The sequence below is a fragment of the Cervus canadensis genome, chromosome 30 (assembly GCF_019320065.1).
Source record: "Cervus canadensis isolate Bull #8, Minnesota chromosome 30, ASM1932006v1, whole genome shotgun sequence".
Lineage (NCBI taxonomy): Eukaryota > Metazoa > Chordata > Mammalia > Artiodactyla > Cervidae > Cervus > Cervus canadensis.
In genome coordinates, this window is record NC_057415.1 from 2,257,035 (window position 1) to 2,399,562 (window position 142,528).

Sequence of the window (142,528 nt, forward strand, 5' to 3'; positions counted from 1 at the left end):
TGACCTAACACAGAGCTCTAAAGGATTCTCTGCTTAAAAGCCTTGTCAATGTGATGGCCGTGTATTGATAATTCTCGAAGCTAATTAATGAATTCATGGGGATTTATTATGCTACTCCTCCCACTTTCCTGTCTGTTTGAAATTTTTTATAATAAAAGTTTTAAAAAATAAAGCCTCGTCATTCCTCCTTCCCCTTTAATTAGGTACAAATTCCTGCACAACAGGGTTAGGATCTGCCTTCTCAACTAGATTGCCCCATGTCCCCTCCATTCTTTTTTATTTATTTTTAATTGGAGGATAATTGCTTCACAATATTGTGTTGGTTACTGCCACACATCAACATGAATCAGCCATAAGTATATATACGTCCAGGCTTCCCCGGTGGCTCAGTAGTAAAGAATCTGCCTACAATGCAGGAGACATGGGTTTGATCCCTAGGCTGGGAAGATCCCCTGGAGAAGGGAATGGCAACTCACTCTAGAATTCTTGTCTGGAAAATCTCATGGACAGAGGAACCCAGCAGACTATAGTCCATAGGGTCGAAAAGAGTTGGACACAACTGAGCGACTTAGCAGGCAGACAGGCATACATATGCCTCCACCCTCTTGAACCTCCCTCCTACCTTCCCCTCCATTCTCAATACAGAACTCTTTCCTGGGCACGTACATACGTCCCCCAACGCCTCCACTCACATTCTTCTACCAGGACCCTCTTTTCATACCCCTTCCCACCCTTGAAGGGCCACCTTGAGTGCCATCTTTGATACAAAGCCTTTCTTGGTCCCCCAATGAACAGCTATCTCCCCTGACCTCCAGGCCTTGATTCTCCTCTTGTGAAACTTACATCCCCTTTTGTGATAGACATCTGTGTCCTCATCTCAGCCCACCTCTAGACGATAAGCATTATGAGGCGAAGGGAGGCTTTACAAACAGTGCCCCGTAATACTGGCTGGAACCAGTAGCAGAAACATTCTGACAGCCCTTTCCATGAAAGCAGATTTTGATGAAAGGAGAGATTTTGATTTTGATGCACAGAGCCTTCAGGGAAATACTGGGCTGGAACTTTCGGGCCAACCCAAGAAAAACACAAGGGCCAATGCGGAACTTCAGAACAGGAAGGGCTCTCAATGCCCAAATGGAGAAACTCCCTCAATTTACAGACAAAGAGAGTAAGTCTTAGAAAGGCAAGTGATGAGTCCCATTTCTACTCTTGCCTGTCTTCCACTCCAGGTTTACACACACGCACAGCTTCCTCACTATTTCTTGGGTGTCGACCCTACCCTAGCAAAGGGTTGAGCATCTTTCCTGGGGTGCCCTGACTTGTGCAGACCTCCACATCTGTGGCCAGACATGGGGACCCAGAGAGGATCCTGCTGCTGGGAGAGGCGGTGTCAGTGGTGACCAGTCGAAGCATCCACCCCCCAGCAGGGCCGTGCCTGTCCCATCCCCGCCTCCCACACTCTCGTTACACAGAAATATTTCTGAAATGTTTAATGCCACAGAGAAGTCTAAAACTGGCAGACAGCAGCAGCCATCCTCCTGCATGCCTGGGGCCACGGCTGTCGCCTGAAAAGGTGGCCCACACAGACCGAGGAACCAGGGCGATTTGCTGACATCCTTTTGTCCTCTAAATGCCAGAGGTTCCATTTAGGCCGGGGTGGGGGGGGGGGGGGCGCAAAAGAAGAGGAAGTGCAGAAGGAGCAGAAGGGCGGTCTCCGCAGGGCACTCTTCCTGCCCGCAGATGGTGACTCATGCCGCATGCCCTGAAGGGGACAATTCCTCGGACCAGACTAAAGCGGTCAAGCCGAGGGTTCAAGAAGGAGCAGAGAAGGGCTCCTGGGATGCGGTGGCCAGGAGTCACCAGCAGAAGCTGGAAGAGGAGGCCTGCCTGCCCCTCCAGCTCCTTCTCACCAGCCTCTAACTTTGGCCCCGCACGCACAGGACTCCAGCACTGGCGTCCCATGGGGATCGCATCTCCTCCGCGCTCCATCACTTTGGGCCTTTCTTAAGTATGACATTGTCATACTCGGTCCCCTGTGGCCAGCCAGAGGCGGTGATGTCCTGTCCCGCTATGTAGCCATGCTTGAGGCCACTGGAGTCTCTGTCGGCTGTGGCCTGCCTCCTCCAGGCATCGCCCCGGGGCTCCTGCGGGCTGTCATACAGGGCCAGGGTGGCCATCCCCTCGGGCTCATCGTATATGTGGTCGGGTCGTGGGTGCGGGTGGTCCTCTATGCTGTCGTACAGAGGGTCGGCCGGGGGCTGGGGAGGGACGGCCAGGATGCCCCTCAAGCTCTTCCCGAGGCTCCGGGCCACGGCATCGAAGGGCACGGCGTACTCCCCCTCTAGTCCGCGCTGCTGCCGGGGAGCGGGCACCGGGACGGTGGGCGACGGTGGTGGCAGCGAGTCGTGGGGTCGGGCGTAGGGGCTCTCCGGCCGGGGCAGCACCGCGGGGACGGGGACTGGCTGGGCCTGGGGCCCAGCAGGGGCGGCATTCTTCTGGGCAGAGATGGCCTCTTCCAGGGCCAGGAAGATCTCATTGCCTTGCCTGGTTTCGAGCTCAAAGTTGCCCTCTCCTGAGACGCAGCGCCGGCCAGCCTCAAAGGAGAAGGTTACCTGGGTGGGGAAGAAAGCCTATTACTGGGAGGCCAGCTGCTCACATACCCAGTTTCCAATCACAAACATGTCACCTCCAACTCCCCTCCGACCAGCGAGCTGCTTGGCCTTCTCCCCAAGCTGCTTCCTCTCCCTCCCTCCGAGTCTTTTCTTACAAACAAACCCCTCTCCTTTTCCCGTCTTCCTTCCATCCATCTGAGTATGACGATTGGCACAGAGTTCAACCTCCACACGGCCCACTACCCCCTACCCAGGTCTTCCTCTTTCCTTCTCCCCCACCTCCGCCTCCAAGTCTCCCTCCCCGGGTTCTCTCCTCCAGCCCCTGGCCAGCCTTTATCTCATCTTTTCTCCCTCCTCCATTCTCTCTTCCTTTGAGGGCCCCTTGGCCCTCTCCCCGACACTCTCTTTTCTCTCCTAGTTCATCCTTCCTCTGCCCTACCCCCCCGCAGCCCCTGCTCACCTTATCCCGCCCAAAGCGCCTCAGGAATCTGTAAGGCCATTCATAGAGCTGGGTGCCCGACTCGGGGCCGCCCCACAGCTCCAGGGCACTCTCCCCAACCCGGAGGGTGTAGGGTCCGCGGAGCCGGCACCTCTTACTGACTTCTGTGGGTCTTATGGTCACAGCAAACTCCTTTCGGGGGGTCCCTGGGGAGTAGACACAGTTCATGGGGAGAACAGCCAACCTCTTTCAATTCTGTGTGCGTGCATGTTCAGTCACTCAGTTGTGTCCGAATCTTTGTGATCCCATGGACTATAACCCGCCATGCTCCTCTGTCCGTGGGATTCTCCAGGCAAGAATACTGGAGTGGGTTGCCATTTCCTTGTCCATGGGATCTTCCTGACCCAGGGATCAAACTTGGGTCTCCGGCGTCTCTGGCGTTAGCAGGTGGATTATTCACCACCGCTCTAAATAAGCGGGCCAGGACTCCAGAAGAAAAGTATCATCAGTGGCCCCATGGCCTTGGTGCCTGCGTTCTGAAGGCTTAGCTGCCCTGTGCCAGGTCAGACTCCCCAAGATGCCAGGAGCCCCCACCCCCTCCCCCAGGAGGCATCGTGCCCTAGCCACGAGCACCCTGACTCCTCTGGCCACATCCTTCCTGCTCCCGTCGCCAGTCACAGCTCTGTCTCCTCCATCTCACTGCTCGCCCCAACCCAGCTGCCTCCGCATCCCTCCTGCCACACCTCCCCAGCTCTCCCTGCCTGCCCACCCTCTGCCAAGGCCACGGGGGTCAGGTGGGGAGGCCTTCCGAGGGGTGGAGCCTGGATGCACCCCTTGCCCTGTGTCTTCCTGCTCCCCACAGGCAGCCCCCAGAGGGCTAGACAAGAGGACAGGAGGGCGACTGCCTTGTCAGCAAAAAACTCCCTTGCTGCAGGACACCTTAGATCCACAGAAGGGAAACCATTCTTTTCACAGACGATTGCTCAGGTCCCATCAGGGGAGAATTCCAGACCAGCATTTTCACCTGGGTCCGTCAGGCAGGCCCTTTGCCACCAACAGGGCCTGGATCAGAGGGAGCGGGCCAAGGGCGAAGGGCTGACATTTAAGTCAGGCCGGCCTCCTCAACCTTGGGCCGGGCCGGAAGCGATGAGGAGCAGCTGATAAGGGGCTGGCTGGGGCCAGGGGCAACCACAAGGCAGGAAGACTGGGCCGGCTGCCGGCCGGCCCTCACCTCCTCCCCACCACGCCCTGGAGAGAGCAGCCTGGGGAGAAGCAGGGGCCCCTCACCTGCGGTCGCGCTGCTGTACAGTTCATTCTCCTCCATGCGGGGCCGGCCACCCTTCCCCTCCAGCCCTGACTGCTCCTTCCGCTGACCCTGGGGAGAAGGCCCAACGTTCACCACCATCGCCATCTCCAGCCCCACCTCTGGCCACCCTAAGCTTTCTTGCAAAATGCACTCAGTCTGCCGCCCCACCCCCCAACCCCCCCCATCTTTATTCTGAAATGGGATCCACACCCCACCAAAGAACCACCCTCAGCCTCCTGACCTTGACTCCCACAACACCTGCCCTCGGCAGGCACCCAGTACCCCACATCCTCTCTGCAGCCCTGGCCGACTCACGGGGAAGGCCAGGAGGCAGATGGCCTGTATCCAGTCGCCACGCTCAGTGGTGGGGGCGGCCAGCAGGTACAGGCGTTCCGTGGTCTCCAGGAAGAAGGTGCTGGTGTCCCGGGGGCTGCTGGCCTCCCCGCTGGCTTCGGACACCCGCAGGCAGTCATTGAGGCGGATGACCCTCCGGGGGGCCTCTCCCCGGCGCGACTTCTCCGAGCCCTCCTGGAGCTCCAGCCGGGCCAGTGCACAGCCTGAACCTCCATACAGAGCAGCCCCGAACCGGCGCCATTTCTGCCCCCAGATGGAGAGATGATGACCAGCAGGGAGAGGAGGACCCCAGGGGGAGACAAAGGGGAAGATCACAGGAGACCCAAGGAGGCAGAGGGCCTAACACGGGCCTTAAGAGTTAGCATGCGTTGAAGATGCACCTCAAGTGACCCAGAAAGAGGCCTCCAGTGACAGCAGGGAGGAAGCCGGAGGCAAAAAAAAAGAAAGGCTTGGGGTGAGCCCCATGAAGACAACTGCAGGGAGACTGGGCAAGCTCAATGCAGGGAATCCCAGATGAGAGGCAGAAAGCATGTGAGTCCTGAAGCCCAGAGGAGGCAAGGAGGGCAGCCTGAGAGCCCAGACTGGGGAGCTCCTCTTTCTGCATGAGGCCCCACAGAAGGCCCTCTCCCCAGGAACTTGCTGACTCTCCTGAACCTTCCTGACTCATGCCCCGAGGCCATGAGAGGGACAGAGAGAGAGAGGAACCCTGGGGTGGGTCCCCTGAGGGAAAGAGGACTTCCCTATTCAAAGAGGCCAAAAGAATGAAGAGGAGTTTAGACACAACGGGGCCCTGGCTCCCAGAGACCCCGGCTCAAGTTCAAAAGCAGCCAAACGCACCCCACTGGGCAGAAAAGGAGGAAGGAACCTCCACGGCCATCCCGAATTATCCCCTCTACTGTGCTGTCCAGTCCCTCCCAATGTGTCCCAGTGAGGAGAAGTCGCCACAGAACAAGAAAGAGTCAGGGTCCTCTGGTATCCCCTCCTCCTGGGGTCACGGCTGTCAGCAAAGGCCACGATGTGGCGGCTGCTGAGGAAGGAGCCCTCCCAAGCTTGTGTTCTGCGCCCAGTGTGGTAGGTGGCAGTCTCCATTAGCCCATAAGGGTTTTGGAACATTCCAGGGCGTCCTCTCCTCTCCGGGGAGTCTCTAGCACCCCACCCTCCACCACCTCTCAGCCCAGCCCCAGACCAACGATGCTCTTCCTACCTTCCCGAAAGTCTGCTGCTGCTGGAGGTACAGGAAGCCCTGCTTCACCAGCACGTCCTCCATCCTCGCGGCATCCCGGGGCCCCTGAGCGCCCGCTCTCCCCTTCCACACCCACCCTCTCTCGCTCCTCTCTGCCCTATGTTCCCCCTTCTCTCAAGTTCATTTCCTCTCTGCCTAGAGTTTTCTGCACTATTCTCGTCTGCTCGATGACGACAGGCCGATAGGCCCTGTGGTTTCTTGCTCTGTGTGTGTGTGTTTTCTTTTTGACGAGTGGGTTTCACATTCAAGCTTCCTGCATTTTCAGTGAGTAAGAGAGAATTTCCAAAAAGCCCAACTCCAGTGCTTCACTGAACGCAGCTCAGGGACAGAGGCCAGCGGGGGGAAGTCAGCAACACAGGGAGGCTGACCCTCTGGAACAGAGGCCCAGAAACAAACATTTGACAGTAAAACCAGGAGCTGAAGGCTCCACCATGCTCAGGCTGATGGTTAGCATGATGCAGCTCGGAGAGACCTGAGAAATCAGCCAGCCCAACATCCTCATTCAAAAATGAGGAGACTGAGGCTCAAGGAAGGGCTGAGGGATGGGTTCCAGGCCACCAAACTGGAAGCCAGGCCTCTCAACTCAGCAGGCACTGAGCCACACAGGCATACTGGAACGCCAGCCTCGGTAGGTTCACACGCTCTGCTGAAATGGTTTCCCTCTGCGGGGACACTCCCTGTCCCCCACGACACACACACACACACACCACCTCCTGAGCTGCTAGAAACATGAATGTCTCCACACTGAAGCGAGCTACACTCCCCAAGCACATCTCAACTGTCGGAATCCACCTTCTTTCCAGCCTTTGTGAGCATTGTAAAGACACTTGAATTCTATCTGGAGGTTATCTTTTAAGTTACAATAGCAAACTCTCATATTAAAAAAAAAAAAGTTTCATAGTTATTAAATGTGCTTCACAGTTACCAAAGGTTCCAGGTCCACAGAGTCTCCAGACACACTTTCTACCCTTGGAAGAAGGAAAGGCAGGTGTGAACCCACCTGTTTGCAAGTCTCCTAAAGTCAAAAGGCCAGAGGAGGAAGTACCAGGGTACCTGATCTTTTAATTTAACAGTCTTTTTACTGCTGACCTCAAGGATGCTGCGAGGACAGGGAAGCCTGGTGGGCTGCAGTCCACGGGGTCAGAGTCAGACACGACTGAGTGACTGAACAACAGCAGATGGCGTTAGTGGTAAAGAACCCGCCTGCCAGTTCAGGAGAAAAAAGAGGCGTGAGTTGGATCCCTGGGTCTGGAAGATCCCCTGGAGGAGGGCATGGCAACCCACTCCAGTATTCTTGCCTAGAAAATTCCATGGACAGGAGAGCCTGGTGAGCTACAGTCCATGGGACCACAAGAGTCAGACACAACTGAAGCAGTTTAGCACGCAAACGAAGTCTAGACTCCATGCAAGAAGATACATGGCTTAGGGGAAATCTAAGTGCCTCAGAGAATATCTAACTGGGCCAGATGGTTTAGAGAGGCAGTCAGACAGAGGCATGGTGCGGAAACACTGGGAAAACCAGAGACTAGACGAGCACTCTTGGGGTAACCCCATAATGGGTGTTTACATAACTGAGCCATGTCCTCTTCCGCAGGGGTTCAGTCGTCTTGGGAAGAAGAGCAGAGCAGTGCGCTGCTCCAGACCTTCTGCTGCACATGCCACGTGCTTCACCAAAACAGCTCAAAACATGAGCATTATGGGCTCTGGGCAGAGAGGACTGAGACACATAAAGCTGGATTTGAACAGGTGGATCCAGAAACCAAAGGGGAACCAAGGATGCTGGTGAGGGGGGAAAACGCCTTGAGACGGGGTTAAGAGTATGGAAGTAGGTGGCTTATTCCATCTCTCTGGGCTTCCCTGGTGGCTCAGTGGTAAAGAATCCACCTACCAATGAAGGAGACATGAGCTGGATCCCTGGAATAGCAAATGGCAACCCGCTCCAGTATTCTTGCCTGGAGAATTCCATGGATAGAGGAGCCTGGAGAGCTACAGTCCATGGGGTTGCAAAAGAGCCGACTTGACTTAGTGACTGAACAACAGCAATTCCATTTCTCCAGCCCCTTAGGGGAAGCAATATTACACAGGGGCTGCATGGACTGTGGGTGACTCAGCATCTCCTTAGGGAGTGAGAATAGAAGGGCTTCTAAGGCCATCCTGGAGGCTGTCAGAGCAGTGCCTTTCAAACACTAATGTGCAAACCTGGTTAAAACTGCAGATTCAGATGCAGCAGGCCTGGCAAAAGACCTGAGATGCTGAAGTCGCTGGTGGGTGGACCGGACCTGACTGAGTAGCCAGACAACAAAGGATCCCCCCCTCCCCTTCTCTGATCACCTTCCCCGAAGGTCAACTGGACGCATTCCACTCAGAACCACAGGGGGGAGCCCGAGCTTGCCAGATTACTTGGAAACTATTTAATCCCTGGTGGTTCAGACCCTAAGGAATCGGTCTGCAATGCAGGAAACCTAGGTTCGATCCCTGGGCTGGGAAGATCCCCTGGAGGAAGGCATGGCAATCCACTCCAGTATTCTTGTCTGGAGAATCCCCATGGACCGAGGAGCCTGGAGGACTACAGGCCATGGGGTCGCAAGGAGTCCGACACGACTGAGCGACTAAACACAGCACACATTTAAACCTGGAGGCCTGAGCCCCAGGAACTTCAGATACCCCGCCCCTCCCCCCATGCCATCCCTTGCCTATGGGAGCAGGAAAAGTTATTTTCCTGTGGCTGTTTTCCGCAGGTGTGAACTCAGAGCAACCCCCACTTTTCCTGGCAGGACTTGTGGGGACCCTGCAGAGAAAGTACTAACCCCAGGATTTTCTGCCTGGCCACAGGCAAACCCTATGAGCAGGGACCCAAATGGACACAGCACAAGGGCAAAGAGCCAGAGGCCCTTAGATGACCCAGGCACCAAAGATAGGGAGAGAAAGCAACAAAAAGGCAAGAGTGGAGGGCGGGGTGCCCCTAGGCTCCTCTTTGCTTTTATTGGCAGGAAAGGGACACACCCCCCACCCCACCCCACCCCACCCACCTCATTTGTGCCTCAGTATAAGCCACAGGATCCTTTCCTTTACAATGGTTTCTCTCAGCTGGAGTTAGGAACAGATCTGGAGATCAGGGCTCCAAGAATTTGGCAACTTTTTGTTACTATTCTGACCAGTGTTTAGCAACTAAATCTCTAATACAAAAGGGCTCTGGGCTTGCAGTTGGGAGCTAGAAAGGAAGGAGCAGAAGAGAAGGATTCCTTGGGCAGGTTTAGAGATTAGGCAACCCCCAGAGGATGAAGGACTGGGGAGGGCTGGAGGGCGAGTGCTACCCCAAGGGCAGCTCTGGACAGCAAAGAAGCAACAGCCAAGAAGGTATAGAACGGTGGGCCGGCCGGAGATGATGGAAGACTGAGCTCAGAAATAAGCTGGGGGGGGGGGGGGGGCGGTTCAGTCCAGTTCAGTCGCTCAGTTGTGTCCGACTCAGCGACCCCATGAACCACGAACCGCAGCACGCCAGGCCTCCCTGTCCATCTCCCGGAGTAGGGGGGGGAGGGAGTGTTTATAAAAGCAATCCTGCCTTCTCCCACCCCAGTTGTTCCTGTCAGTGGGGGAGGAAGGATCTGTCTCTTGGGTTTCATTCCTAGTCCTCACTCTCCATTAAGTATATCATTATTAACATAATAATATTACTTAACATTGGCATAACACTCCTTAATGTTCAAACTCCTTCATGTTCTCCTGAGAGCCCCAAATGCACACTAGGATGAGACTGAGATAGGAAGAATTTAGGTTAAAAGTTATTTTTTTGAGCATCTCCTCTGTGCAGAGGTAGGAGGGACAGAGCATAAATAAGACATTTGCTGATGTTCAGTTAGTCTTGACCGACTCTTTGCAACCCCACGGACTGCAGCACGCCAGGCTTCCCTGGCCTTCACTATTTTCCGGAGCTTGCTCAATCTCATGTCCATCGAGTCGTTGATGCCATCCAACCATCTCGTCCTCTGTTGTCCCCTTCCCTGTTTTCATTGTGGTTCCCTTCTCTTTTTAAAAACATTTCTTTACTTGGCTGCGCCAGGTCTTGCTGCAGCAGGATCTTGGATCTTCATTACAACATACAAGATCTTTAGTTGCAGCATGCAAACTCTTAGCTGTGGCATGTGGGTTCTAGTTACCTGACCAGAGATCAAACGCAGGCCCCCTGGAGTGGGAGGATGGATCAGTCACTGGACTGCTGTTACCGAGTCCAAGCTCACTCTGCTCACCACACGACAGGCCAATGAATCCGAGAGACGAGGTGTTGAGGCAAGGAATACGACTTTATTCGGGGAGCCAGCTGACTGAGGAAAAGGTGCCTCAAAATAACCCTCTTGTCCAGGTCTGGATGCCAGGGTCTTTTATAGATCAGAGAGAAAGCAATGAGGAACTAAAGTCAAAAGACAGATTAGAGGGAAAGGCAGAGGGGAAGTAAAGATGTTTGGGTCTTCCGTCTTGCAAAACAACTCCAAGGGAATTGGCCAGCCTTGGGAAGGGTTGCTGCATGTGCTCATGCTCAGTCGTGTCCGACTCTTTGCAGTCCCATGGACTGGAGCCCGCCAGGCTCCTCTGTCCATGGGATTTTCCATGCAAGAATACTGGAGTGAGTTGCCATTTCCTTCTCCAGGGGATCTTCTTGTCCCAGGATAGAACTCCCAAGTCACCCTCATTGGAGGCTGATGCTTTACCAAAGCACCACCTCTTGAAGATGCTTTGCAAGCCTTGGGAAGGGGTGTGTTCGTCTCTTCTATTCACAGGTGGGCAGGGACAGATTAGCTCTCAAAGAGCTGAAAAAAGGCACTTTAGTTGACAGTCAAGCAGAGGGGCAGGGTCCTCTGAGGCAAGCTATTAAGTATGATTATAATAATAACAAAGTGATTCCCTGGTGGCTCAGATGGTAAAGCGTCTGCCTACAATGCGGGAGACCCCGGTTCGATCCATGGGTCGGGAAGATCCTCTGGAGAAGGAAATGGCAACCCGCTCCAGTACTCTTGCCTGGAAAATCCCATGGATGGAGGAGCGTGGTAGGCTATAGTCCTTGGGGGTCCCAAAAAGCGAGCGACTGAGCAACTTCACTTTCACTTTCCATAATAACAAAAGCAACGAAAAGCAAGTCAAAGAAAGTTTCCAACATGGACTCAGTTGGCTTCTCTGCAACACCACCAGGGAAGTTCTCGCACTTTCTTTCTAGCTAGAGACTCAGATGATGAAAAAATTAAATACATAAATAGTTTCAAAGAGACCATGATCAGTGCTGTAAGTATGACAGTGATGGGGGAGGGGACAATTATCTATAGAACTGGTGAGAAAAGCCTCTCTGAGGAGATAACAATTGAACTAAGAAACCAGTGATAAGAGGAAACCAGCCACTTAAAGATCTAAGGGGAAAACACTGCAGGCAGAAGTTCCTTCAAGGGCAAAGGCCCCTAGGCAGGAACAGCTGGATGTGAAGAACTACAAGAAGGGCAGAATGACCAGAGCATTGCAAGCCAGAGGGGACTGGGGACAGATGGTCCTATCACATGGCCTTTCAGGCTACAGGAAAGATTCCGAATGTATTCCAAATGTGATGGGAGGCCACTTGAGGATTTTAAAGCAGGGATGTGAATGATCTCATTTATGACATTAAAAGGATGTTCTGCAGCTATAGGGAAGATGGGTTGTCAAGGGGCAAGATAAGAAGCAAAGAAAGCAAGGATTCTATTTATCTGAGCCCAGCAGAAAACTGATGGTGGTCTGGATCAGGGTGTTAGTAATGATGAAGATGAGTGGCCAGATTTGGGCATGTACTGGACTTGCACATGGACTGGCTATGAGGGACTGTTGAAACACTAGACTATCATTTACTGAAAAGGGGAAGATGGAGAGAAACAGGTGTGGGGAGGGTTGTTGGTGGGGCAGGATTTGGGTCTGTCACCACAGGGAGCTGTTATTTCTACTCCATCAGGCAAGTAGGGAATTGGAAGACTACCCCATTGCAATCATCACTCCAAGAAGACATCAAGGAAGCACCTGACCCATCACCCTTGCTCTGTACCCTCAGGGAGCTAAGAACTGGATACTGAAATGTTGGAAAACAAAACCAGAAAAATCCCACACCTCAAAGGCTAGATTTGTCAGAAGCAACAGTCAAAAGCTCTGTCTCCAAAGTTTTCTCTGAGGGAATCTAATTGGCAGTGAAGCTAAAGGCAAAGGAGAAAAGGAAAGATACCCACCTGAATGCAAAATTCCAAAGAATAGCAAGGAGAGATAAGAAAGCCTTCCTCAGTGATCAATGCAAAGAAATAGAGGAAAGCAATAGAACGGGAAAGTCTAGAGATCTCTTCAAGAAAATTAAAGATATCAAGAGAACATTTCATGCAAAGATGGGCACAATAAAGGACAGAAATGGTATGGACCTAACAGAAGCAGAAGAAATTAAGAAGAGGTGGCAAGAATACACAGAAGAACTATACAATAAAGATCTTCATGACCCAGATAATCACAATGGTGTGATCACTCACCTAGAGTCAGACATCCTGGAATGTGAAGACAAGTGGGCCCTAGGAAGTATCACTATGAACAAAGCTAGTGGAGGTGATGGAATTCCAATTGAGCTACTTCAAATCCAAAAAGATGATGCTGTGAAAGTGCTGCATTTATTATGCCAGCAAAATTGGAAAACTCAGCAGTGGCCACAGGACTGGAAAAGGTCAGTTTTCATTCCAATCCCAAAGAAAGGCAATGCCAAAGGAAGTTCAAACTACCATACAATTGCACTCATCTCACACGCTAGCAAAGTAATGCTCAAAATTCTCCAAGTCAGGCTCCAACAGTACATGAACCGTGAACTTCCAGATGTTCAATCTGGATTTAGAAAAGGGAGAGGAACCACAGATCAAATTGCCAACATCTGCTGGATCATTGAAAAAGCAAGAGAGTTCCAGAAAAACATCTACTTTTGCTTTATTGACTACGCCAAACCCTTTGACACTGTGGATCACAACAAACTATGGAAAATTCTTAAAGAGATGGAAATACCAGACCACCTTACCCGCCCCCTGAGAAATCTATATCCAGTTCAGGAAGCAACAGTTAGAACTGGACATGGAATCCATCAGTAGATGAATGGATAAGAAAGCTGTAATACATATACATAATGGAATATTACCCAGCCATTAAAAAGAATACATCTGAATCAGTTCTAATGAGGTGGATGAAACTGGAGCCTATTATACAGAGTGAAGTAAGCCAGAAAGAAAAACACCAATACAGTATACTAACACATATATATGGAATTTAGAAAGATGGTAACGATAACCCTGTATGCAAGACAGCAAAAGAGACACAGATGTATTGAACAGTCTTTTGGACTCTGTGGGAGAGGGCGAGGGCAGGATGATATGGGAGAATGGCACTGAAACATGTAAATTATCATACGAATCGCCAGTCCAGGTTTGATGCATGATACAGGATGCTCGGGGCTGGTGCACTGGGATGACCCAGAGGGATGGGATGAGGAGGGAGGTGGGAGGGCAGTTCAGGATGGGGAACACACGCACACCCATGGCGGATTCATGTCAATGTATGGCAAAACCACTACAATGTTGTAAAGTAAAATAAATAAATAAATTATTAAAAATAAATAAATAAAGTTAAATATGTAGAATTAAAAAAAAAAGAACTGGACATGGAACACAGACGGGTTCCAAATCAGGAAAGGAGTACAACAAGGCTGTATATTGTCACCCTGCTTATTTAACTTTTTTTTTTTTTTTTAATTTTTTTATTAGTTGGAGGCTAATTACTTCACAACATTTCAGTGGGTTTTGTCATACATTGATATGAATCAGCCATAGATTTACACTTATTCCCCATCCCGATCCCCCCTCCCACCTCCCTCTCCACCCGATTCCTCTGGGTCTTCCCAGTGCACAGTCCATCATGCAAAATGCTGGACTGGATGAAGCACAAACTGGAATCAAGATTGTCAGGAGAAATATCAATAACCTCAGATATGCAGATGACAGCCCCCTTATGGCAGAAAGTGAGGAAGAACTAAAGAGCCTCTTAATGAAAGTTAAAGAGGAGAGTGAAAAAGTTGGCTTAAAACTCGAGTCAAAAAACTAAGATCATGGCATCCAGTCCCATCACTTCATGGTAAATAGATATGGAAACAATGGAAACAGTAACACATTTTATTTTCTTGGGCTCCAAAATTACTGCAGATGGTGACTGAAGCCATGAAATTAAAAGATGCTTGCTCCTTGGAAGAAAAGCTATGACCAACTTAGACAGCATATTAAAAAGCAGAGACATTCCTTTCCTGACAAAGGTCTGTCTAGTCAGTCTGTTTTTCCAGTAGACAGGTATGGATGTGAGAGTTGGACTATAAAGAAAGCTGAGTGCTGAAGAACTGATGCTTCCCTGGTATTGGAGAAGACTCTTGAGAGTCCCTTGGACTGCAAGGAGGTCAAACCAGTCCATCCTAAAAGAAATCAGCCCTGAATATTCACTGGAAGGACTGATGCTGAAGCTAAAACTCTAATACTTTGGCCACCTGATGTGAAGAACTGATTCATTGGAAAAGACCCTGATGCTGGGAAAGATTGAAGGCAGGAGGAGAAGGGGACGACGGAGGATAAAATGGTTGGATGGCATCACTCACTCCATGGACCTGAGTTTGAAAGCAAGCTCCGGAAGTTGGTGATGGACAGGGAAGCCTGGGGTGCTGCAGTCCATGGGGTTGCAAAGAGTCGGACAGGACTGAGCGACTGAATTTAACTGAACTGAACTTGCATACAGAACCCTGGCTGCAAGGAAGTCTGGGTAATGTAGTTTTTCGGTGTCCTACCTCTGCGAATCAGGAAGACACACTCGGAGGACGACGAAGGTTGAAATGAATGCTGAGCACCAGTCCTCTTGATTCTTAACAGAAAGTGTGTGTGTCATTCACTACTAACATACAACCTATGCTCTCAGAATTCAGATAAAATCTAATCCGGGGACCATGACTGGAAGCCAGAGTGGGATCTAATGGAAAACAGGATCTATCTTTCCTAGTGGGAAAGACTGGAATTGGTAGCAGCAGGCAAGGCCTGACCTGACCTCACCCAGAGGGATGGCTTTTCCACTCAAGACTGAGCCCAGGGGTCCTAAAATCCCCGCCACCACCTCCCCCAGCTTCTGACCACTCTTAGGAGGCAGCCTAGACAGCTGATTAAGATGACAATTTATTGGGGAAGATCGGAACCGTGCCTTCTGCGTGTATCCATCATTACCATTACTTGGCGGTTATTTCCATGAATGTTTAGCGTGGAGAAAAGGATAGAAATGAAAACAAGGAGATTTGGGTTGCTGGTAAAACCTAGGATCAGAGAGCAATGACCCCTGTCCACTGGAGCAGAAATCCAGAAGGACACAAATTCGTCGGCAGTGGAAAGTAAAGAATAATGCAGGTGACCTAAGTGGGCGGTGGGCGCACCGGAAGAACCCCCGGGGGTGTGGTGTGGTGTGGTGCGGTGTTACAGCGGTGGCGCGGCCGCAGCCGGGTGAGGGGCGTCGCGGGTTCACTTTTGAAGGGAGGAATCCGTCAGGTGCAGGGGTCTGGGCGGGGACAGGTCCTGGTCCCTCCGGGAGCCCTCGCCAAGCCGATGAGCTAAGGCAGCGCAACCTCCCGCTGCCGCTCTCGCCGGCCCGCCGGAGCGAGCGCGGCCCCTTTAAAAATCATGTAAACAAAGCTTTGTTCCCCCGGCCCCCTCCCCTCGCACCCCCCGGCCTGCTCCCTCCTCCACCCGCCTCCCGCGTCTCCGGGCCGCTGACGTTGCCGCGCCTTTACGCCGTCCCAACGGCGCTGCGCATTCTCCAACCGCGGCCCCAGCCGCCCGGGCCTGCGCAGCCGGGCGGCGCTACGCCGCGAGCGCAGCGCGACGAGTCCCCAGCGCGCAGGCGCAGCGGCGACGGCGGCGGCGGCGGCGGCCCGGCCGAGGTGCGCGTTGGGGGGGAGGGGGGGCCGCAGAGGAGCATGAATGGAGCAAAATGGCGGATCATGTGCAGGTGAGAGGAGCTGCGGGGGAGGGGGCGGCCGCGGAGAGTGGGGAGTGGGGGCGCGCGCGGCCCGAGGGGCTCGGGCAGGGTCGGGGCTCGCCGGGCCCGCGCCGCCGCCACTCGGGGCTCCGGAGACGCCGCCCCGTCCCGGAGCCCTGGGGCCTTTCCCGCCTCCCGGGCCGGGGGCCTCCTCCATCCCCTCCCACCCGGTCCCACGCCTCTCGCGCGGGGCTGGAGGTTCAGTGATCCGCGCCCCGGCGGGCACAGCCTACATCGCTTATCAGTGACTGTCCTCACGCCGGAGGGAGGCCTCCCGCAAGTCCTCAGTGCCCCCCAAGACGGGGGCGATAGGGAGACCCCTTGCCGACTCTGTCCTGAGGGGCACTTCCCGGTCACACCCGCCGGCCGTAAACAGATAACAAAAAGAATACCTCGCACTGATCAATCTCGCTCTACCGAGTCTTTCCCGCCGCCTTCCTCTTCTCGCCCCCGAACATAAGAGACCCCCTCCCTCCTGCCTCCTTCCCCGCTCCCACGGGTTCGCCCATCACTCCCCCACTCCTGATCGCACTGCCTGCGGGGCCGAGCTCCCCGATCCTCCAAAATGGGTGCTCAGGCCTGGGCCCGCCCTCCCTCCAGTCCCCCTATCCCCAGTGAAGGAGTTGAGTGCCCACACCTCCTCTGAAACGTGGGGTGGAGGGGGTGTGTCTGAATCGAGAGCTGCAACATTGGGTGCAGACGTTTGCTCTGGAGGGTCCCCATGGGGCTGCAGAGCTGCCCCGGGCGTGCTTTGGGCCCAGGCCACTTTTCTTCAAAGACAGGGCACAGGCCCTGGGAAGGGACAGACCCTTAACCGCTCCTAAAAGTAGCTGGAGGAGTCAGGGTTATTTCTTGCAAACTCGATAAAGTTTTTCCTTTCTGTGCCTTAGATCCGATAATTTTATGACACAGTTATTGTTACAGTTATATTGTCAGAAACCTTTGGATTTTCTAGGTAACCGCACGGGTTTTGTGTTGTGGGAAGTAGAAAGTAGAGAGTATAGCAAGTGTGTCTCCTTATTTTGCATATTGTATAGTTATCATTCCTCAAGTAAAAAGGAGAATCTTCTCACGTTTTGTCTACAAGGAAGTGGGGTGGTGTGGCTTCTGTCAGTTTCTTTGGGAGAGAACGGACTAAATTAATTCTCAGGCCAGGGATCAGTAGAGTAAATCTTTGAAGGGGGAAGCACAAGTTATCAGGACAGAATTATATAGAAAATTGTAACCACAGATGGAAGACCACAGATTTGTATTTGAAACCCAGTATCAGTAGCGTAATTCAGAAGTAGCAATAAAACTTGATACAAGGTGATAATAATAATACTGTAGTTCCTTGAGTTTTATAGCAACCATTTCTAAGAAGCATGTAGGATTTTTATGTGATTTTTTTTTTTCCTTCCATCCTAAAAGAGTAGATAGGCAAGAACTACTTCTGTCATTTTGAGGAAACCGAAGCATAGAACTGATGTTAGATTTATTTAGGAAGTGGATTGGAGGCTTCTGACTTTGGGTCCCATGCTCTTATCTACTGGGGAAACAAAAAAATAGTGTCAGAGAGCATTCCAGAATATGGTTTGAATAGATAGCCTTTCCGATGATGCTTTGGAAGACAGGAAGTTCGTGTACTTTTATGAATATACATGTCTTATTTCTTGCAAAGAAGTCCCTCTTCGTGTGATCTCTCCCACATTTTGAGTCAAAAAGGTTGTCATTCCTCACGAGAGGAATGTCAGGATGAGTTCAAGTGGTCTTCATAGCACTTACGTCTCAAAGGAGGGTCTGCCTTAGTAAGGAGTTGTTTTTTTTTTCCCACCCACCCCAACATAAAAATCTACCAAATAAGAACTTACAACTTTTCAAAACAAAGGGGACTAGGCCAGTTCAGTGCTTCATTTTATTTCAGAGAGTTATAGTATGTTACTCTCTAAATTAGTGGTCTTTTCAACAACCAGATAAGTCCATGAAGGAATTTTTTCTCTTTATGCTTTTGTTTGTTAGACCACTAGATTACTTTTAGTTTTGGATACTTGGAGACTTAAACATGTACTTTATTGTAGCAGAAAACCTTCTCAAGAAAAAGATAAATTCTCCCCTGTGTGGAATGAGTAAATAAATGAAAAGATTAAGGACAAATCTGAAGTGCTTTGAGGGGCAGTATTTTTCTGAAAACACTATTGGGATATGAAGTTTAAAAAAGCCTACCACTGATTCAAGACAGTGATAATTTGAAAGCTTCATGTGTAGTTCTAAATAGTTGAGTCATTATGTAGCTAGTGCTTTCCTGAACCACCAGGGTGAGCAGTTTTGTGTTGTTTTTTCTGTTGACACTAAGTAAGTGTCATATGATTCTTAGGCTGGAGTCCTGAGCATCTCTTCTGATAAGTATTTAATGGAAGTCACAAAGCGATAGTAATGGAAAATTACAATATTTTGATTTGTCTTTTAGCTCTGTTGATGTCAGTAGTCAAGTCTCTTCAGAAGAGAGACTTGTAAGAACCTTCTCGTTGTGATAAGTTTCTTACTCTTGGTTTTAGAGGACTTTATCTAACAGCCACCAAGGAGGCAGTGATTGTTAAAAAATCAAACTCATTTGTATTTATCTTCCTAAAATGAATGGTCCTCCTTCCATTTTTTTAAAAAACTTATTAAGTTAGATGAAGATAATGAGGATTTGTTATTTTCACTTGCTGGGTAGTTATTGTAAAGAAATGAAAGTTAGCTTAGTGTACAGTGGTAACAGAAAAACTAAGAAGGATCATCAGATGTTAGTTTTAATAATGCTAGCTGGTATCCAGGCTCTTGAGAGTAAAAGGAAAATGTATATGATATAATTGGTTATTAAGTATATTATTTAACATATAAGTCTATATACATATGGGACTTCCCTATAGCTCAGATGGTAAAGAATCCCTCTGCAATGCAGGAGACCCTGGTTCGAACCCTGGGTCAGGAAGATTCCCTGGAGAAGGAAATGGCAACCTACTCCAGTATTCTTGCCTGGAGAATCCCATGGACAGAGGAGCCTGGCAGGCTACAGTCCATGGGGGTGGCAAAGAGTCAGACATGACTAAGTGACTAACACACATGTAAATATATTAAATGAATGATAATTCTGGGGTTTTGTTGGATTTATTCTATTGTTATCCCAGGTCTTACTCAGACTCTTAGAGTATTATTTACTGGTCTCTGCATTATGACTGAGTAGTAACAGAAAATACAGTTTCCACATAGTCATATTTGTTTAAATATTGACCACCACCGTAACTCTAGGGGTCAAGAAGAATCATTAAAACTGGCAGGTTAAAATTTAACAGAGTGCGAAAGTTTAGCCGGTTTAGAGGAAAAGATAGTTGTCTTTTTAGCTTTTAAAAACATGCAAGGAAACATGAAGGACTATGGGAGATTTATTTTGAGAAGAGAATTCTGTACAACTTTGGAGAATTTTAAAGGGGGAAAAATAGTTACTTTTGTAATTTTCTTTCGGCTAAACTGATACCGTAAGGGCTTAATGTGCCCAAAGCCCTTTGCTGTGCTGGGAATTGCAGAGGACTGGGGGCTGAAAAAGATACTGGAGCCGGACTGCTGCAGTGTCAGATTCTGAGACTGTCTTGGGGAGGCTGCAGAGTGCAGATGGATAGAAGAGCTAATACATTGATTGCAAAACATGCTACACTTGTGTTGGATCATACGAAATAGCTACACATTCCCTCTCTCACCCCAGCTACCTCTCCTGTGGATTTGTACAAATAATATGTCTGTGTTTTAGACGGACACCTTTATATGTACTTGATAATTCTGACAGTGTTGCTACCTCGTGTGAGAAAAGCCTTCAGAAGAATTAAGGGTTGTCTACGTGCATGTGATACCATTCAAGCACGCAATAAAACAAAATATTTCTGTAATGGAATCTCTAATTTAGATGGAGGTAGGAAAAGGGAGCATTAATAAAATCCCTGTTCTGTATCTTACAGATAAATTAACTTCCATTTGATCCCAAAATTGATGTTCATAACCACCAGCTGTATTTTCTTTCTTCTTGGTTGGGTTTGGAACATGATATTGTACCACAGCCCTTCGTGAGGTGCAAGTTGCCAATTTAAACCGATAAGCTGATGTGTCTATAGGTACAACTTCCAAGGCTACTTTGCTCACTTTTGTATATGTAAGGAAGAGAGTATTTAGATATTGCATCATATATGTATATTTTTTTTTTCTTCTTTTAAACATCAAACATATATTATCTCACAGATATTCTCAGAGTCAGGAATCCGGGAGTGTCTTGACTAGATGGTTCTAGTTGAGGGTCTGGTTGTCAAGCTGTCAGCTGAGGCTGTGGTTCACCTCCAGGCTTGACTGAGGATGGAGGACCTGTTTGCACGCTCACCCACACGCTCATTGGTAGGGATTAGTTAGTTGCAGGAGGGTGGGTGGGGGCCACAGTGCCTCACTGGCTATTGTCTGGAGGCTTCAACTCTTCACCACGCTGACCCTTCCTAGGATGTAATTTTTAAGGACTTCTTTTTTTACATTATGTAATGATATCTGCTATGTATCAGTGACCCATCTTTGTTAGGTGTTGTGTTTTTTTTTTTAAACCTCTTATTGAAATATTCCTTCAGACAGATACGAAAATAATAATTTTTCAGCCTGATGAATTTTCACAGAGTGTGCACTCTTATAACCAACACCCAAATCCACGATGTTTTTACTGCCTCAGAAGTCCCTCTGATGGCCCCCTCTACAACTACCCACACATCCTTCCTCCTGAGGATAATTACTGTCCTGTCATTTGATTTTTAAGAATGCTTTTAGGAGTCCAGCTGTGGAAGGCCTATCCATGAGAACTTGAACTTCAAAGCCAGGGGAGAAGCAGCATAGAAGACTGGTTCTTCAGTTTGGGGGTGACTTTGTTTGTTTGTTTAAGAATGTAATAGAAGCTGTGTGCTCTAGGGAGGTAAAGTATATATGTAAAAATTTGCCTACAATTTCAAGCTATTTAAGTACTGTAGAATTTGAGTTTAAAGATACATTACTTTTTAGGTGAAACACCTATCATATTTTATTGAGAAACTGATTTATAAGTCTTTCATAAGCTAGTTTAGGGTCTCAGTATATATTCCTGGAGAGTTACATGCAGGTTGAATTTTTAAATTACTGAATTTTTGAGGATGATGAAAAACAGTGAATGGCTGTTAAGCATTTAATGTCCTGTCTTACACATGCAAGGAAGTACAAGATGTGATGTCCTATTTTCAGGGGCCTTGCATGGTAATTAGATACTGAATCTGGGTTGAGTTGTGAATTTGTAGTGAGACATTGTTTTTGTCAACATATCCCTGAATGAAGGAGCTGTTGCTTCCATCACCTTTACCCCATTCCAGTATATCTGAGTTTGCACCTCACACTGAAAGTGAGTGACTCATGGTGGCAGGAAATTTTCAGTGAAATGAGATTGGTACCCAGGAGTCCATATCAGAATCTTGCGGAAAGGAGGGGAAATGTCAAAAAGTGAGTCTTAAGTGTATCTGATATTTGCATCCATGGCTCCTTACCCCTTCATACCTGTTTGTGCACACACACACAAAGACACACATACACACTCGTACTGTCATGAGTGGAAAGGACACATTTGAGAGAGGGCAGCATTGGAAACTTCATGCTAGCATTGGTTGGACTTTTAGCTTCTAACCATTTTACATGATCTCGTTTAATGCTCACAGCAACTCTACACAGTAGGTATTATAGAGATCATAGTGATGTTCCTTGAAATAGGCTGATGAAAGGACCTGGTATCTCTGGAAGACGAGAGCGCTACTGGAAGATTTAGGTTACAGTGTGGTGGTGGTTCTTGCACACCTCGCTGGTTGGGGGTGAGCAAAAGGGTGATACAGCACCGTGCTGAGCCCCTTGATGTGTGTTATGCCATTTAATTGGGCAACTAATTTAGTCTCCTTGAACCTGAATTACAGGTTAAGTCCCTTACAGGCTTCCCTGGTGGCTCAGATGGAAAGAATTTCCCTGCAATGCAGGAGACCCGGGTTCGATCCCTGGGTCAGGAAGAGCCCCTGGAGAAGGGATTGGCAACCCACTCCAGTATTCTTGCCTGGAGAACTCCATGGACAGAGGCGCCTGTTGGGCTACAGTCCACAGGGTGACAGAGCCCGACACAACTGAGCAGCTAGCACTTAAGTCCCTCACAGGCTTCCCAGGTGGCACCAGTGGTAAAGAATTCACCTGCCAACGCAGGAGGGGCAAAAGATGCAGATTCATTCCATCCCTGGGTTTAGAGGATCCCTTGTAGGGGGAACTGGCAACCCACTCCAGTATTCTTACCTGGAAAATCCCATGGACAGAGAAGCCGGGGGCGGGGTGGGGAGGGAGGATTGGGGGGCAGTCCGTGGGGTCACAGTCAGACACGGCTGAGCACACACACACTTAAGTCCCTTATACTTTCAGCATTCTGCTAGGATTTTAGTTGTCATCCTTACCACTCTCTCCCAAATAAAGCCCCATCTTCTCAATTCATATGTACACTGTCATAAATTTTCCTAAGATATTTATGCACATACTTATATTTCCATTGCATCTATTTTAAATATGACTTCGTCTCCTCCACCTACCAATTTTTGTTGTGGAATGTGAGGGCTAAATCTGTAGCATGTCTCACAAATTGAGCCCTGTTATACCCCAGATAATAAGTAAAGAGCTCTCTTAAGCAGTAAGCAGTGAAGGACATTTTCTGTGGTGCCAAGAAATTAACATTATTAGTCAGATGTTGATGCTTGTAGCCTAAAGAATGATTATCACTTAAAGTCCCTGGGTTTAAGCCTCTCTTAGAGAAAAATTTAAGATGAAAAGCAGTCAAATGCTTTCCTATAAATACTTGGGAAAACAATTAAATTAATGAATATTCCTGTACTACATCAGGAAGTTGTGATCCTGTAGCTGTGGTGGCCTTTTAATTTTTAAGTGCACGAACCTATGTTGGTCACAAAAGCTGATCTCATTTCTAGTTTGTATGATAAATTATGATACTTGAAGTGTGTAGTTTCAGAAAGAATTGAGCGTTATGCTAGACATATTCCCTAACATCTGAGTCAAGTATATGGTTAAAAGGGGTGTATTTAAGGTCAGAAATGGGAAAGGCAGAGTTTTCTAAAGGATTTTTTTTAAGCCTATTTAGTAATATTTGCAGAATTTTGAAAAAGTGAAAGTGAAGTCTCTCAGTCGTGTCCAACTCTTTGTGACCCCATGGACTTAGCCTACCAGGCTTCTCCGTCCATGGGATTTTCCAGGCAAGAGTACTGGAGTGGGCTGCCATTCCCTTCTCCAGGGGATCTTCCCAACCCAGGGATTGAACCTGGGTCTCCTGCATTGCAGACAGACGCTTTACCGTCTGAGCCACCAGGGAAGCCTGGTGTTTTGAAAACATGTGTCTTAAGTTTAGCAAATAATTTCAAATCTCAGTTTTTTCAACCAACTCATCTTCATTAACTCCTGAATTTTGGTATTTTACTTCTCTGTTCCAAAGCACATTGTCTAAAGTCAAGTATGACATTTAATTTGACTCTAGAAACCTGTAGCAGTGTTTGCTCTGAGAAGAATCTGGGGAGCCATGTTTGTATCTCACATATCTATACTCAGTTAAAAAATAAAACTATCCTATCTTTGACCAATGTATAGCTATAGACTATTTAAAATATTTTTTATTTTTTGTTAGTAGGTGATGTTTTAATCATTATTTTGCCATTGCTTCATCTGACAAGTCCCTGTAAGTTCTTGTCAAAAACTAGCCTAAATTTAAAAGAATGAATAAAACTTAACCAGAAAATGGGACCTTGTTTTCTTTCCTCTTAATGTTTTGAATTGATAATGTTGTTCCAGAGTTGAGCATATTTCTTCTAGTCTTCATAGACATATATATTTGTCATATAACAAATATTTTCAAACAAATTGAATCTGAGTGACAGGGTTTTTTGTTTTTGTTTTGTGATTTTTCTTAAGTAAGGACAATATTTCAGACATGTTACAAATGAAAACTTGTTTTAACCTAAAGGATTATTTACTAATGCTTGGAATCCTACGTTTTAGTCTTACTTATGATACATGTTCCAAACAGAGAGATCAGAGTGTATGAATAGGAAAGGTTTTCAATTCACAGAATTCCTAAAACTTGTCTGTTTAAAGCCCTTTGATACAAGTAACTACTAATGTGCCTACAGGTCCCTTCTGCAATGATGGTGTGAGACGCCAGGCTAACTTAACCTGTCCCCTGCTTACCCATCTCCTCAAGTTAAACAGCACTTATAAAAGTGAATAGAACAGTTCACAGAGATTGCTGTATATAAATCTAATGCCAGTGGAATCAAAACTTGCTTTAAATCACCTTTATATACAGTAAACAGCATCCATTTAAAGTGTACAAGTTGGCATATACATACCTTTGACTGCTTTACCACAATTAAAATACAGAACATTTCCTCCTAACTGCAGTCTGCCCCTCTCTCAGCCTTTAGTTCTTGACAGCCCTCATCTGCTTTCTGTCACTGTAGATTAGTTTGTATTTCCCGGAATTTTATGTAATGCATGTACTATGTACTCTTTGGGTTTTGATTTGTTTTACTCAACACAATGATTTTGAGTTTCACTCCCGTTTGTCTCATAGTATCAGTAGCTGGTTACTTTTTATTGCTGAGTAGTATTTCATGGTATGAATGTGCCACTTTATGTATCCATTCGCCCCTTGGTGGTATTTGGGTGGTTTTCCAGTTTTCAGTCCCTCTGAATAAAGGGTGTATAAATAGTTATATGGGAGTCTCTGTATAGACATAAATTTTCTCTTACATACTTGGAATAGGGTTACTGAGTCCTGTGATATGTTTAAGCTTTTAAAGAAACTGCTGAAGTGATTGTGGCATTTTACTTTCTCACCAGCAGTGTGTAATAGTTCCCAGGACTCTCTATCTGCTCCAGCCTTTGGTTTTGCCATCTTGTGGGATCTTCTTGTGGTTTTAGTTGGCATTTCCTTGATGACTAACGGTGTTGTGTATCTTTTCTTGTGTCACTGGCCTTTCTTGTGTCTCATAGGCGTACAAGCCAGGCTGGTGCTTTGGCTCCACAACCTGTTCTCGAACGGCCTGAAAACTTAAGAATAGTTTTTGCATCCTTAAATTGTTGAAAAAAATCTAAAAGAGAACAATAATAATGATGTTCCATGACACATGATAATTACATGAAATTCTGATTTCTGTGTGCATAAATAAAAGTTATATTGGAACACAGCCACAGGAACTCCTTTCCAAATTGTGTATGGCCACTTCTGTGTTACAGTGTTAGAGATGGATAGTTGCAACAGAGACCATTTGGCCTCCTGGCCCACAAAGTCTAAAATAGTTACTCTCTGGTCTTCTACAGAAGTTTGCAGATTCCTGAGGGTATGTCCCCTCAAATCTATTGCCTGACCCTTCAGTGGGGAGAGGGCTAGCCCAGTATGGGTCTAACCCAAGCCCAGCTTGACAGGAACCAGATCAAACTTGATACATTTTGTTGACACTGGCATTTATGCTGCACTGTCCAGAATGGTAACTACTAGCCACATTTTGCTATTTTAAAGTAAAAATTAAGTTCTTCATTCAGCTGATCACATTTCAAGTGCCCAGTAGTCAGATGGTGGCTGCCATACTCTACAATGCAGTTACAACATCTTTCCATTATCATGGACACTGCTGTTGGACAGCGCTGCTCTGGAATAAGAAAAATCTGCCACAGACCCAAAGAGATGGTCACAGAAGTGGAACATAGGTTATAGAATTGTTTTCCTGTATGCCTACAAATATAAACTAAATCCTCATTCTCCCAAGTGTGTGAATGCAAGTGGACACATTTAATAATTTAACATTATAGTTCATGCTCTGAGCCTGTGATGTTTTTTCTCTTACTTAGCCAAGGGAAAGAGAGGAAGCAGTCAAATCATTAAAGAAATTCAGAATTTTACTGATAGGAAGTAGTGTTTTAGAGACTTTTAAAAAGTACCCTAAATGTATTCTTTGCCAAAGCACTTTGCAGAAACAGACCTTCTAAAATCCCCCTGTATTTGTAACCATTTTACAGATAAAATGAAGGGAGACTATTGAGGAAGGTATTAATTATATCACTTATTCAAGATGCTAACCCTTACAGAGAACAGACTTATGGACACAGTGGGCAGGAGAGGATGGGACGAGTTGGTAGAGTAGCATTGAAATAGATACATTTCCTCGTGTAAAACAGATAGCCAGGGGAAATCTGGTGTGCGACACAGGGAGGTCAACCCTGTGTCTAGAGGGGCGGGGCGGGGCGGGAGGTGGGAAGGCGGCCCAGGAGGGAAGGGATGTGTGTCCACGTGACTCATGCGCTTTGTTCTGTCCTACATCAGAAGCTAACGCAGCACTGCAGAGCAGTTAGCCTCAATTAAAAAGTTTTTAAAGATGCTAAGTCTTGATATGCTAGCAGTTCTGGTTCCCTTTAGTTACTAATTTTAAAATATTATTGACCTTAAAGTTTTTCATAATTACAGCATTAGCTTTGAAAATAACCCAGAAATATTAGAAATTAAAATGGTTGAAACAACCTGTTTCATTCCTTTTAAGATTTTCCTTCATATCAGTGATAACTTGTTTTGTGGTTCAGCTCTTGGGGACAGACATAACCAATTTTGAATAATGAAGTGGAGCTCAGTAAATCCATTTTCAAGTAGTCACCCTCTTCTTCAGGAAAAAACATGTAATTATTATAGGCTTGCCAGTGGCTCAGTGGGAAAGACTCCACCTAAGATGCAGGAGACATGGGTTTGACCCATGGATCAGAAGAAGGAGCCCCTGGAGAAGGAAATGGCAACCCTCCCCATTATTCTTGCTTGGGAAATCCAATGGACAGAGGAGGCTGGCGGGCTATAGTCCATGGGGTCACAAAAGAGTCCGACACAACTTAGTGACTAAGCAACAAACAGCAGCGATGTAGTTATTATAGTGGATGAATTATCTTGTTCTTAACATAAATAGAAGTATTTATAAATTTTTAGTGACTAGACAGCCATGTCAGTGTAATCCACACCAGAAATAAATGCTTTGCTGCACCAGCCAGCAGTGAGAAAGTAGAAAGTGGGCATTCTAGTGATGTTCTTATATGTAGATGTAAGGAGGTGTATAGTGAGGGAGGTACGGCATCAGTGCTCAAGGACCTGAATAACTAGAAATGTGTACCAGTAGGGCTTCCCAGTGGCGCTAGTGGTAAAGAACCTGCCTGCCAATGCAGGAGACGTAAGAGATGTGAGTTTGATTCCTGGGTCGGGAAGGTCCCCTGGAGGAGGGCATGGCAACCCACTCCAGTGTTCTTGCCTGGAGAATCCCTTGGACAGAGGAGCCTGGTGGGATACAGTCCATGGGGTCGCAGAGAGTCGGACACGACTGAGTGACTGAGCGTGCGCAGACACACGGGCTGTAGAGTGAGACGGATGCCAGGCTTCCCTTGGAGGGCCAGGGGAGGCGTCTTAACGTGCTGAGTGCTTAAGCCAGATCCAAAAAGACATGGTCTCTCCCGGTTGGTAAGAGTATACCTGGCAGAGGGAATGCCATAAGAAAAGATATATTTGTACACACACACGCACACACATACATACATATGTATTTATGTGTATATGTGTATATATATATACATATATGTATACATGGAACATTCCAAGAAAGTGAAAGCAGTGAAATGTTGCTGCTGTATAGGGAATAGAGGAGCTAAGTGAGAAATGAGACACTGATGGTGGAAGAGACCAGAAGGTAAAGAGCCTGTTACATCTCGGTAAGGAATTTGTACAGTGGATGTGCAGTTGAAAGCTTTTAAATAGAAGTGACAGAATAGTCACATCACTGTGGTGATGATATAGAAAACTGATTGGATGTAGACAGTGCAGGAGATCAAGCAGTAGACCACGTAAGAAATAATTGGGACTTGAACTGACGTAAGTTAGCTGTGAGGATGGAGAATAGAAAATTGATGTTAAGGAGGTCACACTGTGGGGTTTGGTTAACAGTTGAATGTGTAAACTGAGAAGGCAGGCTTCTACATTTCTGGGCAGCAAAGTTGATAGTGAATGAATGAACAAGATGTTGAAGAGATAGTAAGGTCAGTCTTAAATATGCAGATTTTGAAGTGCTGGTGGACATTTGAGTGGCGGTGTCCAGTAGGCATTTCTTTACTGTTATCAGCTTGTTTAGAACTCATATTTTCATAGTGAAGGTCATAGCCTTCAGATGTAAATATGTAAAGTGTTAGCTGCTCACGATACACCCCTATCATATTTCTTACCAAGTCTTAACAGCAACTGTAAAACTGGAGTGAAACTCTTGGTATTTTATTCGTTTGTTTCCTGAAACAGCCTCAGATTGTGTTACCAGAGGCAGGAATAAAATGCTTTTGACAGTTGGCTGGGAAATTGATGTGTGCACATGCATGTGTACTCAGCTACTTAGTCATGTCTGACTCTCTGTGACCCCAGGGACGATAGCCCCCCAGGCTCCTCTGTCCATGAGATTTCCCAGGCAAGAGTGCTGGGGTGGGCTGCCTTTTCTGCCTCCAGGGGATCTTCCCAACCCAGGGATCGAACCCATGTCTCTTGCTTGTCCTGCATGGGCAGGTGGGTTCCTTACCATTGCCCCCGCCCCACCTAGGAAGCCTGAAATTGACATGCATGCAGTGTAAACAAGAGGTCATATTTAAAAGTTTGAGTAAAACTTAGTGTTGACAGCTCTAGCCATCAGTATCTCTTAAAGATTCTTTATTGTTAAAGCAGTTAAAACTAAATCCGCTTGATCTTGAACTGAATTTATAACCCTTGGTCTGTTTTGTCTTCCCATCCTATTTATATTTTTTGGAAAACCAGATTAGTTTTTTTACCCTCAAACACTAGTTATCTCCCGTCATAACTAATGTTTGAGGGGTATCCAGAAAAAACTTCTTTTTTAAAAACTCATTATTTCTTCTATGAGAGGATTCTTCTAAATCTGTTTCCCAACTTGCCTGGTCTTCCTTGTTGGCTGACTTGATGAGTTCTTGGATTTTTTGGCAGATCATATAATAGTGTAGACTTAAGGCAAATTGATATTTTACAAACCTGTTAAGGGAAAAATTATTTAGAATTCCAAAGAATCAGAAAACTGACATGTATGGGGCATGTATGCCAAAACTTAAGAGACATTTACTTAAAACACTTTTTTGCTTTTTCTGTCAGAGGGTAAATAGAGAACTCCAAATTCTAGCTTCTTTGAATCAAAGTTTAGGGTTCTAAAATTAAGTGTTTGTGATTACCTTTATCTTTTTTCCTTTAATAGTCTGTTTTGAGGGCTTCCCTGGTGGCTCAGCTGATAAAGAATCCACCTGCACTATGGGAGACCTAGATTCAATCCCTGGGTTGGGAAGATCCCCTGGAGAAGGGAAAGGCTACCCACTCCAGTATTCTGGCCTGGAGAATTCCATGGACTGTACTCACAAAGCGCTGGACACGAACTGAGCGACTTTCACTTTCACTTTGACCTCCTTACACTTTTTGGTGGAGTCTTCTGAAGGAGTACATATAGTATTTGGGCTTTTCTCATGGGAAAAGAGATAAGGAGAGTTGAGAGGCTTTCTTCTGAATTTTTAGATCAGTAAAAGCTCTGTTCTCTATGCCTTTCTTAAATCTTCTTTCTTTCTTACTTACAAACATTTAAACTTTTTTTAACAATAGTTAGAATGCTACTCAGTAGGCCGGAGGAGATGCTATCTTAATATCTCAGAATGTTAAATCTCAGCAAGGCTTAGAAATTACAGGCTGTTCATTCTTGATATGGACAGGCTGTTCGTTCTCTATATCTCCAGTCGTGTCCAGCTTTTTGCCACCCCATGGGCCGTAGCCCGCCACGCTCCTCTGTCCATGGAATTCTCCAGGCAAGGATACTGGAGTGGGTTGCCGTTCCCTTCTCTAGGGGATCTTCCTGACCCAGGGATCAAACCTGAGTCTCCTGCATTGCCAGCAGATTTTTTAAAACATACAACTGGGGGAATACAAGGGAAGTTGGCCTATATACATGGTATATGGTTTATTTGATATATGCACTGACTTCTTTTAAAGATCAAAGATGCGTTTCTGTAGGACAAGAAAGTAGTAATTGGCATGTGCTATAGTATTTTACTTTACTGCCACAGTTACAGGGCTACGTGACGTTCCGAGGTTTTCTTACGATGTTACCATTATTGCTGTTGTTTAATAGATGATGTGCTGTTTTGAAAATTCCTATAATTGAAAGATTCAGGGTTATATAAATCATGAGTACCCCAATCACATGTACAGGTTTAAGACTAGAGTACCACCCTGATCCCTGTGTTTAAATAGACAATTATTTTAATGATATACAATAGTAGCTTGCTTCCTCTTTAATATTACATTTTATTTAAGAAAGCATTTTAAAGCCAGTTAAACATGTCTCCACCAAATACTGTTTTTGTTTAGCTACAACTGAGTATTTATGATGTTACATTTATGAATGCGATAATTGTGTTACATACCCATGGTAACGAGAATAATACTGTTACCAGTTCATGAAATGGGATTAGAATCACATAATTTTTAAGCTAAAAAGAATCTTAGAGTGTGATGATAAAATTTTTAAAAATTTACATGCCCTCTTTTTCAAGGATAGCTATATATGTGTATATATATATATGTGTGTATATATGAGGATGATAATGCAAGAATTTTAACTATCCCGGCCATTAAAATCTTAATTTTGTTATACAACTAGCAGAATTAAAGAAAAAATACAAGTCAACATGCTTAAGGAAGTTTATTAGACAAGAATAAGTTTAGACAAGAAAATGGTTTTTCAGACTATGTATTTCCTTTCTATGGGTCAGACACAATGCTAAATACTAGAGAAAAAGCAGAAGGGGAAAAAAAAAAAAAAGGCATGATAACTTGCTCAGAGATAGCTACTTAAAAATTGTACCAGTAGAGCTATATTTACAATTTGTGATAAGTGATATGAAGGGAAAAAGCATGTATTGAAATCTTTGGAGAGTGATTTCTTATTTTTATTATTGGATGGGGATATCAAGGAAAGGAAGGGAACAGTGTACCAGTCAAAAAGAAACGGCGTGTTTAAAGGCCCTGAGGTCAGCAAAACCTCCTCTTGCAGGACTAGAAGAGACCATCCTGTCTGCAGCTTAGTGAACCAGGGGAGATGAAGCTACACAGATTAGCAAGTCCTAGCATATGATGAATCGCTTTGGAGGCATTCAAATCAGATTTTGAGAGATTTAAATGATTTATTAAAATGCTCATTCAAGACAGAAAACAGCAAAATTCTGTAAAGCAATTAACCTTCAATAAAAAAATTAATTTAAAAAATGCTCATTCTATAAATTGAAAGAGCATGGAATGAAACTTTGTGTAGTGTCCAAATTCTCATTTTCAGTTGCAAGGATGCAGGCTGTAATAGCAAGAAGAAGGAAGCACATCACAAAGGAGATGGTGATTATCTCTGATTTTTTTTTTCCTTTCTGTGTTTTCAGTCTGACTATTAGTAGTATGAGAAATGATACGACTAAAATAGGCATATTTGTATTAGTAAATGAGGACTGTCTTTTGACCAAAATACCATTTCCCCCAAGGTAATTTGTTATCTCTAAGGACTATAGTAGTTGTATATATAGTAAACGTTATGTTTTGGTATATTGTATGTGTGTGTGTGTATACCTTATGTGTTACATATATATTACATTTTACCTTTAGTTCCTGCTAGCTGGAACAGTTACTCTGGTATTCCTCGAATATCAACTGTTTCCCTCAAGAATAGTTACTGTCCTTTGGTAAAATGATTCTATTCTGAATATATTGCTATTTACCTAAAAAAGTAAATCTCAGATTTTTTACTCTACATTTTATCTGTTGAAATTCATTTGAGGATAAATATCTAATTTCACTTTTCCCGTGTGGATTTTCTTAACCTTGTTTGTTACATAGTGCACTCAGCTTTTCTCCACAATCTGTATTGCCCTGGCTCTGATTTCTTTTGGGTTTGTTTGTTTGTTTTCTCTGTTTGTTCCATTGGTCTATTTCTCTGTCTCTCTACCTATACCATGCTGTCTTAATCCATGTAGCTTTATAGTAACTTTGGGTCTCTGGTAAGGTGAGTGCTCCCAAGCTTGTTCTTCAAAGTAGTCTCCATTATTCTTGGCCCTTTTTCTCTTTTGTATGAATTTTACTCTTTAGGAGGGGGAAGGAACTTTCCTATTTTTCTTTCCTCCCCTCTCCTCCCTCCTTTCTTGTCTCTGTTTTGTAGAACAATTTAAATAAGGTTGATATTAGTACTTAAATATTTGGTAGCATTTACCATGAATGTTTCTGGAGGTGAGACAGTAGATCTTTTCAAGTTTTCTTTTCCTTTTTGAGTCACTTTTGGTAAGGTGTAATTTTCGAAGATTTTCCACTTTATCAGAGTTTTCTAATAAATTGACATAATTCCATAGAATTGTTATTTTTTTTAATTTCTGTACTGTCTTTCCAAATGAGTTGCCTTTTTTTCTTACATGTGCATCTTTTAGTAATTGTTTCAGCAATTTGAAAAAAGAAACTCAGTCTGCTTTTGTCTGAAATGTTTTTATTTAGCCCTCACTTTTGAGAGACGCTGTAGCTGGGTATAGAAATACAGCACTGCCCCTCTTCTCACCCACTGAAGAGTCTGTCCCATTGTCTGCCGTCTCCTGTTGCCAGACATTCTGTCAGCCTCCTTATCATTTCTTTAGTAAAATTACTGGATGTTTCGCTGGGACATAACAGTCTGTAACAGTCCCAGTTTTTCACTCCTATTGTCTTGGGGTCCCATCTGGTTTAACATTTGTCTCAGGGAAAAAAGTGCCCCAGTTTGGAAAATAAATTACGTAGTCACTCTTAAGAGATCTTTTTGTTTTACTACAAAGTGCGGTGGGTTGATATTTATTGATTTGGTTTGGTGTATATTTCTTGAAATTAGAGATTTCTAGTTTTCATCAGTTTTGGAAAATTCTCTGAATATTGCCTTTTGCATTCTGTATCTTCCATTCTGGAAACCGTTTTAGACATATGTTGGATCATCTTGTTCTGTCTCCTGTATGTCTTAACCACTCATATCTCATGTCTTTTTTTTTTCTAGTCCGTATAATTTCCACAGATTTCTCTTTTAGTTCACTAATTCATTCTTCAGCTGTGATTATTCAGCTGTTTAACTCACCTACTAAAGCTTTTGGTTTAATCAGCTTACATTTTCCAAAGTTTTATTTCCTCTTTATTCAAATCTGCCTCTTTTTTTCATAGTGTCTTATTCTCTTAAGGTTTTGATTATTTCAACATCTGTACTCATTTCTGTCATGTTATCTTATGTGAATTTCTTAGAGGTTTAATTCTGTTGTTTACTGATTCTTGCTCTCTTCATATTGTCTTCTTTAGATTATGAGATAAACTAGAATAGAGATTTGTCTGTGGTCTGGATTGGAGGTGCCCTCTAGTGGAGAGGTTTTGCATTTAACTCTACCCAGTTGGAAGTGTCCTTGGCTCAAGGTCAATTTATATTTTAGTTTCTTGACCTGCAATTTCCTGAACCAGAGTTTGACACCTCTGTTTGGTTACAGATTCTCAGCGGATGTTTTTTGCCCCTTTACCCAGAGTCCAGATTAAGATAGACATGCTTCCTTATTGTCTCCCTCTGTGGTGGGCTGATTTTTAATTTACTTTTTTTTTAAGCCCACCTTTCTGAGACATTTTATATATTAGTATGAATCAAGACTCCTTGGGGGCTCATTTCCAGCTCCCACCCAGTGCAGGCCTTGAATGTCTCTTGTCCTGTACAGAAGTCACCGTGTAAACCCCTAGATTACCAAGACTACCTCCCCTATCTGCACTAGGACAGTCACAGGTTATCTTTTATGCTTACTTCTCTGGATTTTACTTTTCTCTTAGTTTTTGGCACACATTGATTCCCCCTACTCTTTAGTTACCACAGCCATGCATTTAAAGTTACTTTTGTCTTGAAATATTTAAATAGCAACTCTAGATGTTTGTGTCAGGAAGGTTTGGAGCTAACTAGCTGACCATATGGTTGCAGCCAGAAGTATGAACCTCATTTATAAAGTATTTTCAGATGAACCATTTCTTTTGATTTTTATGTCAAGGTACGTGCTTCCTCCAGGCAAGCAGAATAATTGGAAATTGTGCTTTTTGCCCAAAGTCAGAATCATTGAGAGCCAGGATTAAAACTCTAATGTTAAGCTTCAAGTATAGACTTCTTTTCCACTAAGTACAAATAGGATCAAGTCACGTATTTATTGGTATGTATATTTTTTACTAAATAACTTGGTCTTTTGCTTCGTTAGGATTTTAAAAGGAATTTATTTTTTTAGGCAGTGTGGTTTAGTGGAAAGAGCATTGGATTTGAAGCAGCACCTAAATTTTAATTCATTTAATGGCAGTGTAACTTTGGGCAGATAATTTTAATCATCGAAGCTTTAGTTTTCTTACTGTTGTCTGGGGTACTGGGAAAGTGAAAGTGTTAAGTTACTCAGTCATGTCTGACTCTTTGCGACCCCATGGCCCTCTGTCCTTGGAATTCTCCAAGCAAGAATACTGGAGTGGGTAGCCGTTTACTTCTCCAGGGCATCTTCCCAAGCCAGAGATCAAACCCAGTTCTCTTGCATCTACTGTCTGAGCCACCACTTCCTTCTGATTAAATCCGGGGCCCCTGCAGTACCCCTACAGTCCTTATGAGGAGTGTGTGTGGACAGGATCTTTCTTTCTCCAAGTTCTGCAAACCCCCAGGACTCAGTCTGCTTTCGTTTTTATTTCGTTTTCATGTCTGTTAGTGGCCCCCATCCTGCCCCATCTGACCCATCCTGACCCCATTCTGTCCATTAGAGCTTTCTTTTCCCAAACATCTTTATGGACTATATCCCCCTGAAACAGTGTCATAGGACCTTTTTTTCCCCCTAACAGCTTTACCCCTAATCACTACCGAAGGCTAACCAGCAATAACTGTTATAACATTATATGAAAGTGAAAATGTTAGTTGCTCGTTTGTATCTGATTCCTTTTGACCCCATGGACTATAGCCCATCAGGCTTCTCTGTCCATGGAATTCTCCAGGCAAGAATACTGGAGTGGGTAGCTGTGCCCTTCTCCAGAGGATCCTCCTGACCCAGGGATCCTATCAGCATCTCTTGTCTTTTATTCATGTAATTCTGTTAAATAGCCAAAGTGAAACACTCATTGCTCTTTAGGTAGAATTTTCAGTTTTTTCATTTGAAAAGAGGGAATAACGTCTGCTTCATATTGGGTGGTTTTGAGGATGAAAAGAGGGTTAAGGGGTCAATGTTGAGTGGTTGATTAGTCTACTTGCTACTGCATCCCAGCCTTAGCAAAATAGAAAACTGACTCTGTCATCAACCTTGATAGAGTCAAGGTCACTCGTGGTAGACTCAGTCTTTGACTGATGATTCTGTGAGTTTTTAGTCATAAAAAGGAATGATATACTGCCATTTGCAGCAACTTGGGTGGACCTAGAGAATATTGTACTTAGGGAAATAAGTAGATAAAGTGAAATGCTATTTGATATCATTCATATGTGGAAACTAAAATATAATACAAGTGAATGTATATGCAAAACAGAAACAGATTTACAGATCCAAAAAATAAACTTGGGTTTACCAGAGGGGAAGGACACTTAGGAGTATGGAATTATCAGATACAAACTATGGTATATAAAACAGATAAGTAACAAGGGTATATTGTATAGCAAGGGAATTATAGCCATTATCTTGTAATAAGCTATAATGAAGTATAACCCACAAAAATAGTGAATCACTGTGCACTACACCTGCAACTGTAACACAATATTGTAAATCAGTTGTACTTAAATTTTTAAAAATCATTAAAGAAGAAAAGGAATTTTTTTTAGGAATAATATTTTAAGAAAAAAAATAAAATTTCCTAATTTCAAGGTAATAAATGTGAAAAACCGGAAAAAATTTTTAGATCATTTGTAGTCCCACAGTCTAGATATAAATGCTTAACATTTTGTTGTATATCATCCAGTTGTAAATTTGTAAAATTGGAATCAATATAGCATTAAAAATGTATTTTCCTACTTTAAAAAAAACTAATCTTTGAGTTTCAAAATTTTACTCTATTGGTTCAGATGGTAAAGAATCCTCCTGTCATGTGGGAGACCTGAGTTTGATCCCTGGGTTGGAAAGATCTGGAGAAAGGCATGGCAACCCACTCCAATATTCTTTCATGGAGAAGCCCCACGGACAGAGGAGCCTGGCAGGCTACAGTCCATGGGGTCGCAAAGAGAGGACATGACTGAACGACTAAGCACACAGTACAATTGAGCTCAAAAAATTGTAAACTCTCATATTTTCTGAATTTTTCAATATGATGGGAAAAATTTTAGAGTGGTATATATCTGTATATGTAAACTTGTTTGTAGATTATAAATTACCACGATAAAGCATAGACAGATTCGTTTTGGTTGAATAAGTGAATTTTATTTGGGTTTATTAAATGTATTTCCAAAGTACACTTGTTGTTAAACTATTTATTTGCTTTCTAAAACATCTTGATCTGTTGGCAGAAATACTTTTGATCTCTCTGTTACCAGAATTAAAACTCTTAGTTCTTGTATAATGGGAAAGACTTGTGTCTGGTATTTTGCTGCCTGCCCCACTGGACCTGAGCTTAGTGTACGTTTCAAGCTGTGCTTGTCAGATTCCTTAACCTTCAGAAGTTCTTAGCTGTTTCCTTCATACTCCCACCGCTGTGCCTCTTACTGCAGGGTCCCTATGTAAAACAGCCTACTAGTTGTCAGAAAAGATATTCCTTTTGAATTTATTAATTACTAAAAGGCTTTAAAATCACTGAGAGTTTTTGACTAGTAACTCTGGTTAGTTGTAAAGAATCAAGCAGAAACTGAAGTGCCCTGGAGCAACGTGGAAACCTGCATTTCTGTTTCTCAGTGCCTGCTTTTCGGTGTCTCTGTTGCTCTTTCTTAAAGCAGTGTGTATTTGTTGAGCAGCTACTGTGTTCCAACTGGTATTCAGTTTTTGGAAGTAGAAATGTTATATGGATAAATGAGAATCTTATGGATAAATGAAAATCTGGAAAGGTCTTGGGTTAATTTATAAAGAAGATAGAAAATTTGTATTAAGTTCCCATATTTATTAAATGTTTTATTAGTAAAGTTTCAGAAAAATAAGCTATGTTTATGAGTCTTACATATAAGTTTTTCTAAAACTTTTTCCATATATAGCCCTTTTTAAAAGGACAAATGGGGTCTCACTGATCCCCCATATTGATTTAAGATAGGTCAATACATCTATTTTAACTTGTTTTAATGTAACAGATATGAATAAACATAAAACTAGACATAAACTTCACAGGGTTGTCCCTCTTGTGTTAGGTGCTCTGTTGTGTCCAACTCTTTGTGAGCCCAGGGACTGTAGCCTGCCAGACTCCTCTGTCTATGGAATAGAAAAATACTGGGCAAGAATACTGGAGTGGGTCGCATTCCTTTCTCCAGGGGATACTCCCAAACTAGGGATCGAACCTAAGTCCCCAGCATTGCAGGCAGATTCTTTACTGTCTGAGCCACCAGGGAAACCCTTATGCAACTATAAACACGTTTTATCTTAGGAATTACATAAGATAAAATCCATCATTTTGAAAATAGTTAATTCAGTGGCTTCCAGTTTATCCACAGTGTTGTGTGAGCATCAGCCACTGTCTAACTCTGGAACATTCTCATCACCCCAAACAGAAACTCCAATCCATTAAGAAATTTCTAAGTTCTGAGTTGAGCTTGCCAGTCTGTTGTGTGCCGTGTGATGACCCAATTTGCCCTATATTTTTCTTCAGAGGAAAAATGTACTATAACTTGGCCTTCAGTTGGTAGAATGCATCATTTACGTATTAAGTCTGCCTGCACCTTTTTTATTAGCCCTAAATTATTCAAGAATAACTGCTTGGCCCAAGTACATCCCTAAGCAGGTATGTGAGCATCAAAATTGTGAAGTCGTACTTGATAGTAAGGTGATCAGCCAGATGATCCAAATTAGGCTTGTATTATTTTAAGAACAATCACACAAGGGAAAACGGATCACTCAAATTCTCATCGAGAATGTATAGTCTCACTGAGACTATACCTGAGGATCCCAAATTGAGGAACACTGTTTATATAATTGTTGAGGTCTTGTGTGTACTTAATGAGAATGAGAAGCATGGGCATTTTAAATCTCTTATACTTGAGAAATTTTAAGATAATTACTCTGCAGTGTGGGAAAAAATGTCTTTTTGGGAAAGTCTTATTCCTATCTCATTTTGGTGAAAAGAAGCTATTTATTTACATAATTTTGTTCGCAGGGAGCATGAAAAGTCTTTCTTCCTTTTAGAGATCAAATTGTGGCATCCCTTATGAACCAAGCTAATGAGATTTAGTTTTATTCTGAAAACCAAGAAGTCATTGAAGAATTTTTAAAAATATAATTAGCAAAACATTTTCTAATCTCTTAAATTTTGTCTGAACTTGGCATTTCTGTTAAGAAAATAGTATTTTTAAATCTACCCTGAATTTTGTCATGTATTTGAGAACTAATTATAGTTATCAGCCTTTTCCACTGTTTTTGCTTATGGACATGGAACTTTAGGTGTAAAGCTAGTCTTTCACTAAACTAAAATTTAGTCTTGGATGGCCAAAATGTGCTGTTTAGAAATTTGGCACAGAAGTTAATCAGTTCAGTTCAGTTCAGTTGCTCAGTCGTGTCCGACTCTTTGCGACCCCACGAACCACAGCACGCCAGGCCTCCCTGTCCATCACAAACTCCCGGAGTCCACCCAAACCCATGTCCATCGAGTCGGTGATGCCATCCAACCATCTCATCCTCTGTCATCCTCTTCTCCTCCTGCCCTCAATCTTTCCCAGCATCAGGGTCTTTTCCAGTGAGTCAGCTCTTCACATCAGGTGGCCAAAGTATTGGAGTTTCAGCTTCAACATCAGTCCTTCCAGTGAACACCCAGGACTGATCTCCTTTAGGATGGACTAGTTGGATCTCCTTGCAGTCCAAGGGACTCTCAAGAGTCTTCTTCAACACCACAGTTGAAAAGGATCAATTTTTTGGTGCTCAGCTTTCTTCACAGTCCAACTCTGACATCCATACAGGACTACTGGAAAAACCACAGCCTTGACTAGACGGACCTCTGTTGGCAAAGTAATGTCTCTGCTTTTTAATATGCTGTCTAGGATGGTCATAACTTTCCTTCCAAGGAGTAAGTGTCTTTTTATTTCATGGCTGCAGTTGCCATCTGCAGTGATTTTGGAGCCCCCCAAAATAAAGTCAGCTACTGTTTCCACTGTTTCTCCATCTATTTGCCATGAAGTGATGGGACTGGATGCCATGATCTTTGTTTTCTGAATGTTGAGCTTTAAGTCGACTTTTTCACTCACCTCCTTCACCCTCATCAAGAGGCTCTTTCGTTCTTCACTTTCTGCCATAAGGATGGTGTCATCTGCATATCTGAGGTTATTGCTATTTCTCCCAGCATTCTTAATTCCAGCTTGTGCTTCTTCCAGCCCAGCGTTTCTCACGATGTACTCTGCATATAAGTAAAATAAGCAGGGTGACAATATACAGCCTTGATGTACTGCTTTTCCTATTTGAGACCAGTCTGTTGTTCCATGTCCAGTTCTAACTGTTGTGTCCTGACCTGCATACAGATTTCTCAAGAGGCAGGTCAAGTGGTCTAGTATTCCTGTCTCTTTCAGAATTTTCCACAGTTTATTGTGAGCCACACAGTCAAAGACTTTGGTATAGTCAATAAAGCAGAAATAGATGTTTTTCTGGAACTCTCTTGCTTTTTCAGTGATCCAGCGGATGTTGGCAATTTGATCTCTGGTTCCTCTGCCTTTTCTAAAACCAGCTTGGACATCTAGAAGTTCACAGTTCATGTACTGTTGAAGCTTGGCTTGGAGAATTTTGAGTATTACTTTACTAGCGTGTGAGATGAGTGCAATTGTGTGGGAGTTTGAACACTCTTTGGCATTGCCTTTCTTTGGGATTGGAATGAAAACTGACCTTTTCCAGTCCTGTGGCCACTGCTGAGTTTTCCAAATTTGCTGGCATATTGAGTGCAGCACTTTCACAGCATCATCTTTCAGGGTTTGAAATAGCTCAATTGGAATTCCATCACATCCACTAGCTTTGTTTGTAGTGATGCTTCCTAAGGCCCACTTGACTTCACATTCCAGGATGTCTGGCTCTAGGTGAGAGATCACACCATTGTGATTATCTGGGTCATAAAGATCTTGTACATCGAGTTATTTACAGGCCGAGATGATTGGTTTCCTGACCATCTTTTCATAAGCAGCATGAGCGGAAGAATAATATATTAAGACGAGGTGGCAAGAATATACCAAAGAACTATACAAAAAAGGTCTTCATGACCCAGATAATCATGATGGTGTGATCACTCACCTAGAGCCAGACATCCTGGAATGTGAAGTCAAGTGGGCCTTAGGAAGCATCACTACGAACAAAGATAGTGGAGGTGATGGCATTCCAGTTGAGCTATTTCAAATCCTAAAAGAGATGCTGTGAAAGTGCTGCACTCAATATGCCAGCAAATTTGGAAAACTCAGCAGTGGCCACAGGACTGGAAAAGGTCAGTTTTCATTCCAATCCCAAAGAATGCTCAAACTCCCACACAATTGCACTCATCTCACACGCTAGCAAAGTAATGCTCGAAATTCTCCAAGCCAGGTTTCACCAGTACGTGAACCATGAACTTCCAGATGTTCAAGCTGGTTTTAGAGGAGTCAGAGGAACCAGAGATCAAATTGCCAACATCCATTGGATCATTGAAAAAGCGAGAGAGTTCCAGAAAAACATCTATTTCTGCTTTATTGACTATACCAAAGCCTTTGACTATGTGGATCACAACAAACTGTCGAAAATTCTTCAAGAGATGGGAATACCAGACCACCTGACCTGCCTCCTGAGAAATCTGTATGCAGGTCAAGAAACAACAGTTAGAACTAGACATGGAACAAGAGACTGGTTCCAGATCGGGAAAGGAGTATGTCAAGGCTGTATATTGTCAGCCTGCTTATTTGACTTGTATGCAGAGTAAGTACATCATGCGAAGTGCAGGGCTGGATGAAGCATAAACTGGAATCATGATTGCAGGAAGAAATATCAGTAACCTCATATATGCAGATGATACCACCCTTATTGCAGAAAGCGAAGAACTAAAGAGTTTCTTGATGAAAGTGAAACAGGAGAGTGAAAAAGTTGGCTTAAAACTCAACGTTCAGAAAACTAAGATCATGGCATCTGGTCCCATAGATTCATGGCAAAAAGATGGGGAAACAGTGGAAGCAGTGACAGACTTTATTTTTTGGGGCTCCAAAATCACTGCAGATGGTGACTGCAACCATGAAATTGAAAGATGCTTGCTCCTTGGAAGAAAAGTTATGACCAACCTAGACAGCATATTAAAAAGCAGAGACATTACTTTGCCAACAGAGGTCTGTCTAGTGAAGGCTATGGTTTTTCCAGTAGTCTTATGTGGATGTGAAAGTTAGACTATGAAGAAAGTTGAGCACTGAAGAATTGATGCTTTTGAACTGTGGTGTTGGAGAAGACTCTTGAGAGTTCCTTGGACAGCAAGGAGATCCAACCAGTCCATCCTAAAGGAAATCAGTGCTGAATATTCATTGGAAGGACTGATGCTGAAGCTGAAACTCCAATATTTTGGCCACCTGATGTGAAGTAACCGACTGGTTTGAAAAGCCCCTGATGCTGAAAGCAGGAGGAGAAGGGGATGACAGAGGATGAGATAGTTGGATAACATCACCGACTCGATGGACATGGGTTTGGGTGGACTCGGGGAGTTGGTGATGGACAGGGAGGCCTGGCGTGCTGCAGTCCATGAGGTCACAAAGAGTCAGACATGGCTGAGCAAGTGAACTGAAAATCACTTTATAAATGTATTGCAACTAATAAATAAAAGAGAAATTATAGAATTAAAAGTATCACCATTTTATAATCCCCACTGACAGTGGCAGTAAGCATCAGTGGCTCCTAACATCCCAAAAGAGATAACGAGGCATTGTGTACTTCCTATAGTCTTGCCAAAGGGGGACAGAACCTGAGTCTAACCCAGTCCCAGGATCCATCTGTCAGTTTTTCGAAAATACCAAGGAACCGGAACATGCTGAACTGTACCCTGAATATGCAGTTGTCAAAACCCGGGAACTCTATACGTTCCTGATCTATAGTACAACTGGGTTCTTCAATAGATAACATTATATGTAAATGAAAGGGAAGCTGGAGAACCCTATCAATTACCAAAGACCTAAAAGACACTTGCTTTTTTTTCTAAATGGGCAAAATTAACCTTTAGTGTCTAGGGAAGCACATGGTGGAAGGCAAATGGCAAAGGAATGATTAATATAAAAGCAGGATAATGGTTACATACAGCAGGAGAAGGGAGGTGTGGTTGGGATGGGACTTCTGGGGTGGTTGACAAAGTTCTATTTCTGGACTTGACTGGTGTTCACCTTAGAATACTTTATGAGGTCATCATTGCAGTGTTGGAGAAAATGGACAAGTAGCAAATAGTAGCCCTAAGTATTTCTTGATAAATAAGATAAATGAGGTAGTTTGTAAGTCCCACTGTATGTAACGTGGAGCAGGACTTCCCAAAGTGATGCTTCTATCACCTGCAGGAGCAGTTGTCAGATATTTTGGTCTGGGGACCCCTTTATCCTAAGATTGTTGGGGTCTACAAAGAGCTTTCATTTATGTGATTTATATTTACCAGAAATTAAAGCAAGATTAGAAATTTTTTAAAAATTAGAAATTAAATTTTTTTAAATTAGAAATTAAAGCAAAATTTTTAGATTTTGTGTTTATTCATTTAATGTAATAATTATAACCATTATAAACATTTAGGATTGTAAGTATAATTGACATACATTCTATTGGTTTCAAGGGTACAGCATAGTAAAACGTGGTATATTCTGTGACATCATCGCCACGATGAAGCCCAGTGGCGTCTCCCACCGTTTGCAAACTAGAAGTCTGTGCCCTCTGACTCCCTTCACCATTTCACCCACACCAGCCTCTGGCAGCCACTGATGGGTTCTCTGTATCTGTGAGCTTGGCATTTTGTTTTGTTTTGTTTTTTTAGATTCCACATAAAAGTGAGATGATACGGTACTTGTCTTTCTGTGACCTATTTCACACAACTTAATACCCTCGAGGCCTATTCATGTTGTCGAAAATGGAAATGCTTCCTTTTTTATAGCTGAGTAGTATTCCATTGTGTGTGTGTATCACATTTTATAAATAATGCTGCAGAGAACATGAGGGTACATATATTCTTTCATGTTAGTGTTTTCATTTTCTTTGGGTAAATATCCAGAAGTGGAATTTCTAGATCATATGGTAGTTTATTTTTAATTTTTTAAAGAGCCTCTGTACTGTTTTCCATAGTGATTGTACCAGTTTACATTCTATCAACAGTGCAAAAGGTTTCCCCTTTCTTGTCATCCTCTCCACAACCCCAGTTACTATTTCTTGGGGGTTTTTTTTGATAATACCTATTCTAATAGGTGTGAGGTAATATGTCATTGTGGTTTTGATTTGCGTTTTCCTGCTGATTAGTGATGTTGAGCATCTTTTCACAGGTTTGTTGGTTACCTGAATATCTTCTTTGGAAAAATGTGTGTTCAGATCTTCTGTGTATTTTTAAATCAGACTTTTTTTTTTTTTTGCTGTTGCATTGTAGGAGTTACAGACATTTTTATGAAAAAAATGTCCCGAAATGCAAAAATTTAGTAAAGTAGCATTGTTCTGTATTTCTAAGCCTGTTTGACACCTTGCTTAATAGAGTATAGCCAGATTTTCATATTTTGGCATTCAGTCTCTTACCATACATTTTTTTGTTGTTGTTGAAAGTATTAAAAAAAAAAAATCCAGCCTCACACAGATAAGTAGTTGGAAGAGGAATATTTTAATAACCTTTTCAGATAATTCTGGATATTCTTCTTGGATGGTTTTTTGACAAGTAGAAGTTTCATGAAGATGAGTTGTAGTGTGCAGTCTGAAACCACATCTGAACTTCCCTTGCTCTGTTCAATGAAAACCCATTGGTATGCAGCAGAAAGATTTTAGGCATACTCCCATTTGTCACCTGCGACATTTTTTAAAGTGCCCTCAAGGTTAAGATTTCATAAAAAATAATAATTTTTTCTGCTTCCCTCATCAAGGATGTTCTTAAGTGAAACTGTCTTTTTTTTCCCTCAATAAGTGTGTGGCAGTGAAGAGCACAATGACCGCTAGTACACTCTGATGCCACTGCCTTGTGGCATCTAACTTGTTTGCACTAAGTTAGAGCAATTTTATTCACCATTGCCTTTGTGCACCATTTGTGCAGATGTCAATACAGTGAAAAAGGTAAATGGTGGGTGTCTTAGTGTTCCTGTGAAAATAGCTTGGATTTTATAGACCTCCTGAAGGAGTCTCCAGTAACCACGGAAGAGTGAAAGTGAAGTTGCTCAGTCGTATCCAACTCTTTGTGACCCCATGGACTGTAGCCTATCAGGCTCCTCCATCCATGGGATTTTCCAGGCAAGAATACTGGAGTGGATTGCCATTTCCTTCACCAAGTAACCACAGAGGTCCATGAATGATAATGTAAGGAACACTGAACTAGAAAACTTTGTGGATGCTCGCTGGCTATTATATTCAGCACTTGTGTTTCTTATTTTTTGAGAAAGACATGAAAATATAACTCCTTGTGTTTTCCAGAATTGGCACACAGTTGTGGCTTTCCCAGTCTTGTCAATAATTAAGTACTTCATAATTTATGGAAGTTCCTTTTTGGGTGTCATCAATTGAGTAAAATATTTAGGATGTAAGTGTTAGTATGCTGGCTTTCCAGGTGGCACAGTGGTAAAAAAAAAACGCACCTGCCAGTGCAGGGGACCCAGGTTCAATCCCTGAGAAGGAAATAACAACCCCTTCCAGTATTCTTGCCTGGAGAATGCCATGGACAGACGAGCCTGGTAGGCTACAGTTCGTGGGGCCTCAAAGAGTCGAATATGACTGAGCACACCCGCATATACACATGCATGTTAATATGCTACAGTGATTAACTGAGTGTTTCAAAATATTCTATTCACATCTTCCTGCAAAATGTATAGGCCCTCTCATTCTTTGGGTTACTGTAACTGAATGCGTTTCTTTCACATGTGTTTATTGCTCTACTGTTTGAAGAAACAAGATTTTTAAGGATATAAAAGCAGATTTTAGGGAACTCCTGCTGGTCCAGTGGTCTTTATTTCCTTCCTTTGAGAGTAACTAAATACAAAAATCCTGTTTCTTTCCTCCTCTAATGAGGGTAGGACTAGAGATGAGAGTTCTCCTTTTCTTCCTAAATTTCACACATTTAAAAGGCATTCTTCTATAATAAAGCAGTTATTTATTTGCAATTTGCTGTATGTTCAACACTGTTAAATTTCATGGGAAGATGAGTTACAAATACATTAAACAATTAATAGGCAGTATATAATTAAAGTGTAAAAATGTGTGTTGCTGAATTCAAAGTGATACTAACGAGATCAGTATGATCTGAATGTTCAGAATGACTTCATGAAGGATTTAAGATGCGTCAGGAAGGCTTAGTAGAAAAGGGAGATGCTGTGGACAGAATATATCTGGATTTCAGCTAAGCACTAGATAAAATCTTTGAGATATCCTCATAGACACAGATAACTGACTGAAATGTAAATTTAATGCAGTGCCAAATATTTGTCAAATAATTAAATAACTAGTTGAATGGTTGTACCCAGGCATGCTAATCAATACATCATTGACAGCTAGGAGGAAGAATCTCATGGCTCAGGGCTCTGATCGTGGGCTTATCCTGTTCAGTATTTTTATCAGCAACTTAGGTAAGGACATCCATTCAGTATGCATTTAATGACTGTCACCTGTGAGTTGTATAGTCCAACATGCTCTCAAAAATCAAAAAATAAATAACATATAGTGAGCTTCCATGTTGGTCCCCGATCCACTGCAGGGGCACAGGTTTGAACTTCCCCTGGTCAGGTAAATTCTGCATGCCACAAGGTTTGGCAAAAAAAAAAACAAAAACCTGACATATGCCTTATCTTTTCCTCTCAATGGGGAGTGAAAGAAATGATCATATAAACAAAGAGCTGTGCTTAGTCACTCAGTCGTGTCTGACTCTTTTCGACCCCATGGACTGTAGCCCATCAGGCTTCTGGGTTCACACGGATTCTCCAGGCAAGAATACTGGAGTGAGCTGCCATGCCCTCTTCCAAGGGATCTTCCCAGCCTAGGGATCGAACCCAGGTCTCCCGCATTGCAGGCAGATTCGTTACCATCTGAGCCATCAGGGAAGTCCAAAGAGCAGCTTGAACAAAATTTTAATGGGCTGCTCATATAATAGAGTGAAGGGGTGGATTGTTTGATCATAAGCGCTCAAAAGATCTCAGCAGACTAGAAAAATTCTCCAAACCTGACAAAATAAGTTTATATAGATAAACCCATGATCCTACATGTAGGTATAGAAAAACTGCATAGTATAAAACAGGAGAGATCAAGTTTAAACACGTTTGAAAAAGACTCCTGAAATTTCTAGCAGTGTGGCAGAGTACATTACTTGAAAATTCTTCTGTATAACACTCAGAAATGCTTGGTAAAGTATTAAAGTAACTCCTATTAAGCACATAGTTGACCTTACCCCCCAAAAGTAAGGAAAAGCCCTTGGGAGCAAAAATAGGAAGATAAGAGTTTCAGAAGTGGATCCTGTTGAATTTGAATAAGCATTCACAAGTTTGCAAGAAAAAAAGGAACTCTCCCAAGTCCTCCACCCCATCAGTTAATTTAAATGAACCCATTCTAACTGGAGCCTGAGAAGCGAAGCAAGTGGCTCTAGGGTCAAATGCCAAAGCTGAAAACTTGTGCCTGCTGTGGAGTAAGGAATCTAAGGCTGAAACTTCCCCATTAATCCAGTTCCCTAGAAGGCAGTTGGAGTTGTTAGCACTCCCTGGCCACTAGCAGAAACAGAAAATCACAGGTATTCAGGATTTCCGCAGGTTCACATCAGCCAATTATGAATTTATATTATACTCCCACATGGGGAAGACCCCCATAAATGAGCATTTATTTATTTAGTTTTGGCTGTGCTGGATCTTCATTGCTGCATGGACTTTTCTCTATGTGCGAGCGGGGCCTACTCTCTAGTTGCGATGGGTGGGCTCTAGGGTCTGCAGGCTTCAGTAGTTGCAATTCCCGGTCTTTAGAGCATAGCCTAAATAGCTGTGGCACACAGGCTTAGTTGCCTCACGGCATGTGGGATCTTCCTGGACCAGGGTCAAACCCGTGTCCCCTGCATTGGCACGTGAATTCTTTACTACAGAGTCACCAGCAAGCCCCAGTGATGATCTTTCTTTTTTTTAAGTGACTATCTAAAATGATGAGGCACATTTGAAAACTCCAGTTGAATATAAGCTAAAAATATAATTGTTGAAATTTTAAACCCAATGACTAGGTTAGCATGTTAGACAGTGAAGAGGAGAGATAAAGAACAAGGATATCTGAAAATGTGGTTCAGAGTACAGCACAGAGGACAGGAAATGTTTAAAATACGAAAGGTCAAAAGACATAAGGGGTAGAATATTTAACATACCTGGAAAGAGAATGGAGGAGAGACAAGTATTTGAAGGATGTTGACTGAGAAAGTTATGGAACAGAAGTTATAGGTGCTCTGCATATAAAACAAGATACATTTTTAGAAAATCACACCTGAACATGTAGAAAAGCTACAAATTCCCAGAAAGAGAGCATGACCTACAAAGAAAACTCATGCCAACAGAGACATCTCAACAGTGATCTAGAAGCCAGAAGATAGTACAGAGAGAAATCAATATCAACTTAGAATTGTGTACACTACAAAATAATTTCTTAAGAATAAAAACATTGGAGAAGGAAATGGCAACCCACTCCAGTATTCTTGCCTGGAAAAGTCCATGGACAGAGGAGTCTGGCGGGCTGAAGTCCATGGGATTACATGACTGAGCATGTGTGCACAAGGGTGGAGGGAAATGGGTTGGTAGCAATAAAGTGGTAGAACTAAAAAAAAAAAAAAAAAAAAAGAATAAAAACATTCTTAATCCTTTTTAGATAAAGAAAAACTGTTTCTATCAGCAGATCTTTACTTAAGGAATGTCTGTAAAGGATACATTTAAAGAAGAAGGAAAATACCTTAGAATAAGGGTAGTGAAAAGTAAAAGGGAACCAAGAAATTGGCAAACATAAGTAAATCTAAACAAACTGTATGAAGTTAAGACTAAAAATACACAACCAGAAAATCAGTTGTGCTCCAATAAAATTAAAAACTAAGAAGAAGAAAAAGTAAAAATATAAAACCTAGTAGTAGACAATAACAGACTAATCAGGAGAGAACTGATCATGTTCTAAGGTCATTGTTTTTTCAGGATAGGGGATAAAATATTGCTAACTTTGGACTTATATTAAGAATGTCTGGTTACTAGTTTGGGGAGTGGAAGGTGATGGAAATCAAGCTAGCAAACAAAAAAAATTGATTAAATCCAAAAATATCAAGGAAAGGAAAAGAAGCAGAAGAGGAGGGCAAACACAGCAAAGGAAGAATCCATGATACATTAGTAATAACAGATATGAAGTAACTGTTAGTCTCTCAGTCGTGTCTGACTTTTTGTCATCCTTTGGACTGTAACCCCCCAGACTCCTCTGTCCGTGGGATTCTCCAGGCAAGAATACTGGAGCGGGTTGCCATGCCCTTCTCCAGGGGATCTTCCCGACCCAGGGATCGAACCTGGGTCCCTGGCACTACAGGCAAATTCTTCACTGTCTGAGCCACCAGGGACGCCCAGTATGAAGTAACCTCAAAAGCGAGTCTGCCCAAGCGTGTTAAAAATAATCATACAGAAGAGATAAAGCTTGACCAGCAAATACGTCATGTAAGATAAATACTTCAAGCTGGTTTTCAGATCTAAAGTTAAAAGAAACCAACATTTAAAAGATAACTAGAAGAAAATGTTTGTGAACTTAGGATAGGGAAAAAAATCTTTTTAAGGACAAGCAAAACACATAAAGGAAAATAGCAATAAATTGCACTGTATTAGAATTAAGAACTTTTCTTCATCAGAAGACAGCATTAAGAGTAAAACAAAAAAAAAGAGTGGGAAGAGCTATTTATACACATAACTGGCAAGTCTTCAGAGGTCAAAATAGTCACTAAATAACAAAAAACAGCTCTTAAACTTGTTTGCTTTTCATGAAATAGCTTCAGAATATATAAAGTAAAAACTGAAAAGCATAGGACTGATCCACTATTATAGTTAAAAATCACTCAGCATTGATTGGGCAAGGAGCCAAAAAGAATAAAACTACAGAAGATTTGAACACAAATAACAGGTTGGATTTGATGGACAGCACATTCTCTTAGCATGCACGAACACACACTCTCTTCTAGCACACATGGGACATCTACAGAAATGAAGAAGAGCTAAAGTGGTAAGAAGGTGCTGGAAGTGCAGAAGAGGAATGAGTGATAGATCGGAAAGTCAGAGCCAGCAAGGTTTGCATTGAGGGGTAATGAAAAGGGGATGGAGTGGATCGGAAGTCAGATGGTTTACCAACTTTGTCTCACCCCACGTTGTTGATATAAAAGGAAAGTCTGACCCTTAGTTTGGAGAAGGCAGTGGCACCCCACTCCAGTACTCTTGCCTGGAGAATCCCATAGACAGAGGAGCCTGGTGGGCTGCAGTCCATGGGGTCACTAAGGGTCGGACATGACTGAGCGACTTCACTTTCACTTTTCACTTTCATGCATTGGAGAAGGCAATGGCACCCCACTCCAGTGTTCTTGCCTGGAGAATCCCAGGGACGGGGGGAGACTGGTGGCTGCCGTCTTTGGGGTCGCACAGAGTCGGACACGACTGAAGCGACTTAGCAGCAGCAGCAGCAGCAGACCCTTAGTTAGAAGCGGAACACAAACTTTCAGGTGTTTTGAAGGCATTTTTAAGTGTTACTTCTATGTACTGGATTGAACCACATAAAACTGCCATTTTTTTGTAGAATGAGGATTGGCTATTGGCATTTTCATATGGCCCAACAAAACACAAAGTGAGAATTGAGCTTTTCTGTTTTGTTTTTTTGTTTTTTAATTCACCTTCTTCAAAAAGACAAGTGTTAGTAGACCAGAATTCAACATTCTATCAAAAACATCTGTGCCAAAGTCTTCCTACATTTATTTAATATCTTACATACTAGAGGTTGTCTCAGACTTTGTTAATGACACATTCTCAGGCAAGAAGTAGATGTTGGATTATTTCAAAGACACCATTTGGCTCCTTGAAGCATCCTTTAAAAAGGCAGTTTAGTGTCCTAAAGCATGTGGGTACTGAACGTGTGGTCTCATCTGTAGTGAGAGTCATCACCAGGAAATACTTTCCTGGGTTTGGGTGCTTTCTATAGCAAATTAAGTGTCCTGAGATCAAAATAATTTTCTAAAGGTTTGTTCACCTCTCTGTTCAAAACTCTATAATGCCCTCTGTTTCTGGTTTCTGTTTCACTGTTGAATTACACTTTTTCAGGAAATCTCTTAAACTGACATAGTAGTTCCAGAAATTAACATTATAGAAAAAATTAGTTTATTCTCACTGCAAAGTTTAATTTCCATGTTTATAATTGACTAGCTCCTTCTGTAACACAGATCCTCCTGGCTTAACCAACTTTACGCTTTGTGATTGGTTGTTGGTCCAGCAGCCAACAAAGGCTCACCCTGGTGTCATCTTTAGCCCCTTGCATGCCCAGAGACAATTGCTATGTAGCTACCTTCTCCCAAACCTGCGTTATTGACTAACGTGAAATTGACAAGTCACTTAGACTTGTTCTGTGTGGATACCTCTCCCACCACTCAGATGAGAGTTATTTTTATGCACTAAATGCAGTCAGTGTGCAGCAGATTTGGAAAACTCAGCAGTGGCCACAGGACTGGAAAAGGTCAGTTTTCATTCCAATCCCAAAGAAAGTCAATCCCAAAGAATGCTCAAACTACCACCCAATTGCACTCATCTCACACGCTAGTAAAGTAATGCTCAAAATTCTCCAAGCCAGGCTTCAACAGTACGTGAACTGTGAACTTCAGATGTTCAAGCTGGTTTTAGAACCAGAGATAAAATTACCAACATCTGCTGGATCACTGAAAAAGTGAGAGAGTTCCAGAAAAGCATCTATTTCTCCTTCATTGACTATGCCAAAGCCTTTGACTGTGTGGATCACAATAAACTGTGGAAAATTCTGAAAGACATGGAAATACCAGATCACTTGACCTGCCTCTTGAGAAACCTGTATGCAGGGCAGGAAGCAACAGTTAGGACCGGACATGGAACAACAGACTGGTTCCAAATAGGAAAAGGGGTACATCAGGGCTGTATATTGTCACCCTGCTTATTTAACTTATATGCAGAGTACATCATGAGAAACGCTGGGCTGGAAGAAGCACACGGTGGAATCAGGATTGCCGGGAGAAATATCAATAACCTCAGATAGGCAGATGGCACCACCCTTATGGCAGAAAGTGAAGAAGAACCAAAGAGACTCTTGATGAAAGGGAAAGAGGAGAGTGAAAAACTTGGCTTAAAGCTCAACATTCAGAAAACCAAGATCATGGCATCTGGTCCCATCACTTCATGGCAGATAGATAGGAAAACAGTGGAAACAGTGTCAGACTTTGTTTTTTGGGGGCTCCAGAGTCACTGCAGATGGTGACTGCAGCCATGAAATTAAAAGACGCTTACTCCTTGGAAGGAAAGTTATGACCAACCTAGACAGCATATTAAAAAGCAGAGACATTACTTTGCCAACAAAGGTCCGTCTAGTCAAGGCTGTGGTTTTCCCAGTAGTCATGTGTGCATGTGAGAGTTGGACTGTAAAGAAAGCTGAGCGCCGAAAAATTGATGCTTTTGAACTGTGGTGTTGGCGAAGACTCTTGAGAGTCCCTTGGACTACAAGGAGATCCAACCAGTCCATCCTCAAGGAGATCAGTCCTGGGTGTTCATTGGAAGGACTGATGCTGAAGCTGAAACTCCAATACTTTGGCCACCTGATGTGAAGAGCTGACCTATTGGAAAAGACCCTGATGCTGGGAAAGATTGAGGGCAGGAGGCAAAGGGAACGAAAGAGGATGAGATGGTTGGATGGCATCACCGACACAATGGACGTGAGTTTTAGTAAACTCCAGGAGTTTGTGATAGACAGGGAGGCCTGGCGTTCATGGGGTCGCAAGGAATAGGACATGACCGAGCACCTGAACTGAACTGAATTGTACCATAATTGGTTAAAAGCAATGTGATGGGGTGATGGGAACAAGGTAGCACAAAGGTAGTGTTCATGGAAGCTTTAAAGGCTAAAGGCTCCCTGACGTTCCTTTCAGTCTTGTGACAGCCAAGCCGTTGCAGCCGCTGCTGTGATGCCGTGGGTCAGGGAAGCTTCCTTTTGCCAGGGGCGGCCTTTTCCAATACCGTTCTACCTCAGTGTTTTCAAGTGTCACTCTGATTTGTTGTTCAGTTCTAAACTTTACTGAGCACTGTTGATTATTTTTGATAGGGAATACAGATAGCACTTGTAGTTTCTGGCAGTTTGGGAAGTCTTAGAGCTTCTCAGGAATAGAGGTATCAGTACTTTCTTTTTAACCTAATTACCAAAGTAGGAACAGATGTAAGTTCTGGAATAAATTTGTAAGATCATTTTTACTGGGATCTAGGTTTAGCTTGGAGTTTTCTTAAAAAAGCAGTCATATTAGGTAGGTAGGTTTGTTTTTTACTTAATTCACAGCCATACCCTGTAATATTTCAGAATCCAGGGCTGAGTGGGTCTAAATTTATTTCATTTCCTTAGAAGCGGTTTCTTTAATCTTATTTGTGCATAGGCTTTTTAAGGACATTTTCAAAGAAACACTTGCCAAAAAATTTAATTAGCATTAGTACCATTCATCGAGGACTTCCCAGGTGTCTCATGGTAAAGAATTCGCCTGCCAGTGCAGAATCAGACATAACTGAGCGACTGAGCACGCACACACACACACACACGCGCACACACACACACACGAATTAACACATAACCAGTCACACACACACACGAGTTAACACATAACCAGTCACACACACACACACACACACACACACAAATTAACACATAACCAGTCCCCAGAGAAATGGTAGTGTTTCCCTTTGAAGACTTCATGTGTATCCTCTTACTCATAGTGAATCCTTGATAGGAGTCATAAGTAGATGTGCTTACCTCTTCAGTCAAATGTCTCACTTTGTAAACATGTTATTTCATTTTTTTCTCCTCTCTGTGCATCCTCAGTTGCTCAGTCATGCCTGACTCTTTGCAACCCCATGGACTGTAGCCCACCAGCCTCCTCTGTCCATGAAATTTTGCAGGCAAAAATACTGGAGTGGGTTGCCATTTCCTCCTCCAGAAGATTTTCCCAACCCGGGGATCGAACCCAAGTCTCTTGTGTCTCCTGCATGGGCAGCCGGATTCTTTACCAATGAGCTACCTGGGCAGCCTTGGCAAATAACAGGCCCTCGGATACTTGTAAAACGAGTGCTGTTTCCTATATGATAGAATAGAGATGTTCAGGAGTTAGGGAAGTTCCAGAGTCACATAAATAGTCTAAAGCAAAGCTGTTAATGTAGATACAGTGACCAGTTAAATGTAGATACAGTTGCCAAAGTAGCGGTTACCAGAAAGGAGGTAGGGGTGGCGAGGGAAAATGAAAAAATTGAATCAACCGTGTAGTGACTGGTGGAGACTAAACTGGTAATGAGCACGCTGTAGGGTTTGCAGAGCGTAGAAATACAGTGGACACGCGAAACTTAAATTATGAACCAGTGTACCTCGGTAACAAATCTAAAAAAGAACGATTATGTGTGTCTTTGTATACTACATCACACACACGCATGCACACACATACCACCAGTTAAAACCTTCCTTTCATTAGCCTGCCGTCCTGTCCGTTTAGTTAAAATATTGATGCAGCCTGTATTTGGTCGCACTTGGAGAACCCCATAGCCGTATAGGTATGTTATCTGCTGTTTTGTTATTGGGGGTCTCCAGCTACTGCTAATGTTTTTTTTCCAGAGCTTCATGTTGTCAGCCCAGTATTTTTGGAAAATTACTTTTAAAGAGTATTATATTTATGGTACTAAAACTTACAGTAAGGTCATATGTTAACTCTGATTATATTTGAGTTTATTGAGTTTATTTGAGTATATTGAGTTTGACGCAGGTTTGATCCATGGGTTGGGAAGATCCCCTGGAGAAGGGCATGGCGATCCACTCCAGTATTCTTACCTGGAGAATCCCATGGACAGAGGAGGCTGGTGGGCTACGGTCCATAGGGTTGCAGGGAGTCGAACATGACTGAAGAGACTTGGCACACGTATCTCTGTTTAATGTGTCTGTGATAGAGAGGATCCTGTGCTGTTTAAACAACGGGACTCCCTAGGAATGATGGAGAAATAACAGTTCCAGATAGGAGTGATTATTAATAACCTAACCCAAGTCTCAACAAATTTAAACGAAGCACATCAGTACCATCCCCACATTGTTAGAAGCTTCCTCCTTGGTGTTAGCAACCTGTGTAGCAAATGTCACTTCTCTTCTGGAATATCAAGGGCATTTGGCCTGTTTCTTTTGTAAGAATTTAGCTCAGAAACCACACCAGTTTCTGCTGTGAGAAATGGTGAGATACCTGTAGTCATTCCTACAGCAAGCTTGTGAATGAAGACTTTAGGGCTGTTCAAAAATAACTTTATTGGTATGTTGCACACACTAGTTTTTTGTTATTGTACACTTTGTTATTTTCATATATAGTAACAAATCTGCCAAAATTTACTGTAAACTTTATTCTTCAGATATTCTTGTGCTTTTTTTTTTTAAATTTTTAAATGACAAATGCATGGTGAAGCTGCAGAAACTTAGAGAAGACTTTTTCAATTGTCAACAGGTGCCAGAATTGTATTTGTGTTTTTGAAAGGAGGGCAGAACACCAGAGATATTATATAAAATAGAGGAGCCACAAGGCAAACCAAATTAGATTTTGCTGACCTTTTGCATATAGACATGTATTTGAGTGGTAAGAGATAATTTAGAAGAGTAACAACAAGTTATTTAAGCATGAACATTATTTTGAAATGACCTGATAAATCCAGCTCTTGAAAATTTTTCCTGTATTCATCCTCCAGCAAAAGAATGTTTTATACCAGGTGGATGTACTGTGGGCTCCATTAATAATTCACATCTGCAGAGAACCACTGTCAGTTACATCATCTTTGAATGACAGTGTTACAATGCCTGTGTATTAAACTAGGGAATTTTAACCATTTTATTGCCCTCTCAAGTGGGCCAGCAGAGTGGAAGCTAGGATATGAAATGGTATATTTTATTATAAAACATTGATTAGTCAACTAGACAATATTAAGATAAAATTTGGAGAAGATTGGGACTTTTTTTTAATTGACATTAGATTTGTTTTTAATAGACATTTTCTAATATACTTAAGTTTGCAGAAAAATCAAGTAGAAGGTACAAAGTTTCCATATACCTCCTTATCCTCAACAATTTGCTGTTACTAACGTCTTCATTACTGTGCTATATTAAAGCTCATTAGCCAATACTGATACTTTAACTGAAATACACTCTCTGTTGTCTGTTCTCTGGGTTTTGACAGATGTATGAGGTCATGTATTGATCATTATGCTATCATACAGAATAGATTCACTGCCGTAAACATCCTCGGGCTCTGCCTGTTCTTCATCCCTTCCTCCTCTTCAAACTCTTGGCAACCACTGTTCTTTTTACTGTTTCTCTAGTTTTGTCTTTGAAATTTGGAATCACAGAGTATGTAGCCTTTTCACAGTGGCTTCTTTCACTTAATAATAATGTATTTCAGGTCCCTTCATGCCTTTTTGTGGCTTGATAGCTTATTTCTTTTTAGCAATGATTTAATATCCCATTTTCTGGATATACCACAGTTGGTTTTTCCATGCACTATTGAAGGGCATCACGATTGCTTCCCAGTGTTGGCAGTTTTGAATAAACTTGCTGTGAACAGTCAGGAGCAGGTTTTTGTGTAGAAACAAGTTTCCAACTCATTGGGTAAATACTAAGCAGCTCAGTTGCTGGATAGTGTGGTGAGACTATGTTTAGTTTTGTAAGAAACTGCCAAACCGTCATCCACAGTGGCTGTACCGTTTTGCATTCTCATCAGCAATGAATTGAGAGTTCTGTTGCTCCACATCCTCGCCAGCAATTAGTCTATGTTCAGTGTTTATTTTTTAGCTGTTCTGATAGGTGTGCAGTAGTATCTCACTGTCGTTTTAATTTGCATTTCCCTGATATCATACAGAGTTAAGCATCTTTTCATAGGCTTATTCGCCATCTGTGTATCTTCTTTGGTGAGGTGTCTGTTCAACTCTTTTGCCAGATTTTTAATTGGGTTGTTACTGTAGAGTTTTAAGAGTTCTTTGTATATTTTGGATACTAGCCTCTTCTCAGATACATGTTTTGCAAAGATTTGTCTCCCAGTCTGGCTGATCTTTTTCATTCTCTTGAGCAAATTATATTTTCTTTATGACTGCAGTTCCTATCAGCCATGGAAATGGAAAGAACTAGTAACATTAAAAGAAGGGGGAAACACTGTTCCTAAGTTGCTTGAATAGTCTTCAAGCCAGTTGCAATTATTTAGCTGACCTATTAATAAAACAAATATAGTGCTTGAACCTGAAATTCTTTTTATTTAGTCATCATAAAACATAGTAGCGAAGCTTGGTGATTGGGGGTGTCAGATAACTGATGATTGTGTGTCTGATCACTTTCTTTGCTCTCTTATATGGATTTAGTGGACTTGTAATATTTTAATATGATGCTGCATAAAATATCCCCAGTACTCTGAAGTTTGGACCTTATACCGTATTGATATTGAGAACATAAAATTAAAACAATAAATGCACACTGGCCCAACAGTCTCTATCTGTAGTGTATTTTAAATAATAAAGAACTCAAAAACATACAGTTCTTGGAAACCAGGGCTAAATGAAATGTGAAAGGCTCTCCCATTTTGGCTCCTTTAACACTTAACCAATAAGCTATTACTTTCTGACCTTTAGAAATCATTTGATTGACCATAACTGCTATGTGGTATGTGTATATATATACGTAAACACACACACACACACACGCATGCACGCACGCACGCGCTCAGTCACCTCAGTCCTGTCTGAGTCTTTGCGACCCCATGGACTGTAGCCTGCCAGCCTCCTCTATCCATGGGATTTTCCTGGCAAGAATACTGGAGTGGGTTGCCATGCCCTCCTCTAGGGGATCTTCCCCATCTAGGGATCAAACCTGTGTCTCCTGCATTGGAGGTAGATTCTTTACTACTGATCCACTGGGGAAGCCATATTTATACACACATACACATATTAAATTTATTTATTTATTTATTTATTTATTTTTGATAGTGGAGTGCAGTTTATTACACCGGCGGGCCCAAGGCAGAGTCTCCTCTTAGCCAAGGGCCCCGACCAGCATTTGTGAAAATCTTTTATACCCCATGTGTACGTGTCCAAACCCACCACCCCAGATCCCTTGAGGCTTACAAAGGAAGGGTAAATACAATCACAGTAACCCCATCATTGACGTGTTATGTGTTCAAACAGTTAATAATCAATAAGCCCGCGGTTACATTCCAACCAGTTAATAACTGATAAGCCTGTGATTACATTTCGATAGATACTGTCCGGAGGCAGGGGTGATTAGTGTCTGTTTTCTTTTCTTCAAGATTCCCCTGCCCAGAGGGGGTCTTATCCTTCCATTGTCATTCCCACAGGCGCTAAGCACAGAGCTCAGAGTCCACTGGAGAGGTGGCCGCGCACGACCAGCACAGACTGGCCTGAGATGGTGTCCAGGCCCTATGAATTCCTTCTTCATTCCCCCCTCTTGATGCTCTTAGTTTCCATAACGAGCATCATTTATTGAGATATATTGTACCTTAGCCCTCCTGCCACCCACATGAGAGAATGCTATCAACCTCTGAGTTACAAAATTCACAAGGCATTGTAGGAAGCAGGGCCCACAAAGCAGTATGATCAAGATTACTATAACAACAGTTCATTAGACATGGCTTTCACTTGATTTTGCATATCCTCCAAGGCAGTAGATACATTTCCAGACAGGTCAGGGATGTACACACAACATTCAACTTTAATTATGGTGCAAGTCCCTCCTTGGGCTGCTGTGAGTATGTCTAATGCCATCCTATTTTGAATTATTGCCTTCCTCATCTGAATCTGTTCTTCGTTCAAAGCTTGAATGGCTTTACTACTGTCTAAGAGGGCCTGTTTAGTGAAATTAGTTAAGGCCTCTACCTTAACCATGATATCCGTTGTCCCTACAGAGGGTACAAACAAGGCAGCAAGATAGTCATACCATTGGAACACGGATCGTGTCCATTCTTGCATGCAGATAAGGCAGGTTTACTGGAGGCTGGTGTAGGCTAGGCTTAATTCTGCCATGGGCGAAAGCAAATCCTAATGTGCAACACCCCACCCAGCCAACTGGTAACCATGGCCATAAGTTAAGCCCACAGAGCCACTGGGTCCCATTGGGGGCTACCCAGCGGATTCCAGGATTATATTTCCAGTCGGAACCGGGCCACTGAGCAGACTGATTGGGGTGATAGGTAACTTCCAAGATTTGTTTACATTGTTCAGGGCACAAATAACAATTCTTTTGGGTCTAGGGGACGGTCTCCAAATCCAAATTTCTGTTCTCTTTGTTCCCAGCAAATAGTAGCAGGGGCAATCAACTGTCCTTTCTCAGGAGTCATCCAGAAATATTCATCCCAGAACTGATAGTATTGCTCAAGGTACCGGGAGGCCTGTCCCCCTTTTGTAAGGGAGCCCTTTTCCTCTTTAAGTTTCATATATGAGGTATAAGCCTTTGTTATCTCCATAAGGCTGGTGTTCATGTTAAATGTAACCCTATGTCCCTGGCCCATTGATGGCTTCTTCTTACACCAGGAGAGCAAAGAAAGGTTATGGTTGGTAAGAGAGAGGAAAGTTCCTTTCTGTTGTTAAAGTCCCCATAATGAAGTGGCAATAGCCACCGGGGAGTCTGTCCATTACTGACAGGGGCATAGCCCCAGATACCCAAGTTCAGAATTGCATTGGTGAGGCCGAGCAGCAGGAGTCATTTACCCAGTTCCATCCTGTAGAGGGCTCGTCCGGGACCTCGTTTTATTCTTCCTCCTCAGAATGATCTTGGTTTCCTGTGGGTCGGTGGGGTCCTTCTGAGTGGTCCACTCGGCGTCCTCCGGGTCAGCGTGGTATGCCTTCTTCGCTCTGGTGTGATGGATCAAGGGACAATACTTGCAACTTTAACTGCAGTAGGGGTAGTTAGAATAACATAAAGGCCCTTTCACCAAAGGGCTAGCAAATCATGTTCCCAATCTTTGACCCATACTTGGTCACCAAGTGTAAACTCATGAATCTGTTCCCCAAGGGGGAACGGCACCCTTTCTTGTACAAACTTAGTTACCTGATTTATTACCTTACCAAATTCCATCTGCTGTGAAATCCTATCCCCCCTTAACCTGAGGCAAATTTGTTGACACCTGTTTTATTATGGGAGGAGGCCTCCCATACACAATTTCGTGTGGAGAATAGCCTTGGGACTGTGGGGTCATCCTGAGTCTGAGCAGAGCCATTGGGAGCAAGTCCACTCAGGAGCAGTCAGTCTCTCTGATCCACTTGGAGAGTCTCTTTAATTGTCCGGTTGGTTCATTCCACCATCTCAGAACTCTGGGCCTATATGCAGTGTGCAGTTTAAAGTTTTGCTTACTTGTTATACTAAATCAGCTACAAAAGCTGGGCCATTGCCTGATCCAATGTTGGTAGGAAATCCAAATCTAGGAACCATTTCCCTAATCAGGCACTGGGATACTTCTGATTCTCTTTCAGTCCAGGTAGGAAAAGCTTTTACCCATCTCAAGAATGCACATACCATGACCAGCAGGTAACGGTAGTGTCGGTGAGGTTTCATTTCAGTGAAGTCCACTCCCAGGTGTTCAAGGGGCAGTGTGCCTTTCAGTTGAATACCCGGGGGTTTTTGTCTGAATACCCGAGAGGCAGCATTAACCTGAGAGCAGGCAGCATGGCCTAGGTGGGTCGCTTCAACCATCAGTTAGGGTTAGGGTTAGTCTGACTTACCAGAGTGTGTGCCAGCTCCTCCGGTACCAATAATTTGCCACTTGGCAATTCCCACCCTCTCTTTTCAGTCTTGATGGCCCCTTCCGCTTTGGAATACCCCAGAGCTGTTGTCCCTGTTTTATCAGGCGAGTGCCATCAGTATATAGGACCCAATTAGGGTCTGGAACCTTGAGCCCTTCTTTAAAACAAACCCCAGATACCTTACCTCCTCTTTGTAGATCTGTGCCTTCTTCTTTGACACCCGGTAACCTGCTTCCATCAACAGCTGGAGCAGTGCATTTGTCCCTTTCCAGCATTTTCCCTTGGTCTCAGGCAGCCAGCAGCAGGTCATCCCCCTATTGTAGGAGCTGACATCCATACTCTTCCGGATGGAATGAGGAAAAATATAATATCAGTAGACAGTATCATTCCAATGTAAGAGATACGGTTTAACATTCTTAACATGAGTATTGAACTTACAGGATTTTTCCCCTACATAGACCTGCTTTTAAAAATGAAGTTTTAGGGAAATGATAATATAGTAGAAAACTATTTACATGTATGATTGTTTCAAACTGCAAACTTGGATTCCCACATGGCTGGGTGTTGGCTTCCTTTCCTAAGGTGATCAGCTAGGCCTTCATAATCTACTCTTGTTACTCAGCCATTTTCATAGCAGAATACTTTGTTTTGGTCTTTTAATAATGTCAGCGTGGTAGAATCAAGTTCCATAAAAGGCATTTGAGAAACAAACAACCTTTTTTGTAAAGGAAGTGAATGTCGCAAAAGCCAGGTGTATTCTCTTTTTTGCTTAGTAGAACTCCATTTATAAATCATAGGGTACAAAATTTTTATGCCTAGAGCCTATTACCATTTTTAAATGCTGTCAGTAAGCACACTGTGCCGATTCATTTCAGAGCTCTTTTATGTTGCACAACTGCTTTTTTTTTTATTCATTTATTTTTATTAGTTGGAGGCTAATTACTTTACAATATTGTAGTGGTTTTTGTCATACATTGACATGAATCAGCCATGGATTTACATGTATTCCCCATCCCAATCCCCCTTCCCACCTCCCTCTCCACCCGATTCCTCTGGGTCTTCCCAGTGCACCAGGCCCGAGCACTTGTCTCATGCATCCAGCCTGGGCTGGTGATCTGTTTCCCCCTTGATAATATACATGTTTCAATGCTGTTCTCTCGAAACATCCCACCCTCGCCTTCTCCCACAGAGTCCAAAATTCTGTTCTGTACATCTGTTTGGAACGTTAGTTTAAAATGATGTCACAGCTCTATAGAACAATTTTCCAGAGTTTAATGGAGAGTGGTTACTTTGTCAGTTAAGGTCATTTCTGTGAACTAAACTTCAACATGGATTTAGGTGAAATCTTAACATGAGAACTCTGTCCTTGATGGCAGCAGCCTTCTTGGTGATGACTTTGTCTGCATAACTTGTCCCCTGAGCCTCTTAGCTTGACTAAGGCCTCCTTGCTCTCCAAGGCCAACTCTCAGCTATCATCCCAGGACCTCCCTTCATCATCCTCCCAGAATTCCTTTGATATCACTCTTTGTGTTAAAAGAGTTCCCATCTGCTGCACTCCATGCTTAATGTTTTTTATGGTGTGGTGTGATGCACATTCTTTTAATAGTAAATAGCATAGGTCAAATAAACTGTGGAAAATTCTGAAAGAGATGGGAATACCAGACCACCTGACCTGCCTCTTGAGAAACCTGTATGCAGGGCAGGAAGCAACAGTTAGGACTGGACATGGGACAACAGACTGGTTCCAAATAGGAAAAGGAGTACGTCAAGGCTGTATATTGTCACCCTGCTTATTTAACTTCTATGCAGAGTACATCATGAGAAACACTGGGCTGGAAGAAGCACAAGCTGGAATCAAGATTGCCGGGAGAAATATAAATAACCTCAGATATGCAGATGACACCACCCTTATGGCAGAAAGTGAAGAGGAACTAAAAAGCCTCTTGATGAAAGTGAAAGAGGAGAGTGAAAAACTTGGCTTAAAGCTCAACATTCAGACAACTAAGATCATGGCATCTGGTCCCATCACTTCATGGAAAATAGGTGGGGAAACAGTGTCAGACTTTATTGTTTTGGGCTCCAGAGTCACTGCAGATGGTGACTGCAGCCATGAAATTAAAAGACGCTTACTCCTTGGAAGGAAAGTTATGACCAACCTAGACAGCATATTAAAAAGCAGAGACATTACTTTGCCAACAAAGGTCTGTCTAGTCAAGGCTAGGGTTTTTCCAGTAGTCATGTGTGCATGTGAGAGTTGGACTGTGAAGAAAGCTGAGTGCTAAAAAATTGATGCTTTTGAACTGTGGTGTTGGCGAAGACTCTTGAGAGTCCCTTGGACTGCAAGGAGATCCAACCAGTCCATCCTCAAGGAGATCAGTCCTGGGTGTTCATTGGAAGGACTGATGCTGAAGCTGAAACTCCAATACTTTGGCCACCTGATGTGAAGAGCTGACTCATTGGAAAAGACCCTGATGCTGGGAGGGATTGGGGGCAGGAGGAGAAGGGGACGACAGAGGATAAGATGGCTGGATGGCATCACCGACTCGATGGACATGAGTTTGAGTAAATTCCGGGAGTTGGTGATGGACAGGGAGGCCTGGCGTGCTGCGATTCATGGGGTCCCAAAGAGTCGGACACGACTGAGTGACGGAACTGAACTGAACTGATCGTAGGTGATAAATTCTTGTGGCCTTAGGTGCCAGAAATAGCTTTGTTCTGCCCTCCCAACTTGATTGCTTGTGTACCTGGGTAAACATTCTGTGTTGATCATTGTCCTTCAGAGTCTTGCAGGGACTGCTTGTCTTGTTGCCAAGTGTTGCTTCTGTGCTGCCCACAGCCATCTGATTCCTGATCATTTATGTGTTTACCTGACTTGTATTTTGTTTGTATTTTTGTTCCCATCGACCATCTCCTTGCCTCCTGGTCAGCTTACAGAATCTTCTTTTTGTCAGGCTTCTCAGGTTTCATAGCGGTATGCCTTGGGTATGGCCTGATCTTCACTTATGCTGGACTTTGGTAGAACTTTCCTTCTGACATCTGATGTTCTTCGGCTCTAGGAGGTTTTCTTGGATTATTTTGTTGATGTTTTCCTCTCCTTCTCTGTTCTCTGTGCCCTCTGGAACTCTTGTTAATTAGATGTTTGACCTCTGGAATCAGGCCTCTGATTTTATCTTTGCTCTCTTATTTTCCACCTTTTGCTCTACTTTCCAGGAGGCTTTAACTTGATTTTCCAACCCTCTGATGGAGTATTTTGTCTCTGCTATCATTTTTAATCTCTAAGATCTCTTTTTATGTTCTTTGAATGTTTCTTTTTTAGAGCACCCTGTTCTTACTCCCAGTTGCAAAATATTTTCTTATCTCTTTTTGGAGCTTAGTAATACTTTTATCTTTATGTTTTTTCTTTTTTCAAGTTTCCTTTTTCCTGCACAGTTTCTGTTTGTTACAGGATTTTTTTTATATGTATTTGTTTTGTTTGCTGTTGTTACAAGAGAAACCAAGGCATGTTAAAAATTTTCAAGAGTATATTTGAGCAAAAATCAGTTTCAATGGAGCAGCATCCAGTCTGGCATATAGAAAGGAGCTCCAAGGGGCTGTATAAAATAAAAAGACTTTAGGTGAGAAGGGAGCAGGAACAAGGGAGTCATACTAAGCAAAAAAAACAGATGAGTTGTTGCAAAGTTGCTTTCCTTGAGGGGATGGCAGGGGTCTATCCAGCAGGTTACCTAACTAGTACTAACCAGGCAGGTCCTGACTGACTGGTTTAAGACTCCATTTTTGGGAGAACCGAAACTATAATTAAGTCTCCGTTTTTTATCCAACCAAAAGCAGCTTCACTTGAGGCCTGTTTTGTATTTTAACACTGTCTTCCATCTTAAAGTGCTTCCCTGGTGGCTCAGACTGGGAAGAATCTGCCTGCCATGCGGGAGACCCCGATTAGATCCCTGGGTTGGGAAGATCCCCTGGAGAAGGGAAAGGTTGCCCACTCCATGGACAGAGGAGCCTGGCAGGCTGCAGTTCATGGGGTTGCAGAGTCGGACACAACTGGACAACTATCACTATACATACTTCTTTAAAGGCTTATACACACACTGTTAAAGGCTTTCTTCAGATTTGCGGTAATCGTTATTTCCTCATAATCAAGATGGAAAGACTACCAAGCTGATTAGAAAGGCAAAGTGTGGGCATGAGGCTTGTCCGCTTGAGGCATCACAGTGGGGTAATCCAATTATGCCATTTGTTGGGTAACCCCTATATCAGTGTATCTTTAGGTATTTCCTTTGTGACTAATGGGATTCTCAGGGGAAGATTTTCCAAACTCCTGTCAAGGGAGTCCAGTCTTGACACTGGCATTTCTGGGTACAAGGAGCCCGGGAAGGGGGCATTTGATGTGTATGTGGCCACTTAATCAACTATCTGGTGCCCACGTCCTCAAAGGTGCTTTCGACTGGCTTGGTGTCCCTAGTCAGAGGCACTGAGTAAAGAAACCTGGAAATCTCACTTCTCAAAGATACTTTTACCCTGTTCTCTCTTGCCCTGGCCACTTCACCGTAACATCTGAGCAGGGAGTGTAAAACAGCTTGGTTTCCAGTTCTTTTCACCACTTGCAAGATATTTGGCCTTCTTGTGTCAGTTAAGTCAGTTACTGCTGATTTTTCTGTATTCCAAAATTTTGTCCTGTCTCCTGTCATATTTCTTGTGAGATTATGTTTGTGTTTGTTTTTTTTTAATCCCTTTAGTGTTGTTTTTGTTGGGTTTGGGAAAGGAACAAGATTAGATATGGGATCACTCTGCCGTTTTAACCCAAACCCCCAGGAGGCTTTTTAAGAGTTAGACAGCCATTTATTTTTATTTAGTTGGCTGCATCTGGTCTTAATTGTGACATTCGAGATCTTTCATTGTTTCATGGAGGATCCTTCATTGAGGTGCTTGGACTTTCTAGTTGCAGTGTGCAAGCTTATTTGCTCTGTGACCTGTGGGATCATAGTTCCCTGACCAGGGATCAAACCCACACCCTCTGCGTTGCAAGGCCAATTCTTAACCACTGGGCCACCAGGGAAGTTCCGACATGCACTTACGGATGACATTTTTATGAAACTTCTGTGTGCTGGACACTGAGGTACGCTTTTGTCCTTTTCATGCACTGTGCACCTTAGTACTCATTTACTAAAATCACAATAAATAAATAATCAGTATAAATGGCCATGTAAACAAACATTTGAGTCAATTGTACTAGAATTTGAGTGTTACACAGTTATGTAAGTTAATAAATACCTCTCTTTGAACAAATGCTTATAACAATGGCAATATAATTCTGTATCTGTGGGGAAATATGTACTGAATACTACCCAGTCTGGAAATGGGTGGAAATACAGTTGGTCTTCATTATTTATCGTAGTTTGTTCTGTAAAGTCGCTGAGAACACTGAGTTAACAAATCCTGAACCATTTGTCTTGCAGGACATTTAGGGTTAAGTTCCTGCCAACCTCTGGTCACATTTTCCTCAACCAACCTTTATTTGTATTTCTCTTTACAGACACCTTTTAAAAACACCTTTATCTAACATTTTTTCACACAACCTTCTTGAGCTTAGGAATACTAAACAACACTTCAGCACTATGCATGGGGCTATTTTAAACAGCATAATTGGCAGCAAAAAGCCCTAAATTGCAAAAAACATGGCATTAAGTAAACTAGAAGAAGGACACCTTTTTAAGAACTGAAGCAAAAACACAAAACATCACCTTGTTTGACTTCAGATGAGAAACATGTGTCGGACCACTCAACATTTTCACCATTCTGTTCATGTCCACAAATGACCCAGTTGCTGACAGTTTTGACTTGGGGATTACAAATAAATTTACCAAGTAGGTAAATTTGCAAGTAGGGGACCCATGAACAGTGAGGAGCAATTATACAGGACTGGCCAAAAAGTTCGTTCAGATTTGTCCATAGGAAAACCGGAACAAACTTTTTGGCCAGCCAGTATACCCTGTACCGTAACCCTGCAAGGCAAGGCATCTAGAACCCCTCTAGGGTTCTAGTGGTAAAGAATCTGCCTGCCAGTGCAGGAGACACAGGTTTGACCCCTGGTCCAGGGAGATTCCACATGCTGGGGAGTCACTCAGCCTGTGCGCCACGACCATTGAGCCTGTGTTCTAGAACCCAGGAGCCGCAACTGCTGAAGCCCACGTGCCCTAGAGCCCGTGCCCAGCAGCAAAAGAGGCCACCGCAGTGAGACCCACGTGCTGCAACTCGAGAAACCTGCGCGCCAGCGAAGACCCAGCACAGCCAAAATGGGCTAATGTGATCAAATTTATATACATCTATATGATAAGTTATATACACATACACACGAATGAGGAGGCCATGGCAGCCCACTCCAGTATTCTTGCCGGGAGAATCCGATGGACAAAGGAGCCTGATGGGCTACAGTCTGGGGTCACAAAGAGTCAGACACGAGTGAGCGACCAAGCTCACAGCACACATGTATATATACATGATACCTCTGTAGAGGAAACTGTAGATTTTAGTGCATGTGCTATAAAAAGCTGCTGTTCTTCACTTTTTAGTAGACAATATATTCCGAAATAGCAAGTAATAAACTCAGTAATGAAGAATGTACATACATTACAACATTGACTTTTATAGCATTGTTAGATAAATATTATTTCTACTTAGATGAAAACTAGATTGAAAGATTTGAGTAACTTATTCACACTCCCACAGCTTGTAGACAGGGGAGTGGGGATTTACCTGATATCTGAGGTCTTAACTCAGGTTATACTGAACCTTCATTCTAAAAGGATCCTTGTTCTTGCTGCTGGGTCACCGGCGTTTGTGTTAGAGAGATGTATGGGAGTGTTAACCTGATTTATTTTTTGTTAAATTCCCTGTTTTAAAAAGTTTGGCCAGTTGTTTTCATGATCTTTTTAATTTTAATATTTGCTTCCTTTAAATCTGATTTACTTATATAATTACAAGCATAGAATTTAGAACTGGCAATATCTTTGTCAAATAATATAATAAAATCCACCTATTTTACACATGAGGAAGCTGAAGCTCCAGGAAATAAACTTGCCCAAAGTCACGCTGTTACTAAGTGAAGTGAAAGTGAAAGTCACTTAGTCGTGTCTGACTCTTTGCAACCCCATGGACTATACAGTCCATGGAATTCTCCAGGCCAGAATACTGGAGTGGGTAGCCTTTCCCTTCTCCAGCAGATCTTCCCGACCCAGGATTTGAACCAGGGTCTCCTGCATTGCAGGTGGATTCTTTACCAACTGAGCTATCAGGGAAGCCCTCCAAACTGCAAGTTGGCAAGGAGTTAGTACCCCCAAATTAAGTCAGAATCTCTTGTAGTACCATATGCTCATTACTTTTTAACTTTGACGTCTGGAAGTGAACCACTGATGGGAGGCAGAGTTGCATTACGGCTGGTGGAGGAGACTCCAGTGTCTACCGGGGCCAGGGCCTGTGACCTGCAGTCAGCTAGCGAGAGCCTACCCTGAGGGAAGCACTGTGCCTTTACTGTCGTTTGATTAGTGACACTTGAAAATGCAGGTCCCGGGTAATCAGATCTGCTAATTCTTTATGGGAAACTAGAAGACCAAATGCTATCGTGAAACTTTGGCAACCATGCTGAACACTGTAAGGTGAACAACCAAAATGTGCATGGGCCAGTTTGAGGCTGCCAGTGTGAAACCCGCACTTCAGGGGCTTCGCTTACGCTGCAGCTTTCCTTCCTCTGCACTCCTAATGACCATGAGAAGGAGCCAAGACCCGTTTCTCGCGACATGTTAATGAAGCTCTTAGTTAGATGTGTGAGTCAGCAAGCCAGGCACAGTCAGTCTGGCTGTTTACCTCATGAAATGACTTGTTTGCCTGTGTTCATGTGTCACCCACAGTGCAAACATCATATGTGTTTGTTACAAGTGAGGACTGATTCATATTTTGAAGCTAAGTGTAGAATTTTGCAGTCTCATATGTTAGGAGACGTGCTATCCTTATCTAATGCACGCAAGGCCCTGGCACTGTGTTATCGCCTACTGAAAGTACGTATTTTATCTTGCTTTACGGCAGAAGACATTACACAGCAACTGCAACCAGAAAGCTTTACTTACCCTCTTAGTCCTCTCAGAAATAGAATGTCCCTCATGCATCCAGAAATCTTACTTTATTTATTTCCTGAACAAATAATGGGAGTTACACTTCTAAAAGCAGAAATTGGTATAAAACTAAAGTATTCTAAATCTAATGTGTGGTTGTCAGTTACAGATGGACTTCTTTTTCATTAGTATAAGAAAGAAAGATGAGAGTAAATATGTAAAGAATTTGGGGAGAACTGTATCGCTCTTCCATCTTACAACGTGTACAGAAAAATTCACAGATTATAAATGTACAATTCAATGGATTTTCTCAAAATGAGCATGCCTCTGTAATCAGGACCCACATTAAGGAATGAAACATTTATCCATACTACTATTGATGGACATTTGGCTTTCACATTTGGAAACTATTAGTGCTGGCATGAACATTCCTATTCAAGTGTTTTGGTGAACTTAGCATGTATCTCTGTTGGGTATATACGTAGTAGTGGAGTAGCTGGGTCATGCGATATTCAAACTATCAGCATTTATTATTGGTAAAAACAAAATAAAAGTATTGATAACAATAAGCACTGACATACTTTTTCAAATTTCAGCTTTTAGAGTGTATTGCCTATTGCCTTCTTGATTTTCTAAATTTGTCTTATGAATTCTGATTGGAAGCAGGATCAGCTGTTAATTAATAGTAGTATGTTCCTATTGAGAGGAGTTAATTTAAAAAAGATTATCTGTACAATTGTTGGGGGGGGTTCCCTGCTTATAAGTAATATCTACTTGTGGTCAAAAATGTAAAACTTAGGGAAATACAGAAAAGAAATTACGAGTCTCCCATAATCTCGTCTCCCAAAGATAATTGTCAGTATGTTTTCATACAGATTTTCCTTTATGAATTTGCTAACATGTATCACAGATGATACACTCTGCATACAGTTATTCCACTTGCTTTTTTAAAATAAATTTTTATTGGAATGTAGTTGATTTGCTTTGCGTTAGCTTCTGCTGTATGGCAAAGTGAATAAGTTTCTTTATATACATGTATCTCCACTCTTTTTAGATTCTTTTTCCATTTAGGTCATTACAGTGTCTTGAGTAGCTTTCCCTGTGTTATATATAGTAGCTTCTGTTGTGTGTGTGTGCGCTCACACAGTGGTGTTTGACTCTTTGTAACCCCACGGACTGTAGCCCACCAGGTTCCTCTGTCCGTGGAATTTTCCAGGCAAGAATACTGGAATGGGTTGCCATTTCCTCCTTCAGGGAATCTTCTTGACCCAGGGATTGAAACCATGTCTCTTGCGTCTCCTGCATTGGCAGATGAATTTTTAGCACTGCACCACCTGGGAAGCCCAGGTTCTCATTAGTTATCCCAATCTTCCAGTTTATCCACCTTCCGCTTTCCAGTCTCATGACCAGAAGTTTTTTACATCTGTGACTCTATTTCTATTATGTAAATAAGTTCATTTGTATCATTTTTTTATGGATTCCACTTATAAGTCATATCAGACAAATTTTGTCTTTCTCTGCCGCTTGCTTTTTTAAGCTAAGAATAATTGTTATTACTGGATTTTTAGGAGTTTTTAAAAACATTATCTATGCTGATTGAATATTCATTATTGACAAATAGGAATGCCTTATCGAATAGATAAAAAATAAAATGTAATTAGTATATCAAATCAATTTTATTAGCCTTACACTTTTTAAATCGTTTCTTTTCTGGCAGGTTAAGTATGCATCTTTTGATTTACCTAACAGAATTTTTTCCTAATACACAGAAAAATTCCAACTAAAGAAGATCTAAATTAATGGAGTTTATGAACAGGTTGAAAGTGGCTTGATTTTTTTCATATTTCAGACATCCTGATCATGGAAATTCAGCTACCAGATTGGTAATTCTGACTATGTATCCTTCATGAGAACTCCTCTGGATTGAGGGTGTACGTCACCCTTTGTGCTAGAGTGGTGCTTCTGACCATTTCAGGTGGTTTGGGTGGCAGTCAGACCAAGGATGTACTTTGCAGAGAACCTAGTCATCCAAGGCTTGTGCCTGTTTTCTAGTCACTATTCAGACTATTGGGAGTGTCGTCAAATCCTTCCTAAAAACGAGTATCCTGGTCTCTGATTAGAAATCTCCAAGTGGATTTTTTTTTTTTCCCAAACAGACTAATTTAAAAATATATACTGTCAGGCTTTTTTTTTTTAAAGCAGTATGTGACAAAATAAGTTTCAGGATATGCTTTTTGGAGTTAGTATAACATCTAATGCAGAAACAGAAATCTTCATTTTCCCAAAAGGTACAGGCAACTCCTCAGATAAATCATTAATTTCAGAGGCCTGAAGTCTCAACTGATTGCACCTTATATTGAAATGAGAATAATTGAGCTGTGTTTTTCTCTATCCTAGTTTTAAAAACTGTGTAAAATAACATTATTGCTAAATAATGGGATACATTCTTTTTAATACTTTTTAATACCTTCATTGTAACTGAATTGTTGGTGAAATCCAAGTGCTTTAGGTTTGGAGGTTTGATTGTCTTGAGTGTCTTGTACTAAAGTAGTGCTTTTCTAGTTGAAGATTGCTTTCCAGTTTTGTGAAGATTTCACCCAAACATGCTTTTATATTCCAGTGGGACCAGATGGAGGTTTCTCTGAGAATTATCAGTTTGGCAGCCTCAGGAATAGAAAATAGACTTGCTTCTCTGGAGTCTCTTCTGTGACTGAACCGGCATTGTGTAATAGATGTCCTTAATAAGAACTGGTTGAATGGGAGAAGGAACTGCGCCAGGGGGCAAGATGCAGTGATGCTAAATGTGAAATAACTAGTTTTAATGGCTCATCAAACAGTTGTAGGATAAATGGTTTTATTCTGGGTCCCCCAGAGAGGTGATTCAAAATGATCTAACTATTAGATTTGCTTGCAAAACATTAGGATCCCAGAGAACATAAATGTAAATGTTTGATTCCCCTTTCCTTCGATGGGCAACCCAAATAAAATGACTATTCACCCTGTGGTTTTTAGACGTTTCCACTAATTGTTTGGAAAAACAAGATTGTTTCCCATTTGTTCTTCTGGAAACAAAGAAATAAAGCTTTTGTTCTTCTAAATGTTTGTGTAAATGGTCAAATTACTCTTTTGGTGGTTTGTTTTTTTGTTTTTTAATGGTCTTGTTTCCTGAGCTGAGAACTTATTACCAGACTTACCCTGCAGTGTGTTTTTGTGTACTACATTAAAACAAATCAAAACAAAGCAACAACCAAAAAGCCCACCATAACCTGCATGTAGGTTTTTAGCAGTAAGGAACTTAACTACCAGTGAAGGTTCTTAGCCATCGTCATGTGAACAACTTTGTTGTAATAAATGTAAATAAGAGTAGCACGGGGGTGGGGGTTGCTCTTGGGACTGACTGATCAGACTTCAAGGAAAGTCATGATCCCTTAAGCAGCCTGACCGTTTAGGGAGTTCTGTTCAGGATATTGGGAAGTTTGTAGTGAGTGGAGGTTTGAGGCTGCTGCTGCTTACTGAAACCTCATACCACCCTTTTATGTCTTCTATGTTACTTATTTTTTAAATAATTTGTTCCCTGTTAGTTAATCATTTCACAGGCAGGGTAGGGGGTGGAGGTGGAACCCAGTCTGCTGGGTTGAAACAAAAACCTCCTGAAAAGGAGATTTAATCTCTTGCTTAGGAATGTGAGGATTTATAATTAAACTGATTCATTGGGAGTTTGGCCATTAGTAGGAGACAGAACACTGACTTGCACACATGTCTTATGGAGTATATGTGATTAATTGGCCTTACCCTCTATTCCTTGTGTTTTGTTTATAAGCTATATGAAAAAATCAGATTTCGCTCAATAGGTCTTTCATCACTTGAGATCTGGCTTTGTGAGTACAGTTTTCTCTGTGCTTTCAAATTGCGGAAGATATTAAGTGGGACCCCTGCAAGTCAGAGAGGAACAGATTAAACATGAGCCTAATCAGAGTCCCAAGATGTTTTGAAGAGTGGTTTGTTTATTTTGTTCTGCAGTGGAGGTGGTTGTTTTTATTCTTCTGAGGGCTTTCTGAAGTGAGACTGATAATCCAAGTGTCAGCATGTGTCTTTCTTGTTTCCTTTAGGTTAATATTTGAAATTTATTAATCAGATTGAATAAAATAGGTATCCTGCCCCCAGGGCTTTCCTGCTTAGTAGAAAAGCTGTGATTTATAAAGTCCCAGCTTAATGAAATAAACTGATGATGAAAAGCCTTGGGCAACCTGGCTGTGTGATATATTTTAGGCTATTTACACAGGTTGGTTTGCCTAATTATTATTTTGGTTCTTGTCAGAATTGTCATTTCTAATAGTAGTAGGATCCCTCAAACTATTTAAATCAGATCTTGCTTGCTGCTGTAGAAGATAGGTTCAGAATTTCTTCTTAAAGTCCAAACTGGCCCTTTGAAAACTAACAGATGTTTGCCCTCCTCTCCAGTCAGCAAAAGGTGATAGTTACATGAACTCTTACTCACTCCTTTCCTCTTTGCTTTTAAACACCACACTAAGTGGAAGTGGATTTGTATCCCTTTGGGGTTTTGACCAAAGCACACACCCATCCCCTTCCTGCCTCCCTGGAACTGGTTCAAGATTTGGAAAGTAGGGTTTGTTTGGGGGCGTGTCCCGTGTCTTATCTCTGCCTGAGCACATGCTCAGGTTGAATTTATTTTGACCCTGCTCTTTAAATTTGGAACCAAAGCAAGAGTTTAAAGGGCAACAGAAGAGAGTCTGCTGAACTTTAGACATGAGGGACCCGGGGAGGAAGGTGCGTACTTGTATTCTGAAACTTAGAGGTTGGCCATCTTTGCATGTACACATAATTGTAAGCTGATAGCTACAGGCAAAAGGAGAATATTTCAACCTATGTAAAGATCTGTGTGATGCTTACATTGTGTGTTTATGTGCTTAATTTTACAGTGATGACTTTAGTAATCATAACCTTGAAATTGATGGCTAAGCACGTAAATTCTGCATTTTTCTTTGAAAACATTTTGGAAAAGCTTAGGATAAGTAGTGAAAGGGAAAAATGTATCATTTGTGTCTGAACTTTAAGCAAATGACTGAAAAAGTGTATCAATTTTAGGCATTCTATCATTTTGTCTTTTAAAGCATCAAAGGAAGAGGGCTACAAGTGGTTATTTTTAGATAAAGGTCCCCCAGATTCTCCTCCACATTGAGAAGCAAGTCTCTCTTCATTGATTATCATTTATCTTCATCTAGTAATTTCAAGCACAGTATGTATGTAGTCGACTTATGTATGTAGTAGACTGGACTGATTTCTTTGTTGACTGATCTGTTCCAGAGCCTGGCCCAACTAGAGAATCTGTGCAAACAGCTGTATGAGACGACAGATACGGCCACTCGACTTCAGGCAGAGAAAGCCTTGGTTGAGTTTACCAACAGCCCTGACTGCCTGAGCAAGTGCCAGCTACTCCTTGAAAGAGGAAGTGTACGTAAGCTTTGAAAAACCCTAAAGGGGACAGGTTAGGAAGATACGTTCTGGTTTAGGGGTGGATTGGGGTCACCTCTGTCCCTTGATTCTTCTAGGTACCTCTGCCTTCTTAATTTTCACTTTTTTTTTTTTTAACATTTATTTTTATTTATTTTGGCTGCATAGAGTCTTAGTTGTGGCATGTGGGATCTAGTTCCCTAACCAGGGATCGAACCCAGCCCCCCTGTATCAGGAACACAGAGTCTTAGCCACTGGACCACAAGGGAATTCGCAATTTTCACTTTTAAAACAAACCAGACCTGCCACACTAGCAAAAAAGGCCTTCAGAGTCATCAGGAAAATCTCACTGAGCGTATGTTTTTGTCCTATGATTTTTATTCTTGAATCAAATTTCTGGGCCTCCTTTTCTGTTTTTTACAGTTATGTATCACTTCACACGTTTTACAGAGAAGACAAGGCTATATATAAATGGCCTTTCTTATCCACAAAATTCATGTCACCTGCTAAGATCCCTCGTCTGCTCTTTTTCCTCTGCTGTACCACAACCGCTGCTTTTTGTCTTAGATGTGCAGGGGAAAAATTTTCCTTCACAATGGAAATGACAGGAAGTTAGAATGTTTAAAATGAAATTAGAACCTCTTCCGGCTTAAAAATGGCATACAGTGATCAAAATAATGCTTTCACGAGACTTGATTTGATTAAGTTAATATTTTTGGCAGGACGGAGGTCTTAGGAAGGACAAGCCTCCATCCAGGGTATCATGAAAGGGCATCAAGAGAGTTTAGAATCCCAGCTAGACCAGCAGCCAGCACTCTGCCAGAGACGGGAAGGAAGTGTGAAAAGGAGGAAAGCCATTAATTTGTTGAGAGTATAGAATTCTCGATGGCTTCATTTTTGAATTTGCATTAATAGTGTTAGAGAATTTATGCAGTAAATAGAACAGACTGCAGTTGGCTAAGTGATATCCTTAGTAGCTAAAGAAGTTGACTCTTTTCCCAAGTGTCTGGAGGTTAAAGCAGCATGGTCAGAGATTGGGTTGTGCTGTTCTGTTTTCGCATATAGTATTTTTGTATTTCTTTTCCATCACTTGGTTCTCGTATTGATCAGTTTAGATTCGTACTGTAGGAGATTCACAGCTAACTCTCCTCTGCCTGCCCCTGACGCCCCATGGTGTCATCTGTGACACTGTTCACTCCAGTTCTTCACACTTAGAGTCAGCAGGCTGGAATGAAGCAGGGCTGGTGCAATGCTGAAGGACTCAGTTATAGTGGGTTCTCACTCTTAAGTCTCTATCGACTTCTTAATGGTTTAGCAGGTTTGTTGGAGTCATATTCAGAAGCCATTTTCACATTGCATCGTCTACAGCTATGCACTGTGTTCTGCAATTATAGTAGCCTCTTGCATTGTTGGTGATCTGACACACCTGCTTTAATCTGTTTAAGCAGTGTGTGAGTGTTGAATGAAAAATCACATGTCAGAGTCACTTTTTCTTTTTTTTGGTGTGGAAGCCATTAGCATGCATTTTATTTTTTTTCAGTGGAATCTAATTGCTTTACAGTGCTGTGTTAGTTTCTGCTATACAACATGAATCAGCTATATGTATACATATATCCCCTCCCTCTTGAACCTCCCTCCCATGCCCTCCAAAGTCACTCTTACAGATTTTTTTCATAAACTTATTTTAATAATTGATGGTATGGTGTAATGCCTGTGGATAGCCTCTGAGTATACCCTACTGCCCTAAGAACTTAACAGTTTCATGGAAAATTATGTTCGACCCTTGATTAAATTATTTTGGTGATTCTGAGTCTGTCCCTGTTACGTGATGTTATATGTAACACAGCTGCCAGAGGAATTCGAATCTGCACATGGCTGCTTCTTCTACATTATGATCAGATTAAATACGCTGATTCTCCATAAAGTTAAAATTCATTAAAATCTACACTTGAGAATATGGTAATGCTATTCCTTTGCTTAGGGCATAGTTTTTTCTTTCTCATAAATAATTGTTATGAATTTACTACTAAAACTAGCATATACATTCCCCAAAGCAGTAGCTGATTGATAGTTGCACTGATGGAAAGATACAGTTTGGGGATTAACTACACAGAATAAGGTGGTGGTTCCTTCTAATACTACTTCTACTTTTTTTTTTTCTTTCTAATGCTATACTATAGGAATATTATGAGGTGAAACTTTTATGAACATTGTTATAGCAAGGCTATTGGAGGAGATTTCTTGATCTAAATGAAAGAAGAGATTTGTCTTCTAAAGAGCTTAATATCTTTCTGTAAAGATCTCCTCTAACTTCTGTCCCCTCAAAATGATACAGATGCTTGGATTAGATTCAGTTTGATCAGGCATTCACTTTATCCTGCCCTTTATTCATGGCTGAAGTGAGCTTAATGAGCACAGATGATGAATGGGCTCATTTTTCCACAGTATGAGACCCTTAAAAATCCAGAGGATCAAATGTAGCAAAGCTGATTAATTTTCTTAAATGTGAACTCAGATCTCCAAGTTAAAAACTTTGACTGACTAACTTAATAAAATTGAATCCTAAGCCCTTTCCCCCTCTCTTTTCACAGTCATCTTACTCCCAGTTACTGGCAGCTACATGCCTTACAAAGCTTGTATCGCGCACAAATAACCCTCTCCCATTGGAACAGCGGATAGATATTCGTGAGTAGAAAGTTGTCTTTTCTCTCTTAAATTAGTTTAGTGATGTTCTAGTAATAGTTACATTTATGTTGCTTGTTTGATACTGTTCTGAAATTGCTAGGCATACAGAATATCTAGAACATAGTTTCTTTCCAGAATTGGGCTTAAAAGTAAGGAGGGCCCAATATAATTGCTCCTAGATAAAGCCCAAGTTAACTGTTTTGTTTTCAGAAAGTTTCTTTTACCTGGTCTTCACCATCACTAGTAACTAAGAAAAACATTGCTGAAGATTTTGAATCCTGTGCCAACCATGCTATTTAATCATCAAGAGGTAGATGCAAGGCTCCCTTACTTCAGGTTCTTCATTGTGACTCGTACACAATTCTGAGTTGGAAAGTTTAGTGAATCTTAAATTTAAAGTCCTGTTTCTCAGTAGTGTGAATAATTAAGGAAGTTTAGGGTAAAGAGTCTAGATTTACCACTTCTTAGACATTTAACGACGCACACCCTTCCCTGGCGGAGCCATCTCTGATGTAGATTATTTCTGTTTTATAGGGAACTATGTGCTCAACTACCTTGCCACTCGGCCAAAGCTGGCCACTTTTGTGACGCAAGCACTTATCCAGTTATATGCCAGGATCACAAAGTTGGGCTGGTTTGACTGTCAGAAGGATGATTACGTCTTCAGAAATGCAATCACAGATGTCACAAGGTTTTTACAGGTATGATGTATGTATTCGATGAAATAGAAAGAAGTGAAGCGATATATGCTTACTTAGATATTGATCTGCAAATGGAATTGTTTGGTACATTTTCTTCCGTATCTTTTTAATTCTTAATGTGTTGGCTTTACATGTTTACATGTCAGCACAAACCCTACTTCATTCTTTCTATTGCTTACATACTATTCCAGTTTAAAACATTATAATTCATTTAACCCTTCTAGGTAAGTATTTAGTTAGTATCTATATCTAGACTGGTAGATAAATACTTTGGTGAATATTCCTTGTGTGTGTGTGTGTTTGTGTATTTGTGTGTGCTTATACTTTGAGCCAAGTGTGTTTATAGTGTGAATTCCTAGCCTTTGAATTATTCAGTGAGAAGACTGTGTGTATTTTGGGTTTACATGGATATTTCCAGATTACCCTCAAAAAAAGTTATTCCCTCCAACAGTTAATATGTCTGTTTCCCTGTACCTCCACCCTGTGAGCTCAGCTTTCTTACTTTTCCAGTTTCATAGGTAGAAAGAATTGGTAGCTCAGCATGTGAGTTATGAATGAGACAAACAAATTTTCATATGCTCATTTACTACTTATTTTTTGCTTTTTGTGAACTTCCTATTTATATCTTACGTACATTTTTTTAAATCAATTCTTTGCCCTTTTTTGTATACAGCCTTCCATATAAATTATCTTACACATTCATTTGTCTTTTATCTTCGATGTGATTTGCTAATTTCTCTTCCTACAATATGTATAGTATAAAGCTTGTAGATATTTTTAACGTACAAACGGTTTCAATTTTGATGCAGTCAGATTTAATCCTCTTGTATATCAGTTAGATTTTGTGTCCTGCAAAGCAGCAGTTTTAAAATACCAATTTCTCATACCTTGTCTAGGCAGTTTAAGTATGACTGCATTCCAGATGCTGAAATCAAGCTGCACAGGCCAACTCTTTCTGCCTTACCTTTTTTTTTAAACCAGGATAGTGTTGAATACTGCATCATTGGTGTCACGATTTTATCGCAGCTAACCAATGAAATTAATCAAGTAAGTGCTACAGCCTTCCTCATTGAAGTAAGTGCCATATTTTCACTTAGTATTGGTGTTTTCTGCCTGTGTGTGGGATGATCTTTTTTGGCAGTTGTGTGCTTTGGCGGTAAGTGATTAATGCCCTTTTGAAACAAAACAGTTCCATGGGGTTTTCCTCTGTGAGTGCAGTCCGGATCCCCTTCCATCTCCAGAATATTTTCTCTCTCATCTCAGCTCTCCTCAGTGGTGTTAATGTTCAATGTTAGAGAAGAGCGCAATGATCCTAAGTCAGAACTTAGGAAACCAGCATCGTTGGTGTGCTCTTTCTGCTGTATAAGTTAATGTGTTTATAATCATTCAGAAATCACTTCTCATGTGCCTTTATTACAGATTTTTCTGGTCATCTTTTCAGAATGCACAAAACATTCCGCTAAATACCAAATAATTTTTTTAAATAGTCATCGATGTCACAGATACTACAGAGGAAACACCAGTGGCTTTCTTTTGCTCTGGCTATAATATTTTTTAGTCATTTACTTTTGTATCCAGCTAAAATGTTATAATTATTGAACAGGCCTGAATTAATTGTAACAGCTCACCCTTCAGCTGTCAGCTATTAATTATATTGGCATCACTGTTGCTATTGCGCATACTTATGCAGACATTTTAATTAACCCTGAGAAATTTAACTGTGAGTTGGTATTTTAAATACACTAGCTTAGAGCCTATTAAAATCTGGAGTCCATATTGTGTTCTCTGTCACATGTAATCCCCACTATGATTGGTAATTATTAAAATAATAATTTATACTTTTGAGTGATTTCTATGTGGCAGGCACTGTTCTAAGCACTTATATTAATTTTATTACACAGTAATAAAATTACAGTGGTTATATGAGATAGAGACTCTGGTTATGCTATTTTCTAAATAAAAAACTAAGGCGCATAAAGATTAAATAATTTGCCTATGGTATCGCAGTTACCAGGCAACAAACAGTATATGAATTCAGACCCACATAGGCTTATTGCAGAGCCTATGCTCTTAACTTGCTTATTATTTAACCACTCCTGTCCTTATAGTAACTGGAGTAGGAAATGGCAACCCACTACAGTATTCTTGCCTGGAAAACTCCACGGACAGAGGGGCCTGGCAGGCTCCAGTCCATGGAGTCACAAAGAGTCAGACACGATTGAACACACACACCCTTGTAATAAGAGAGCGTGCTTTAATTATGTACAGATTGTGGAGTTAATGCTCTTCCTTTGGAAGCTTGGCTCCACAAAATCCATCAGTGTTGGTATTTTAGAATCTTTTCAAAATTTTGTATTTATCTTTCTCAGGAAAGCAATAGAAATGTGTGTGATGTACTTAAGATGTAATTATTCTCTGGATTATGATCTGTGTAACAGATTGTATACGGCATCTGATATATAATGTAGTGATACCTTTTTATCTAAGACATTTGTAACACAGTGACACTGAGGCTAAAATCAGAATATTTTGAACTCTGTGCAACTGAATTTTCTATTGGCTTTTTTTTTTTTTTTTTTTTTGCTTTAGATTTAAATTAGAAAACATATTTCTGTTACCATTCCAATCTGAACTTAGAAATAAAATTGGGGGGTGGGGGTTCCATAATGTGCCAAAAGGCAAATGAGCTCCCTCCTGCATGAGTTGATCAGGATATAGAAGTGATTTAAGCTTACAGTAAGTGGCTGGACTAAATATTGTTGGCAACCTTGAAATTCCTTTATCGCTTTTATTGAGTATGTACTATGTGTCAGCTATAGAGGACTTACTAAAGAAGTAAGAGATTTAATCCCTGACCGCAAAAACCTTTAAAATATGACTGAAAAGACAAGGACAGAGGAGTGAGAGACCAGTACAGCCCCTTAATTGAAGTCCTCACTCCCGTGGAATAGACTGCATGTTGAAATAGGTGAGAAAAGAGAGTATTACAGGCTATTGCCATTTATCTTAAGTTCATGGCTATAGTAACTCTTGACTGGATTATTTAGCAAAATCCAAGCCTTGCGACTGTCTGTTTTTGAGACTCAGCCTCAAAAGAGCATGATAATAATTATTAACAAAGTCTTCCAACAGTTTGTTAAATATTACCTCCCTAAGTGCAGAGGAAATGGAAACCTTGCAGTGGAGACACTGTACTTTCTTCCTATCTTCCCTCTGTAAACGGTAGAGACATGATATCCTGCATAGCTATTAGCCGCTTATCGTCATCCTCGTTCTCTCACTAAATAGAGTTTAACAGTAACTTAAATGTTTAAAATGTATTTTGTTATTTTTGTTGGTCTTATTGAAAAATCCTTCTACTTCATTTGAAGTCTACTTGAAAATTTTTTTCTTTGTAGTTAATTCTAAAACTTGTGTTGGTTTGTTTTTCTGCACAGGCAGACACCACCCATCCTTTAACCAAGCACAGAAAAATAGCCTCTTCTTTCCGAGATTCATCGTTATTCGATATCTTCACGCTTTCGTGCAATTTACTAAAACAGGTAAGATTGTATGTTGGTACCTGCTTCCTGGTTCCTTCTGAAAGAATCAGAATAGTTGGGGACTTGTGAGATGTCAGCGCATCACTGGCCCGTGAGGGTTTATGCGTCTCTTTAATTATCATCTCTCACGTAATATATATGTCCAAGCTGTTGATGACCTTCCAGTCTGAGAGAAAGAATTATTTCCTGATTTCACATCTGTTCCCCTAGGTAAGGAGCCATAAGTGAACACTTATCCCATGCTCCTATGTTAAAGAAACTGGTTTGCCACGAAGCTTGAGGTTTTTGTTGTTTGGTCTTTTTAATATCCATATAAGATCTTCCTGTATGGAGTTAAAGCATCTTCCTTTTAGGGTGTTTGATTCTCAGTGCTCTGAACACAGGCTCAGACTCCATTGTTAGCACATTAAAACTAGGCTGGCTCCCCTGTCCCTTGCTGAGTTACAGGCAGCAAATAGACAAGCAACATCTGTAAGGAAAAGCATATTTTGAATTTTTAACATCGATTTAGATTTCATAACCTGAAGGGGTAGACAGTATCACCGAAGGAAATTAACTGTTTTAAAATAGAAAGTTGGTATTTCTGGAGAAGGAAATGGCTACCCACTCCAGTATTCTTGCCTGGAAAAGTCCATGGACAGAGGAGCCTGGCAGGCTGCAGTCCATGGGGTCACATGACTGAGCATGTGTGCACAAGGATGGAGGGAGATGGGTTGGTAGCAATAAAATGATAGAACTAAAAAAAAAAAAAAAAGAAAGTTGGTATTTCAATTCATTTATTGATAGACTTGAACTAAGGAGGAAATGATAACCTATAAATTGTACATGTTCATTGCTGTGTTTTGATGTTTTGTCCATATAGAAAGCCAAATGGAATTAACCTCTGACTGTGTTCATCTGGGGTTTTTTTTTGTTTGTTTCATTGTTCTTGTTCTCATTTTCCAGTGTGTCTCAATTATAATATGAGAAGCAAGTTTGGATTTTTCTTTTGTCCCAATTAATGATGTCCATCTTTTCCTTTGGCTGCCTAGTTTTACTTCAGAATTCCCCAAAAGTCCTCATTTTGGGCAAGCTGCCTGTAAAACCTGTTGTACCCTCTAAAGGGGGAAAAAGCTTGTGAGAAAACAGGATTGAATCCTCTTCTGATACTGATGCTATCAGAAACGAATCAGCCAGTCCCTGGGGTCACAACTGGTAGAAACTTGAATCTCATAGTCACCATAGCTCTGGGCCATTATTGAGCTGTAGGCAGGTACACTGCTGATGAATAAATAAAAAAGGATCTAACACGCAAATGAAGTAACCACTCATCCCATATTGCTTCAGAATTATCTGCAGCCACAATGTCTGCAGCATGTAAAGAGTAAATGTCAAAGAGGGAGTTTCTATAAATACTAGCTTCATGTTTTTATGAACATGAAACATGTTTTAATAGTAAATAAGGAGCTAGGAGTTTCATGGTGATGGAAGGACTTTAAAGGTAATAGAAGTGCTGCATCTCCTGGCAGAGAACCGCCACACGACTGTGCTGAATCTCGCCCTCCTTTTCTGGCTCAGCAGCCTCCTTGTAAGTCTGGTAGCAAACTTGGAAGAGAGGAATGACTGTTCGGGGCTCATTATGTGGTCATCTTTACAGGCTTCTGGAAAGAATCTGAACTTGAATGATGAAAGTCAGCATGGCTTGCTGATGCAACTGCTCAAGCTCACTCATAACTGCCTGAACTTTGATTTCATCGGCACTTCCACCGACGAGTCTTCAGATGACCTGTGCACGGTACAGATCCCCACCAGCTGGAGATCAGGTAACACGGCCACACCCTCACACTGGGCTGCTGCTCCCCTCTGCCTGGAGCCAGCAGTGTGGGCTCAGGATCCCCTGGCAGGTCCCCTGCTTGCTCTCAGAGACAACTTGGGAGGTTGATGTGGGTCTTTATTAAGTGAGGGAGCTGCACTTGGGAGGATTCCCCAGCCGGGGCAAACTCTTGGTTACCTGGTTTCTGATGGATGTGAGTTTGACCTTACATTTCTCACCTAGAGACTTCTGCTGTCTTATTCATTTGAGAGAATTTCTAGCTTTAAAAACAAAGAACCTGTACATGTGCTTGGTATTGTGTTCCTAAAAGATAAAAATTCTTGCTATGAAGAGTCCTGCTTGTCTTAAGTTGTTTGAGAATCAGAAAAAATGAATCCATTTCTTAGAGAAACTAAAAACTAATGCTTTTTTAAAAAAAAAAAAAGGAAAACAAAAAGCCCCCATTAGTTTGTCACTTTCAAAGGAAGTAAACATTCTGGAAGATGATAAAGCAGGAAGATAAGGCCCCCTGTAACTGTGGAGCGCTGGGGAACGCAGCGCCAGCGTGCGGATGGCTCAGTGATGTGTTTTTCTCTCTTGCAGCGTTCTTGGATTCTTCAACTCTGCAGCTGTTCTTTGACCTCTATCATTCCATCCCTCCTTCATTTTCACCTCTGGTGAGTCAGGACTACAGTTTCTGTTTCTGGAATGGAGCAGTGGTGAATGAGCCTTATGTTCATTGTGTTGTACAAAATCATAGAAATAAAGTTTCTTCCTAGAAATACTAGGGTTAGTTATCTAGCCTGTTGAGATAAAGCTTGTCAGTTAAAGGTTCTCACCGTGAACTCTTGATTCCTTTTAAACTGTTCCTGTCTAATGACAAATTGCTGCAGGTATCAGGTTCTTTTGGTCCCCTTTGTGTCTGACTTTGTACTGTACCTCGAATTGCCACAGGCTAGAGTGTGGGGAATTCACCTTATATGGTCTAGTAGAAGATTGTCAAGACTGAGATTTCTGAAAATCTCTCAGGCCTATGTTACGTAAGTGATCAATGGAAGCTGTATTGGAAAGGCAGATTTGCATACTTGTCCTTAATAAAATTTGAAAGCTCTTGGGAATGCTGTATTTCTCCTTTAAAGCAATAATTAACCTCAAATCCCAAAATTCATTTGGGTCCTAAAAAGTCAGTGGTCTGATACTTCAGATTGTTGGTGTAAAATGTTGTTGTACAAAATGTACAAAGAAAGTAAAGTTAATAAATGTCAGTGGGTGTTTTGCACAGTGTTTCTGTGTAGACTGCTTTCCTGGTCACTATGTCACGTTTCCAAATTAATGCGGACTTTCGCTTTAGCAGAAACATGAATTTGTGTTGCTTGTATCATTAGTATCATTACATTTACTTCTGCTGTTAGTCAACAGAGGTCTGCCTCCCGGAGTAGAAAGTAGGGAGGAAAAGGGCAGAAAGTAGATCAAGAGGGGCGAACAGAATGTAAATTTCTAGCGCAATGGGGAAAGGGGAAAATGTTTTCATTGTAAAACCTGTTTTCTTCCAAGCATAGATCTGACTTGGTTATTTCATGGTAGCACTATGTAGCAAAGCCTGATTAGCCAGAAGGCCTTGATAAGACAGGAAAAACCCTACATCTGAAGCACTGTTTACTGTCAGTTGCTTGCTATTTTCGAGTTTAAATATGTATCTTCAACATAAAGAGGCCGTAGGGGTGGTCGAAAAATAATACCTATATGAATTTCCAAACTGGATTTAACTAGTTGTTATGCTCACTGTGAGTCTAATGCCCTTTATTTTTCTTTTAGTAAAACTGTTTCAGATACCCTCGACTACACCCTCCTTGATCTTTTTTTCTGCTATCATTATAATGATAGCAGAGAGTGACAGAAGAGGGAAGAAGAATATTTATAGCAAGGAAAAGAGTAATGAAAAGAGCTATACCGTCTGTTCTGCTCATTTGTGTTTTGGTTGTGCCCTCCTCTAGGTGTTATCCTGCTTAGTACAGATTGCCTCAGTTAGAAGGTCCCTATTCAACAATGCAGAGAGGGCCAAGTTTCTCTCTCACCTTGTTGATGGTGTTAAACGAATACTGGAAAACCCACAGGTACGATTTTTGAGAATTTACTTTTATTTTATGTGTATGCATGTATAAGCATGTATGACTAGTATATACCTCTCTGTTATAAGGCAAAAGCTCAATCTAGAGGTCACACGTAGCAAAAACCCTAGAAGACAGTTCAATCTGTTATCCTTCAGAAGATTTAAGTGAATGTCTGTACATAGATTTTTAACATTTACCCAGAAAAGGAGCTTGTAGCCCCTAGATTCAAGAATGTCAAAATTACTGGAAGGGATCACTTTGAAGGAAAATAAGGAGAGAGCTAGTCATTTTGTGTGTTTTTTGTTTTTGTTTTCATGATTTTGAATGTAAATTATTTACCTAAGTGAATAGAACTACTTTTAGTTAGGAAGGGAGATATTTCTCATTCAAATATTATTCATTCCATAACTCAGTTGTCCTTCTTATCTTTTTCAGTCCAAAAGATTCAGCTCACACCTCCTTTTTTTAAGTATCACTTCTCCGCACTAGGAAATATCATAAATAAGACCCGTTCACTTTTAAATATACTCAGTTCTGGGACTCCCGTGGTGGTCCAGTGGTTAAGACTGCATGCCTTCACTGCAGAGGGCATAAGTTCGATCCAGGGTCAGGGAACTAAGATCCCTCGTGCCACGTGGCATGGCCAAAGAAAAGAAAAAGAAATAACTGTACTCAATTCTTTCCTTTTTAAAAATTCATTTTTTTATCAGCAATTTGTATGGAGTCACCTACCACGGGCCAGAGATGTCGTGACAAGCAGAACAAAACCTGTGCCCTTTCTCTAATGTAGGAGAACATGTGTAAGGAAACAAGCATACTGGTGTAGTGTGCAGACAGAAGTGTCTGATATAAGTAGTTAACAAGATACATAAACATACTAATACAGTGCGTTTGTTGTCATGATAGCAGTATAATAAAATACATGAAATATTTGTGTAACTTTGCCGTTCTCGTTGTGCTTAATGATAAATTAGACAGCTGCGAAAATGAAAATGTCATTACTTTTCATTCGATCAGCGGGAAGCACACAGGCCTGTTAAATCTGAGATTGTGCCCGTTTCTGCCGTTAATCAGCATTACAACCCTGGCAAGTAGTCTGGTCCTTCTGGGCTTCTGTTTCAGACTCTGCCAATTGAGGCCAATAACCGTATCTCCCAACATGATTATTGTGAACAGATGAGATGATAGATGTAACAGTCCCCTTTAAAAGTGACTTTTTTAAAAATTGTTTTTAATCATACAAATGCGTTGTTCAGAATGGTGGCCAGCATCTCAGAAGGTAAAGCACATCTCGTGCCGCCTCCCCACCCCCTGTGCCATCCCAGATGCCTTTGGAAGCAGTTTAATGAGTCGTGTTTTACACTTTCTTTTCCCCTCTGTGCTGTCACCAGAGTTTGTCAGACCCAAACAATTACCATGAGTTTTGCAGACTACTGGCCCGCTTGAAGAGTAACTATCAACTGGGAGAATTAGTGAAGGTGGAAAACTACCCCGAGGTCATCCGATTGATAGCTAACTTCACGGTGACCAGCCTGCAGGTTTGTTGTGGATTGCTTGACTCTTTCTTCCTAAACAGTGGAACCTCTTCTCTTGCTCGTTGGTTTTATTTGACCTTGTGGCATTACAAAGAGTGTGGTTAGGAGAACATGAGGGAATTGTAAGAATAATACTTAGATTCAAGGCTGGGAGAATTCCTTCATAGCCGCCCCTTAAAAAACAGGCAGAAGACTCAGCACCCTCTCTCTCTTAGCCATGTGTAGGCAGTGGTTCTCTAAAGTGATGGATTGCATCAGAATCATCCAGAGAGCTTGATGAGAAATGCGGGTGCTTGGGTCCTATTCCCATCATTTCTGGTTCACTCGGTCTAGGGAGGAGCCTTGGCACTTCTGTTTCTAACAAGCTTCCTACGAGACTATCTTGCCTACTAATGTCTGAGAGCCGCTTACTCAGCCAGCTCAGAACAGCTCTTCTCACTGGATGATTAGTCTCTGAAATACCAGTAAACACATTAGACCGGTTGCCGTACATAAAATAAAACCCATCAAAGTTTATCTTTTTTTTTTTTTTTTTAAAGAAAAGCCTTTATCCTTTATGTCAAGTGGCTTGAGACTAACGTACTGTGTACACAGCTGACAGCTAACATCTGATTCTACTGGATCCCTTTCATAGACCTTGCTGTGTCCATCCAGCCACGATTCTTTCTCCTCTTCCTTCCTTTTAGAGCATCTGTAGTTTGATGCTTCTGGGACCTCTAGGAGGTCACATCAGAGCATCTTAAGAGATACTAAATTTAAGATTGGACCTCTAGGAGATACGGTGGTAACAGAGGCCTACTCTCTTGGTGTTCTTCAGCATTGGGAATTTGCCCCAAATAGCGTGCACTATCTCCTGAGCCTATGGCAGCGGCTGGCAGCCTCCGTGCCGTATGTGAAAGCCACCGAGCCCCACATGCTGGAGACATATACTCCTGAGGTCACCAAAGCCTACATCACATCCCGTCTGGAATCTGTGCACATCATACTCAGGTAAGGAAATGGGCAGCCTCCCTTTTTCCCTACACAGGCCTGGTGTCAGACTTGCTAGGGACCTGACATCCAGTTGGTGGATGCATCCTTGATATGAATCTTATTGGAGCTAACACCGAAATGGGTATTTTTTCCTGTCAGCACAGCAGCTGATGAGAGCATAATGTCTGAAAGAGGAGTCTTTTTCTCTTTAATATCCTATTCATGTCCCTTCTTCACCCACCATAGCAGCATCTTGGAATACAAAGCATATCAGTATAACATTTGTCCTTGCCACTGATTTTCGTTAAACATGAGAGAAGCATTTCTAAGCTGTAGATGACAACAGTTACAACGTTTAACATATAGGTGCTTAATGTGAACTTATCAAGACATAAGTGGATAAATAAACCATGCTATCCAGAGCTTACTAGAAGATCTAAGAATCCCTGGCAGCTGGCCACCGATTGCATTACCCTGACACATGGGTTCTGTCTTCTTGACTGCCAGCTGGACCAGAACTCTATAGTAAAGAAATGTCAGACCCTTTCAGAAATGACCTATATAAAATACAGTTATTCTTGGTGTAGAGACCTTTCTTATATATTTTTTCATTGGCTGTTTCTCAGGAGAATTTACCTGAACTCTGCAGGTCTGGTTGGTTGTTTTTTCATTCTTAAGTTGCATTCATAATTTGCTCAAATCAAGTAAATTTGTCATAATAGTTATAGTCTCAATTGTGTATGGCTGGAATCATTTCAGAATCTTGGTATTGGTGAAGCCTACTGGAAAGCGTTGTTCTGTTAGTGGTGTAAAGGACTCGGCAGGTTTCAGGCAGGCCATGTTGGGAAGTGGGGACATGTATGGGCTCTGGGCCCAGTTACTCAGCTAATAGCTATGTGCTTTTGGGCCAGATTATAATGGGAATTAAATTACTGTGTCCTGGCCTAGTGTATGGACCATGGTTAACACACAGCTCTGAGCTGCCCGTTGTAGTGGCAGTGATGCTGCTGGATTGTCATATAACCATGTAACAGTAGACAGCTTGTAAGATTTTTAAGTCTAGGAAACCAGTGGATATGACAAGACATGGTATAGATCCACAGTGCCTTGTCTGCAGTTCTGAAACTTAAGATGTGAATGTTTAATTTTCTCATAAGTTTGACACAAAACTCATTTGGTGGCAAAACTTGACATGTGCTGATATGAGACCACTTAATCTCAGGTGGCGCTAGTGGTAAAGAATCCGCAGTTCAATCCCTGGGTCGGGAAGATCCCCTGGAAGAGAGTATAGCAACCTACTCTAGTGTTCTTGCTGGGAAAATCCCATGGAAAGAGGAGCCTGGCAGCCTACGGCCCATGGGGTTGCACAAGAGTCAGACACAATTGAAGCGACGTAGCACACACACATAGTAGTGTTTTTAAAAAATTTTACTTAGTGTGACTGTTCGTAATATTTATATATTTTGCTACAGGAATATTGTACGTGACATGCCACAGCCCATGGAGGGTTCATGTTACGTGTAGAAGCATACAGTACCTCCCTAAAATCTGAAGATTTCTGAATTCCAAAGCCCATCTGATCACAGAACGAGTGGCCTCACAGCAGGGATAGGCTACTTGTAGTCTCAGAGATTACTATCGTCAGGAACAAACGAGAGGCTGCGAGCTGGGAGCTTTCAGGGTTGAGAAGCATAGGACTGGGAAAATCCCTGCAGACAGATGTTACGGGACTAGGGATTGAAAGATACCTCAGGAGACTGATGCTTGGTGAGACCCCTGCCTTCAGCCCGTTCTTACCTTCCTTCCTTGGTAAAAGGCTGTGTTGGGATATGGGCCTCTACGACGGCATGTGGTGGCAGAATGGAGGAGGAGAGCTGCTGTGACAGGGAAGTCAGCAACACATTTTAAGGGGGCTCCTTCCTTCTTCTGTTGGGAGTAGAGATGGACTGGAAGACCCCCTGGAGGACACAGGTCTGGTCCAGCAGCAGCTGGACCAGCTGTCTACCATCGGGCGCTGTGAATACGAGAAGACGTGTGCGCTGCTCGTGCAGTTGTTTGACCAGTCTGCCCAGTCCTACCAGGAGCTGCTCCAGAGTGCCAGCGCCAGCCCCATGGACATCGCAGTGCAGGAAGGTCAGTGGACAGCCGACTGCTCTCAGCACCCTTTCACTCACTATCACCTGCCTTTCACCTCCCCCGCTTCAGAAGACTTCTTCCATCCTCAGCTAGCTTCATATACACAAGAACATTTGATAATAAATGCCCTGGGGAACTAGGGAAGAGCAACTGAAGTCATATCTGTAGTGGATGTGTTCAAGGAAGTACTGAATTCTAAAACTAACGCCCCTGTCTGATAGGGGAGCCTTGGTCATCTGATGAGTTTCGCCCTTGGTATCACCCTTACCAGAGCAGAGGAGTAGCTGTTCTCTGGAGGAGCAGTCTGACTGCAGGGCCTCTTCAGTCTCTCGAGGTTAAGGGAGTTCACAGTAGGAAGTGAACCTCACAGGGAGGGATCTCTCCTTGCAGTGACGACTGGAGGTGGCACTAATGGGTCTTCTTCCTGTCGCAGGAAGGCTGACCTGGCTGGTTTACATCATTGGCGCAGTGATTGGCGGCCGGGTCTCTTTTGCCAGCACTGATGAGCAGGACGCTATGGACGGCGAGCTTGTCTGTCGGTAAGTGCTCCCACAGAGGCCCCGTTTCACTGCTCTGACGCTCCCACCCCCTTTCGGGTCCTCAGGCCACGGGAATTTGACCTGCTTCTGTTAGTGCTTTCCTTCCCATTTACAAAGTATAATTTTATGAAGCTGATTGCCCATGAACATGAAAAACTGTTACAGGTCCAAATTCCAGAGTTTTTATAAATACAGCAACAGCCATGCCCACAGTCTTTCCTAAAAACCTGTCTGCAGTAATTCAGCAAGGAAATAAATTGTGGACCTAGAATTAAGAGTATAAGTAGGATACAGAGTGGAGAGTAGCTTTTAATTCTGTTTAAGTGCAATATCTCAGAGTTAATGAAATGTGGACTGCTTTTGCCTTGCCTAATAGTCAAATAGGAAGTCTAATAGGAAACTGGGGGTCTTCACATATCCCTAAAGATGAATTACAGAATTTCTACAGCCTTTCAGATGCCTTGACATACCCTTTTCTATCTACAGGATTTCAAGTTATTTTGTGTCTGTGATTCTCATCTTATTAAAACCTGTAAATGAGCATTTAGTGATTTCTGAAAGTCTACTTACTATTGAAATAAAAAGGCAGGATTTTTTAAAAATCTTTTTAAACCACTGCAGCAGAGATTCTCAGACCTTTTTCTTCAAGACTCTTTACCATCTTAAAAAGTATAGAGGTCCTCAAAGAACTTGTTCATATGGGCTATATCTATCAATATTTATCATATTAGGAAGTAGAACTGAGACGTTTTACGTTTTTAAAATATTTACAAATTAATTTAAAAAATAATAAGCCAATTTCATCTTGATATATATAATATTGTTTTTAATAACTTTTTTTCAGAAGAAATGAATGAGAAGAGTAGCTTTGTTTTAATGTCTGGCACAGTAAAAGTCAGCTGGATTCTCCTCTCTGCTTCTGCATTCAGACTGTAGTGATATCACACAGCTTATAGCCTCTGGAAAAACCCCACTGCACCCTCCTGTGAGAATGCGGGTGAAAGGGCAAATAATGTTTTAGTGTTTTTATGAAGGGCTTTCCAGGTGACCGAGTAGTAGAGAATCCACCTCCCAAGCAGGAGACTTGGGTTTGATCCTTGGGTGGAAAGGATACCCTGGAGGAGAAAATGGCAAGCCACTCCAGTATTCTTTGGGAAATCCCATGGACAGGGGATCCTGGCAGGCCACAGTCCATGGGGCTGATAAAGAGTTGGACACGACTGAGCAACTAAATAACAATTTTCATGAATGTGGTTTGTGACCTTGCAAGGAACTGCTACCTTGAAGGGTTCTAAAGTTTGAGGTGCTCTCCTTAGACATTTTAACATAACTCCTTAGAATTTGTCCCTAGACATTTCAGTACATTTTTATTCTTATTCTGAAAATCCCCATTTTTCTCTTTCCACCCCCACCTTATTTATCAGATGCTCATCTGCCCTAATTGAACAAAGATTTAATAAGGATGAAATCCAATACCTTTCTGATTCTGTAGCCTTGTGTAATACTGTGTGTGTGTGATAATATAAATTGAGTTTAGACAATTTCTTGTATATTAGCTCTCAACTTGAGTGTTCCAGAACAGTGACTGAGTCCAGTGCACTCATGATGTCACAAAATGTTCAATAGTTTGTTACCTGTTTTCACATTATCAAAATGTCAGATGACTCACTCATAATAACATCATTCTTACTCATCCAGCATCCACTCACTTGCATTCCAATATGCTTTCTTTTGGGGGAATGGGTGCAGGTGAAAGGGATGATGTCACAGGTAGCATATCGGCTCTTGGTCCCTGGAAGTGTTTCCTGCCTGTGGGCATTGTCCTTCATGTGTCTCCTTTCCTTTTATGGCTTTATGAGAAAAAAGATTGAGAGCCACTGGCTTAGTCCTGTCTCCCTCATTTTATAGCTGTGGAACTGGGGCTAAGAAAATAAAATTGCTGTACTTGAGTTCTCACAGAAGTTTCAGGGATGACCATTACCCTAGTACTAGTATTTTTTCCCACTGTTTTTAAGCAGTTATGAGTTCTGCCTCCAGCTATAGAATCTCAGGGGACTGGAAGTTTTAAATATCTAATTGGTCATTCATATTCCTCGGCTGTGGTTCCTGAGGCATAGAAGGGGAGCATTTTGTTCCCTAGTGGAGCTTAGAGCCTGCAGAGAATGCCTTTCCAATAGGATGATGGGTGAGGGGAGGGGGTGTGTGCCTGTTTTCGGGGGAGGTTGGTTTTCTCTGGTGACCAGGATACCCTGCTGTTGAGAGAATCATTGCTTTTCCTCCTCCAGGGTGCTCCAGCTGATGAACCTAACAGACTCTCGCTTGGCTCAGGCGGGTAACGAGAAACTAGAATTGGCCATGCTGAGCTTTTTTGAACAGTTTCGTAAAATCTACATTGGGGACCAGGTGCAGAAATCCTCTAAGGTAACAGATTCTGAGTTGGCTACATTTAGTGCTCACTTCTGCTTGTGGAGTTTCTGAGTAAAAGAAATGGCTGTTAACAGTTTAGTTACAGTCTCCAGTATCAGAATAATCCAAATAGTTCCTCTTGGTCTGTAGAATTTCAGGAGACTCCTCAAAGAGTAGAAGTCAGCTAGATTCTCCTCTCTGCTTTGCATTCAGTCTTCATATACTTCATGTGCTTAATAAATGACTAGTCACAACATCCATTGGTCTCCCCTAAATTGGTAGTTCTTAGTCCCTATGTACATGAATGGATGTTCTAAACGACAGACGGTTTTGACAGTTTTTTTTTATCATTTTAGGGTTGAAGATAACATCTACCCAGTATTTAGTAGTGCTCAGAAACTAGCTCATCCCGTCAGTAAAGACTTCCCCAGCACTGTTGTTCATATTCTTCGTATAGTTTGTAACCTCCTTCATGAGGACAGAATCAGTACTGGGATATGGTTTTTCTTATCTGTATTTTCTGGTTGCTTTCTCTTCCCCAAACACACCACCAGTTGTACCGCCGGCTCTCGGAGGTGCTGGGCCTGAATGACGAGACCATGGTCCTCAGCGTCTTCATAGGGAAAATGTAAGTGTCCTGGCTCGCCCTCGGCAGGAGCCCCCGCAGTCCTGTTGCGGCTGTACAGTGTGGTCTTGGCGTTGCGCCGCCAGTGCCTTGGCATTCCAGCAGTGATCGTTTGCGTCAGAAACTTGTGCATTTGAGTGTGTGACAAGCTGTGCTTAGAGATACGGCCCGGCCCCAGAGCATTCCAGGCTTGAACAGGCAAGGATTTCATTTTGTCCATGCAGAATCTCATCGGCAGCCTCTGGAATCACGGGGAACCTGTCGGGGGGAGCCTGTTGTGACATTAGCAAAACAGACCTTCCTCCGCAGCCTCTCACCAGGTCACCCTCCTGCCCAGAGGCCCCAGCCGGCTTCCATTTTCCGAGGCTGATCGCCACTAGGTGTGCCCCCAGGAGGGGAGCCCCACTCTAACTCAAATGGGCTTGCTCCTCTCGAGAACCATCACACCCTTTCAGAGTCTTGAATCGCAAAAATCAAGCGCTGTTATTTGAATTGTCTTCAAAGTTGGAGCTCCTGATTGGCCCTTTTTGGTTCTTTTTTTTTTTTTTTTTAAAGTTATGCCGCTTTGTTTACATTTCCCCCTTTTTTAGGAGCTCAATTTATCAACGCACACAGTAGTAGCCAAATAAATATATCACCCAGGGCTATGTGCAGTGCGCCATTTTGCCTCCTTTCAACCATCCTGGACCTAAACATTCATACCCATGAGCTGGTTAATCACTTAAGATGAAAAAAGGCAAAGGGGGTCTAAAGGACTCTGCCAGCCAAGAATCCAGAAGCAAGGGCTACTAGAATTCTGCAGCTGACAGCGGATGGTGCAGGTGCAGAATTGCATACGTCTGCATGTTATCACTGCCGCAGAAATCTCTTGCCCTTGCTGCAGAAATCAGCCCTGGAGTGCCCCAGAATTCCAAGGGCCTGGGTATGGGCCAGTGTAGCTTTGGAACCAAGTAGTGAAGATTATCTGAAGGATAATTTTTCTAGTCAACCAAATGTAAGTACGGAGATTTTATACCCATTTTTTTGTGGTTGTGATGTCTGTGAACTGGTGATGCAGGTGTGTGGTGACTCGTGATGGATGCTTTTCTTCTTCTCCCAACTCTCCAGAACACCAGGCATATCAAAAGTCTCCTGCTTTTTCTTTTCTTTTTGTCCTCCAGCATCACCAACCTGAAGTACTGGGGCCGTTGTGAACCTATCACCTCCAAGACACTACAGCTTCTCAATGACCTCTCCATTGGATATCCTTTTCTAAGCTGGCTTCTGGGCAAAACAGGGACCATGGTGTTACACAGTCTGAGACATCAGGGCCTCTTTCATTTCTTACCTTAATTTAGCTTTATGTATACCTAAGTATGGGCTTCCCAGGTGGTACTAGTGGTAAAGAACCCACCTACTGATAGAGGAGACGCAAGAGATGCAGGTTTGATCCCTGGGTTGGAAAGATCACCTGGAGGAGGGCATGGCAACCCACTCCAGTATTCTTGCCTGGAGAATCCCATGAACAGAGAAGCCTGGCAGACTACAGTCTATAGGGTTGAAAAGAGTAACTGAAGCAACTTAGCACACACACATACTTAAGTATTTTCCATTCTCCTCAGAACCAAAGGCAATACCCACATACAATCCAGGGCTAATTCCAGACCTTAAAAATGAGCCAGCTGACAAACTAATCGTCTGTTGTTGTTAAGTCGCTTGGTTGTGTCATACTCTTTCGTGACTTCATGGACTGTAGCCCACCAGGCTCTTCTGAAATAGTCTCCCAAAGATTTATTCTTGGCTATCTCTAAGATCCAGAAAGCCCCAACAGATCTTTCTGATAGGTACACACTCTTTGAAGCCAAGGTTTTAGCATAGGTGGCAGTAAAGTCCATCTGGATTTTTCTATCAGCTTATAGGTAGAAGTAGCCTGATCATAAACTTTGCAATAAAAGTAGTGGCTACACACCCTCTTGACTTGGATTCAGTGTGCTGTGAAGGTTGAATTGTTCCAAAACAGCTTATCACACGTCTACAAGAGAAGTAAACACTAAAAGAAATTATTTGGGTGTCTTTTTTTCATACAGAGCTAGTCTCATTCTAAATGCATAGGAGAGGTTTATTCACACCTACAGTGGGCGCCATACACAGGCTTTAGGGCTTAATTCTCTTTCAGAAGCCCCATTGAGAAAAGCTACTCTAGGATATCATGATTCTTGAAGGAAACTGCTGGGTTTTAGCTGTTTTCTTACACATAGACTTTGAGATGGGTATTTTTCTCATCTATCAGTTAAAATGCTGTTTAGAAGAGAATACCTTTTCCCCCCATTTGGCAGTGTCATATTCAAATGGTTAAGACAAACGGGCTGCCCAGGCGTGGGATTCATAGTCAAGGAAGAAACTGCTCTCACCCAGAAAGTGCCCATTCTGCAGCAGAGAGTCTTACCTTGCATCACCCTTCCTTGACCCTCTTCCTTTGTCCTTACGTACAGTAGTGTAAGGAAGCTAGTGAAGCTGAGCGCGGTACAGTTCATGCTGAACAATCACACGGTGAGTGGTCGAGCCCCCTCCCTGGTCCTGCCCTCCAGCCCCTCCCCACCCGCGAGCTCTCAGCAGCGGACGTGTTCACACTGAGCTCCTTGGCGCTCAGTCCCCACACGCCTTCACACTGCCAGATGACGCTTACTGTCGTCAGAGCTGCTCTTTGGGATCCAGATAGTCTGAGTTATGGTGAAGTCACCGACTATTACTCTTATTAAAATAACTTAGTTGTAGATAACAATAACAGTTTAAATTTTTTTTTAATACTCCTCATTTACCATTAAGGAATGATAATATGGCCATTAGCTTGAAAGGGCTCAGTAATTCTAAAATGACTGGCTTGCATTCTGCCTCTAATCCTGTGTTTTTATCTTCGTAACTTGTTTTCTTTTTTCAATAGAGCGAGCACTTTTCATTTTTGGGTATTAACAATCAGTCCAACCTGACAGACATGCGGTGTCGAACTACCTTCTACACAGCACTTGGGCGTCTCCTCATGGTGGATTTAGGTACTGCAATAAATCCTAGTGGCTAGTGAAGTAATTTGGCATTGTTCTCAATTTTTACGTGAGGATAGAAAACTAAATGTTGGGAGAAGTCTTTTCTGTTGTTTCAAAAATATCTGAAGTTACAGTTTGATTTCACCAAGAACAGATCGTGCTATCATGATCCTTGTAACTGGAAGAGATTTACAGTATGTGTCTGAAGTTTTCATCTGATAGGTTTTAAAATTCTATTCATAATTCTCATCTGTACGATACGGGAATTGAGAGTTGAGATTCCTAAGTGCATCTCATTGGCCAGGTAACCCCTCCTGCCACATCGAGGTGCAGCCACCAGAGACGGCCAGCGTCCTCAGCACCCACTTCCCTGGCATGGACGAACCAGGCGAGCTTATGTGTCTTTCTCGCTCTGGTTGTGGTATTAGCAGTTTGGGCTTAACTTACAACCTGAAGCTTAATAGTATCATAATTTTTAGCTATTTAGGTTTAATCCTGCTAAACTTACAAGGTAAAACCTTCTCTGTTTATGAAGGATTACTTAAAAAGGGGAGGGGGGTAATAAGAAACTCCTCCACGTGCGCCTAATTCAGGTTCAGGTCTCATCTAGTTCTCATACACCAGACTCGGTCATTTCTCGACTGACTGTAGTTCTCATTTAAGGAAAAATAAGTAATGTAGTACCTTGTACACATCAGAATCTTTGATACTGAACCTCAGGATGGAAAAAATTGGGGCATTCCTGGGTTAGATGATTTCTGCTCTGATGATTTTTCTAGTTTAAAAAAGTATCTCTGTACATAATTTTATTCTGAAATTACTACTAGTACCTACTGGGATAATCAAGAGACTGCTCTAAATTATCCCTGGGTCTGTACTTCTTTTACACCAACTTACTTTTCACGTATACCACAGCCTTGCACGTTTTGTATTGGGGTCACAGCCCGGGTTATTTTCCTTGCAGGAGAGGATGAAGACCAATATGAGCAGTTCATGCTGCCGCTCACAGCAGCGTTTGAAGCTGTGGCCCAGATGTTTAGCACTAATAGTTTCAACGAACAAGAGGCAAAGGTGAGTCCTTCACCCATTGATCTGCTTCTGGCTGAGGGCTAGCCCCTGAGAGAGACTGGATTAGATAGCACTGCAGAAAATAATGTTTTATCTATAGATTTTCTACTGATACAGCTTTTTATTCAGTCTCTTGGATTCCTGAGATTTTTAAATAGAAGAACCAACATAAGTTTATAAACTGTTTATGTTAAAGTGTTTTATGTCTTAAGCAGTTCTTAGGATTTTTTATCTTTACGTTTTCACATGTATTGGCATAATGTAAACATGTTTTCTCATCGCCTTTTAATCTCTGAGGTATATTTGGTCATGTCTCCTTTTCATTTTCAATACTGCTTATTAGTGCTTTCTTTGGTTTTTCTAGATGTGTTACGAGAGGTTTGTCAGTTTATTAGTTTGCCTCACGGCACACAAAAGAATTCTTTTTTCTTTTTCTTTGTTTTATTTCTGTTTTATCTGTGTTTTCTATTTCCTTCATTTCTGCTTAATCTTTATCTTCATACCTTTTACTTGAATCTATGCAGTGGTTGCCACTTCACTTTTCAAGCTCTTCTTTCCTAATACAGTCATTTAAAACTATAAATGTCTCTCTAGGTGTATTGTTTCATAAGTGTTGGGTTTTTTTTTTAATTAGTGTTAAAAAAAAACACATAAAACTTACCATCTCAGCCATTTTTAAGTGGTTTAGTAGCACTAAGTTTTCACATTGTTTTGAAACAGGTTTCTGGAATCTACAAGCTATGATATATAGCATCTTTCATTATCATTCAGCTTTTTGCATTTTATTTCCATTAAGATTTCGTCTTTGACCCATGAGTCATTTAGAAGGGTTTGTGAATTTCCATATAAATGGAATTTTAAAGTTACCTTCAGTTATTGATTTCTAGCTGTCAGAATAGCCTTTTTTTTTTTTTTTTTTTTTTTTGCTTTCCTCCTCTTTTTGTTTCTTGAACACCTGCTCTCTTTACCTATAGATCTCTGTACCAAAACCAGAAACAGTGGACTATTAATATTTGTAGGACTTTTCTGTAGTGTTCATGACACTAATACTGAATTTTAGAGCCACCAAATAGCCCAGAGGTATTGCCCCCTAAAATGCCATACTTCACCTGACATTATAAAATTCTCCTTTTTCATCTCTAGATAGCCTCTTGGTGTTCTCTCTCCAAATTAACAAGGAAGTCAGAGAGCAGCACCAGTTACCAGACTCCTCTTTACTCTGGTGTACTGGGGTCTGAGATGGGCACTGCTGTCAAGGATAACTGAGGGAGAGCAGCCCTTTCCCCATCACATTAGTTCTGTACGAAACAAGTGAAATTAATGAAAGAACCACCTTGGCCATGAACTACAACCATCACTATATCTTTGTCATGTCTCATATAACAAGCCCATGTCTTAGACTTAAAGTTGAGTTTATGGTATCAGTTTAGGAATAGAGCTGTAAGCAGACCATTAGCAAAAATGCAGACATTTTTTACAAATGAGTCAGGATACCCAGTGTGCCTACTGGTGGGTGTTAGCTTTTGGAAAGTGGTTTCATTGCTCTTCAGGGCCCACTAGTCAATGTTCTGTTGAGAAAGAGAGCTTTGAATTTGGAATCTTGGTGTCCTAACCCTGGCCCTCTTGCTGCCTACTAGCAGGACTGTGGACAAATTATTGACCTCATTGGGTCACAGGCTTTTATTCTTTAAAAGCATAGTATTAGTACTTTATAGGTCCAAGATCTGATACATCAGTCTTCTTTCTAGATAGCCCAACCAAAAGGCAAATAGTATTGCAGACTTCTGTCTTGCTCCTGGCGGGGCCTGCATTTGCATTCCTGTGGCACTGACGCCTTTGTAACTAGATGTGGTGCCAGACCTTTAGGGATGTGACTCTTCTCCATCTTTTTGTATGTGCCTTTTTGCCTTTTTCTCCCCCACCTCTGCTTGAATAAGCTTTCTTTTACATACAGTTTATCACATCAATGTCTTAAAATCTTCCAATTTTAGTATATGTGCTGCCAAAGCAAGCACATAATGTCTTAAAATCTTATCAGCCTCTGCGTTTGCTATGATGGGCCAGGAAACCATCCCTTTCTCTGGATATAAAAAGCATCCAAGACTAGTTTTCCAAGAGAAGAGATTGCACTTCTCTCTCTTGTACAGGAGGGATCGAGTCAGAATACTTGGGAAGGAGTATTTGTTGAATGATGGGAGGAGGAAGATGAAATTCCCATCGGGTGGTGATAGGTTTGGTGTTTCTTCTGTCTTAACATATTTTTGCTTTCTGCCACAGCGAACTCTAGTTGGCCTCGTAAGAGACCTGAGAGGGATAGCTTTCGCCTTCAATGCCAAGACCAGCTTCATGATGCTGTTCGAATGGATGTATCCTAACCCAAGCTAGGAGTGCACCTCCGCAAGCTTTACCTGGAGGGTGAAGGGGTGATGGAGTCATTGGGGAAGGTGGGAGGAAGGAATTGTGAGGCTGAGAAGGTGAAGAGTTACCCAAAAGGCAGCCATATCTTTCGAGTTCTCATTCCTCAGTGATCCAATGACATGAAGCTGCCTGGTCATTGAGATTGAGAAGTGAGTGAGGTGGGGCTCCTCGGTTTCTATTTGGGGTCCCAGGTATAAATCCCTTTGGAATTATTGCATGTGAATTTTGGTACACTTAGAAAAGAGACTTTTCAATCTACTAATAAATAAGACAGCTGTCCTAGGAGTTAGAAAGGCAAACCTTACTAACTTCATAACCTGTAACAAATCATTCAACATCTAAGTCCCTCTGTTTCCTCAAACAGTTATGTACAGTTATGCTTCCCTGTCACCTCACAGAAGTGGTAAGAGGACAAATAACTAGATGAAATGCATTGTGCTTCTCAGAAGAAAGGCATTATGTAAGTTAAAGTGTGTCTTTAGATGCCCGTTACGAGGTAAAGGACACACAGTCACTCTAGAACCTTCTGTTTAGAAAGACTCTAAGATTAGCAAGCAGGAGACAGGAAATCAGAGAACTATAACTTGGCAGTTTGTGCCTGACCAGTGCTGAGCAATTCTGTACCTTTCTGAATTCAGAATTCTTCCTTAGCTTTTCGTTTACAGCTACCCCTCCTACATGCCCATCCTGCAGCGGGCCATTGAGCTGTGGTACCATGACCCAGCCTGTACTACACCTGTGCTCAAGCTGATGGCTGAACTGGTCCACAACAGGTAAGCAGGGCCCCACTGCCCTTCATCTGAGCAGACCCTACGATGATTTGTTTTATCTAGTGTTTTCAGCAGATTGTAGAGGGTACTAAGATTCACTGCTGTCAGACTTTGAAAACTTCTGAAAGACTGTGCTCTGATTTTGTTTGTTTGAAAGAAGGATGTCCCCACCCACACAAGGCCATAGCTGCTTGCAGGAAGTAAGTCACTTTTTAAAAAGTGTCTCAAATACCCACTCTTGAGTGAATCTGGCGACCAAGAGTCTCATTTATAAATTTCTTTTTTATTAATTTATTTTTAATCAAGGATAATTACAACAGGGATCAGCCATAAGTATACATATGTCCCATTATGTATTCATTGTTAGGCAGAAGACAGCTGAATTAGTAAAGGTTATCTTAAATTAAGAAAGATTTCCAAAATACTACATTTTAGATTTGCCCAGCAGTTTAAGGGCGTAAAGAAAAGACAACTTCAGCACCTTGACTTCACTAGAACTTCAGCTCTGTATCTGCCTTGCATCTGTACCAGCACAGCTGAGAGAATTGGTCATTTTTACAACTATCTTAGTGAAGAAGTAGGTGATAGTCACAGAGGCTGGAGCCATCTGTGAGGCTTATAGTTAAGACTTGTTTATAAAATAAACATTTAAGAACTTCTGCTCTTTGCCACTTAGGCACTTTGATACTGATTGTGCCAGACAAAACCTCTGCCCACATTCTGGAGGGACGATAGGCAGTAAAAGAAATGTGGAAGATCATTTGAAAAAAGTAAGATAATAAAACAAGGGAGTTGAAGAAGAGAAGGATTCTCAGAGACAGTAATACAGATGACCAGAAGCACTCTGGTGTTCCCTGCAAGGAGAGGGAAAGAGCAGTCAAAATGGGGAAAACAACTGCAGTGGTCCTAAGACAGAATGAGCTTGCTGGGACTTGAGACAGCAGAACACTGCTGGCTGAAGCCTCGGGAAGGAGAGGGGACCCTGGTGGGCGACCAGTCGGACACATCATGCGGCAGCTCAGTACAGCAGTGGTGAAGCGTGGTGTGTACTCTCAGTGTGTGGGAAGCTGCTGGAGTATGTTAAGCGGGGATTAAAATGATCTCCTTGACATTATTTAAAGGTGTCCTTCTAGCTTCACGTGGAGAATGAGACCCTAGGGGCAGGAGTGGAAGCAGGACCTCCCAGCTGGCGGGCGGGTTCAGGACATGTGGGGCATCAGGGTGGATTCTCTGTGGGGAGGGGAGAGAAGAATCAAGAGGACTCGTGTTGGTCTGAGGCCCACCGGCCATCAGGTCACTGACCTCATTAAGCAGTAGAGGAGAACTCCGGCCCAGGGGACGGTCAGGAATGCAGAACTCCGGCTGTTGACGCTGTTTGCCCTCCCGGCTTGACTCCCCGGGTAGCGCTCTCAGTCCCGTCACAGCTTTTCTCCTTCAGAAGTAGGGGCGATGCTTGTAGCCCTCGCGCAGTTGCCACTGAAGCTAGAGAGGTAACATATAGTAGATTAAAGTCTGCAGGGCTGTGAGTGCAACCAAGCACTGGCTGTGCTGGAACCCATTCTTTAAACCAAATTGAGAATTTTTAAAAAATAATTTTATTTCTGGCTTCATTTTCTTTCTTTTAAATGTTTTCAGTTGAAGCAGCAAAACTTGAATGTATCATGTTTTTTTTCAAGATACAAGCTACATCACTGGTTATCTTGGATTAACTTGCTTATTTCACATTAGGAAAGGTGGTCTGTGTCCTCACGAAAAAAGTTTCACCTAAGGTACTCAGGCAAGAGTGAGTCTTCCAGCAACACACCTCTGACTTTTATCTCCTGTGTGTTATCCTCTCAGATCCCAGCGACTCCAGTTTGATGTCTCATCCCCCAATGGCATCTTACTCTTCAGAGAAACCAGCAAGATGATAACAATGTATGGTAAGCAGTTAGGAGGAGCAGAGCCCTGGAAGTGAGTTCTAGCCCAGTCACCACACTCCGCGGTGTAGGTCTCAGGCCAGCGCTGCCAAGGCATGCTGTGTTGCTCACACACTTGTTAGAGCGCTGCCCGGTGCCAAGGGGTTTTGGACGAAGAGGGTTGAGTTGGTGTGTGGCCTGTGAGCTACCACGTGATTGAGTAAATATATCTCGTCTACTCAGGCAATCGCATCCTGACACTAGGAGAGGTCCCAAAGGATCAGGTCTACGCACTGAAGCTCAAAGGCATCTCCATCTGTTTCTCCATGCTGAAGGCTGCTCTCAGCGGGAGCTACGTCAATTTTGGAGTCTTCCGTCTCTATGGGGATGACGCCCTGGACAATGCTCTGCAGACCTTCATCAAGCTGCTCCTGTCGATCCCCCACAGTGACCTCCTGGTGAGCCCTGGGCTTCATCGCTGACAGAATCTGAGGCCATGATTGAATGTTTCTCTAAAGAGCTAGAAGCTAGCTCTGCTGGGCCCTTCTGTCTCCCCATCTGAAGGGCACTAGGCTATTTATTTCTGACCGTGCTCACACGTGCTGAGGTACACATTGCCTCCGCTGACTCTAACCCTGCTTCTCCTACAGGATTACCCCAAGCTCAGCCAGTCTTACTACTCACTACTGGAAGTCCTCACCCAGGACCACATGAACTTTATTGCAAGCCTGGAGCCTCATGTCATCATGTATATTCTCTCTTCCATTTCTGAAGGACTTACTGCACTCGGTAAGCACCTGGGTGGGTGAGTGGGCTGGTCGATTAGCTTTTACCACCTCACTAAGCAAAAGGGAGAACCTTGCCCCAACTGGATTATTGCTTTGGGGAGTAGACCCTCACACCAGAATATATAACTCTTGGGAACATTCTCCTCCAGCACACACTTACTGATGCCCTCCTACAGACTAGGCACTAAGGACCTAGTAATTAGTCCCTGTCCCTCGGGAGCTTTTCATCTGGTAGATGAAACAGACACGTAAACAGATGGCTGCCTGTTCCCGCCCTTACCTGGGTACGCACAGCGGTGGGGTGAGTACAGAGCACTGTGGGAGCACCCCGGAAGAATACCCGAACTCCTGGCCTTGAGGAGGGCGTCCTGCAAGGCGCTGAGTGGGCGTCATCAGATGAATTGGGGAAGAAGCCTCCGGGCAGCAGGAACAGCAAGTACTAGCCCCCAGAGGCAAGGAAGAACCAGGAACTCCAGATGGCGAGAGAGGAGTGAGGCGAAGCTGGAGGAAGCGAGGAGGCAGGCAGCTCTGGAGGTCACGGAGGCCGCCCTTCAGCTGCCTCAGGGTGCTTGGATCCTAGCCTTAGGGCAGTGGAAGCAGTGGGGCGTTTTACCTACCGTGCTCCGTAAGCCTTTTCATCCTGCTCCACCTGGCTCTGGTCAACCATTTTGTTACCACACTGCCTGCCAGCCAGCCGTCTTAGTCAGTGTGTATGCGTGCAGAGAATAAAATACGTTTTTATACTAAGCTGAGCAAAACATAAATAGGATGGATAAGTCAACTGAAAAATGATCATAATTTGTTGCAAATGCACAGAGAATGACTTTTGAATTGTCTGCCATGGTGAGTTAGCCACACCTCTGGGCCACTTCCTTGATACGCACTTACCTCCAGCAGGATGCATAACCGTAGCTAGAACCATCCAGCCAGGTATCAGATCCTGCCTTGGAAGGCTGTTTTTTAGCTTCTTGCAAACAGAGGGACCTTGGCATGTACAGAAGCAGCGTGGCTTACTCCTTCAGGCCTGTGGTCCAAGCCTCAAAAGTCAGTGCTGTCTGCAGGCCGCACTGCCGTGCAGTGTCCCGTTTATAAAATGCACAGAGACCTGCAGCTTTACACCACACACTTCCCCAGAGATGCCAGAGAGAAAAGAAGGTTTCAGCACCCCAGTCTTAACACTGTAGTGTTGATAGGCTGTATTAAGCTGGGTTCAGTGACATCACCCAGGTAACTTGGAGCACAGGCTCACGGCACGTGCTTGGATTCTAATCATTGCTTTTCCAATTACTTGCAGTTACTAGACCTTGAGGCAAGTCATAGAACCTCTACACACTTCTCTTTACTCATTGGTAAAATGGAACACCTACCTCCTGGCGTTCTCAAGAGGATAAAACATTAGCACAGCATCTGACACGATAAAAGCACTTGCTCTTTTGTAAGCTGTCTGTCACTTTTTATGAAGAAGACGTCAGTCCACATCCTATGAAGTCACTACTTTCAGTAGTGTTTGTTATTAGCTATTACGACGAGCCCATTTTCAGATTTGGCATTAAACCCTGCTGTAAGATGAGGGTGAGAGGTTAACAGACAGCATCCCACGCGGTAGTCTTGCCTTCGCTGGCCACGTCCCCAGTCCAGCTCGCTGCCTCTGAGGGGTCTCAGCGTGGCGTCTCACATTCACCTACATCGCCGGTGGCAGCTCAATTCCCCTGCTCTGTTCCGTCCCTGCCCTGGTTTCTTCCAGACACCATGGTATGCACAGGTTGCTGCTCCTGCCTGGACCACATCGTGACATACCTCTTCAAGCAGCTTTCACGTAGCACCAAGAAGAGGACGACGCCGCTGACCCAGGAGAGCGACCGCTTCCTGCATATCATGCAGCAGCATCCAGAGATGATCCAGCAGGTGAGGAGTGTGAGGGGCAGGAGGCGGCGTGGGGGAGAGAACCTCTCTGAGAGGGGCAGGCCCAGCAAGATAATGAACTTGACCAACCTTTCACCTTGTTAATGCTGCCAAGGAGAATTTTATGCGTTAAAATGGCAGCAGATCTTTGAGTTTGCTGAGGACTCACTGAATGTGGAGATAGAAAGTCTGAAACAGTCCGGTTTTGAGTTTTTCTTCTGAGTGTCACACCAGCCCTGATGCCTTGGGCCCGTCCCGTGAGCACGCTCCTCCTTCCATGGCAGTGGCTTTGCTCATCCATTGCTATAAATGGAGGGTGGGTTAGAGTATCCAGCTGTAAAACTTGTACTGCCACTTGCAAAATAGAAATAAGAGTGTAGGACAGGGAATTCCCTGGCAGTCCAGTGGTTAGAACCCCAAACATTCACTGCTGAGGACGTGGGTTTGATCCCTAGTTGGGGAACTAAGATCCCTGCAAGCCACACTGCAGCCAAAAAACTTGCATGTTGTTCTACCTTTCAAATAAAGCTCTCAGTTTAACAAAAAGAAAAAAGAGTGCATGACAAAAGGAGATAACTGACCACACATGAAGATCAAACCATATGCCTACCATTATTTAATTTGTATGCAAAATCTTTTTTTTTTTGCAAAATCTTTTAAAAAATAAGATTTGCAGAAATACACCAGATAAAAATAGATAACGAAAAAGAATCAATGGAATAATTTAGATTTTTAGCCAATAATATTTTAACCAACCTCATCTGTATCTACGTTTTTCTCTAAGTAGTAGTAAACATCCCAAAAATGTTATAAATCTCTCTCTTCTGAGAAAAGATCCTGAGAGCTTTAGTGCAGGGTGATTTTGCCTATTATAATCATTTACTTGACTGATCCCATTACCCACAAAAATCAGGGTTAACTGGAAAGGTCCATTTTTAAATGAATTATCAAACCAATTTAAAGACCAGGAAAGGGAATATCTTGTAACTCACCTTAGAATAGATTTAAATGAAGTTTCATGAACTATTTGGTTTACTCTCAACAGAAAAGGCTTTCAGCCTAGTAAGCTCCTCTGTCTGGGATCTGTAGCTCTGTTTGGGCAGCCACCCACCAGGTCACTGCCTCCGCTTCTCCATTTCCAGATGCTGTCAACGGTGCTGAATATCATCATCTTCGAAGACTGTAGGAACCAGTGGTCTATGTCCCGACCCCTACTCGGCTTGATACTACTTAATGAAAAGGTAGGAGGACCAGCTCCCCGGTGTCCAGGGCGCTGGGGGAAAGACAGGCACGCCCGCAGTGGTGAGAGAGAGAGCGCGGCCCATCTCTTGAGCATGTCCTACTCATGCTGTGAACAGAACACAGTCACTTAAACGTTACAAGCAGCACCTGGAGCAGTTCAGACAGAAGGGGAAGGATGAGGAAGCGTGACAAGGAGAGAAGCCGCTGGAGATCAGAGCGCCTGAGGCCTATATTCTAGTTCCAGTTCTGCTGTAAACAGACATAAATAAGTCTAGAGATTCTTATAAAAGAAGAATCTTAAAAAAAAAAAAAAAAGAATCTGTATCAGGTGACCCTCATAGCATTTATCGCTTTAAAATTATAGATTTTTAAGTAAGATAATGATATCCTACAAGTGCTTGCTTAAACTTAAAAAAAAAAAAGTATCCAATTTTGTTTCTTCTAGAACACTCCTGTTCCTCAGGTGATGAGGGGCTGGTCAACCCTTCTGCCTCTTCTCTCCTTACCTTCTCTCTCTCTCTGCCCTGCAGTATTTTTCTGACCTAAGGAACAGTATCGTGAATAGCCAGCCACCAGAGAAGCAGCAGGCTATGCATCTGTGCTTTGAAAACTTGATGGAAGGCATCGAGCGAAACCTTCTAACGAAAAACAGAGACAGGTGAGTGTCGAAGGCTCTGCCAAGAAATCCTGGGCAACTGTTAGTTTTCAGATCATTGAAACGTAGGAGACTCCTTCAAAGTCTTCTAGATGCCATCTAAAAAGAAGTGCTGCCCAATAGAAAAGCAAGCCATGAAATAATTTTAAATTTTCTAGTTGCTGTAAAAAGAAACAATGTTCATTTTAATATATTTTATTTATTTAACCCATGTGTCTAAAATAATATGTCAATGTGTAATCAGTATTTTTAAACTGAGAATTTTAACATTGTTTTTATTGTGCTAAGTCTTCAAGATCTTGCGTATTTTACAATCAACAGAAAATCTCAATTCAGATGCTAAATTTTCATCGGAAATACTAATTTGTATTTAGATTTCCTAAGAGTTACAGTTGACAAAGTAGACTCCCATACTTTAGTTCTTCCAGACATACTTAGTTGTTCAATAACTGAACTTATGTCAGGTTTTCCTAAATTGATTTTTAAAATTTTCTTTCATTTTTATTAATTAAAAATACAGCTTTTAACTTCAAGGTAATTGAGGCACAGTTGGGGAGCTGCATTTTAAATGTCTTTTCACTGCGCTCGGTTCCTCCATTGCTCTGAGCACTCAGGTGCTGTAAGCCGCCTGTACCGTACTGGCCAGCACCGGTCTCTAGGCGTTAAGACCTGAGACAGCCTCATTCTCGTCCAGCCCTCACCTCGGGAGGGTTACTTCCCATCTGACAAAGATGAGGCTGAGATTCCTTTTGTGCTGCCATGAGCCCGAAATGATCCTCAGAGCCCTGGATTTAACCAGATCTTGAGCCTGCCTTGAAGGTGTCAGGGAGAAAGGGGTGCAAAACTAGCCCAACTTCTCCTTCGTCTTAGGACTGAACCTAATTAACTGACCTTAGAACCCATTGCTTCAAACATTCTGCCTCTCAGTAGCCACTTGCTTGCTAGAAACTTTTTCGGCAAAGACCTTTCCCTTCCACTCTGCTCCCCCAACCTACATGCTCCTCTCTGTAGGTTCACCCAGAACCTGTCCGCATTCCGTCGAGAAGTCAACGACTCGATGAAGAATTCCACGTATGGAGTGAATAGCAATGATATGATGAGCTGACACCTCCTTGGACTCTACCTGTACAGAGCAGTGTCCCTTTGGTCTGACCCAGGGGGCGAACAATTACAGTGGAGAGGGCCTGGCTGATCCTGGCCCCCTCCTCCAGGGGTATGGGGAAAATGGCAAAGGTCAACTAGCTTCTTCCCCAGGGAATAGGGGTGTGAGTGCACTCACTCGGGGGCAGGGCGCTGCTGGTTCCTGGGGGCTTGGGTGGGAAGGGTGGTGGGAGGAGATACGGAGACAGAGGCACAAATGTGTGTCTCCAGCCCCCCTCCTCCTGGGACCACCCGCGGGGAAAGAACCCCCAGTGTCCTGCCACAACCTGCCTTGTATAAACATGTACATTTTTTCATAACATTTTGAACAAGGTTTATATTGACTCAAGTTTAAAAACAAAGTGTGACTGAAAAATTTTTACAGAGTCTAGTGCACCAATGCTGATGTGAGGGGTTGTGTATGCGAGTGAGGAAAAAATGTGTATTCTGGTGGCCTGAAGCTTTACTGGACAAGGATGTGTGAACGTGCAGAGATATATTTAGTGACACAGTGTAGAGAGGCAAAAAGAAAAAAAAAAAGTAAAAATTCCAAATGTATATTTTTTCTTATTGCCCTTCCCTTGCCCCCCCGAATTATCACTTCCTGTTACTGTATTACCCTTGTTATTAGGAACTCTAAGCCATGCGGAGCACCACCCCTCCTCCCCCGTCAGCCTAGATGCCGCCCTCGGTTCCTTGGCCTCTTGCAGTGACCGACAACTCCAGCTAAAAGTGTTTGGCGTTCTTAGCTTCATCCTCTTTCCCACTTTGCCGATCCCCCATCCTCAGACATATGCCTCTTGCTTTTAAAAGTCAGATGTAACTCTATAATTTAGGGTTCTTGGTCTCTGTTCAAAGTGGAGACCAGAGAAAAGGAGTTGAGCCAGTGGCTCTCCTGTCGAGCAATCTGGATGAGTCCACCAGAGGCCCAGTCATGTGTGGCCAATAACTTTTAGTCTTCCCCAGCCCTCGAGGCAGTGTGTGTGGCTGTGTGCGTGTGGATATTTATATATGTACCCTGCACTCGTGAATGTATGAACTGGAGGAAGTTACTACAGTGGAGGGGTTCTTAATAACAAGGTCTGCCTAGCATGAAGTATTTAACATTCTCCCACCCCTTTAAAAAATATACATTTTTATAAAATGAAAACCATAATAAATGTTTTGAATATTAAAAAAAATTAACCTACAGAGGAAAATTAACGGAGAAAGCTATTTGCCTTGTACTTTTTCCACAACTGTTGCTGCTAGTTGTACGCATCTCTAGTTCAGCTCTCGCCCATGGGACACTCATCAATTAGGTTTTATTTTTATTTTTCTCCTCTACCCCCAGAAACAAGCCTGTTTTTTTTTTTTTTTTTTTCCCTTCTCCTCTGGCGACTGTGTGGTGAATCCTTTCTTGCGTGATCAGGTTGCGGATAGACTTGTAAGGGTGTTTGCTGCATACAGTGTAAGCATTGTGACCGCCAATAAACTTCAATGGTTTCTACTGACCTGGTTTCAGCAATCAAGTCTAGTGTGTTGGCAGGGACATGTCTCATTCTGAACACATGAAACATGCATTCCTGAAAGCCAGTGGTTGACAAGGGACCCCTCAACTCTGAAATTAGCTTGTTTCTCATTGGATGAAGTCTGATTCCATATCTTTTTAAAAGCAGGACTCCTTTAGTCCATATATTCTCTATATAAAAAATATGCTGGGTCCACAGCTGTAACAAGTGAGGCCTCTCTATCTCTTTATGAGCTTCCAGGTAACAACAGGGTAACCAGGAGAGAAGTAGTAGTTGCAAAAACCGGAGTTAATGTTCTGACATATGCTCGTGGGCTAGGTGTCACTCACAGACCCTGACAAGTTCAAGGACAAATATCCCCAGAATACTTGGCAGATTTCATGAGCCAGAATTGTCAAATGTAGAACAGAACTACCATAAAAGGGACTATTTCTCATCCCCTTTGCTATGTAGGACCCAGATGTAAAAGCATTTAGTTTCCAGGAACATTGAAAAGTATTAAGGTACTATGATATCTTCCTATACCTTAATGCAGAGTGACATTCAGTAATCACAGGCTCTAGAGAGCCACTCTTGTCCACTAGATATACCTTTGTCTGCTGTTTTGGTCTCTGGTCCAAAGTTATTTCACAGGCCAAAAAAATATACATTCTAATATCTAGAAGGCAAGTAGAATTGATTCATCTTAGTCAAGTCTGTCTCTAAGCCTAATAGAAAATGGTCAGCCTTCATTAATATGCAGAACACTCCAGTCACATGCTCCCTTGACCTGGACTTCTAATTCTGCAGTAAATAAGACAAAAATAACTTTCTCACAGATATTTGAAGAAACCCTTTCCCCCAACTATCCTGAAATGCTGACTGATCAGCAGAACCCCATACTCCTCCCTTTCCTTCCACAAAAACAATTTCAGAGGCAAGAACCTCACTAGAGATGGTGTCTCCCCAGTGCAGTCCTAAGCCCAGTCCAGTCATTACCAAGTGCCACAGTTAAAATCTTCCCCAACCACATCAGACTTTTTAAACAGTGAAGCTGCAAGAGGGATACCCCCACAAGAGCCTTTTTTCCTGATCAGTTATCAGCAGTTTTCACATGAGTCAACCTAATAAATGCAAAAGCCAGTTAGTTATCTTTAAACTTTGATTTCCTCAAGAAATCTTGTGGAGCTTTTATTCAGTTGAAGAATGAATTTATTACTTTCCAGGCTATCCTAGGCATCAAGTCAAATGTCTCTGGACAGTGTTTCCTGACACAAACTTACCTTACATTGACAAAAACACCTAGAATCTTTATTGCAGATCATCGAACTGTATGTATGTATTTGTTTTTGTTGGCTCTGCCAACAAATAAGGTTATCCATCTTCACTAAGGTATAATTCGGACAAAGGAAGAAGGATCAAATTTTAAGTTTTCAGGTTTTAAGAAGTACTTTCAGCCAAGTACCAATTTTCTAATGACAAGTGACAGCCTACTAAGAAGTAAATAGTTTTATGTTCTGCAAATGCAAACTTATTAAATAACTTGCTTCTTTCCCTATCAAGTGGCAGAATGTTCTAGTAATTTACAAAGTTTTAACCAAGAGTGGGAAAAGACCACTTTTCAAAATACCCATGGTCATGGAGTAAGATGAATTAACTCCAGAGAGCCAAAACACTTCTCTGTATCTTAACTACCACCAGCCAACCCATCTTCCACCCAAGATTTTTAGCTAGATCTACAACAAACCTATTGCCACATGAAGTGTAACCCAAGTGCTAAAGCAGAAAGGGAAAGCAAAGATGATTACAGGGAGACTGCAAAAACCATAACCAATAACAAGGGCTGGAAAAAAATGTAAATGAGTATTACTTTAAAAGTCCTAGTTCTTTAAATCTTTCAAGTTTAAAATATACTCACCAGCCATAATTAATACAACAACCAATCAGGTGCTAGATAATGTCTAAGAGGCTTCTTGAATCAGCAGCATGTCTCTTGGGTCTATTACATTTATCTTGGGTTTCTTAGATAACCCTGGAATTCACTAGTCACTCAGTTTGGTTTATTTCAGGATCAATGGGTCACTAAATAAATGAGCTGCCAGATAGTGGGACATCAAATGATCAAAAGGGAGGATGAAATCAAGCCCTCGGATATTATCCTCTTCCTCAGAAAACCCTTGCGGTTCTCAGGACAGCCTCACTGCTGCTGTCTGTTCATTCATCAGAATCTACTCTAAGCCATATATACCTTTTTGAGGGTCAGCAACAGAAAAGGAAACTAAAAAGGAAAAAACATCCTTTGCAAGGCAAATTGGTACAAGCTGACCCCAAAACAATGTAATAAACAATACTTAACGCAAGCACAGCTATACTTTAAATTCTGCTTAACAATCACAAAGACAGACCACTCAATAAACAGGCATACCAGCACCACCTATATGGGCCAGAGCACCCCCTTATTGGGTTACAAATGAATGGAGAGTGTCAAGTGGGAAATCTAACCCCTGCTATTGGACAACAAATTAAAGGAGTTCTATGTATATCTGGATTGAAGGTCTGGAGAACAACCAAACCCAGAATACAAACTGGTCAACTGGACAATGGACTTGGCCTTTTGTAAAGGTCAAAGGGGCCACGCCAGTGTCTGATAGTGAAAGGGTGGGTGAATGTGAAAGCATGTCTCCCCTCAGCTCTGAAAGACTGATGACAGGGCAATGAAGATAAAGCTCTGCAAGGCTCCATTAGTTCAGCTGGAAAATGAGTGGAAATGAAACCACTCTTTGATCTAAGAATATGACAGGACTTCATCATTTCTATTTAGCAAGAAATCACTTCCACCCCCTTTAGTCTGGTCACAAAACAAGCCAAGCCATAAACTACCAGCCAAGCTACAAACGCTGCAAGGAAACCCTTCTACTCAGAGGGCTGCCACTGCCATCTCCTCCTCCACATTGCACCTTGTGCCTTTTCCCGGTCTGCAGGGCCCTCTCTTCTCAATGTAAACTTTTTTGTTCTTTACCCACCTTTTCAAATTCGGAGTAGAGCCCCACTTCCTTTTTGAAGTTCCTCTACTGTCCCTAAGTCTCATGGGATTATCTGAGGCATTGCTAACCCCACTCCCGCCCTGTCTCAGCAACCAAAACGTGCTCCTTACGAGCCGGGCCTGACAGAAGAGACAATACAGAAGAGATCATAATGAACGAAGGGATGTGTATCGGGGGCGTGGGAGCGTCTGCAGAACGGGGGAGTGGAGGGTAGTTGGACCTCCTTTGGGTGAAGCCCCTGCGGAGAGATCCCCGGGCTGCCTGCGTTGTGCGATTAAGCTCACATCGGTACCAAAGGCTTCTACCAAAAGGAAAAGGGAAGGAGCCTCTAACACTAGCCCCGAGGCTCTGCGAAGGAAAGAGGGAAAAAATCACCCCTGACCCGGCACGACTTCCCAACAAGCCTCCGCGCCCCGGAGGCGGTTCGGTGCTGTCTTTCGGTCCCCGCCGCGCCTGCGCACAGAGGCCAGCTCCGCGGGAGCGTGCTCTCAGGGCCGCCGCTCACCCCACCTCCGCCTCTCTGCGCAGGCGCGAGTCATGATTCCCGGCGTCCGCTGGCCGCGGTGGCGGCTGGGAGCAGGGCTGGGCTGCCCTATGGTTGCAGGGCGTCCCTCTTAGGGAAGGCCAGAGCTGGGCGGTGTACTGGGTAGAGGTATCCACGGTGACAATCACAGAGGCACTGTTCAAGGACTTGATCCCTGGCTGGGAAGAACTCAGTGGAATGGGCACACAGGCTGAAAAGGATGATCATTGCATGCTGTTTGCTCTGGAATACAAGGAGGAGCCTCCAAGAAGAGCAGTAACAGAAGCGAGCTCATCGAAAGAAGGCAAGGGAGAACATTCAAACAGCGTAAAAATCCTGAGGCACGAAACGCCTTGTACCTTTCTAGGGGCTGCAAAAACAGCATGACTGGAGGGAGAGTGGAATCCTAAACAAGTCTGGATGAAGGGTGGAGCACAAGAGGTTGGGATTTGATCCTAAAAACCATTAAGTTTGAAAGCAGCCTAGTGACCAATCTTTAACTCACCACTGGTGAGTAAAAGCCTTTATTCACCAATAGTGAGGAGCCTGGCACGCTGCAGCCCATGGGGTCACCAAAAGTTGGACGTGACTTAGCGACTGAACAACAAATGAGTAATAAGGAGTTCGAGAGAGGTGGGAAATACTGGGGGTGAGGGGTGGACTCAACAGGACTTTGGGAGGATAGAGAAAAGTAGATTGCAGTATGATTCCCCCCAGGATCCAGAGTAGGACAGCAACTGAGTCAAGGCAGAGGAATGGTGGGACATTATGGGAAAGAGTGCTTGGTGAGCCTGAATGGAACTCTGATCTAAGGAGACTTCCCTGCTTTTGCAAGCAGAGCACTTGGAATTCAACAAGAAATTAGAAAATAGAAGAGGAGGGAACAGTACTCAATCATAATATATAAACAATCAAATCCAGGAATATGTCAAAAAGCACAATATATCATGACCAAATAGGATTGGTCCTAGAAACGCAAGGTTGGTTTAAAATATTCAAAAAATCAGTAAATGTAATTGACCATATAAACAAATGTGAATAAGGTGAACTTCCAATGAAGAAAAAGCGTATGACAAAAATTCTCACCAACTAGAATTAGAAACATTTTTAGTATGTAGAAATATGAAATATTGCATAAAATGTGAAAATCAACTTTCTATATACTAAAAGATAAACTATCACTAGATGAAATTTTGAAATATATACTATTTGCTATAGCATCCAAAAGTACGAAATACATCAGAATAAATTTAACAAGATATATGCTGGATCGGAACACTAAGATCTATAAAACATCACTGAGGAAATTAAAGAGATTAAATAAATGAGATTAAAACATGGTCATGGACTGTTGACTCAAAACTGGGATGGCAATTCTCCCCAAATTGAGCTACATTCTACAGGATCCAAATAAAAATCCCAGAAGGCTTTTTTCTTTTAAGAAACTGGTAAGCTGATTCTAAAATTTATATGATAATGCAAAGAAACTGGAAGAGCCAAAATATCTGTGAGAAAGATCAGCATTGGAGGATTCAACTGCCTGATTTCAAGGTTTACTACCAGGCTACAGTAGTCAAGACAGTGTCATATTGGCACTAGGATAGACAGACCAGTGGGAAAGAATAAAATCCAGAAATAGACCAACATATATGGTTAGTTGACTTTTGACAAAAGTGCCAAGGTAATTCAACAGAGAAAGAATTGTCTTTTCCAGAACTGGTGCTAGAAGAATTACATATTCACTTGAGGCGGGAGGGGAATGAACCTCGACCCTTACCTAACACCATGCACAAAAATTAACTTCAAATGGATCACAGATGTAAAAGTAAAAGCTAAGACTACAAGGTTTCCAGAAGGAAACTTAGGAGAAATTTTTCACAACCTTGAATTAAGCAAAGATTTCTTTTTTTTCTAATCAGTCCTGAATATCCAAAGATTTCTTAAAATATCAAAAGCATGATCCACAAGTGAAAGAAAACTACTTGACTTCATCAAGTTTTAAAATTTCTCCTCTTCAAAAGATACCATTTGTTTTTCAAATGAAAAGGCAAACCATAGACAGGAGTGGAAAATATGTATGCCTAATACAGTCATCCGAGTACAAAGAACTACAATAAGAACAATAACTCAATTTAAAAATGAACAAAATATCTGAACAGATACTTTTTCAAAAGAAAATACACAGATGACCCATAAACAATTGAAAAAATATTCAACATCTTTTTCTATTGAAGAAATATAAATAAAAACCAGAAGAGATGTCACTGTATAAATCCGCCAGAATGACTAAAATTAAGAAGACTAACAATGCCAAGTGTTGACAAAGATGTAGAGCAACTGGAATTTTCATACATTTCTGGTAGAAATGCAAAGTGGTACAGGAAATTTGGAAATAGTTTTACAGTTTCACATAAAATTTAATATATACATACCAAATAACCCAGCAATTACACTCCTATGTATTTATCCTAGAAAAACTAAAACATATTTTCATGCAAAGACTTGCCCTCAAATGGTACAGCATTTTTATTCATAGTAATCTAAAACTAGAAACTACCCAAATATTTATCAACAGGTTTATCAGTCAGGGATGTAGCACAGGGAATTGGCTACTGCAATCATGAGGGTTGGCTAGACAAGTCTGAAATTGGTAGGACAGGTTGTCAGGAAGAGCAGGCTGGAAGCTCTAGCAGGATTTGAAGCTGCAGTCCAGGCAAAACATCTTCAGAGAGACTTCAGTTCCACTCTTAAGGACTCTCAACTGATTGCACCAGGCCCACCCATGGTATTGAGGCTAATCTTTACCTAAAGGTAACTGGGATTGTGGATGTAAATCACATCTATAAAATACCCTCAGTAGAAACTGCCACATAGAAGGTGTCAGCCACACCCTCATTTTGATTGAAGAACTGGTTGCAATAACCTAGACAAGCTGACACCTAAAACTGACCAGCAGGTGTCTGGATATACAAATTTTTGAGTACTACTCAACAATAAACAGAAACAAACAGCAACAGTATGGAAAATAAATCTCAAACACATTTTGCTCAGCAAAAGAGGGCAAACAAAAAGACCCTGTATGAATCTGCTTATATGAAATTCTAGAACAGTCAGTACTAATGTACAGTGTCAGAAAGCAGAGAAGTGTCTAATGCCAATTAGTAAGGGGAGGATATTGACTGCAAAGGGAAACAAGGAAATTTGGAAGAGTAACAGGAATTGTAACTTGGCTGAGGTGATGGCTACCTGGTGTGTTGGTGGTAGTGTTGTTTAGGCACTCAGTCGTGACCAACTCTTTTGTGACTTCATGGACTGTAGCCCATCAGGCTCATCTGTCTATGGGATTCTCCAGTCAAGAATACTGCAGTGGGTTTTCATTTCCTCCTCCAGGGGATCTTCCTGACCCAGGGATGGAACCTTTGTCTCCTGCATTGGCAGGTGGATTCTTTACCACTGAGCCTGGTGTATACATCTGTGAAAATTCGAATTATATGCTTTAAATGAGTACATTTTTATATATGAACTATTTCTCAATAAAGTCAGTGTTTAAAAAAAAAAAAAAAAAATAAGCTCTTTCCTGCACAGTAGAAGCTCCACTCCAATCCGGGTTCCAGAAGGATTCCTTCAGCACCATTTGTGGAAAAGACTATGCTCTTCCTTGACGCCTTTGTTGAAAATCAGTGAATTTTATATGTAGGTGAGAAGTTTCCAGGATAGAAGTGATGCATAAGAACGCAATGAGAGAGGTTCCTGGTTATTTCTGACTCCCAAACAGAGGTATCACTTGGAGGAGGAGTGGGGGTGGGGTGGGGGGGGTCAACCGAAAACCTGCCTCCGGTTTGCTACCCCCACCCAAACAAACACTTCAGTGCTTCACTGTGTCCTGAGAACAGATGTTTGTTAAATGGGTGGCCCTCGTAGTCACTGCCCCACACCAGCTGCGTCTCCTGGCCCCTTCCTCATCCCCACTCCTTCCTGGCCTTGGGAGAAGCGAGCCTTTTGGAAACTGGGCTCTTCATCTTTGGGGACCACAGCCCTGGGGGTCCGGCCCTCTGGGCCTGGGGAGAGGCCCACACTTGGCATGCAGGGAAAGGAAACAAACAAAAAAGGCAAAGGCAGGGTGGACAAGGCTATGCTTCCTACCGGGGGGGCGGAGCGTCTCCACGGAGGGCGCGGGCGGGCTCCCGAAGCAGGCCTCAGTCAGCCCCCTTAGTCAGGACCGCGGTTCTCACGGTGTGGTCCGCAGCATCCATCTCACCTGGGCACCTGTTTAGAAATGCTAATTTTCTGGATCCCTCCGTGGGAAACGGTGGAGGTGGGGCCTAGCGCTTGTTGTTTTAACAAGCTCTCCAGGTGCTTCTGAGGCGCCAAGGGGAGGAAAGAGTGGAAGAATGGGATGGGGGCTGATTAGACCCCTCCCGGGGCCCCTTCCCAGGCTTCATAACGACCCGCTGTGGGCGGCCGGGCCCTCAGGTGAGGCCGGAGTAAGGAAGCCGGAGAGGGAAGCGATCCGAGGAGGAGCCGATGAAGTGAGCGGAGTCCGGGACGGTGAGGAGGAGAGGTTGCGAGAGGGCTGGCCCCGGGGGTAGGGTGGGCCTGAGGCCGCGCGCCGAGCCGCCTTCCCCGCGGGTGCCGGGCGCTGCACCTCGGGGTGCTGGGAGGGCCGGCGGGGCAACCCTTCCGCTCGGGGCGCTCCGCCGGGGCCCTCCAGCCAGGGGATCGTAATGGGCCTTTCCCCGGCAGCTGCTCGGCGCCCGCCCGCATCATGAATCGCAGTCCCATTAGCTGCACCTCCGAAAAGGAGACGCTAAGCCTGCTCTGGGGTGAGTGAGGCCCCAGGGTGTCCTCGGAGCAGCGGGGTCCTGGTGGCGGGGAACGTCTTGGCGGGAAGAGAGAGGGCTGGAGGGAGAGAGGGGACGCCTCTCCCGCTGTCTCCGTCTCCCTTCACAGGCTGTGAGCTAAACCAGGAGAGGCCGACGTGGACCTTCAAACCCCAAAAGGTGGGGAAGCAGGACTGTGTGCTGTTGCTCAGTACGGTGGGTACCGCCCCTCCGAGGAGGGGAGAAAGGATGGGGCAGCGGGGAACTTGGCCAGACACGCAGGAGCAGGTGGCATTGTCCCCACAGCGGGAGCCAGGCTTCCCTCCTCCGCCCTCGCCCTGGGGCTGAGGAGGCGCCCTGCGCCTTTTTCCACCCGCTCAGATTTCCCTGGGGGAGAAAGCCAAAGAGGAGGTGAACGTCGTGGAGATCGTGCCCTCGGCAAGCCAGGACGACAAGAAGAGGAAGCCCCTCACCCTGGCCTCGCTTCGGGCCTCGGTCCTCCCCATGGTGAGCTTCCCCGAGGGCCTAGGAAACCCTGGCTCCAGCCCCCGGAGGCCCTGCTCAGGCCTCACCCCTGTGTGCAGATGGACACAAAGGTGTGATACAGGGGCTCCTGCAGATGTACAGCCGGTGCCGGAGAGAAATAGTTTTTGTTGTTTAGTCGCTAAATCGTGTCCCACTCTGTGACCCCGTGGGCTGTATGTAGCCCACCAGGCTCCTCTGTCCAGGGGATTTCCCAGGCAAGAATACTGGAGTGGGTTGCCATTTCCTTCTCCAGGGCATCTTCTCAACCCAGGGATCAAACCTGTGTCTCCTCCATTGGCAGGTGAATTCTATACCAATGAGCCACCTGGAAAGCCCAGGGAGGCATATAGCCCAGCACTAAAAGCCTGGACTCAGGAGCAGGGAGCCAGCTTTCCATCCTGGTCCACTCCCTTTTTTTGTGGAGGGGAGAGGGGGGCTGTGCACATTGAGTCCTAACCACTGGACAGCCAGGGAACTCTAGTCCACTCTTCACTAGTTCTGTGACTTTGGGCAAGTTAAATAACTTTTCTTCAAATCCATTTTTCAACTGTTTACTGCTGGTGACCGTATACTGTTGGTGATTTACACGCTGCTTGTGTATCCAGACTGTGTACCCAGAAATCCTCACTTCTAGTGATTTGAGTTTTCTGTATAGATGTTTGTGAATAATGGCAATTTTTGTATTTGTTTTTTTTAATCTGGTACACTGGCTGGGACCTCCAGTATAATATTGGATAAAATGATAATGGTAGATATCCTTGTTTCATTCCTTTAAAGAGGAATGCTTCTAACATTTCTCATTCAGTATGAAGTATGTGGTAGATACTCTTTGTCAGGTTAAGGGAGTCTCTGACTAATCCTTTGAAAAATTGACTTTTCCTCTTTTTAATCATTATTGGTTATCAAAAGTGTTTCTATTCACATGATCAGGGGCACTCTCTCCTTTAATCTGTTAATGTGGTAAATTATAGTAATAGAATAATATTACACCAACTTTGCATTCCTGAGATAAACATTACTGATTGTATTATAAATGTCTAGATTTGCTGTGTTAATAAGACTCTTTTTTTAAACTTACATACTCATAAATGAACTTAGAAAGTGAAGTTGCTCAGTCATGTCCAACTCTTTGCGACCCCCGTAGCCTACCAAGCTCCTCCCTCCATGGGATTCTCCAGGCAAGAGTACTGGAGTGGGTTGCCATTTCCTTTTCCAGGGGATCTTCCCAACCCAGGGATCAAACCTGAGTTTCCCGCATTGGAGGCAGACACTTTAACCTCACCTTATTTGGATGTCAAGGCATATTAGCCTTATGAACCGAGGCATGAAGTGTTCCCTTCGTCTCTGTGGACAACAGTGATTTGAAGACCAGGATTATCTGCCCTTAAAGATCTGGGAGGTTGATCTGTAAAACTGCCCTCAAACCTATTTTTTTCTCTTATCAACAAGATCTTCCTAGATCTATCCATTCCCATAGTTTTACAGACCACCTATACAAATGAAGACATGGAAATTTATTCTGTAAACCCAGCCTCTCTTGTGCTCCACATACTGTGTCCAACTCGGTACATTAACAGTTATCTAACAGTTATTCCTGGTGGCTCAGCTGGTAAAGAATCTGCCTGCAATGCAGGAGACCCGGGTTTGATTCCTGAGTCAGGAAGATCCCCTAGAGAAGGAAACAGCCACCCACTCCAGTATTCTTGCCTGGGAAAATCCCATGGATAGAGGAGCCTAGTGGGCTACAGTCCATGGGGTCACAAAGAATTGGGAACGACTGAGCAACAAACACTTCACTTCAATAGATATTACAAACTTAACCTATTAAATCCAAATTCTTAATTTTTATGTATGACCTTTTCCCCCATCCCCAAATCTGATCTTTTCCCAGTAAATAGCTATTTAGAAAACCTTCGAGTAGCCATAGCTAGGACTTCAGAAACTATATTGAATAAAAGTGGTGAGAGTGGACATCCTTGTCTTGTTCCTGATCTTAGAGGAAATGCTTCCAGCTTTTCACCATTGAGTATGATGTTAGCTGTAGGTTCAGAGATGGTATTTTACATTTTTATTTTATTATTGCTCAGTACTAGCATATAGTTATATAAGTGGCTTTTGTACTAACTGACCTTGCTAAATTTGCATATTAGTCCTAACAGCTTTTTATTGATGCCACTGAATTTGCTATGTGCTTATTCATGCCATCTGTGAATAAACGCAGTTTAACATCTTCATTTTCTGTCTCTGTACCCGGCATTTCTTTTTCTTGTCTTACTTCACTGACTAGGACATCAAGTACAATGATGAATGAAAGTGGTAAGAGCAGGACTATCCTTGCCTTTTTCCAGAGGGCAAATATTCAGTCTTTTACCATTCAGACGGATAAAAGATTTTTGTAGATGCCCTATGTTAGGTTAAGAGTTGTATCAGTCTTTTTCAAGAACCAGATTTTGGCTTCATCAATCTTTTTCTATTGTTTATCCATTTTTGTGTTTAATCTATCTGTTGTTAATTTCCTTCTTCTGCTTATTTTTGTTTTAATTTGATCTCTTTCTAGCTTCTCACAGCATAATCTTATCTTATCCCTTATTAATCTCATATTGTTTTTAGGCCCTTTTTGGACGTGATTTCATGCTATGATTTCCTTCTGAGCATGTTTCTGGCTTCATCCTACCAATTTTGCTAAGAATATTCATTTTAATTCAGTTCAAATAATTTTCTAGTTTTATTCTTCACTCCCTGGGGTACTTAGAAGTATGTTTGCTCTTTAGTTTCCAAATAATTAGAGATTTTCCATTATTCATTCTTTAATTGATTTCTATTTTGATTGTGGTACGAAAATATACATTATTCGATTTCAGTCTAAATAGTGTTGTGACTTATTTTATGGCCCCTAATATATTCTGTCTTGGTGAATATTTTATTTATACTTGAAGAACACGTGTTCTCCTGTGGTTGGGTATATTGCTGTGTAAATGTTGAGTATATCATGTTGGTTGATGATTTTGTGTGAGCCTTCTATATCCTTACTCGTTTTCTGTCCACTTGATCTCTTAGTTACTGAAAGAGAAATATTGAAGACTTCAACAATAATTGTGTCTTTTTTCTATTTCTCTTTTTGATTATCAGTTTTGCTCCATGTATTTTGAAACTCTTTTGTTAGGTGTATCCTAATAAATTCTGTGTTTCTAAGATTATTAAATCCATTTGGTTAATTGATCCATTTATCATTATGAAGTGTTCCCTTTTTCCCTGACGAATATTTTGAAGTCTACTTAGTCTGATTGATATAGTCAGTCTAGCCCTCTTTGTATTATTAGTGTTTGTGTATTTTTCCTATTCTTTTATTATTTTACTGAAACCTCTGTATCTTTATGTATAAATTGGATTTCTTTTCTATAACACATAATTGAGTTTTACTTTTTTTTTTTAACACTTTGATCATCTGACTTTTAGTTAGAGCATTTGCAAACTTTTGAGCATTATTTCTTCAAACATTTTTTTTCTGTTCCATCTTTTTCATCTCTACTGAGGAATCCAATTATCAATACCTGTCCCACACTTCATTTTGCTCTGTCTTCTTAAAATATTTTTCCTGTGTATTTCATTTTGGATAGTCTTTACTCAATGTCATTTTTCTTTTCTTGCACAGTATCTAACTTGCTGTTAATCTCATTAGTGTATTTTCATCTAATTAGATGACAAATCCACAGATCTAAGAAATTCTATGAACCCCAGTGTGTCTTATAATCAAATTGCTCAAAACCAGTGATAAGGAGAAAATCTTAAAAGCAGCCAGAGTTAAAAAGGCATCTCACACAGGGGAACGAAGACAAGGATGTCAGTAGATTTCTCCAAATAATGCAAGCTAGAGGACAATGGGAAATTTTTTGAAGTGTTTCATCTTGACTATATCCATTATTTTATTCCTCTTTTTAAAATTCCTAGTAGTGCTTATCATCTTTCCTTTTTTCCCTTCGCTTCGATCACTGGGTATTAGACTTTTTTTTCTTTTCAAAGAACAAGCTTTTGATTTTGTTGATGTTTTCTATTGTTTCCTTATTTTCTGTTTTACTAATTTCTCTGGTTATCTGATTTTTGGCTTGCTTTGTTCCTTTTTCTTATTTCCTGAGTTAGCTATTTAGTCCATTCATGTTCTAGCTTATTTTTTCCAAGTACATTTTGTTTGTTTATTTTTAGTACTATAAATTTCCCTCTGAAGATTTTTTAACTGCATCGTTTAATTTGTGTTTTGTGATATTTTCACTATTTTATTTTAAATGTTTTCTGATTTCCATTATGATTCTTTTTTGTTTTGTTGGGGTTTTTTGTTTGTTTTGCCTATGCCTCAAAACTTTCGGGGGATCTTAGTTCCCTGACCAGAGATCAAACCCACGCCCCCTGCAATAGAGGCATGGAGTCTTAACCACTGCACTGCCAAGGAATTCCCCCCATTACGATTTCTTATTTGATGCATGAGTTACTTAGAATTTTTAAATCCCAAAGATATATATATATAAATTCTGTGCATTTGAGACTTGATTTGTGGCTTACTACATGGTAGTATTATAGGATTATATGTATGTCCATTAAATCAAGCTTATATAGTCAAACCTATATATTTTTTGTCTCTCTGATCTGTTGATTACCAAAAGAAATGTGTTAAAACTTCCTACTGTGATTGTGAAGTTTCAGTAGATTCTTCTCATAATTTTGTTACTTTGTATATGCTTATTTTTTAATTGAAAATTTTTTTAGATAATTACAGATTCACATGCATTTATAAGAAAAGATACTGAGAGACCCCTGTATGTTTTGCCTAGTTTTCTCCAGTGGAAACAGTTTACAAAACTGCAATATGGTATCAAAGCCAAGATGTTGACATTGATACAATGCATGGGTATTGTTCTATACTACTTTATCACCTAAGTTTCTTTTTAATTTTATCTATTTATTTTGGCTGCACTGGGTCTTTGTTGCTGCACTGGCTTTTCTCCAGTTGCGATAAGTGGGGGTTACTCTCTAGTAGTGGTGCACTGGCTTCTCATTGCAGTGGCTTCTCTTGTTGCAGAGAAGCCTGGGGTGTACGGGCTTTACCTAGGTAGTTCGGTTCTTGGTCTGTAGAGCACCGGCTCAATAGTTATGACCCACAGGCTTCGTTGCTCTGCAGCATGTGGGATCTTCCTGGACCAGGGATCGAACCTGTGTCTCCTGCATTGTCAGGAAGGACTCTTTATCACTAAGCCACCAGGGAAGCCCTCACCTAAGTTTTATATCCACTATCATAGCCAAGGTACAGATACCATAGCCAAGTTTCAGCAGCCCAGAGATGCCTCATGTTTTCCTTTTATAACCACACTCACCTGTCTCCTGTTTCCTCACCCACCCGCAGTCCTGGCAACCACCAGTCTGTCCTCCGTTTCTAAAATATGATCATTGACATATAATCAGACATATGTAACTTCTTAGGAACTGGGTTGGGTTCTACCCCACCCCCCAGCATATTCCCTGGAGATTCATCCAAGTTGTGTGTGTGGTTTTTTTTATTGCTGACTGGTATTCCATGGTACAGAAGTACCACAGCTCAACCAGTCATCTGTGGAAAAACTAGTCTGATTCCAGTTTGGGGCTCTTAAAAATAAAGCTTCTATGAACATTTGTATATAGGTTCTTGTATAAGCCTAAGTTTCGATTTTTCCTGGGATAAATGTCCAGGAGTGCAATTGCTGGGTCACATGGGGTGGTTGCACATTTAGTTTCTTAAAACTGCCTAACTGTTTTTTAAAGTGACTGTACCATTTTGCATTTCTACCAGCAATGCATGAGTGACTGAGTTTCTCTGCATCCTTACTGACACTATCTGTTATTTTAACCATTCCAGTTTGTGGGCTTCCCAGGTGGCGCTAGTGGTAAAGAACCTGCCTGCCAGTGCAGGAGACATGAGAGACATGGGTTCAAATCCCTGGGTTGGGAAGATCCCCAGGAGGAGGGCATGGCAATCCACTTCAGTATTCTCGCCTGGAGAATCTCATGGATGGAGGAGCTTTGTGGGCTATAGTCCATAAGTTTGCACAGAGTCAGATACAACTGAAGCGACTTAGCATGCAATATGTGTGTAGTTATGTCTCACTGTGCTTTTAATTTGCATTTCCCTGATGGCTAATGACGTTGAACATCTTTTCGTGCGGTTCTTGCCATCTGTATGTTCAATTAAATGTTCATGTCTTTTGTTCACTTTCTAATTGTATTGTTTTGTTACTGTTGAGTTTTGCTAATTCTTTACATATTATAGACCCTAATCATTTGTCAAATACATGGCTTGCAAATATTTTCTCCCCAAGTTATATCTTGCCTTTTCATCCTCTTCACGTGAACTTTTACAGAAGTTTTTAATTTTGATAGGGTCTATTGTATTAATTTTTTCCTTTTATGACTTTTGATGTTAAGTCTAAGAATGCTTTACCTAGTTTGAGATCATGAAGGTTTTCTATGCTTTTTGTCCAAAAGTCTTACAGTTTTATGTTTTACACTTAAGTCCATGATCACTGTCACATATGCCATGAGGTTTAGGTGAAGGCTCATTTCTTTGCCTGTGGACATTCAATTGCTCCAACTCCATTTGTCGGAAAAGCTTCCTCCATTTCATTGACTTTGCACTTTTGTCAAAAAGGTTGCAAGTATTTGTGTGGATCTATTTCTAGGTCTTATGTTCTCTTGATCTCTGTGTCTATCTCTCTAATATCACACTGTCTTGATTACTATACTGTAGTTTTGTGTATGTCCAGACTATGTTGATGCATATAATTTATAGGTTATCTTTCTTGTAAAATTGTTATCTTCCATGTATAATTGTAAATATCTTCCTTATCTAATTCTTTTTTTTCACATCCATCTGGATCTAATTCTTTTCTTTACATGGTGATCTTCTTTATCCCTAAAATGCTTATTGAATTAAAAGCCTGTATTGTTGTTCAGTTGCTAAATCGTATCCGATTCTGCCACTCCATGGACTGCAGCATGTCAGGCTTCCCTGTCCTTCACTATCTCCCTGATTTTGCTCAAACTCACGTCCATTGAGACACTCATGTTGTCTAATCATCTCATCCTCTGCCGCCCCTTCTCTTGTCCTGAATCTTTCCCAGCATCAAGGTCTTTTCCAAAGAGTCAGCTCTTTGCATCAGGTAGTCAAAATATTGGAGCTTCAGTATCAGTCCTTCCGATCAATATTCAGGGTTGGTTTCCTTTAGGATTGACTGGTTTAATCTCCATGCTGCGCAAGGGACTCTCAAGAGTCTTCTCCAACACCACAAAGTCTGTATTGTCTGATAATTATTTTGTTTCCCAGGTAGCTTTACAACATTGACAATGTTATTCTATTCTTCTGATTTCTGATGTTGAAATCCTCAGTCTGTCTGATTATTGTTTCTTTTTTGAAGATGTGTCCTCTCTAGTTGATGTTAAGATCATCTCTTTGTCCTTATCTGTCATTTCACCATGGTATGTTCGGGTGTGGATTTATTTTTATTTGCCTGTTCATGGCTGAGGATCTGTCTTGGATTGTTTCTGGAGAACTCTTGGTTGCTATTTCTTGGAACACTGACTCCATCCTCTCCCGTCCCTAACTCTATTGGATGTACAATGGACCCTCTCATCTGCCGCCACGTTCGCTTCTTCATATTTTATGCGTGTCTCTCTGTTGCACACGGGGTAGTTTCTGCCCAGCACTTCTCCAGCTTGTCAGTTCTTCTTTCAGCTGGTTTTACTCTGCTTCCTAACCATTTGTTCACTTGATTTCAATGCATATGCTTTTTTATTTAAATTTATTTTTAATTGGAGGATAATTATAGTTTTGTGTTGGTTTCTGCCATACATTAACATGAGTCAGCCATAGGCATACTTCTGTTCCCTCTCTCTTGAACTTCCCTCCCACCTCCCTCTGGTTCTACCCCTCTAGGTGGTCACAGAGCACCAGATCTGAGCTCCCTGTCACACGGCAAATTCCCACCGGCTCTCTGTTTTGCATATGGTGATGTATATGTCAATACTACCCCCTCAGCTTGTCCCACCCGCTACTTCCCCACTGTGTCAAGTCTGCTCTCTCTGTCTGCATCTCCACAGCTCCCCTGCGGTATTTCAGCGCTTATGTTTTCCATGTCTAGAAGCTGCTTTTGGTTCTTTTTATTTTTGTTAATATCTTGTTCTTATGGTTCTGATTCCTGTTTTATATTTATATAAATATATTCCTATTTTATATTTATATTGGTTTTCATCAAACTCATTTCATGTTGCTTAGGTTGTTATTCTCTTTTCTCAGATCCATGGTTGTACTAGGCTGCGTCGTTTTGTTTCCGTCTGGTACCTCCAGCAGTGCTATTCCTCGTGTGTTTTGTAATTTTAGATGGTGAACTCATCTTCCGGTTGGGTTTGGTTCTGTTTTCTGAAAGAATTCTGCATGAAAAGAACTCAGTCTCCCAAGAGACTAGTTTCGTTTGCATCTGCCATTTGCCCCAGATATATCACAAGCCTGGGGTTTTTATACAGCTCTGTTAACTTGGCAGTCACCACCAAGTAAATTCAGACTTGGTGTAAGTGAGAAGTACACCCGCAGCTCTCAGCTTCTCACAAGAGGCTCTGTTCTCTCACCTGGGAGTTCTCCCTTCCCTCCTTTGACGGCGGGTCATCCCCTGGGTGGATGGGTTGGGCTCCATCAGTCCACCCTCCTCAATCCTTTACTGAGATGTAGCCATCTGAGGGTCCCAGCCCGCGTGAGGGGGCTCCATCACAGCCCCCCTCTTGAGCCCAGGCCCTTTGTCTCCTGTCCACGTGAGTGTCACAGCCCAAGGACATTTTCTTCTTTTGGGGGCTGTGCTGGGTCATCTTTGCTGAGCGCAGGCTTTCTCTAGTTGTGAGTGGAGGCGGGCTTCTCACTGGAGTGGCTTCTCTTGTTGCCACGCGTGGTCTCTGGAGCAGACTCAGCATGTGGCATGTGGTGTCCTCCTGGACCAGGCTCGGCGTGCGGCCTGTGGGGTCCCCCTGGACCAGGCTCGGCGTGCGGCCTGTGGGGGTCCCCCTGGACCAGGCTCGGCGTGCGGCCTGTGGGGTCCCCCTGGACCAGGCTCGGCGTGCGGCCTGTGGGGTCCTCCTGGACCAGGGACTGAACCAGTGTCCCTTGCATTGCAAGGTGGACTCTTGACCACTTGACCACCAAGGAAGACATCTTCCCTTCTGCTGTGGCATCAGCCCCTACAAGGGCTGCTCGTCTTTCTGACCACGGGAGCCTCTTTCCTGTCTTACTGTTCAGGCAAGCAGTAAAAACATCAAAGTACATTTTGTCCAGCATTTCTAGGTGTTTGTGGCTGCAGAATTTGTTTTCACTTATCTGCTCCCCATCTGAAATAGGAACTCTAATTTCTCTAAGCCTCAACATCCATCTCTGTAAAGTAATAGCACCTCCTTTGTGGCCTCCTTGTGAAGATTTAAATAAGATAAATGAGGTAAAATACTTAGCATGTGGCCTGGCACATAGTAAAAACTCAAGGAATTTAAGTATCGTTATTGTTACTCCAGAAAACTTGCAAACTTTGGAAAAGTAGAAAGAAAATCAATACAGTACTGTGCTGTGCTTAGTCGCTCAGTCGTGTCTGACTCTTTGTGATCCCATGGACTATAACCTGCGAGGCTCCTCTCTCCAGACAAGAATACGGTGGGTAGCCATTCCCTTCTCCAGAGGCTTTTCCCAGCCCAGGGATCGAACCTGGTCTCCTGCAGGTGGATTCTTTACCGTATGAGCCGTCAGGGAAGCCCTTTAAGACAATAGTAAAATGATAACATAACTTTGCATCTGCTTTTCTCATTCGATCAGTGCTTTAGTCAGCTTGGCTACCATCACAAAATACCAGAGTAAGTGGTTTGAACAGCAGACGTTTCTTTCTCCCCTCTCTGGAGACTAGACATCTCAGACTGGGGGGCCCACGTGGTTGATGTTTGATCAGGGACCTCCTCCTGGCTTGCAGACGGCTGCCTTCCTTCTGTGTCCTCACACAGCCGAGGGAGAAGGCACTCTCTCTGGTCTAGGCTTCTAAGAGCACTAATCTCATGATGAGGGCCCTGCCTGTATGACCTCATCCAACCCTGATTATGTGTCAAAGGCTTCATCCCCAGATACCATCACATTGAGGGTTAGGGGGCTTCAGTGGGAGAATTTGAGGGGATGCAGTACAGTCCATGGCTATAAGATTTCTCTATTCAACAGCTGCCCCCCAGCTTGGAAGCCCCCCTGTGATCTTGGCAGGAATGAAATGATCAGATCCATGTTCTTCTCTCCCAGAGTCCACCTCAGCAGGGAAGGCCAGGGGGTTAAGAGTGCAGAAGGGTTCAAGGAACCCCTGAAGTTTGTGGCGGAGGGGAGGGAATAAATTGAGCATTTCTGCCTGAGGCCAGGCCCCCCCACGCGTCCCAGGCATCAGGTCTCAGTGGCTTGTCCTGTCTCCCCCTCCTCCCCTGGCCCTGCCCCTTCTCCTCCTCCCCCTTCTCTGCCTCTCCTCCCCTCCCCCTGCCCCTCCTCGTCCTCCCCCTTCTCTGCCTCTCCTTCCCTCCCCCTGCCCCTCCATCTCCCCCTTCTCTCCCCCTCCTCCCCTCCCCCGCCCCTCCATCTCCCCCTGCAGGTCGTTCTGGGGTTGGAGTTTTCCCCTCCAGTCACGTTCCAGCTCCGGGCTGGCTCTGGACCCGTGTTCCTCTGTGGCCAGGAACATTACAGTAAGTCCAAGCTTGGACCTAGTAAGGTCTTCGAGTACAGTGCCCGGCACAGGGACAAGGACGTAAGAGGTCCTCAAACACTTGAGCAATTCTTCATGGGTAGAAAAGATCACCAAGGCAACAGAATCACCAGCAGCCTGGACCGAAGGCATGGACATGGGTCCTAGCCCCGGTCCTCCTTTACCCTCCACCACATCCTCGTGGACCACAGACCCCTCAGCTGTAACACCAGGGAGGGGGGGGATACTTGGTTTCATCTTCCAAGACTAGCTGTAAGGAATACATGCCGTATTCAGGAAAAGCACTTAATATAATTCCTGGTAGCAGCACACATTTAAACATTACCTGCTATGAAGTATTATTGTTTAGTCCCTAAGTCGAGTCTGACTCTTGGTGACCCCATGGGCAAAACCCACCAGGCTCCTCTGTCCATGAGATTCTCCAGGCAAGAATACCCGAGTGGGTTGCCATTTTCTTCTCCAGGGGATCTTCCCAACCCAGGGAGCAAACTCACCTCTCCTGCATTGGCAGGCAGATTCTTTACCACTTAGCCACCTGGGAAGTTTTGGGTTGGCCAAAAGTTCCTTCAGGTTTTCTGTATGCTGTTATGGGAAAACCCAAACGAACTTTTTGGCCAACCCAGTATGGAGCTGTGGCAGTAACATGGTCCCCGGCAGACCGCTGTGCTTGTCATGTCCCTTTAACTGCCTTCTCCTCTGCCCAGTGGCGCCTCTCTCATCAGGGTTCTCTCCTGCTCCAAACCCCAGCCAGGTTCCACCTCCCTCAGGATGAGCTCCTGGGCTGCTGCGTCCCCAGCCTCCCCCTCCTCCTCTCACTCGCTCCTTCCCGAGTGCATCCCCTTCCTGCCGCCAGAGCTGTACCTCACCCTGTTCCCCCACCCTCCTGCCGCGGCCTCAGCCCTCACCCACTCGCGCTGCGCTTTGTCAGGGGGGCCAGAGAGTGTCTGTGGGAGGCAGGCAGGCAAACACTTCCCACTGCCACACTGGGAGATCTGGGAAGGGGAGCTGGGCAGAGGCCCCAGGGCCCCGAGGCCCTGCCCCATCTCCCATGCCATCGCTGACATTTCAGATCGATCCTGGGAGGAAGTGGAGGAGGAGGAGGAGGACCTGGAGGAGGAGGAAGATGATGATGACGACGATGAAGATATTGATATGTTCCTGGAGGAGACGCCCGTCAAACAAGTGAAGAGGCTGGTGCCCCAGAAGCAGACAGGTGCTGCCAAGGTGAGGGAGGGGTGCCTCAGGGCTCCCCAAAAACCTGGGCAGAGGCTCCAGGCAACCCCTGCCAGGTGCTCAGGCCAAGTCTTCTCTGGCCCTGGCCTCTCCCAAACTCCCCCTAATGCTCGTGTTGGTTTCCAGGAAAAAAAGATGGAAAAAAAAGAGGAGGCAGTAAGGTAACTCTTTCCATCTATTAAATTAGCCAATGATTAGCATCTCTTTAAACGAGATACATAGTGCTTGAAAGAGAATGCCTCACGTGTGTGCAGGTGTGTGGGGACACGTGTGTGCAGGTGTTTGGTGTGCAGGCCTCATGCATGTGCAGGTGTGTGGTGGGTGGGGACACGCGTGTGCAGGTGTGTGGTGGGTGGGGACATGTGTGTGCGGGGACACACGTGTGTAGGTGTGTGGTGGGGGGGGACACGTGTGTGCAGGTACATGGTGGGCGGGGATACGCGTGTGCGGGGACACAGTGGGCTGCTGCTGTCGGCTGGCAGAGCCTTTCTGAAAAAGGTTAAGCAGTTCTTCCTGTCTTGATTTCATTCCACTTGCGGCAGTTCCTTCCAAAGAACCCCATCTGAAATATGGGGGAAATTATTCCCAGGTGGCTTTGCATGCCAATGCAGGAGATGTGAGTTTAATCCTTGGGTCGAGAAGATCCCCTGAAGAAGGAAATAGCAACCCACTCCAGTATTCTTGCCTGGGAAATCCCATGGACAGAGGAGTCTAGAAGTCTACAGTCTATGGGGGTCACAAAGAGTCTAACATGACTTAGCAACTAAACATATGCACTAAGAAACTTATCACTTCATTATTCTAATAATAGTATAAAATGGAAGCATTCTAACATCCATCCATATAACAATTGCTTAAACTGTCACGTCTTCTCAATGGAATGCAACATCATGCCCATGAAGAATATAGCAACCTGAAAAGTGTTTATGAAATTCAAAGAACAGGATATTATTTTCATTTTATTTCACATGTTTTCAGGACAAGCAAAAAAGTTCTGAAGGGAAACAAAATGTTAATATTGATAGGAGGTAAAGAAAATTACAGGTAGTTTATTCTCGTCTCTGCTATATTTTGTGCAAGGTGGTTAACATCTTTTATGATGAGAAAGAAGTATTTGTGTCTTATACACAAATAAAGCAGATAGAAGTTTAAGAAAAAAAAAAAATCTTGTTTTGAAAAGAGTCAGGAACTTCCACCAGTGGTCCAGTGGTTAAGACTCCGTTCTTCCACTGCAGGGAGCACAGGTTTGATCCCTGGCTGGGGAGCTAAGATCCTGCATGCTTTGCGGCACAGCCGAGAAATAATTTTTTAATAAAAAAAAAAAAATAGTTGGTCCCTGGCAGGTGACAGGCGGTGAAGTGAACCTCTCTAAATCACAGTCCCTGCTTCCTGGAAGTGTCCAGGGCTCAGCTCTGCAGCCTGGGATCTAGTACGAGGGCCTGGGGCTATTGGTGTGGAGCTGAGTCTCTAATCCCTTTTCCCACTCCTTGTCCAACCCCACCCCATTCCAGACACCACCTTAAAGGGAGCCCTGCTGGAAAGTGAGTACTGCTAAGAGGCTGTCCTCCTGGGAAAGTGGGGATGGTCTCTGGGAAGGCGCTAGGATGGGGAGGGGGTGGGACACTGGAGCCCCCCTTCTCTCATATGCCAAATCCACACCCAGACCTAAAAAGCCAGGACGTTAAAAAGAGATGAGGAGCCAGGAGCGCCTGGCTGCAGTGACCGAGGGAGAACCCGTGAGACCACCGTGCTGAGTCTGAATGTGACGGACATGATGGGGGGCCAACCCAAGAGCCTCTCACCCTAGCTCTTGGTTGCTGCAGGAAGAGCCCTGACTCAGTCACAATAAAGGTTGCTTTGCTAGGACCTTGTTTCTGCGTGTCTCCCTGTCCTAGCCGGCTGCAATGAGCCCACATGTCCAGCAGAGGGAGGCCGTGTGCCGGCACCCCCGGGCATGCCCACCCCAGCCGTGTTCTGCTCTCTACCTTCCTCTCTTTCCCTGGCATCACCCCCATCCCCAGCTTTCGGGGGAAGAACCAAGTGTCTCAGCCCCTTCCCTAGCTTTGGGAGAGGGAGCTGGAGCTGGGGTGGGTCTTCCTGCGTCCACACTCCCTTCTGGCAGGGCCTGTCTGTCCAAGATACACAACTGAGGGGTGATAGCTGCCCACCACCCCCACCAGGAAGGGCCCAGCCTAGACCTGCTCTCCCAGGTCTGCATCCTGTCTGGGGGGAGCTGCTCACAGGGTGAAGGTCTGTGTCAGTCTACCTTCAAGGGAACCTCCCAAGTGGGGAGACAGGCAGGCTTGCTGAAGCCTATGGAAGGTCTCTCCCAGAAGGTGGGCAGTGAACACTTTCAACTCCCAGGCTAGAATTCTCTGAGGGCCGCAGCCAGAGCCACAAGAACAGGGCTCAGTAAATTGCTGGCTTGGGGCCAACAGGATTGGAAGGGGGAGGTGAATGACTCATCGCCTGGCGCTGGGCTTCTGCTCCCAGCAGCCTGCAGAGCCACTCTGAAGCCAGGTTCAACCATGGTGACATGCAGGTGGCTGTCCCATCGGGACCTCTCTGAGCTTCTCCCTGCCTCTAATCAGCACCCCATGGCCAGGCTGAAGTGGACCAATGGGGATCTGGCCCTGCCCTCCCTCCCTCCCTAGGACCCCCGAGTATGGGTCCCAGGAGGCTGGAGCTGTCTGAACACCTGCATCAGAAGGGCAGGCTTCAGTCTCCCTGTTCAGCGTCTCTCGATGCCAGAAAGAGGTAGAGGTGGGCAGGGCTGGCGTTCTTTTTTTTTCTTTTGGCTGTGCCGGGTGGGTCTGCATTGCTGTATGGACTTTTCTCTGGTTGCAGCCAGTGGAGGCTCCTCTCTAGTTGCCCTGCTCGGGCTTCTCACTGAGGTGGCTTTCCTTGTTGCAGAGCACGGGCTCTGAGGCAGGTACGCTTCAGTAGTTGCGGGTCACCGGCCCGAGAGCACAGGCTCAGTCGTTGTGACACATGGGCTTAGTTGCTCTGCAGCATGTGGGATCTTCCTGGACCAGGAATCAAACCCATGTCCCCTGCGTTGGCAGTTCACTGTACCACCAGTGAAGTCCAGGGCTGGCTTTCTTGCTTCTGCTTTCTACACTCCATGAGGCAGGTGTGAGTTTTGTCCTGCCTTCTAACAAGGGAGAACATGGTACTGACCTCAGTCACCCAGAGTGACAAGAGACATCAGGTCTGGCTTCAAGTAAGCAGCTGGCATTGACTGTGGCCTCATGCCACCAAGATATAGGGCGGGCAAGACAAATTCCTTCAAGTGGCCTAGAGTCTAGTGGAAACAAAGGCAACAACGTAATTTCAATGAGCATCAAGCTGTGGAGGAAGCAAAACACGCTAATTTCGATGGTGGGGGTGGGCTGTTTCGTTAGATCTGAGAAGGTGCCTCGGAGGAGACCATGGATAGGAAAGGGATGATGGCTGCGTGTGGAGCTGGCAGAAGGACATTCCCAGGAGCAGAGGGTGCAAAGGGCCTGAGGCGGAACAGGCACAGAGATACAGACAGAAAGAAGGCATGATTGTGGTCACGACACCGTTAGCCGGGCACTACTCTGAACGCCTTCCGTGGGCTCACGCCTTTAATCCTCACGACTCTGCCCAGAGGAGGGTATTATTAGCCCCATTTCCCAGATGTGGAAAGTGAGGTACAGAGAGGTTAAACAACATGCCCCAAGGTCACACAGCCAGGATTCTGGCTCAGGTAGTCTGACCCCAGGGCCCTGTTTTTAACCACCCTGTGGGTGAGAGGCAGACACGAAAGCCGGAGGGCACAGAGGTCTCAAACTGAGAGCAGGGGTGAGAGTTGAGTCCGTGTGTAACTGGCGCCCAGGACGGGCAGCTCCGGAGCCCAGCGACAGCAAAGCCCATGTTCCCCTGCTCCAGCCTCAGGCAAGCGCCCCTGATGTTCTTTCCTCTGACTCAGCCACAGACAGTCAACAGCTAGACTGCTGATGTTTGATTTCCACGTGCTGGCTGGTGGGGGGGGTCAAACAGCAAAGACGGGGGGATCTGCGTTGCTGCAGAGGCCTTTGCCTGTCACCCTTCCCCAGCCCAGGCTCTTCTGTTTGTCAACAGGAAAGGGGTGGGCTGAGGTCGAGCAGGTGGTGACAAGTGGCAGGCCTGCAGGTGGCCGCCTGTCTGCACAAGCTGGGCTGCCAGAGGCAGGCGTGAGACGTCCCCGCTGGGGGGGTGTTGAACTTGGCACTAGGGAATGGGATTAACCACCAGGGCCCAGGCTACTCCTCACTCCCCTTAGCACCTCCTGCCACCCCCATAAATGTTAATGAACTCCACCCTTCTGCCCCCCTCCCAGCTCCCTCGCATCAGGGGAGAAAGTCAAAGTTTAGGTAAACTGAGGCTGGACTACATAAGAGGGTCTCTGCCTCTCTCTCCCTCATTCTTGTAGCACTTGACACTTTTCAGGAAGTGCCCTTCCTCTTAGCTGATGTGATGGATGGTAGTTTTGACATCATCGCTTGTGGCCATTCCCTTATGAAAACTTAGGAAGCTGACACCAGAGGGGTGAAGGAACTTGCCACAGGTCCACAGCCTGGAAGGACCTGGGCCAGGGAAGAGGGATAAAATTCAGAGGCCGGGCCTGGAACATTCCTCACTTGGGGTCCATCACTAGGGTTCCCACGGAGTAAAGCAGCAGAGTCAGAAGCCAGGCCTGCAGGTGCAGAACAGGAAGGGACGAAGAGCACAAACAGGCTGCCCAGCAGTGCCCCAGAGTCCCTGGCACCAGCCCCCTGGCTGAGCCCCAAGGCCAAGCTTGACAGCGGGCATTTGTTACCATGGAGACCCAGGCTGGGCTGGGGGCTGGCCAGTTAGAGCAGGCCCTTCCCCCACTGACAGGAACCAGGCTCTCTGGCTCAGAGACCTTGGACCTGGATGGAACTCCTCACACCTGCCTCTCCTCACTGCCTTCCATTCCCCAAGCTCACCCCACCACCCCAGACCCCAGGCTTAAGCCTCTCTGCTCTTACCTGTGAGTCCTGGGGATTGAGGTCAGAAGAAGGTAGCTCTTAATACTCTTCCAGGGAGTAAGAGCAGGTGAGGATGAGGGCATGGCTTCCGAAGAGGGAGCCGGCACCAATCAGTGGAGAGTTAGAATCAGGAGGTTGCCATGGAAGAGGCAGAGTTTCAGTGGGGCCCCTGGTGATGCTGCCAGTGTGGAAAATGGAAATAACCAGGGGGACCTTCGGTACCTTGGTCCCAACTGCACTGCTAACTAGCTGTGAGACCCTCTCTGGACCTCGCTGGTGAATGAGGAGGCGGGACCAGATGAAGAATCTCTTAAGGTCCCTTCCAGTTTTGACATTCTTTCTGATTGCTTCCGGGGCTTCCCAGGTGGCACAAGTGGTAAAGAGCCCGCCTCCCAATTGCAGGAGACACAAGAGACATGGATTCGGTCCCTGGGTCGGGGAAGCTCCCCTGGAGGAGGAAACGGCAACCCCCTCCAGTAACCCTCTCCAGCCTGGAAAATCTCACGGACCGAGGAGTTGGGTGCGCTACGGTCCATGTGGTCGGAAGGAGTTGGACCGAGCAGGCAAGCACGCATGCTGACTGCTTCCAACCCGGGCACATGTTACAAAGGTCAGGGCCGGGGGCAACGCTGCATCCCCCAGGCCGGCTTAGGCTCAGCTCGCCCTGGAGCCCCCAGCGGGGCGCCTGGGGTGGAGCCGGGAGTGAGCAGGGAGTTGGACCTGAGGTGTCCCTGCTTGTCAGTGGGTGGGGAGGGGTGGCAGACAACTTTGTGGATTGTTCCAGCTCAGGAAGGTGAGAAGGAGGCCTGAAGGTGAGAGTTTCTCCCTCTGCCTCATCTCTTTAGGTAAATAAATCCCCAGTCAGCACTTCCCCTTCTCTTCCCAACCTGGGGGTACTGTGACCTCCGGGGAGCCTACAGCTGAAGTGTGAGCTTCCCCCAGAGATGCCCCCTAAGCACTAGCCCCCTCCCACAGTCACCATCAGCCACCTTCTGCAGGGAAGGAACCATGGTGTAGAGTCCCTGCTCGTCAGCTCCCAGGACGGGGGATATTGGGGCATCTTGAATGGGAGCTGTGCTGGGCCGGGAGGGCGGGGACACCGTAGAAAGAATGCATGTGGAAGAGAAAGAGCAGGGACTTTGGAAACCTGACCACGTCATTTGCTAGATGGGTCTGTGGATGTGTGTTAGTTGCTCAGTCATGTCTGACTCTGAGACCCCGTGGACTGTAGCCCACTGAGCTCCTCTATCCATGGGATTTCCCAAGCAAAAATACTGGAGTGAGTTGCCATTTCCTTCTTCAGGGGATCTTCCCAACCCAGGGATTGAACATGGGTCTCCTGCAGCGCAGGCAGATTCTTCACCATCTGAGCCACCAGGGACTAGCTGGGTGATCCTGAACAAACGACCTATCGATGTGCCTCAGTTTTCTCGCCTGCAGAATGGGGTGATACCGGGCATGGTACTGGGCAGCGTGGGGCCACTGGGAGGTTGCTGGGCACTTTATCCCAGACAGCTGCTGGGGGATGGGAGCAGGAGGCCCCAGGCTCCTCTCAGCTCCCAGAGGCGCTAGAGATGGCTGCCAGCCTGGGGGGGATGCCAAGTGGGGCCCAGAAGATGTATCTCTGGCTTCTGCTTAAGCATGACTATCTCATTGGGTCCTCCAACATCCCGAGGCATCACTCTGCCCATCTCTCAGAGGAAACCTCGGAGACCCAGAGGCAAGCGGCTGATGCCTGCTCTACTCCAGTGGATCCACCCAGAGCCCCAGCTGCGTGGTCTCCCTGCCCCTGGCTCCCAAGCTGGAGCACCCCCTATTTGCTGCTAGTCGGGAGGGAGAGCCTTAACCCCTCCTTCCCTGTGGCCAGACAGCAGATAGGGGGAGCAAGGGGTGACAGAGGCTGTGGAAGCGCCTAGCCAAGCCCACCTCCTGCCCCCTGGAGGGAGGTTCCTCCTTTTAAGGCTGCTCCTGGTAATTTCCACCCGGAGAGCCAGAATCAGCGACCCCAGGCCTGGACTGATTGATACCTGCGGCTCACCCTTGGGGAGGTGGGCCAGGAGGAGGAGAGAGGAGGAAGGACCCTGCCGTTGAGGTCCTTGAGGGTCTGGAACAACGCAGGAGCCTGTCTCCTGATCCAGGAGCCCCCAGCAGCTCCATCCTCTACGCTTGGGCAGCCCCGCCAGAGGCTGGCGGCGGCCCGCCAGTGGCTGCTTTGCAGTCTCACTGGCCGGGAAGGTGGACTCCTCACACCTCAGTCTCCCAATTATACCCTCCTCCCCCTCCCCCTCCGCCCCTCTCTCCTCCTCCCCTCTCTCTCCTCTTCTCCACTGAAAACCTGTGGCTCGAAGAGACCTTGGCTTCTCTGGGACTCTGCCCCTGGGGACTGCCCACATCTGCTCCTGACTTTGGGAGCAGGAGGGCAAACGGCCCCAAGAAACCTCTCCGGCAATGGGAGCCACCCGCTTGCTGCCCAACCTCACACTGTAAGTGCGCTGCTCTCGGACCCCGACCCCGCTGTCTTGCTGCCATTTCCAGCCTCCGGGGCAGACTTGATGGTCCTGGGACTGCCACAAGGACCATGGGGTGGGCACCTGGGGCACCCTTGGGCTGGCTGTTTTGGCACCCACAACCAGGTCCACCTTGTCTCCCACACAGGTGCCTGCAGCTGCTGATTCTCTGCTGTCAAACTCAGGTAGGTGGGCATCCCCCCCCACCTAGCTTCTCCCTGTCTCTCTCACCCTACCAATGCGGGGGTTGGGGTGCAGTCTCCTTTTGGTGGACAGAGGCATATCCTGGCCTCTTCTCCGGTGCAGAAGACTCTGAGGTTTGGGGGGCTGGGATGGCACGGGGTAGGAGATTTGGGGATTGATAGACGTTTTCATTTCAACCCAGTTCCCCTGGGGTCGCTCCCACTCCCTCCATCCCTCCACACTGGGTTCCCCCCAAGGCTAAACACACAGGGGCAGCCGAGCCTGAGGGATGGAGCCCGGGAGTGGTCGGAAGAGGGCGGAGGGGATGGCTCAGGTGAGGCTTGTATCAATACTTGCAAGTTCTCGAGAAAGGACAGGTTTCCATGCAAAACCACCTGTGTGTGCCACACACCCCACCCCACCCCCACCAACACAGATGTCCTGCCGGTCATAGTCCTGGGGGGCATCTTGTTGGCACTCAGAATGCCCAGCCAGGGCGGGCGATTCCTTACCTATAGGGCAATGAGGTCAAGCCCAGAGGTTTGTATGGGACAAGACTCAAGGGTTTGCTTCTCCACACCCCCAACCCCAAGTCAGCCTCCCCCCAGCCACAGCCCCCCGTGCGAGGCTCGGTCCCTTTTTGTGATCCTCCATAAAAGTGCAGCTATTAAAATGCACTGGTCCAGAACCGCTCTGGGGAGACATCGCTTGGCTTTCCCAGGCCAGAGGCCGGCTTCTCTTCATAGCCAGTGGGGACTTTTTTTGAAGGTAAATGCCTTTTCTCTGAGCGAGGGAAAGGGGCTGCCTTTGAAGCGGTGGGGGGGTGGGAGAGAGAGAGACACCCCCCCTTTTCCTTCCCCCTTTTGCTCTAGCCCCCGTTCCAGGCCTTTTGCTTCACACATCCAGGGAGAGCAAGAAGAAAGCCCCCAGCTCGGCCAGGAGGGGGCTGGGGGTGGGCCCAACCTGTTCAGGAGGGGGAATTAGCACAATGGTGCGGCTGGCCAAGGCGTTTATGGCCTGGCTGAGGCCCCATTCAGGACTCCGGGAAGGTGGCAAAGCTGTCCTTTCCCCCTTGAAGTGCCCCCTCGCCCCCTTGGTGGGGGGGCCAGCAGGCCGGACCACAGCCATGCTTGAGGAGCCGTCTGACAAGCAGCTGTCTGCGACAGGGGAAGGGGAGGTCCCCCACACCCCCACCCCGCAGCGGAAACATGAAAGGGACAGGCCAGGTCCCGCGGGGAGAGCGACTTGTGGGCTGTGGGCTGTGGGGGGGCGTGGGGCTGCTTTTGTGCAGGGCTAGAGGGGGGATGGGGAGAGGCGGGGGTTTTGGGGAGGGGGCCCCCTCTCTGCTCCTGACCTGGAACAGACAGACAGGAGGAGGCTGCCCGCCAAGAGGGGCGGAGGGTCTGAACCTGGGCCAGGAGGCTGGGGCGGGGGACGGGCCGGACCTCCTCCCCCTGGCACAGAGGCAGGTCCCCCACCCCAAATGCTGGCCTCAGGTTTTCTCAGGGCCGTGGAGAAGTGGGATGGGCAGAACTGCTCCCACGGGCTGGGGTCGTGGCAACACTCCCGGGCTGTGGGGAGCTGGGGTCCGCCCTGGGCAGTGACAGACACATGAAGGGTTATCCCTGCACAGGTCCCGCTGTCAGCCTGGAGCTGCTCCCTCCCCGCCCCCTCCCTCCAAGCTGGTCCTTCCCACCCCGCCCTCAAGGAGACAGAGGCCCCTCACAGATGCTGGGGCTGGGGGGTCTAGCCCCGTCCAGATGGTTGCGATTGAGCTGGGATCAAGGTAGATTCAGGGATCTGGGGCATGGAAAGGCGGTCCCAGCACAGGCCAGCAGGATCCAGGTGGAGGAACATTTTAGAGCTAGAGCCGGAGCTGTCTCCAGCAGCTGGGAAATGTCATCCAGGGGTGCACCCTGCCGGAGAGTGAGCAGGCAGGAAGCGGTCTGCAGATGGATAAAGAGAGACCATGCTGGAGACGGCACTTGTCCTGGCTTTGTATGGACCACAATGCATGGTGGCAATGGCCCCTCTCCCCACTGGGGAAGCAGCAGGAGGCAGCCTCACCCCCAACTGGCCACGAGCCTCTGTTACATTGTGGCGTGGGCAGGCGGCCTCCCAGAACAGTCCCTGGGCCCCCACTGATAGTACCTCTCCACCTTCTTCCATGAAGGAGGCCTCTCCACCCTAGAGCAAGGAGGAATGCTGGATGGGGCAATGGCTTCTAGGGCCCTGAGCACCCAGGGGGAGTGGCAGGGGAGATGGGCGGGAGCTCAGGAGTTCTTGGTTAGCACTGTAAAGAGGTGTAAAGAAATGCTTCCAGGGGCCCTGCAGGAACTGCAAAGAAGAGTTTTAGTGCCCCCACAATGGTCCATAGACCAGCTGCTGTGTGTGCACGTACATTTGTGTGACTGTGCACACATTTATGTGTGTGCATGTACTGGGCATGGCCTGTGCGGAGGACTGGAGAGACATCTGGTCACCCTGGCTAACAGAACCAAGCCCTTGGCATTTTGGAGAAGGGACAAGCTCCCATCCTAGAGGCAGGGCAGGGGTCTGTCACTAACTATCTGTGTGGCCCCATGCACCTCCTCCCTAGATCATGGAGATCATATAACACCAGCTTGAAGCTTCCTTCCAGCTCCCAGGGTCATGATTCCAGACCTGAACTGTATCGAGCCTGAGCCTCGGCAGCCTCCAGTCCTCTGCTCCAGGGCAGACGAGGGGCCAAGAGGTCATGATGACTGACTCACACACTGGCCTGGGAAGGTCACAGCCAAGTGCCCCCTGCACCCCACACCTCTACTTCACAGGGCAAATGACCTGCCCCTACCACACTCACCTCCGCACCCCTCCCCCGGATGGACCTGCGGTGGTGTCTCCCAAAGCAAATTGACACTATTTTTCCCTTGGTAACCGCAAAGGGGGAGAATCACCCGTCTCCTAATTTTAACCAGTACGTGAGGGACCAGGGTGCCATGACTGACCAGCTGAGCCGGCGGCAGATCCGTGAGTACCAGCTCTACAGCCGGACCAGTGGCAAGCACGTGCAGGTCACCGGGCGTCGCATCTCCGCCACCGCTGAGGACGGCAACAAGTTTGGTGAGACCCAGCCCTCATGGGAGGCCACCCACACCCCTGTCTGGCCTCGCCTGGTCCAAGGGCAACCCCCCCATGCCCCTCACCCCCTCCCAAATTCAGACGTCAGGCCCCCTGCTACAGCCCTGGGCCGGCAGCCCCAATGGACGGAGGTTTCTCTCCCTCCCCACAGCCAAGCTCATAGTGGAGACTGACACGTTCGGAAGCCGGGTGCGCATCAAGGGGGCTGAGAGTGAGAAATACATCTGTATGAATAAGCGGGGCAAGCTCATCGGAAAGGTGAGGCCTGGGGGACAGGGAGGAACAAATGAACCTGCCTTCTGGGGTGAGGGCAGGCGGGGTCCCGCAGCATCCCACCACCCTCTGCCGGGCCCCACCCAGGACTGTGACTTCTGCGCTCACCACACCATTCAGCCTCCCTCTGATCCCTCTAGGCCCTGTGGGTCTAGAAGCCCTCTGAGAACACTGGCTGACCCATAAGGATCCTTGGCTCTGGTTTATGGGGTAATTTCTCAGTATAGTGAGGAAGAATTTTAGCACTTACATCACGTGCCAGCCCTCGTGTTAAGGGCTAAGGCCTGATCAGTGTTGAGAAGGCCAGAAGTTCCCCTCTTAACCCCTGCCCAAGGTAAGTGGAGTCCACAGGCTCCAAGTGGCAAGATTCATACTAACCACCTACTTGTGTAACCGCTAGTCACACTCTCTGCAACGGTGGGTCCAGAGCTGTGCAGGGAGAATCCATTTCCTTTTGCATCAGCCCATCCTGCATGCTGACTCTGGCTGTTCTCAAATATTTGCTTATTTTTGTCAGTCTTAGTCTTCTCATCTGTAAAATGGGCATAGTGTCAAAATCATCTACAGAGCCAGATGGGTGCGTGCCTGGTTCTTGACATAGCTGGTATTCTACATACGTTTACCCCTTCTTTCCATCACACTGTTGCCTACCCTCCCTCCACCCAGCAACACCATTCACCCAGATCAAGGACCGTTCTGCTTTATGAGTGCCCCCGGGTATGCACTGAACTGTGTAGTTACCGTGATCATTACACCCGATTGGATGAGCCAAGGCTCAGTCTGGCCGCAGCCCTTGCTCAAGATGTACAACTTAAAGGGCAGGGTTGTATTTAAGTTCAGATCCGACTTCAGCAATGTTTGTTCCTCTGTCCACCTTTGCCTCTCCATCAAGGGTGCCCACCTCACCAGGCAGACATTCTCGGGCACCCAGTCTCCCTGGTCCCTCCTTGGTCCTATAATATCAGCCCATTAGGCAAACACGCTGGCCAGGGT

At 44.0% G+C, this 142,528-nt stretch overlaps 4 protein-coding genes and 1 non-coding gene across 10 annotated transcripts in view; 3 read left to right on the top strand and 2 right to left on the bottom strand.

Moving 5' to 3' along the window:
• Positions 1-1,475: 1,475 nt before the first annotated feature.
• Positions 1,476-6,665, bottom strand: DOK2 (docking protein 2). The gene is made up of 5 exons (XM_043453709.1): positions 5,916-6,665; positions 4,673-4,954; positions 4,339-4,426; positions 3,073-3,257; positions 1,476-2,612 (listed from the first exon to the last, which is right to left on the bottom strand). The coding sequence occupies exons 1-5, from the start codon at positions 5,976-5,978 to the stop codon at positions 1,989-1,991; spliced, it is 1,242 nt and encodes a 413-aa protein (XP_043309644.1). The 5' UTR covers positions 5,979-6,665; the 3' UTR covers positions 1,476-1,988.
• A 9,211-nt stretch (positions 6,666-15,876) lies between these two features.
• Positions 15,877-109,517, top strand: XPO7 (exportin 7). Of its 2 annotated transcripts, none has more exons than XM_043452930.1 (28): positions 15,877-16,007; positions 73,933-74,079; positions 76,671-76,764; positions 77,299-77,465; positions 78,447-78,539; positions 80,903-81,007; positions 82,644-82,809; positions 83,403-83,476; positions 84,794-84,913; positions 86,302-86,448; positions 87,263-87,435; positions 89,357-89,550; positions 89,987-90,092; positions 92,378-92,513; positions 93,053-93,126; positions 94,284-94,364; positions 95,589-95,652; positions 96,044-96,152; positions 97,108-97,214; positions 99,489-99,577; positions 100,295-100,402; positions 102,239-102,321; positions 102,541-102,755; positions 102,948-103,086; positions 104,830-104,990; positions 106,130-106,228; positions 106,760-106,887; positions 107,896-109,517. In XM_043452930.1, the coding sequence occupies exons 1-28, from the start codon at positions 15,990-15,992 to the stop codon at positions 107,987-107,989; spliced, it is 3,291 nt and encodes a 1,096-aa protein (XP_043308865.1). In that variant the 5' UTR covers positions 15,877-15,989; the 3' UTR covers positions 107,990-109,517. The 2 variants fall into 2 exon arrangements, with proteins under 2 accessions (XP_043308865.1, XP_043308866.1); XM_043452931.1 differs by having other exon boundaries at positions 78,447-78,512.
• Positions 23,377-23,448, bottom strand: TRNAC-GCA. The gene has a single exon. It is a non-coding gene; the product is annotated as a tRNA-Cys (tRNA).
• Positions 109,518-117,415: 7,898 nt separating the features above from the next.
• Positions 117,416-132,298, top strand: NPM2 (nucleophosmin/nucleoplasmin 2). 4 transcript variants are annotated; one of them, XM_043452943.1, is made up of 9 exons: positions 117,488-117,629; positions 117,825-117,904; positions 118,032-118,117; positions 118,283-118,408; positions 129,091-129,181; positions 130,271-130,425; positions 130,561-130,595; positions 131,946-131,975; positions 132,098-132,298. In XM_043452943.1, the coding sequence occupies exons 2-9, from the start codon at positions 117,847-117,849 to the stop codon at positions 132,117-132,119; spliced, it is 603 nt and encodes a 200-aa protein (XP_043308878.1). In that variant the 5' UTR covers positions 117,488-117,629; positions 117,825-117,846; the 3' UTR covers positions 132,120-132,298. The 4 variants fall into 4 exon arrangements, with proteins under 4 accessions (XP_043308876.1, XP_043308877.1, XP_043308879.1 ...); XM_043452941.1 differs by lacking the exon at positions 117,825-117,904 and having other exon boundaries at positions 117,416-117,629; XM_043452942.1 differs by lacking the exons at positions 117,825-117,904; positions 130,561-130,595 and having other exon boundaries at positions 117,416-117,629.
• Positions 132,299-137,848: 5,550 nt separating this feature from the next.
• The window catches only part of FGF17 (fibroblast growth factor 17), a 5,631-nt gene continuing 951 nt past the window's right edge, over positions 137,849-142,528 (top strand). Inside the window, exons 1-4 of one of the 2 annotated variants that reach the window (XM_043452945.1) lie at positions 137,849-137,935; positions 138,108-138,144; positions 141,067-141,244; positions 141,414-141,520. In XM_043452945.1, the coding sequence (XP_043308880.1) occupies positions 137,901-137,935; positions 138,108-138,144; positions 141,067-141,244; positions 141,414-141,520 (357 nt within the window). In that variant the 5' untranslated portion in view covers positions 137,849-137,900. The remainder of the gene's footprint in view (positions 137,936-138,107; positions 138,145-141,066; positions 141,245-141,413; positions 141,521-142,528) is intronic. The other variant, XM_043452946.1, reaches the window with a different exon arrangement.

Coding starts and splice junctions, on each gene's coding strand:
- DOK2 (XM_043453709.1), bottom strand. CDS start 5,978: ATGGAGGACGTGCTGGTGAAGCAGGGCTTCCTGTACCTCCAGCAGCAG. Junction 4,955..5,915: donor AGCAGCAGACTTTCGGGAAG/GTAGGAAGAGCA, acceptor ATCTGGGGGCAG/AAATGGCGCCGGTTCGGGGC. Junction 3,258..4,338: donor GTACAGCAGCGCGACCGCAG/GTGAGGGGCCCC, acceptor TCTACTCCCCAG/GGACCCCCCGAAAGGAGTTT.
- XPO7 (XM_043452930.1), top strand. Junction 96,153..97,107: donor TCTCCTCATGGTGGATTTAG/GTACTGCAATAA, acceptor TTTTCCTTGCAG/GAGAGGATGAAGACCAATAT. Junction 102,322..102,540: donor CAAGATGATAACAATGTATG/GTAAGCAGTTAG, acceptor TCGTCTACTCAG/GCAATCGCATCCTGACACTA.
- NPM2 (XM_043452941.1), top strand. CDS start 117,473: ATGGGATGGGGGCTGATTAGACCCCTCCCGGGGCCCCTTCCCAGGCTT. Junction 118,409..129,090: donor GGGCCTCGGTCCTCCCCATG/GTGAGCTTCCCC, acceptor CTCCCCCTGCAG/GTCGTTCTGGGGTTGGAGTT. Junction 129,182..130,270: donor CTGTGGCCAGGAACATTACA/GTAAGTCCAAGC, acceptor CTGACATTTCAG/ATCGATCCTGGGAGGAAGTG.